We start from the raw sequence: 144179 nt of genomic DNA on the forward strand, positions 1-144179 counted from the left end.
GGTAGAGTGGTGCAAATGGAGAGTGAAGCGTATGTAGGAGAATCTGGGCATCATGCAGAGAATACAGATGCCCTAATGCCTGGTGATTAATGAAGACAGAAACTGAAGAGTTAGTGCGACGAACAGGGTGCATGAAATGAGATCTGGGTAGATATGAGTGGTGTTAATGACCAGAGGAAGGAAGTAGACTGTGCAGTATTCCCAGAGAGGGGAATACTGAGATAAAACTAGGATACCAGAGCAGGACCAAACAAACAAAATGGTGAAACTTCCTTTTTCCCTACATGCACAACCAAGAGTGACACTACTAACAACCACCACCAAAACCACATACATGTTTATAGTTTCTTAAAAACTAATTTAAACAAATATTGAGTCAAGGATAAATTATTAGACCTGGTGTATTAAAATAGATGGTCAGACAGAATGGATGGCATGGTGACACAGTGGTTAGCACTGTCGCCTTGCAGCACTAGGTCCCTTGGTTCAGTTCTGGATCTGGGGTGCTATAAGTGTGGAGTTTGCAGGTCCTCCTCTTGTTCATGTGGGTTTCCTCTGGGTGCTCTGGATTCCTCCCACAGGCCAAAGACATATTGGTAGGTTGAGTGGCTTTTGGGAAAACCAGCCCTGTTGTGAGTGTGTGCGTGTCTGTGTTTGTGTATTTGTCTGCCCTGGTTGTTCCATCCAGATTGTATGCTGACTCGCACCCTTTGCTTGCCAGGATAGGCTCCGGCACCCCCACAACCTGGTGTTGCAAGAAGTTGTTAGAAAATGGCTGGATTGATGGTAGATTGACTCCCCTCCAGACCACCAGAGGGCACTATGGAAGTGGGCTGGTCACTGCTTCCTAAACTATATATTAGGCCCTGACCTTGAGTGGGGTTTTGGCCTAAAGTGTAAGTGAGTGATATTTTTTGCTGCAGACTTAATGACCCAAACAAAGCAATGTTTCTTCCTTCTTTTTTCCCCTTTGCCTAATGGGGACTGAGCTGGCTGAATGGAACATCTTGTTGGAAATGGAACCACCTGTTACAGGTAGGAGTATTTTATAAAACATCCTGCTTTCTGTGTGCATTGGTCTGCAGAGAAAAGCTGTGTGTAGGTCAATAAGAAGACCTAATAATGATGGCTCCTCTTCCAAAAAAGCAGGCCTTGGGCCTCTCATCTCTTAGATAATTGGAGTCTCTCATACACGTTTACAAGGTCAGCACTCTGCTCAGTCTAAATTGCCAGAATAAATTCTTAACATTAAGTAATCATTTTAAGACTAGATATTCTGTTGCAGTTACTGAGTGCTGTGATTCCCAAGTATGGACTGTGCAAAGCAAGGTCTAAGGCAGTGTAATCTACAGTACTCCTGAAAGGTTTTCTCAGCTACAGGAGTCCAAATCCTGTTTTGTTTTTGCCAGCTTGACTAAGGGGACCTGCTATTTCTGAGAAAAGAGAGATACATCTTTCATACCAACCTATTACACCCAGGTATGACCCTAATGACCTCCTGGAAGACAATCTTGAATGACTTACATTATCTTCACTTGAGGCCACTGAACATTATTGGTTAGGTACACGTTAAATATGATACCTCTGCTTTTGGCACTTTGTTCCCTATTGATGGCCAGTCCAGCACCTTCAACCGTAAGTAACACATCACTGACGGCTTGCAATGTACAAACATATTGCTAAGATATTGTATACACATGGAGCTACCTAACCTTAACAATTGCCTCTGAAGTCAATGGTAGTTGTCGTATCCCTTACTTAGATCCGAGGTATAAATGTACTTGGTACTGTACAACAATTTCTAGTAACTCCTATACACATGGTATAGAATATCTATCCAACTTTATAGTTTCATTTATCCTATGGATCTCCCCACAAAATTAAAAGTGAAGTGTTTTGTGGGGACTAAAGCCTCCGGGCAATTTTAGGAGTCTGAGGATGTTTCAATGATCTGTAGGTGGAACATAGTTTTAATCTATTCCAAAACAGCTGAGGCTTTGAGTAAAGATAGTAAAATTGCTATGTGTACTCATGTTGTCAAGACATGTTGTCATGGCATTTTCCCTGGTTTCTTTATAAACAACCTTGAAAACCATGTAGCAAATGCTGTACCTACAGTATTGCTGTAGACCTGCACTTATGCAGGAAAAGTATGCCAATTGCCCACCCATGCCCACTGGGAAGAACTGCTTCTCAGCTCCCTCATCATTGGTGCGTTGGACCAGTAACGTCTGGGGTCTTTTTTCCTCATTCCTTCAGGAGAATATGGAAAACCTTTTCCTTGGATTTATCTCTCATGCTGATCTTCTAAGTGACTGGTCCCGTTCTGCAAAAGGCTTCATAAGGTCCTTTGCCAGAGATTGTTCAGTGTTGGTAAATGAGCACTTTCTCACCAGGTTTATACTAAGACTAAGACATTGGTTGGAAAAGCCTGATTGCCAATAATTGACTACTTCATGCATTACCTACTGTTTTTTCCCTAGTTTTTCTTTAAACTGTAAAGCATGCCACTGTCAATTATGTAAGGTTCTCCAACCCTATCTTTCTCCTGCACCTCTGTGCTACGGTAACTATGACAGCCTCCACTACTTTTTGTCTCATTTTAAAATGAAAATAACCAGCAGTTTTTCATGTCCACTACTGTTTTCCACACTGTAAGCAGAAGTGTAGGCTGAGGACACCCTGGCCAAATCAAACTGCAAGCCCACTGAATTCCAGTATGCTTCATATTTTTCAGACTATCAGTATCAGCTTGCTGATGTCTGGACTATAGATTTAAGGTGACCATAAATCAGTTTTCACTCTGTCCCCATGTGTCACGGTGGGACTGACTGCGGAGGATTGGGATCCTATGCGGTGCTCTTTGGAAGGATAAACAATAGACGAAGGCATAGTCGGAGTAGTAGCTGAGTCCAAAATCCAGGCAGGCGCATCCAGGCAGGCATGTGGGTCGGAACAGAATTGGGAGACGAAGGCGTAGTCGAGGAAGCAGGCAGGGTTCAGGATCTGGGAAGGCGTTGTAGAGGCGTAGGTACAGAATCTGGAGACGAAGGCGTTATCGAGGAAGCAGGCAGGGTTCAGGATCCGGATAGGCGTAGTAGAAGCGTTGATACAGAATCAGGAGGCGAAGACGTCGTCAAGGAGGAGAAGCAGGGTCCAATATCCACTAGTGTGTAGTAGGGCTATAGGTACTAAGTCGGGAGGCAAAGACGTAGTCTAAGAACAACGGGGTCAAGATCCAGGAGTCAAACAGTAGAATCGCAGAATGAAAACTAGGAACGCAGCTCAGGGAGAAAATCTCAGTCGTGAGCACTGAAAGAGGGTCTGGCAAGGGTTTAAATAGAGGACAGATTGGTGCGTGCATGTTTGGTATGACTGCCCTGTAACAAGCACAGGTGTCGTCCCAACAAGTGCCTTTCCTGGGTACACCACTTAAGAGTCTGATGTAATCCACTGCTGATGAAGACTATATTGACTGTTACCAGGCAGAAAAAGACGCCATAAGTCCTGCTTGTCACCCTGTGTCTGTCTATTTCTCCAAGCTAGCATCCACCTACTCAGTTCAAATCAATTGCTTTTCCATAGTATTGTTGTCCCAAATGTCTGCTAAGCAACAAGGTCGCCTGGTAACAGCAATCTGCTAGATGTGTTTGAATTAAATGAAGAAGAGAGCTCTTTGGGGAGAAAGGGACTTAGTTCGGTCACATTCAAACAGCCCTGCAAGTGATCACTACTCTTCCACCTGGACAGACAAGATTGAGTTGCTGATGTTCTGCTCACAGTGATTTAACGACATGTGACATTCCCACTCCTTGTTAAATTGCCTTACTGTGTGCCTGTAAAGGTGTAATCCAAGAGGGCCAGATCACACAGATCATTTATGTGCAATTACCGTGATATTTTTATTCTGAATCACTCAGGGGTGACGGACTATTGAAGACAATTCACAGGCAGGCAAAGAGAGCTCTTTCCCATGACCTTTTAAATACAACTTTTCTGGCTTTTTTCAACTTCAACAACTGCTGTCAAAGAAGGCTACATTATTGTACAGTGTTTATGCAAATGTGTTGACTGATTGTCTAGAGACAAGCCATAGAAGGAAAGACATAACTTCTGCACCAAAGAGCTAACTTTCTTAATTTATGCTATTAATACCTAAGAATTTCTCCTCATCTTGTCTGAAAATGGCATATTTGTGAATTAACATTAAGTAGCGGTGCCTGATTTTAAGATATAGCATGAACTACTACCTTGAATACTGTAGAATCTTTCATTAAACAATTCCTCTTATTCACTTGCAGACACGCAATTAAAGCTTAGCTGAAACAGCTTACAAAGTGTCTTTAGAAAATGTATTTTAGATGCTTGCAGTGTTTAGACTTTTTTTAATCTCACCAACATCTGGGGGCAACAGTTAGACACAAATATAGGTTTCTTTTATTAAAGTATTGATTGATTGTTAACCAAAGGATTCATTACTGTTGTATTAACACTTTATCTCTTTGGTGTCACAAGCATTATAGTACCAAGCACTAAAAATATAAAAATGTTTAGCTCAGCTCACAATGACCACAATGATATATCGTCTAACTGTAATCTTTTGTTGAAAATTTTAAATTGTGCATGGCTATGATTTGACTTTTGACACTTAATGTTTTCTTTTTGAGGCATTCCTCCCTGACATTTTATATTTTAAAATGCTCACACCTCACAACTCACACCTTCAAGCTCACACCTGAAGAAGGCTCCACGGCCGAAACGTTGTGTTTTTTCTCTCTTCTTTTTTTCAGCATGGAATAAACCTATTACTTGTTCCTTTGCAGCCTACGCATGCTGACACAGCTACCCACCTGAACTACTACATTTTATATTTTAGTCAACAATAAGCAGTAAGAGTTGCTGGCTTGGAGTTCTTAGGTCCTGGGTTAAGGGTGGTTCTGGTGTGGTGTCTGCATGCTCTCTCTATGTCTGTGTGGGTCTCTTCAAAATCCAGTATCCTACTGCAGTCTGGTAGCATGAGGTTCAGAATAGACGTGTGTGCCCTACATTGGACTGACTTCTTGTCCACAGTGTGGTCCTGCCCTGTGTTTCCTCCATCAGGACCAAGCTCAGTAAAAGAAAAATGATCCCTTTTGGGATAAATGCAAATCTGAGAGATGCTTTATAATCCTTGATGGAGTTTTTTTTAACAAAGTCTGGACTAGGGCTGGGCTGATGTTTAGCAAGAGAGCAGCATCATGGTGCCATCAGTAAATCTTGGAGCAACACAGTGGGGCGTGCCAGCAGTAGAGCCCAGGCCTCTTTGGAAATAAATCAAAGTTGTACATCTACCCCTGATCTAATGCACTGGGTATAAAAAGAAATGTATCAACCTATGAGTCAAATTGTTAGAAAAAATATACCAATTTGGAATACCCATTAATTTGAATATCAATTAATGGCAAATTAGTCATTTTTAAGAGTTTGCAATGCATTTAGGAGAGTTTGAATATTATATGGGCTCTGAAGCACCTCTTCATGTGATGATAGGATTGGATCAGTTTGCTTTACTTCTGAGAACATCATATTTTAAGATCTTAAATTCTCAGCAGCTAGGATAACGAGATTACACATACTGTGAAAACGGTCTGAACCCTGTATTGGTCTTTATTTTAAACGGAGTTATTCAATCACTAACGATATATATCTGCGTACTGTAATGACACTCAAAAGAATCTGTTGAAACCTGTGGCGTCTTAAAACTGTTGAGAACAAAAACACTTTGCGTGACTAGTCGACAGTCGGACGATTAATATGACTTTTAATAGGACAAGAAGGCAAATATCTGCTGTTATCGATAGGCATATAAATATGTTCGAGCAAGGTGTGAGTTTTAGCCTATAGTTCAGACTTTCAGGTTATCCTGCGTACAGACGCTTCCGACGTTCAGTGATCTCCCCCTGATTCATTCATCTGCGAGCAAAATATATTCCAGTCTTATTTGCACTACCTAGATTGAAATTAAATTAATAATGATGATGATGATGATGATGATGACAAAAGGCAGTTGGTGATTCTAACCTCATTCCCTCGTTTCCTCAATCGTGGAAAGCGTGATTAGATATTTCCTTTGTCAGGTGGCCGGAAGGAGCCGAGGGAGGTAGAAGACTACACATTGCAGATTGTTGTGTGTGTTTCAATTGGCTTTCGGGAAGCGGCAGGGGAGCCCGCACTCCACCGCGCACAAAAGAGCTTCTCGCATGCTCCATGCCCAGCCCTGCGATGCTCCTACCCGGTGAGCGATTGAAATCATCCCCGACTCGCTCCCCATGACGGAAGACTTCAAGCATGGTGCAAAAATCCCGCAACGGCGGTGTTTACCCGGGTCCAGCCGGAGAGAAAAAGCTCAAAGTAGGATTCGTAGGGCTCGATGCTGGGGCACCCGACTCCAGCAGAGATGGGGCGCTGCTTATCGCTGGATCAGACGCTACCAAGCGAGGCAGCATCTTAAGTAAACCGAGATCCAGCGTCACAGGCACTGGGAAACCTCCGAAGAGGAACGCCTTTTATCGAAGATTGCAGAATTTCCTCTACAATGTTTTGGAAAGACCAAGGGGATGGGCGTTTATCTACCATGCTTATGTGTAAGTAGTGAGATTCTGTTATTTACACATATGGGAATAACGCGATTGCTGTGTAGCAGGTGAAAACATATAGTAGGTGTCGGAATTTTCGTACCATTGTCTGTAATATGGTCCGCAAGCGCTGCCAAACGCAACAGAGGCAGTGTAGCTCTCAAAAGCGTCGTGTCTTCTGGTTATGAGTCGCTCGGAAGGAAAGACAGACATGCTATACAGACCAAAAGAAATTGATTGTGTAAGCAGTGAGCATTACCTATTTATGAGTTTCACTGCGCACTGAAAGCCGTTAGTCTCCTTTCTAGAGTTTTTTTTCCCAATTTTCCGTAAATACAGTATATCAGTACTAAAAACAGAAGTCTTTGAAAATATGGCTGGATAACATGAGAATAATTTACAACTCCATAAGTTATTGATGTGGTAACATGCATTTCTGACTGCAGACCTATTCGTTGTAAACGAAAGTGTTTAGTACTGACCGATGTGGTCTTCTAGAAGCCAGATATAACAAACAACAGACAAATCCAATCAATAACGCTTCAAGATGTAGCCTAGAATTTCATTATAGAATTTTCTAATTACGTCTTACCGAGGCATTCTTAAAGGACCGCTCGAATCTCAAAGCCTGCCAAATAAATGAGTGGCTCAAATCAGCATTTCAGTTCCAGATGTTTCCGAATTAATGTGAAGGTTTAGAATATATTCGCCTTCAAAAAGACGAAGCAGTTAACCAGAAGGCACGGCAGTCTACCGTCGTTTGAAATTTAATTTTGGTAACGTTTAAACCGGGACTCCTTATTACTACAGGAGATTAGGTCTTGATCTTGATCTTGTGATGGGGCGCTGTCACTGATGTGTCGTGTCTTCTAACAGAACGTCTTATTCCACATCTGACACACACCAAATCGCAGCAAGAGCCTTCGACTGATGTGAGCTAGTATTCGCAGTCAATTGAACGCGAGAAATGTTGCCTCTGGTCGCTTTGCAGAAATGTCGTCAAGTGCTCCGCGCTCTTTCACTTTCAGGAGGTGCCGCTGCTGGACAGCTCCTCTGACGGCTTTCGTACTGTTTCATATTGCCTTCTCATGTGACATACGATGTCCCCTGCTGCAGTCGTTCCGAAAGGAAATGTGGTCTGTCGTTAAGGTTCTCCAAAGCACACGAGAAAGCTGGAGAAACGGATTGGCAGGCTAGGCGGGTCGCCAGTTCAGTAAAAATACACCTGGCAGTTTGTGGAACTGGTGATTGTGAATAGTCTCGCCAGCAGTTCATTGCTTTCACGATAGCCATTTAGTGTGCTATAAACGCTCGTTAAAATCGGGCGATTTTCACCCCACGACGCACACATACCATTCACAAATCGGTCCATAAACTGCACGCAGCTGATTGTTCTAAATTGTCTATAGTTTGTTACAGAGACCTCTAAGTATCCCAGTATCACCATGGATAGCCTTTTTCATTTCTCACAACGAAGACATTCGTTGTATTGGAACTTCTGGAATCTCCACTGATCACCTAGTTGGCTGATATACTGTATTTGCTGAATCAGATTCCGCTTTCATGCAGTATAAACGATGACAGCTCAAAGACTAGAAGAAACCCAGTTGCTGTCGTGCACATCGCGGGGGTGTACATTTGGTTAAAAGTTCTAAATACCGTGAACCCACGTTAATGGCCTGTGCGCTCTTCTACCCAACAACTGTAGCTCAAAAACAAGCTCAGGTTTCGTCTGGGTTAACGTGACTGTTTGTCCCTTACTGCGTGAAGACACTAATAGCTGTACTGCTGTAGAAATGGCCAGTGCAACCCTGTTGATCCATAGCAACGGGCAAGACAAAATAGATCTAAATGAAAGTATCCGTTTTTGCTGAAGTTCCGCACGTAAAAGGATGAAAAGCGTTGTTTAGTGTGTTGTAACCGAAGTGCGTTTTGAGCGCTTCGAGCGTATTCATTGTCGGAGCGGTATAGTATTTTTTCGTTTTCCTTCTGTCCACAGGAAAAAAAAAAGTTTTAAAACAACAGACCGTTGGATATTTAACAAAGTACTGCATAATGCACCGAATGTGTGAAAAAAAAACTATTCTAACTATTATAACTATCTCAACTATTCGTGATTACAGTCAATGTCCCCACTACTCTACATTACGGGTTGCATGGCAGTGGAATTGTTTTAGTATGTCGTGTAAAGAAAATATGCTATAGATATATGTATATAGCAAATCTTTCATTAACCCAGTTTCCCAGGCTTGTAAGCTGCCTTCGATGACCGAGGTAAAATTACACATGAACAACGTGAACGAATAGTTTATAGTTTAAGTAATAGTTTAAGTAATGAGGATTTACTCGTTCGCCGTGAAAGAAAATATTAATCGAACCTGCATTATCCTAAAGTCTCGAAAACCAGGAAAAATAATCATCCTTTTAACTTTTTTCCTCCGATATTTTGACTTTTGATCTTCTCCACTGAATTAGGCCCCGCTAACAGCACCAGAAAGGTATTACTAGTTGATGTCCTTTAAGGTTGAGAACTGAATTACTGTACAACCGTCGTCTCAGGCGCACTTCTTCCCAGCTAACTAATCTCTAACCCACAACTCTGAAACCCAAGAAAGGTTAACGAATCGCATTTATTGCACCTCGTGGTTGCGATGCACAGTGAGAATACCACGTAGCTGTAAACCTTATGCTGTTGCTGATCTTATAAACAACAAATCGGTTGTAATCGGGCATACTGCATTACTGTAGGTCTTACAGTACAGTACGTTCTGTGTCTTTGCTACTTGGTTTAATAGCTGTCTGCTCACAGCAGGTCATGTGCCTCGACGCGCTCGGAAGCACAATACTGTATGTTTTCTGTGTTGTTTAACTGTGTGACGGATTGTTGTCCGTCAGTCCATTATTGGATCAGCTAAGCAAAGTGCTTTTCATTGTTTCATAGATTTTATTGCAACTTTATGAAGTGTTTGTGTTGGTTTTTTTTGGCTTTGGACACAAGGAAAATTTCTAGTTCCTAGTCCATAAATATCTGTACCTTTTCCGGTACAATAGGTAATATAGAATCTACACTTTGAGTGAGGGGGAACACAAGGGAGGTTACAATCGAGAGGAAGTCATTTACTGTAGCTGTGGTTGCTGGTAGCTAATTGATCAGCAGATATCATGCAGCCATTTTTTTAAAGAAGCCAAAAGAAGCCGGGGCATCAGATTTAAGCTCATGGTCTAAACCTTTGGTCTAAAATTAAAAAAAAAAAACTCCTGTTCTTGTTGTTAAATGCTCTTCTCTTAAAAATCCAATTACATCCTCTGGTTCCTGTTTCACTATTGATTCTGTAGTGCTCATTGGCTTGACCTTGTCAGTGCCTTTGAGGATTTTGAGTCATATTTACCCAGAATAAGATAAACACAGAAATATGGCTAACCACTGTAGATCATTTTAATTGTTTCCGCAAGAACATTTAACTAGAATTTTAAAATGTTCTATGTGATTGAAATGATGCGTTTGGTGAATAAGGCACTAGTGAAGTCTTGTTACAAATCCCAGCAGAAAGTGTTCGGGAAGAAGATGCTGGATCCTAGAAGACAGGGTTGGGGAAAACCGTTTGAAAATTTTAAGCACACCTTACAGAATTCCACCCTGAGACCCGGCAGCCCATGGCTCAGTCCATGTGTCTGTGTTTGTCTTAATTAAATGTGTAGGATGAGAGAGACAGAGCCGGTTCACAAGGATGAAGATCCAGCAGGGATTATAGATCTCCATGGAGATTCACAGCCTAACAATAGCATCAGTTGGACCATTTAAAGTTAGTTTTGTAGACCAGTTATGAGCTAAGGTGAAAAGAAAGCCCGTCCCTGCCAATCCATTTTATAATATGACCTTGATCTGTATCTAACTTCATATTCTGTTCCTGCCAGCCACAGTTTGAACAATCTCGCGTCACAGTGCTTTAACTATATAATACTTTTCTTATTGTCGCCTTCGTGACCTCTCACCATCCAGAAAGTCCTACTATATTATCTCCTCACTTAAAGAAGATGGTTCTGAAACGCTTCCTGAAATTGTAAAGAATCGATAGTCACCCTTTTGACCTCAGCTTTGTACAAGCCTGTAAATGGACTCCTTCAGGGGTGCAAGTGTTTAGTCTTATTACATCTCCCTGCTCAAGCTCTGCCTCTTCTTGAAGCACTTACATTTCCCCAGTGTCTTTTTTTTGGAGCGGGGGGCTTAGAGTGCTTTTGCAAAGTCTGGAATGAAATATTGCAAGCCTTGTAGACTACACAGTCTATACTGTACATGGACATAGTTCTTACAATTGCATTTGTTTTTAATAATGCCATGTCATAAAAGATGCATCAGGCTATGTATAACCATGTGAGCATTTGCACTTATTTTCTGGAATTGTTTCCCTATGTTCAACTGTGATGGAGCAGGCTAAAGCTTTGTTGAAGCCTTTTCCTTCCCTGTAGGAAATTGGACACACCTGCCCTGATTGAATGATTAGCAGAAAAGGGATCTTCTGATTGGCCCTGTGACTAATTGGGACATTCCTCAGTTGCTGTAACAGCAGCCAGGTGCAGAGGGCAGGGAGCTGTGTCTAAGCTCCTGCAGTTTAGGGAGGGTATGTGTTACTGGACTTCTGAATTGTAGGGGGTTGAGATAGTACAGGAGTGTTTAACTCCTGTGCTTTAAAATCAACAGCTAGGCAGCAGTCCTATGTCCAATTCAGTTTTGTGAAGTCAGAAAGAGGTACTGAAGACTTGTGAGGAATTTATTAGGCATGAGATGTACTAAAGACAGATGGATCCAGAGAGAATTGAGTAGTCTTTCTAGTGTGTACTGAATTCCTGGATTCGTTTGAATTTTCTGTAGACTTTATAGTGTAGTAGATTTGTTGTGTTTCTAGTTGGCTGGATTCCAGAGGGTAAGCCGTGCCAGTAGGTTTCTGAAGAAACGTGGAATATGTATCTTCTGCTGCAGGGAAGACTGGCTGTGGAAGGGTGAGCCCGACTGAGTGTGCCAGGAGGTCCCAGGGTAAGGATGGGACCGGTTTCCTCCGTGGAAAAGGACGACTGTCCATGGATGGAAGAACCTGGTTGAGAGAGCCAGGGGTTCCAAGGAATGAGAGAAAAGTTTTCTTTTATAAGGAAGAAGAGCAATTGAGAATTTGGGATTCCTTCGGAAATTCATGTGTTCCTGTCCTCTTAGTGGAGTAAAGGACTGAAGAGTTCTTCCACAGAAGAAGAGCAACTAAAGATCTTTTGGGGATTAATCTCTGTGAAGGGCTGGTTTTGGGACTGAACAGGCTTCTCCGAAAGGGGACCATTGTCACGCTCTCTCATAATTAGTCATGTAATTCTGATAAAAGCCGGCGCAATCCCACGACCTAAGACAATCAGACACCAGCCCCATCCACTTCCCGAAAACTACAGCCCACAATCTAATCATCCTATCACATCTCTTGCTTCTCATCGCAACTTCTATTTAAACCTCCTCAACCCTCACTTCACGGCTTGGTATTAAACAGTCTAATGTTTTCCTGAGCTCTTCACCCTCGAAACCATTTTGCGAACCCGCTCTTCAAGCCTCCTGGATAACGACACTGCCTGCTTAACTGACTTTGACTTCATCTTACCCCTATTAGAGTCGTTCGTGACCCGACCTGCATAGGATTCTTCACATCAACCATCGGTACATCTTAGGAGCCTGGAAGGGTTCCACAAGCCAACGATGTCAGATCACTGAAGTGTGAATTCTTAAAGTGAACGATATGCTGGGTCAGGGCTAGAGTTTGTGGCTCTGGGGTTTGGCGTTCATCACATCAGCCTACATACATCAGCAGTGGACTGCAGCACAAGGAGAGACACCTGAGAATGTGCTTTCATTGCAATAAGTATTTACTGACTCTATGGTTCATACAAGAGGATAAAATTGTTCACAGCACCAGGAATCAGTCCAGCAAAGACCGACAAGATACATTCCTGGGAGGTGTTCCACTCTGAGAGGCTAAAAGAATTAAATCTTTTGAGTCTTGAGACGAGGATGAGGGGATGTAATTCAATTTTTCAAAATCCATGAGAGTGTGGACAAAGACAACCCAGTGAATGTTTTCTGAATCAACAGCGAAACATGATTCTGGGGACACAAGTCGAAACTACTGTATATGGACGTGCATTTAAAATTGAGAACAGGAGCCAACTTTTTGCAAAAAAAGAAGGAGACCATGTTTTGAAACTACTACCCTGGGAGAAATGTCTCGATGAAATTTGAGTCAATTACCTATTAGCAATTAAAGAGTTAATTGTCCAAAAAGCCCCGTCTCAGTAGCAATTCCTGTGGCAATGATATTGAGCACACACATCAAACATTGTCATAATATGGTATAACAAGATGTGTCTAAAGGAATATTAGCATAAAAACTGAAAATCATACTTACTGTGTTTTAATGATATGTCTTATGGTTGAAGTGATTTTCTTGTTTGTATCCCTTTTCTATTTGGAATCAAATATCAGAATGAATTTTGGGAAGACCGCAATGTGAGGATATTGCTAGTTAGATAACTTCTCTAGTCATTCCAGGATATGTTCTTAAGATTACTCCAGTAAATGTAAGAAAATGCTGGCTATGAAACCACTTCTTGCAGTTTAAGGTTGTGGAGCAGCTGAAGCTTATGCTGGCAAGCAATGGGTGCAATGCAGGGTACACCTGAGACAAGGCTCCAGTCCATCACAGGACACGCACAGACCTATGGCAGGGGCTGGTTTCCCAGAAAGCAATTAACCTACGAGTATGTCTTTGGACTGTCAGAGGAAACTAAAGAGGAAATCTATGAATACAGGAAGGAAATACAACCCAGGGCCAGAATCGACCCCAGGTACTGAGTGCTGCAAGGCAACAATGCTAACCACTGCACCACCATGCTGCCCTTAAATGTTGTACACTATGTTGTGTGAGATATAAATTTAACGTTTTAAAAGACAAGAGGATGCTTTGCACAGGGCTTGTGGTAATGTTTACATTACTCAGATACACCTATGTCCTGTATTCTGCAATATTTCTGCTACTACATTATACATGTATGCTGCAGTATATATATAAGAGATCACTTTATTAGCCATATACAATTTCTTGCATTAGGAATTTGTCTTTTCACATACCCCAGCTTGCACTCCATGAGACGCACAGGCACACAGGCAGGGAGAGAGAAGCTTGGGTTCGGAGCACAGGGTCAGCCATTTATACAGCACCCCTGGCGTACTTGGGGTTAAGGGCCTTGCTCAGGGGCCCAACAGAGTAGGATTCCTCTGCCGGCCACGGGACACAAACAGGCAACCTTTCCCACAGGTGTAGATCCTAAGCCACGGTGCCACCACACCACTCCGCCCATAATACTATTATGCATGTAATACTGTACATACTGTACATTGATTGCAGCATTACCATCATGTAATGTCATCTTGCTCATTTTCACCGGTTAAGGAAAAGCTGAACCTAGTCTGGGATGGGAGGCATTTGAGAAAACCCAGGTTGCTTCTGTGGGTGGTGTTGGTGGACGAGTCGGTGGCACTCTTCCTCCTGGATCAGATTTTCCATGCCAATGCCCTAGCATTGTGACCAGGAACACTATGTTGTAGGAGACGTCATGTTTCAGATGAGGTATTCTACTGAGGCCCAGACCACTTGGTAATTAGGGAGCCCATGACATCATTCATAAGGACAGGTATTTCATCTCTGGGCTAAATTGTCCTCTAGTTTTACTCAGTCTGGCCTATCTACATTTCCCTTTATTCAGTTGGGTGGAGAAATGAGAAATTGTTTCATCAATGTGCTGTGTACTGGAGCTACTGGTCTGTAATGACTGTAACACACACCTCTTGGGGCAGGGTGCACTGTTGTGGATAGATTCTAATATATGAAGCAGTGTGAAGTCTTTGGGATATGAAATAATAAGAGTTCTTATATTCAGAAATGCGATTTCTTTTGTTTTGCAAGTAGTATAAAAAGGCATACAAGAAATGAAATAGTACGGTAGGTTAAAACAAAATACAGATAGACGTCTTTTGCAAATGTACTTTAAGAGCATGGATTGTCTCATGTACTGTATAAATGGGCAGCATCCTAAAGCAGAAGTTTGTTTTGGACTCTGCAGATCACTGAATCCCAGTAGACATGGCACACTTCATAGGACATTAATCATTGGGCTTGTTTTGAAGGAATGGGCTCAGTGGGAGATGGGTTAAGCATTGTCTTACAGCATTGCACACTCATGTGTTAGGTCTACTTGTAAGGTGTACAAATCAGAAATGGAGATGGGGGAAACCTAAGATATTTTGCTGTGGTGTGCAGATCTAGCAGTTACCATCTCTCTTGCAGGCTGTCCAAATTCTATCAAGCCTTTGCAGATCTCTTATGCCGAGTTTTAATTTTGCTCTATTGATTTATTTTTTTTCCTTCAGCCTTTTAACGATTTTACCTACAGTAAATTGCAATCTGAGTATTGTCCCCCATAGCTGGAACGGGAGCTTTGTTTAATCGGTACTATTCGCAGCTATTTGCTCTTGCCTTTTTAAGCCACATTTGCAATATTGGAGTTGAGGTTCTTTGGCACGGTCTAGAATAAATGTTTGTTTTCTTCTAAAAGGATCATGATTTGGGATTTTTTTTATTTCTATGTAATGGTATCTATAGGTCATATGACCATTATTGGAATGGTTATTTATGTGTGAGAAATGTGGGTGCTGAGAATTCTTTGTTTTGACCAGGCACCACTGTGCTTTTTCGTGGTAAAAGTGCATTGGACTGGAATAGTGTAGGTAGTGCACCCATTACTTTAAGTGCTCTCATTATCTAGATTGGTAATTGCTGGAAGCTGTGTTGGATCAGCGATTCTTGAGTACTGTTATGTCGCAATTGTTGGACTTACTTGTTAGTCTCTTGGGAATGTCAGGTTGAGCAAAAGATGTTCGATGAATGGAGGCGGTCATTTTCCGAAGGCCACTCCCTGAAGTCTCTTTGCAAAAGAATATTGTGTTGTATGGCTGATCGTTTGGCTCAAGCTTTGCTCTTACATGTTAAAATACTCTAAAATGTATAGTAATATATTGTTTAAAAATATTTTTAAAATACTTTAATGTTAACATTAACAATTTTAATGTCTATTTAAGATTTACATTGCTCTTTTGCATAAATGATTAACAGCATCCATTCACCAAGGCTACTCCTAGCTTGCTAATACTCACTAGCCGTCCTTCAGATGAGACGTAAAACCGAGGTCCTGACTCTCTCTGGTCGTTAAAAATCCCAGGGTGCTTCACGAAAAGATTAGGGGTCTAACCCCGGCGTCCTGGCCAAATTTCCCATTGGCCCTTACCAATCATGGCCTCTTAATAATCCCCATCTATGAATTGGCTTCATAACTCTGCTCTCCTCCCCACTAATAGCTGATGTGTGGTGAGTGTTCTGGCGTACTATGGCTGCCGTTGCATTATCCAGGTGGGGCTGCACATTGGTGGTGGTGGAGGGGAGTCCCCATTACCTGTAAAGAGCTTTGAGTGGAGTGTCCAGAAAAGCGCTATATAAGTGTAAGCAATTATTAATTATTATTATTGTTAGTTTGACCACATCTGCCCAGATGAAAACTGAAAGTGTCAGCCTAGACGCACAGCATCAGGGCCACTTTTCCATCTTAACGCACAAAAACAAAGGAATGGGCTTTTTTCTATGCAGTTAACAAATGGGGTGGCATGCAGAGTTAGGATGTTCCAGGTGTGATCGTTACCTTATGAAAGAAAAGAGAAACCAATATAATCTCCTATCACATTTCCGTTTGGGGTTCTATGTACTGAAATTTGTGATGTATTAACTCTTAGAAGAAGGCTCAACACCAGTTCAACACCAGCCCTTGGTGTTGACATACAGTATGTACAGTAGGAGCCAGCAGGTTTTGTAAAACCTGAAATGGATCAAATTATAAGATACAACTGAGATATGTAAAACAGAAGATATTTTAATTAGGTTTCAGAAAAGTTATTTTTTTCACTGTATTCTAGCAGTATTTTCTAGTATGCCAAATGTTAATTTTTTTGCTTAATGCTTTACCTAATTGTACAGGATTTCCCATCCCAGGAAGAGTTCCCCAGAGCCTTTCAATAACTCGATTTTGTCATTGCTCAATTATTTCTGGAGTTTTCATCACTGCCTGTCCAAGCGTGATATGAAATTGTATTGACGTGTTGAAAAAGGATTAAGACTGTTTTACTCGGAAGGCCATTTTCCATGACTTTGTGGACCGTTCAATAAAATTTCATTGTGTTTTGAGAACTATAGAAAAGCAGGCAATCATCTCATTTGACTAAGAATGCATCTGATTAATGAATTCCTTAGAGCAAGAAAGCAACTCCTCACCACATTTATGAGTAATCTGGAACAGGATGTGTTATGACTGGTAAAAAATACAATTTGCCCTCGTCTTATTTTCATTACCATTTGTTTTCAAGCTATCTTGTTCACCACAATATCCAGGCTGCTATTCCCTAAGTGCATGTCCGATAAAGACTTTCCTGTGTGGCTCTTGGAAGGAAATGATGAGCTAAGCAATCAAATTTCCGTAAATAGAAACGAAACACACAGGAGGGTAAAGAAGGAAAATAGTGCAGCAGTATAGCATGGGCTCATTTTTATTACTTTTTACAGTATATTCTTTTGTGTTAAGCTAGTGTCTTCTCACAGGTCTCATGCAATAGGGAGTTTTGTATGAAAATAATTAATCATTTATCATTTTCTAAATTTTTTATTTCATAGTCATTTTCTTACTGTGAGTTCTGTCTCAAAGTGACTTTGCTCTCCACTGGTTTACATTAAAGTTGTGCCTTAAATCTTCCCCTATTTTTGTGGTCATCTCTCTTTTCCTTGTTGGCATTGGTTCAGTCTCATGCAGGAGCAGTTTCACAGTGTTTTTTGGTAGACGTCTGCCCCTTCCGTGCTTTTTGTAGTGATCTCCCATTATTATTTTCCAAGCTCAATCCTCCCTCTTTACTCGGCAGTCTCCCAGCTTGGTCACAATAGAAAGCAGACTGAGAAAGACTGGTTTATAATTTCTTTGCCATCCCCTTTATCCTTGCAAAGGTCAAACTGCGCAGTAAGCAAAGCTGTTTCTTGCCCCTTGGCTGCAGTACTGTGTTTCAAATGTTCATGTCTGTTTCCTGTAAAGGTGGGGGAGTGACCAGGCAAGCAGTTTAATGAGGCTGAAAAGTAGCATATTTCGTGATTCTCTGGTTATTTGCAAGATTTTATCGCCCTGCTTGACTTTTCTGCCTTAGGTTTCTGCTTTCAAAACCGGGGTCTAAAATAGTAAATGCCAACAATTTTTGATGATCCCCTTAAGCCAGCTATTTATATCCACCATGTGAAACCAAAACCACTTGCTTTACAACCAAGGGAGACTGAGCTGCTCAAGGCTGCAAGGGTACTCTTTTATTTTACCTCCAGAGGCATCTCATCTCCTTCCTCTGAAAACATAAAACTCATTATACTGTAGCTGCCATTCAGTCTGAATGGAATTACTGCACGTGCATCTTACAAATTACTTCAAATTACATTACACGAGAAAGCCCATTTGTCAGGAAAGGAGCAGAAAAGTATATTTCCAAAATGTACTAAAGTAAATCAGAATGTTTAATAGAATCGTTGTCTCATTGCTTAACACACTTTCAGATTGTGAAGTTTGGATATTTTGATGGTGCTGCACCCTTTTCTGTGCTTTCAAGAACAACAGGAATATTCTTTGTTTGTGTGCTTACATACAACAAAAGGTTAAAGTAAAAGAAAATCTACAGAGTTGTTTAATTCAAACAGGGTAGACAACAAGGGTGTATAATTGATACAAATATCCAAAAGACTAATTCAGCATGCAGTACCATTGAGACAAGCACAATGCGAGAAAGTCTAAGATAGGACAGGAGCCATAAAGGAATTGTGGATATCTAGAACAAACCACTCTATATATATTGTTGGATTTTTTTTCTGCAATTCTTAGAAGAGGTATGGATGGCATTTGCAGATTAACAAATAATAGTGAAAGTGCTCAGGACAATGTGGCAGAGCAGCCTGAGACAGGACTGCACTAACAGCTGTCCTGCCACTAATGGTTGCCAAAAGGTTTTGTTTCAGGCTACGAGAGGGAAAATGGAACGTTGACTCCTTTAAAGTTTCAGATTTTGCATTTGACCAGTATTTGTAGGACTGCAGGAAGAACTACCTGAGCTTTAATTGCTTTAAAAGCACATTCAGGTCTAATGCTGTGCCCGGGTGAACCAGAGCTCACAGCCACTAGTTTTCCCTGGTCAGCATTCCCACACGTATCCACATTCCACCAGGGGCTGTTCGAACTTGCTCAGGCCATTTATCCCAGCTGCCCTCTTCCAATTAACAGGGTACTGCAATCAGCAAACCCACATTGCTTTTGCCACTGGTACAGTGCTCTGTCATGGAGCTTCCGAGACAACGTTGCTTCCACCTGAAGAATTCCGAGCCTGTCCCCACCCTGACAATATCTGTCCACCTGACAATATCAGTCTCCTGCCCAGCCCCGAACCATTGGCTTCAAGTTCTCCACCAGCTCCCCACACAGTAGCATTCGTCCTGCCCCGAAGACTGCGCTCATTTTCAGAGCAGTTCTGTTCCCGGCCACGTTATTCCTTTCTCCATCTCCGTCATTCTCCGTCCCTCCTTGACCGTCCCCAGGGGTCTCCAAGCTCCACCGCTTTGGATCTCCCTGCCAGCCTCCAAAAATCACAGAGCTGAAGCATTTGGATTGCCAGCCTGCGAGCAAGACAGGGCTGTCACCTCCAGCTCGCCGCGTCAGAACATCTCTGTGCAATGCTTTCATATTTAGCACCTTTCAACTCCTGCGGGCTACAGCAACTTTGTTTGTTTTTTTTAATTGAAAAACACTTGGAATTTTATATTTTTGCGCTTTGCCCCCAATTCAGGGTCCATTCATCTGATACCATCTCTCAGGGTTTATCAGGCAGTGTTGTCCCCTGTGTGAGATTAATTTACGGAGTAGTTTTTGAGATTCTCCGAGTCTTTGAGGCTGCAAACTACAGAGATACCAAAGGCCATCCATTTCTTTTATTTAGCAAGACTTGAGGTTGTAAAGGCTGAAACAATAAAATATCTTAAATATTAAAAAATATATAAAATTATCTTACATAGATGCATAATATTTTTGAAAATGTATTGGCTTTTTCAACAATTATTCTTTCAAATGAGAACATTTTGTATCCTATGTTTTAGAACATAAGAAATGTTATACATGAGAATAAAAAGTAGCTTATTTTATTTCCTCAATAACTAGCGGTTAACTGATCTGCATTTTGAGAAATATTAGGTTATTTACAGTATGAATAGAAGCACTGGTTGATGAACAGTAAGAAACCAATTTAGGAGTAGGCGTCGGATGTGCAATGAAGATTCCTAATTAGGGAGTGATCACTCTCTGGCAGTAGCCTGACCTCCTTGTAATCGATATTACATGTCAGACAGAGCCAGTGTTTTGCACAATTTTTAAAATGGGCTGTTTCCTATTTCCTACATCTCTTAATATCTTAGTAGGAAAAATAAATGAGAGATCTGTTTGTAACAGCATTTCCAAGACTTCTACTTAATAGCACTGTCACAGTATTCTCTTCAGGGAAATGGCTTCAAATAATTGTCACAAACTGTTATTTATATTTTATTAAACCAAATCAGGAAGGTTTTCAGAGGACAGAGTGTTGATGTAAATTATTCTGAAATCTCAAATAAATATGCTTGGTCCTCATTAATGAAAACCTATGATCTTGCATCAGCAATCTAATCTGTGCTGGTTATAATTCAGTGCAATGGTATTTTGCAATGGAAGTCCTGGAAATAGCTTTGTCTGCACTGTGACTTTTAAAAACTTGCTTCATTGCACTTTGTGGAGTCTAGTTCTATATTTGTACTGGCCCCCTGGGTATTCATGCTTACTATGTATTTGTAACTTCTAAAACCACCACTGAAAGAGCTGAGAATTCCTGGGTGTTTCAAGAGAAAAGTTCTGACTCAGCCCAAGCTGAGTCCAGGTGTCACCGATTCAAGTCTGGATGATGTAATTAATCTGCTTTGACAGGGGTTCCCCAAATGTTGGGCCAAGAGCTGCCAGTTGTAGGAGAGCATGACTCAGGGATGAGTGTGCATTTCTTTGACTTTCTCCTGATCAGCTTTGAGCCTACATTAGTGGGAGAATCATTGTTCCTCCACTTAGTGCAAATGTGCCTATTTGGGATCACGAAGCTGGCAGCTTCAAATTTGGATTAGCTCGGGCAGGTAGGTGTGTGTGTCAGAGGAGTGCATGCCCATTTTTCTATTCTCCCCATGGGGTGTGACTTTTAGAGTTGATTCCTAATCGTCAGCTAGTGATTGGGCTACTTTAAATAAACGGTAGTTCCAAACATAAAGATAAATCAGCATGTTTTGACACTTCGTGATGCCTTGACTATCATCTTGGAGTTAGTTCCTTCAAAATTCTGATTAATATATTTTGGCATTCCGCTTTCTGCTATAACAGTGTACTTCATCTTGCAGGTCCTTCCACACGGAGGCGAACAGTTAGATTGATAACAAACATGATTGATGACTCCATTAGCAAATGCAGTGATACCTGCAGTCTTGGTCACATGCTGTTTCTGTCTGTACATGTGCTTCATTCAGTAGGGATCTCATGATGTGGGGGGGATTCATCCAGCACTTTAGTTGCTTTGTGTGCGAGTGTGGAGTTTAATTGCTCATTTCTTCACATTGTGACCTTGTGCAACATCTCTGTTGAGCTTTTCTCTGAGACTGTAGTCTTTGTAAATGGTTTCCTCTTGGTCCGGTGCGAAGGTCGAGCAGCCTTCACATCAATAACATCTGGGGAGATGCAGAAGAAGTGTCATCCCAAACTGCTTCTGATAAACACAGAGGCCACTCAGAAAGCTCTGAGGGTGAAGGGAACATGCTGTGGCATGTTAAACAATGATGCTTGATCTTTTAGGGAGCATTTAAAAGTGAATTTGTGCAACACATTTCCAAAACATTTAACTGACCATATGTCAACCAGCATTCCTCTGGGATACTCTGTGTCCTGCTAAAAACATCCAAAATACCAAATTAGGAACATTAGGAACAGAAATCTTGAACACAAAATTTTGCATGGCTCTAATTTGTTAATTTCTGTCGCCAGCTTTCTGTGCAAGCAAACCACAACGATTAAGAAGTTCACCACATAACGTCAGGGATTACTGAGCATTACGCTATAAGGGTGCTCTTTTATTCTCGAACATAGCTTGTTAATAGCTTAATGATGAGACCAAAATGTAGATGAAATAGTTATTATGAGAAATAGCTACAAAATACAGTGCTGCATAACACATAATGGTTTCACTATGAACGAATGTACAACTCAATAAATTCTAAAGGCCTGTCTTAAAACAGATAATACAAAATTAGGATCTGAAGACAACAAAAACTTAAAAGGCCAAATAGAGAAAATCCACATCCTCAGAATCAAAACAGACCTCAACTACCACTAAATTGTCTGCTCTAAACAGATGCTTTTAGATAAAAGGAGAACAAATTTTCCCCCATTCCAATGAAGTCATCACTAAAGTAGGAGACATGCCTTTAGCCTTTTAGGAAATCAGAAATTCCCAAAAAATATTACTGAAAGCTCTCTTATATAGTAAAGCTAAGCTAAGTACACAGAGCTCAGATTAGGTAGACAACATCTGGTCTCTTCCAATTTCAAAAGGGCACCCTCTCACATCAAAAGCCTTCTCTCACAGAAACTTTGTGATCAAGTAAAAGACATTTCAGTTTTCTTAAAAAACTGGCATTAACATGAACAAAGAGTGTCTACTCTTGAGGGTATAAGGATCCCAGCACCTATTAGCTGCATGGTCTCCCTCACTAACTACTGGAACTCTTAACAGAACACTTGGGGTTGTCCAGGATTTTAGGACAGTTAAAAAAATCCAAGCTGGTTGTGGAGAAAATGGTAAAATGATACCCCTGGCACCTGGCCTCTATCTCAAGGAAAGCTGGCTGCTTTGCTTTGGAAGGATCAGGTGATTGCTGTTGTAGTTATGCAGGAGCAATCTCATTTGACTTTTTCAGATTAATACGTGTGACTTCAGACACTCTGTGAAGCTATAATGTTTATACTTTATTTGCATCCTCATTATCCCAGTTAAGTCAAAAGGCAGAAGATTGAGAATGGAGCACGTTCATGCCTAGAATGTCTTGTCTTTGTATGTTTCCCTGCATCATGCAGAACAGAAATGGTGTTAGTCATTAACTCTGATGCTCTCTCATCCTGCACCAGTAAATATGTTAAAGGCACACTCTACACTGTGATATAAATAGCAGTACAATTTTAAATCCACTTGATAAGTTGGTTTTCAGAAGTATGTGGCTTCTGGGCATGTTTTGTATACAGAAGAGTGTCAAAGGATATGCATTTCAGAAGCAAGGGGGGAGGGGGACTTTTGCTCCTGTGTTCTATAATGAGTCAAAGCTCAAAGGTCACAGTTAGAAACAACCAAAATAACCCGGTAACAATGGCAGCATGTCTTTCTAAGCTTGTACCTTATTAAAATCATTTGGATTTAATATTTTTGTTTATTGCACCTAGAGTGAATATTCAGGCTGATTGTTTTTTGTTGTTCCATACCTTGGAGAGCCACTCTGGCTGATGATGAAAATGTGCCTAGACAGCCGAAATATTTGATTAGCTATGAAGCCCACAAGCTTGGGGATATCTAATTAAATAACCTTGGCTGCATACTGTGCAGATGGCTCAGAATGTCCACAGAAATTCTCTAGCTAGCCCATGTCAAAGGTTGTCTCCTGTTTAGCATCAGTTCAGTGGGCAGGATTACCTATTGTTTAAGGAAAACAGTCTCACAAGATTTGTTTGATATTAGCTATACATATATAAACAACACTGTTAATATTGTCACACACAGTTGTGAAGGTTGGATGTAATGTTTTGACCTTTAAAACTTTGTCCAAAAGTAAATAGTTGTTTTGTTGTACTTTGGGTATAATTTGCCTTTCAAGCTCTTTCTTATTTATCTCTCCACATTCAGACTGACAGCAAATTAAAAATACTGTTTGACCTTGCTTGGTCCCTGACCAGCCTGGCTGTTTTATATGCTTGTCCTAATGATGATATGACTCAAGCTAGAGTCAGGACTGTCTAATATTTGACAGCCAACACCGCTGTGTTTATTAGAGTAATCTTAGCAGTGCAGTGCCCTTTATTTATACCACTAAAGTTTGGAACGCTTAAGCCAGATGATCAAGTGTTTGGATCAAATGTTTGTTGATTGTTGACTTCTTCTATATCCCCCGTGAATTAAGAATAATAAATTTACAATGTTACTTATCAGTATGGGCACAAATCAAGTGTTTTTTAATTAGCAAGGTCTGTATGCTGATTTAAATACCATATGTCTGTATTCTGATTTAGAATCGCTTGGTAGTTAACACTACCTGATTGTATTTCAGTGTCCGTGTGGAACAATATTTGTTTCAGTATGATCTATAAAATGTCAGGTTGTAGCAACAAAGAGCACGTGCCGGACTGACATGGACTTGTGACAGCTGCCAAACAAGAGAAAGAGAATGGAGAAAGATGTCCTTCTCTTCCGGAAACAACAAGCGCTATTCACTGCAACAGTGTGACCTACTTTCCCGAAATTCCTTGAACTATTTTTATCTTGCAGAAAAGAATCTGAGATCGTTGACTTGGGGTGCTCAGCTGGACTGTAAGCTTTATGACACAAATTTGAAAAAGACAGGGGCAGTACACTGATGCAGTGGTTAGGATTGCTACCTTGCAGTGCTGGGGTCCTGGGTTCAATTCTGGACCAGGAGTGCTATCTGTGAAGACTTTGTATGATCTCCTCCAGGTTTCCTCAAGGTGCTCAGGTTTCTTCTCAAAGTTATAATAATAATAAACTTTATTTTATGTAGCACCGTTAAAAGTGGCTTCTCAAAGCGCTTTACAGGATGACAACAATAAATAAGAAGAATACACAAGATAAAACACAATTACAATATATAGAAGAGACCGTGGATGGTGGTACTAAGAAAAGCAGAGGGGTGAAGAATGGAACCAGTTCAGTAAAGGCTTTTCTGAAGAAAAGGGTTTTGAGTCTGGATTTGAAAGAGTTTAGAGAAGGTGACTCTCTGATATCCTTGGGGAGAGAGTTCCAGAGCTTGGGGGCATAACAGGAGAAGGCCCTGACACCCATACAATGTAGATGGGCTTGGGGGACAGTAAGGAGAGCAGAATTAGAAGAGCGAAGGTTGCGAGGTGAGGAGTAGAGCGATAATAGTTCAGACAGGTACTGAGGTGCCAAGCCATGCAGAGCCTTATAGGTGAGCATGAGGATTTTAAAGTCTACACAGAATTTGACCGGAAGCCAGTGCAAGGACTCCAGGATAGGAGTAATGTGAACACTTGCACTAGACCTGGTCAGGATTCTGGCTGCTGAATTTTGGACAAACTGCAGTTTGTTCAGAGTAGATGTAGATACCCCAGCAAGTAGAGCATTACAGTACAAAAGACATGCTGATAGGTTAATTGACTCCTGATGTACGTATGTGTCTGTGTATTTGCCATGTGATGGACTACTTGTATCCTGCTTTCCGTCCAATGCTTGCCAGGATAGGCTCTGGCTCTCCTGTGACCCTGAATTTGAAGAAGTAGTTTGTAAATGGATGGATATATCTGAAATGCACACCGAAAAACACACAAAAGTGCATATCAAGCCTAACAAAAGAGTTCTTTAAGTATAAGGGGGACTGTTTAACACTGTACAGATCTGTCAGTCCAGTGAATGTGGACTAAAGCACCAATTGGCCACACACTAGACGTTTTGGAAAAGCAGTGGATGTGCTGTTGAAAAGAAATTCTGAAATTTAGTTTTTATATACGATGATTGACGCATTCTGATTTTCTGTACAAAATAAATTCTATATATATTTTAATGAAAATTCATTATAGTGCTTTGGAGTTGTAACTGGAAAACTGTGGGTTCGAACTCTGGCATAGCTGTTTTCTTCTTGAACCAGGCAATTTGATTGCTCCTGTAAAATGCCCTACAGTGTATATATACCCTATATATCCATATATACACACTATATGTTGTTTTAAGTTACACATCTCTTTTATTTTTATATTATATGATGAATTGTTTTCCATATTATATATATATATTATTTTTTTAGTTCAGTTTTATAAGCCACATGTGACAATTCTGGGCAGGATAAAAAGGGAAGACAAAGTCAACAGTACAGAAAGGCAAATTTAAGAATTAAAATAGCATGTAGGAAGATTTACAAAAAGGGGTTTCCTATGTGGCCTGAGCAAAAAAAAAAAGGCTGATCTGTATCTCACTATGACTAGCCAGCTGTAACGGGGATCTCCCAAGAGGTGAGGCATGACTGGCCGTGCCCTGTGGAGAGTGGAGTGGGATTAGACAGGCAGGGCTCTCTCAGCGACACAACCACCCTGCAGGTCACTGATCCACCGATCCACTGATCGGCGCCAGATCCTCTGGTCCAGGGCAGTGCCGCTTCTGTTGTGTTAAAACACAAGGGGCTGGAAGATGGTCATGTCCGAGGACTGCACCCACACTTCCACCCTCTCCCTCGTGTGGGGTGGGGTGGTTCACAGCTACAAGCGAGATGCAATCATCCGCTCCAATCTAAAATTTTCAACTAAAAGGCAAGAGGATTCTTTTCTCCTGGAGCAATTATTTGAGTTTCTTAATTTTCCTGAGTGTTTTAATGCAGAGTGCAGGGTAAATCAATCTGTATCCCATTATCTTTTCTGTTTATTTCCAAATATGTGCTTTTCCAAATGTGCCTCAGCAGATAAGAGATCATCTTTTCCAGTGAGAGGCTCTCCAAAACAGAGCTCAGCCATCTGGCCCACTTTTCTTCTCAAATGCTCTCTGTTGATCGTGATAGAGTGCTTCATACTCATGCAACTTTTCATGTGACCCATTTTCTCTCTTAAATACATGTTTATGACTTTCTGGAGGCTGGATTGTGCCCAACCAAGACTTGGAATGGATATGCATAAGAACTGGGGGCACCACGAATTAGCAAGACTGGGGAAATTGACTGAATCTAGATACATACTGTAGAAAGGATTTCCTGTTCTGTAGAACGGTTCTACAACCACGGAGAAACTTGCTTCGAATGTCACAGGTCAGAAAAATAAATGGAGCATAATCAATGCTACTGTATATCTCGTTATCATCAGAGCTGAGGCACAAAAATACAGAAGAGAAGGATGGATCTTAAGTGAAAAGGACTCAAGGCCCCAGAAAATACTTCAAGTGTGGAAGTATCATAAGGAGATCATCATCCAGCTGAGGGTTAATAAAGGCTTTTGATGGTGAAGATGATGTTTGTGTGCTTTAGTGTAATAATAACAACCATATGTCAAGTGTAAAAGGAATGTATTCAGCAGAGGTGCTTGAACGTAAAGATTTTTGCAATGTGCTATGTTTTATTTTCTGCTTTGTTGGAAGTAAGCCTTTCAGCACACCAATGAATCGTGCTAGAGAGATTGCATCTTTCACATCTGTTTGTAATTAGCCGGATGCATTATCAATCAACACACCTAATGGCACAGAGAAAGCATGATTTCAAGATGAAGGCAAGTCATTCTGGTTAGGTACAGGACACACAAAGTAATCTCCAGGGGCAGACTACAATATTATCTGAAAGCCACGTCTCGTCAGCTCTTAGGCAAGGATGTGCTTGGTTAGTACGGGCATGGGTGGAAAACCAGGTTGCAGTTGGTTTTGATGCACCAGTAGGTGGCTCTCTTTACTCTGCACCACAATTTCTAAACCAGTAGGGTGACCAGGATCACTGTACTGTAGGTGATGTGGTTTTTCACATGAAATGTTAAACCACAGCTCTGGTCCTGGTGGGTGAAATGGATTCCCTTTGTAAAAGGTATGGGGATCCTTTGGGGTGAATAGTGGTTTACAAATATAAAGATTTATTAAAGGGTTTCTTAACAGACTTAAATAAAAGGTCAAATATATTTTGTTTAACAGATATTGTGCTGCAGAAAAGGCATTTTTACTTGCCAAATGTAAAACTAGTCTGTCTGCACGGCAGTTTATAGGAGGGCTTGACAAAATGTCTGCTTGTTAAGGGAGACCTCCTCAATCAGGCCATGACTCACTGATTTATCAAGGCATTTCCTGACATCAACGCAGCAGAGATGATACCGAGCAATCTCGTGCCTTTACATACACAGTTCAGGGATGAAATATTTTAAGTCCAGCTCTTTGACTTTCCAGCCATCCTGACTTCAAAATGATACATCATTTATTTCAAGTGCAAATGAAAATGCATTTCGAAGCTAACATTTAACAATTAAAGTAAAGCCTGTAGCTACCTATTTATCTAGATTCCTAGCTAGGGAGTGGGCAAGAAGCTAGAGAACTATGGATAAATGATTTATTGGACTATAGGGATGGGTGGGGGAGTCTTTAAAAAAACAAGACTGTAACAGAGCAGTCAGATCTGCAGTGTAAACAGGGTTGGGTCACCAGGGGGCAATACAGAGACACTCCAAAATCAGGAAGAAAGGGAACTTCTTGGATTCACACAAGGTTATCAGGGGATTGGCTTCACCTGTTTGGAAGCTAATTCTGTATTAAAGGACTCAGAGAGTAGGCAAAGGGTCACCTCAGGACTTTGGGATAGACCTTTGCAGTTGGTGAGAGACTTGATCTCATGACGAGATTATTTGTTATTAAAAGAAGGTTCCAGATAATACGGCTAGGTTAGAAACAGGAAGAGTTTTTCAAAGAACGCCAGCTCAGAGTAAAATATTAGTAAGGAGAAGGGAAGGGTCATGACGAGCAACAGCCTCTGGCGTTGCTGTGTCGGCCTGCAGATGAAAAAGTGAACACGGTAATAATGGGCCTGACTGGGTTGGAGTTTGGTTCCACTGCTGCTGTACGTTCTTTATTATGAAGGAGACCAGCGTGCAAATAGACAAATCAAAATCAGGTCGGGTCAGTTTAAATACATAGTGGTGATCTGTGTGCAATTCCCTCATGCTGTGCTACTTTCAAGGGGGGATCTGCTCCAGTGATATAAGATGGTATGGTTGATCTAGAGGAGAGCATGTGCTCCTGTCTGTAGAGTACAGTAAGTGGTGCCACTGTAGTCTAATGCTTGGCACAAAACTGTTATACACAGTGTGGGATCATCAATATTGCTGTAATAGTTCATCCCTGATGCATACAGTACATCTCAGAGCCCTGTACAGTCGTTTCAGTATGATGGTTTTGCAGGGAAGCATGGAGGAGCCTCTCCTCGTGTGTTTGATGGGATTCTGATCCAATGGCTCCCAACGGGTCATGCCCCAAGACTATTGTGCCATGTTTAAGTGGGATGTGAATGTGGGCACTATCGTACAGGATCAATGGCCATTGTCTTTGACTGATATCAGGCAGAAGTTAGTTTAGAGCTGTTGTTGTGATGCAAAGCGCTCATCACTCCAGAGATAGTCTTGCCATCACCACTGTACCATTGCCTTGCCATTGTATTTTTAACATTGAATCACATTGCCTTTTTTTGCTTCCCTTCATTAACTCCTACATTATAATTCCTACTTGAGCACTTCTTCACATGTAGCATTTCAGCTTTGCTTCTACTCCTTTGCTATAATCAGTGAAATGCACTGTATTTTAGATTACTAGCTATATCAATATACAGTATTTTTTTATAAAAAATAGGAATGAGTGCTCCACACATTACATTAAACCAATTTGACTATTCAGTCCTATACTCCTATTTTCTTTTCCTAGTTTCTTAATTCAAACATGCATAAAGTTGAATCTTGACAGTTTGTAATCTCCCAGAAATCTATACATCCATTTCTAACCTCTGTATCCAATTCAGGTTTGCATGTGTGTCGGAGTCTTTCATGGTAAGCAATGGGCTCAAGACAGGACACACCCTGGAGAGCATGCCTGTCCTTTGGGGGCAGACACGGAAACAAACCTGCACACACTCACACCAGCACCAGTTTTTGCTAGTAATCAATTCATCTATCAGCATGTCTGTGAAATTCTGAAGGAAACCGGGGCATCTGGAGGAAACTCTCTTGAACACGGGGAGATCATATCAACTCCACACGGATAGCACCCAAAGAAGTGAACCCAGGGCCCCTGTGCCGCAAGCCAGCAATTCTAATCACTGCCTTCCCTTGCCTCCACTCTAAGAGTTAAAGTTAAGCAAGGCCGGCTATCTACAGTACATTTAAGTGTCCCTCTCGTATAGTTTCCATGTCCTTTCTATAGGAGGGCAGGAAGTAAAGACAGGATGGCAGTTCTTGTCTGAGTCACATTTTTCAGAAAGCTGTGGATAATGACCTGCCATCCTCTGTCACCTGACCACATGACTGGTAATTGGGTGGATGACTGGTAAACACCAGGACACAGGGGTTTGGGGTTTGGTGTGTGGGAGGGCCTAGATCTCCTGCAGTGTACACCAGAGGGAGATAGGGAAGGAAGTGACAGAGAGTGAAGGAAGTTTTGGAATTGAGCGACAGGCTTTTTGTTTTTGGTAATGCCAAATGGTTACCAAGACAAATACGATATCCAGTTACGTCTAGATAAGGCACAGGACCCACATATGTAAAAGTATTTAGTACCACTAGTAAATCATGTAGAAATGAGACTTCTTAGTTTATTTTAGTTTAGTTTTTGTCATTGTTTTTATGGATGGAATCTACATTAGCAAATTTCAGGTGAATACCACTACTGGTGGAATAGTTTTATTAAGAGCCTATGAATAGCAGTTGCGTTACAATAGGCAGGGTAAAATCAGGCCCTGGAGATGTTTAAGTGTTTCCAGTACCTGTAACACTTCTCATCTATACAATGCTAATATGATTTCATATAGAGCTACTGTATCTTTCTTCAGCCTTCACATAAAGACTGCGCATTTCATAAATCACCCACTTCCCTTGTATTATCTAAAAACATTTATCATTGCTAAGATGCTTATCTATTCCTGTTCTTTTGGTGGTCCAGTACTGAAAGATCCGAATTATATTATTTTTCTCCCATTGCAAAATTCCTTTATCTGTGTTTCTCTCCTGGCCTTTCTAATATTGTTTTTAACCTGTGCTTGCAGGTCATTGTTTTCCCTTTCTTTAACTGGGTCCTTTACTTTTAAAACCATTTTCGCAAGTGTTTTCTCTTCTTATGTCTTAAGTGATTTATTAAGCCACTAGAGCCACTGCTGCCTAGCTCCGGATTTGCTTCTGGGATTAATCTGTCCTGATTGTTATCATTCTGGTGAAAGAAGAAGAAGAATAAGAAATGTTGCACTTCAGAGAATGCAAAGCAGAGGTTGAGTTTACAAGGCAGCTCGAAAATGTAGCTGCTTGAGTTTGAAAGGGTGGTGCCTGCGATTGGTCAGTATGAGTTCACCAGTGAACATGGCCATTCTGAATAATTCCATTTAACAGAGGCTTGCTCCTTTAGTGATGCAATATTGGGACAGTTCTGTGCTGGTTCTTCAACACACTAATGATAATAATTGCTTACACTTATATAGCACTTTTCTGGACACTCCACTCAAAGCACTTTACAGGTAATGGGGATCCCCTCCACCAGTGTGCAGCCCCAACTGGATGATGCAGCAGTACTCTCCCCACACACCAGCTCTCAGTGGGGAGGAGAGCAGATTGATGAAGCCAGTTCAGAGATGGGGATTATTAGGAGGCCATGATTGGTGAAGGCCAGGAGGAAAGTTGGCCAGGATGCCTGGGTTACACCTCTAGTCTTTTGAGAAACACCCTGGGATTTTTAATGACCACAGAGAGTCAGGATCTCAGTTTTACATCTCATCCAAAGGATAGTGCCTTTTTTTAATGGCATAGTGTCCCCGTCACTATACTGGGACATTAAGACCCACACAGACCACCACAGGGTGAGCGCCCCCTGCTGGCCCTACTAACACCTCTTCCAGAAGCAACCTTAGTTTTTCCCAGGAGGTCTTCCCTCCAGGTACTGACCAGGCTCACATCTGCTGAGCTTCAGTGGCTGCCAGTGGTGAGTTGCAGGGTGATATGGCTGCTGGCTTTGCTAGGGTTTCTCCCTTGATTTCACATGCCCAGCTGTAGTTTTCTTTCCTTACAGGGTTTACAAACCAAACACATATTCTTCACTCTATGACCCCTTTTCCTGTTACTTCTCTCTGCACTATTTGTGACAAACCGGTTTTATTACCCACGGCGCGGGTTTGAATGCCACAGCTGAGCTATTTACATTATACACAGGTTCCCTTACAAGGGAAAACACAATTATTATGTGCCTAACGGTACATGATATTATGTTCAGTTACAGTATGCAGCATATATGAACTGTGCATACAGTAGATCCAGCATTTCACATATATAGAGAAGGGGCTGAACGTTTTCAACAATTAATGATAAAATCCTGGAAAGTATTTGGGAAGCAAATGTGTGATGCTTATAGTAGTTAGAGTGAAACTGCATGATCTGAATGTTTGTGTAACTCTCTGGTCTTATCCCATGCATACTGTAATACAGTGCATCTGATCCCAGGTGTCAAACCATTGCCGACTTCTTAATGCAATCGGAGCTGCTGGCAAACTAATTAATTGCTAGTTTGCTCACTGGACCTCAGGCTCTACAGCGAGAGACAAGACAAGATGCACCATTTGTGAGGGGAGGAAGACAGATGGCCTGCGTTTGCTGTGGTGACTCACAGATCTGCCTCCAGATTCTCTACAGGGAAATACATGCAGAGATTCTGTCCTGGGGAAGCCTGCTCTGGGTGCTTTCATTTAAACATCTTTATAAATGGCGTTCTGATTTGTTTCTGCTACTGCAGGATACTTCCTGAAGCATCTCTCCCTGTTTATTCTTTTGATTTTAGAGAAAGATAAAACCATATTAGATACAAATGACAAAAATGTTGCTTGCAAACCAGATTTACACAGTACAATGTTGCACATACTGTACTGTACTGTATCATACATACATATTTCTTATATTTTTCATATAATTTTTTTACCTTTATATTTTAAAAATATTTTTGCAGGTTTCATTATTAAAGTTCTTAAACAAGAACATTTCAAACAAGAAAGATGTATAATCTTTTGTCATTATAGAGAAAAGTTCTTTATTTTGAAGGAGGCAAGAACAACAAACAAAGTAAAGGTACATTCTTAATTCAACTTTCAATTATTCTGTATCTCAATAAATTCAGTCCTTTAACATTTAATATACATACAGGTAGCCCAACTGGACCATATCTAACATATTTATTAATATCTAACTTAAGGTAAAATGTAAATTTTTCAATTTTTCCAAAGATGTATTTCATTTATTAAATCAATCCCATCATTCTTCAACATGGGAGTCATCATGGGAGAAGCCACCTTTTTGTTATAACCTTTTTACTTGATGATAAAATAATTCCAAACAGATATTCAGCATATTTCTTTTTATTCTAAATGCGTCTGTAAGAAGCATTTAGTTCCAGTTGCAATGGAGAGGCAGCTAGACACAGAAATGATTATGCCCTTGTCAGTTTCTCTCTAATTGCAGTTTGACTTTATTAGTTTTTACCAGGTTTTACAGGTCAGTTCCAGAGGGATCAAGATTTTCATAAAATATTAGTTTGTGGTCATATCACTGCTGAAGATGTTTGCTGTGGTAATGTTGTGGCGAAGGTGAATTACAAACCTGAAAAAAACATAAACATGGTTAATCCTTTTAGAAATAAAGCAAGATAATCCATTACCAATTTAGTAAGCCCAGGGGATGTAATTTTCATATAGAAAAAGTCTTTGATAGCTGCTTCATGCTAATTCAGAGAAAGAGCTGTGGTACATTAGCTCTGGCATTCCTAATAGTACCACTAACATGAAAAATTTGACTTCATACACAGTGTCTCAAATCTGAGTGACCCTAAAAGTCACCTTTAAAAAGTATTTGGAAACCATAGTCACTAGGCAAATATTTATCTGGATTTCAGCATGAATATGGAGATTAAATCTTATATTTGGAAAGTTGTTTCAGCCACAAAACATTGTTCCTTTCCACAATTTGTCTGAATCATAAATTTCCAATTTTATTCAATATGGATTTGGTTTCAATGAATTTTTTTTAAATAGAATTAGGGATATTTACTCCAATCCATATTTATTTTAAATTATATAAATTTATTTTAATCTGCACTCAAAGCTCCTTTGTTTGAAGGGCAGTTTCCTTGATGCAGTCTACATGTATGTCACATGTCTGGCCTTTTTTTCCCCTTTTCAATTTAGTAAGACTTTTTGAAGTTCTAAGAAACATGGAATTTTCAGACCCTCTGTATTGTTAATATTGAATTAGCAAATCAAAAATAAGTTTGTGAACTGTGTAAGATATATATTTTTTTATTTTTGTAGTGTTCGTTATCCAATGTGTGAAATGGAAGTCCAGAAGCAGAATGACAAGAACATAGGCTTGCAGTCAAGAGTAGTTTTTATCCATTGGAAGAGTTGGCTGCTCTCCTGAAGAAATCCCTTAGTCAAGACGGCAACAGCACTGTCCCCACCTGTGAACTGAATCCACAGTCCCCACTTACATGCCCAGGGCCCCTAAATTCACTAGGAGGGCAGACAAGTGAACTTGCTTAAGGGTTGCTTTTGTGTAGCAAGCAGAGTATAACCTAGTGGACTGATGCCCACCAAATTCTGGGGTCTCCCTGTACTGTTGTGCAGCCCCATAAACAGCCACCGGTTAGGTAATAGCTGTATCGATCCTGTAATTATCAATTAAACGACTGAAGAGCTAGCTGCAGCACATCCGTCTAATGGATCAGATAGGAGATTGCAAATAGCTCTGATATCCTCATACTGAGGTGTCTGAGCACCTTTACCAGCTGAGTCAGTTCAGTATCTTGTCTGTTTTCACTTCTTGCTGTGTGAGAATGAAGTGCTTTACCTTTCTCGCTCGTGTTTTGCTGTATTTCTTGCCTTGGGTATTAAGTAATTGGTGGTCTTGGGATTTCTTTGAAATTACAGTGTTTATCCTGTCAGGTGTCTGTTACTCGAGCTCCCTGCTGTACTGTAATTTCCTTTCCCAGCAAACAGTAAGCAACAAAGTGACTAACTGTGGCCTACACAAGTGCTGCACCCTGACTAAAATATCAATAAGATGAAATTTTAGTTTTTTGAATGATTCATTAATTTCTAGGTATCAAAATGATGCAAGACATGTTGGAACCAGGGCATTTTAATTTTAAAACCCTGCAAAAAATAATTTGCACAATGCAAGTCCTTTCTGTTTTTAAATGCCAGCAATGTTTGTTTAGAATGTAGGGAAGATTACACATGACAGGAGGTGATTTGAGCCTTCCAGTCTGTTCAGTAGTTAGCAGTTATTTGATGCAAGGATCACATACAGCCATTTCTTGAAGAAGCCAGGATAAGGGCTTCAAAAACATGGAAGGCTAGCTTGTTTCATGCTCCCACATCCCTCTGGGTAAATAAATGCCTTCTGTTCTTCTTTTTAATTGCACTTCCATGTAGGTTCCAGTTGTGCCCTCAACGTCATGCTTCTCTGTTCATTTTGGAGATATTTGCTGGGCTGTCTTTTGTAAATGCCTGGTGGGTATTTTGAGTGCTTGTATCAGGTCCCCTCATAGTCTTCACTGTTCAAGAGTAAAAAAAGTTCAGTTCCTTCAGTCCTGGAGTTAATCTTGCTGCTCATTTTCTGTTTGAAAAGATTCCTGAGCGGCAACGTCTTTTCTTTAACATGGTGACCAATAATTGTACCCACTTTTCTAAATGAGACTTCACTAGCACATTATACGGTTTAAGCTAAACATCCCTTGACTCAAATATACTTTTAAATATATTAAATATATTTCTTCCATTCTGTATTTCTAATTGCTTCCCCAGAATTAAAAATTCTGTTTAATTGCTTCATCATATTAATTACATTACCGTATTATATTATGTACACTGTATTGTATTATAGATCAAAACCTTTAAAGAGCAACCCGGCATTTGTAATAAAGTAAAACTAGTGGAATGATCTTCCCATTTCCAAAGATGATGGAGTTTCCTTCTAGATAAATATTAAACCTTTCTAGATAAATATGAAACACTTAATTAGCATCTGACCTGACCTATGCTTTAATCTGACACGGGAACAAACAAGTGTGTTTTTATTAAGGCTTCTGGTTGCATCCATTTTCCCTGCAAAGCAAACACATCTGTCAAGTAAGGCTGCCCATACCAAGCAGGTCTGTCTGTCTTTCTTCTTTGTCAAAATCACTGAGCTGCTTCAGCCACAGTTTCCTCTCTCCCTGAAAACGCAAGAACTGGATGCCTGCAGCTGTTCAGCGAAAGACCGTGCAGTGTGTTGCATCACCATGTGTACAGAGGGAGTACCAGAGAATCTCCTTTGGGAACAGCCTTCCCAGTGTGACCGTGCAGCACTGGGGATTACACTGCTGAGCCAGGGAGAAGCAAAACAGGGAGTGTGTCATACAGTACCAGAGCAAACTGAGTCACAGGACTTGCAGTTTTAAGCACCTAGCTTTTGAGTCCCATAAATGGCCAGCTCATATGATGTAAAACAGTATAAAAAACTCCAATTATTTTTAATTTAAGAGAGAAATTAAGTGTCAAGGCAACGTAGTCTGTGTTAGCCTCAACTTTGGCAAACGTGCTAGTACTCTAGAATTGCAAGTAATTTAGAGCACAATGCAAATGTTTCATAGTGCACTTGTTTCGCTCAAAATGGAAGTACAAAATTGAAAGAAGAACAGTACATGGTCAATTAAAATGCAGTCTGTAAACTGAAATAGAATGAAACATATCAAATATAATTCAAATGTCATTAAATTTGATTTGGTGGATTGTGGGTTTATACAGTAAGTTGTTGGAGGTAGACATTTATCTTCCACACATCTTATAATGTTTCAAGGAACTTCCACAATTCTTGTCCACCACATATGATAATTACCTTTTTTTTTGCTGAAGAAAAGTAGCATACATGAACATGAATGTTTCAGAAAATGAACTTCAGTCCATAAATCCATAATCCAAAAAAATGTAATTAGAACATGAACACACCAGCAATTCCATTCTTGTTCTTATGGGTGTGAGTTAAACAAGATTTCAATCAGATGTAAGGAGACTAATCCTATTAAAAGGAAAAGAAAGCAATAGTGGGATTCAGCTTTGGACATAAATCCTTCTGACAAGTAAATGGGAAAACCCACAGTGAGCACTGAGTGCACACAGCTTGCCACGCTAACTGCTGTGTGCTGAATGTACGTGCTACTAATAAATCACACTGTAAGTCTATCTTACAGGGAAGAAAGCTGTAGACCTACATTAATGTAACTAAATTGTCCCACCCTTTAATCTAAAATTCTAGGTCTGTTAAAAGATGGTAGCTTTCCACTGGGTAGAAACCTAAAGCCTCTAGTTTACCCCAAGTTACCATTGGGATTCAGAATTGGCCAAGTATGGGGATTCGCAATGTGTAAAGACTTTGAACACAACTTTATTATAGCTCCTGAGTGGACCGACTATTAAAGGACTGACTTGGAGACCAAGATAATCCAGACTTCATGGATTCAAGTATGAACTATGCCATTAACATAGCAACTTTGTAATTATGATCAGTGAGTCTGCAGTGTGGTCAGTGAAAGTAAAGGCACTGAGGTACTCATAGCATGCCCTAGAGGTGGGTACAGCTGACCAGTAAAAAAGAGTTCAAATGCATTTCTACGAACAGCTTAGCAGGCAATAAGATTTATTCATCCATGTTTGGCAAGGTGAGATATCCATTATATTTCAGCCAAGTATTATCCATTCGTCTGGTCAAGATTTTCACAAATGCTTTAAAATTGTCACTTTCAAGGGTTGAGAAGATCTTGGATAGGTGGGTTTGATTGAGTTGACTGGATGGTGATGTAACAAAAGCGTTCTTTCGGGACCCTATGTAGACGACACAACGTGGGGGTGAGTGAGGAAAACACTGGGAAAAAAGCATGCAGGAGTCGGGAATTAAAACAGGGGGCGTGTCCATGGTGCGCTGGTGTTCTGGGGGCTGAGTCCGGGGCAAACAATCCAGAACAGAGTCCAATGGGAAATCCAAGATGAGGCAAAAGTCCAAAGCCGGCCGGTCCATCCGAGATGAAGACAAACAGGATTAAAAACTGGAGCAGGATCCGGTGGAGGGTTGGGGGGAACAAGGGGGGAACAGGACCAGGCGCTCGGATCCCAGACTCACTTGGTACGGGAACCAATGCAGAGCCCGGAACAGAATGGGCATCTGGCTTTTAAGGTGGGCTTAACAGGAGGCTGGAACAGGGGGCAGGTGCACAAAATCAACTCAGAAGTGAAAAAACCAGAGCGCCCTTAAGGAGGAGGGACTACAATTGTGACTGGTGATTAGCGAAGCTCTGACTGTGGTGGTCTCAACTCAATGAACAGAGATGAATAAACATTTAAACTATATGGATGGTATTTGCAAACAGCTTTGAACCTAAGCCTCCTGACAAGCATGCATTCAAAGGATGGTTTCCACTGTATCCAAATAATAATAATAATAATAATAATTGCTTACACTTATATAGCGCTTTTCTGGACACTCCACTCAAAGCGCTTTACAGGTAATGGGGACTCCCCTCCACCACCACCAATGTGCAGCATCCACCTGGATGATGCGACGGCACTCACCGAAACATCAGCTATTAGTGGGAAGGAGAGCAGAGTAATGTAGACAATTCATAGAGGGGGATTATTAGGAGGCCATGATTGGTAATGGCCAATGGGAAATTTGGCCAGGACGCCGGGGTTACACCCCTACTCTTTTCGAGAAACATCCTGGGATTTTTAATGACCACAGAGAGTCAGGACCTCGGTTTTATGTCTCATCCGAAGGACGGCGCCTGTTTACAGTATAGTGTCCCCGTCACTATACTGGGGCATTAGGACCCACACGGACCACAGGGTGAGCACCCCCTGCTGGCCCCACTAACACCTCTTCCAGCAGCAACCTTAGTTTTTCCCAGGAGGTCTCCCATCCAGGTACTGACCAGGCTCACACCTGCTTAGTTTCAGTGGGCTGTCAGTTGTGAGTTGCAGAGTGATATGGCTGCTGGCCGGTATTTCCACCAGTGCTAGTGTGAGGATTATAACGACAAGCTAATTGAATTAATTGTAGCAGTTGCCAGTTCCACATTTTAGGGTGTGTAGCGGCAATGCTTGTTAATAAGACAGAATTAAGTGTTGCGGTGCTTTCCCAAATGAGGCCCCATCTCTCTCTTCATGTCTGTGGTGCTGCCACAGAGAAGCTATTCATGCAGGCTGATTTAAAGATGTTTTCTTTTGATAAGGGACAGCTCCCAAATGGGGATGCACTTAGCTAAGCCTGGATATCATGATCAATGGTCATCCATTGGCGCCTATCTGTCTAGGGAGTGCCAGATGGACATATGGACTGCATTCCTAAGTGTCAGGAGTAAGTGACTCATATCTCACCTTGATCAACCAATCAGGGACTGGTAGGGCCGAGTAACCCACGTGGGACTCTGATGCCCATGGAACTTTCAGCCAATGAATGAGCTGAAGTTCCACTAGGTAAAAACAGGCAACACAGAGCTCCAGGAGAATTTTGTGGACTATTGTAGACAATTCTAAAGGGAATTCAAAGGGGAATTCCAGGGCAGGATGGCCCAGGAGCAGAAGGCTCCCAAGGGCAGGACATTCTCGCAGCGCACCTCCTGACCATCCTGAGACTCAGCCCGGACCACCACGGAACAGCCAGGGTGTCCGAGTGCCAGAACTTTCCTTTGTTCTAAGAGTCCAGAGCGGAGGTTGCCAGAGAGTAACCAGAGGATCCACCCGAGGTTAGCATCAGCAGCAAGCCTCGTGAACAGGTTGGAACTGTGGACAGCTGAATCACTATTCAGAACTAGCTCTTCATCAGGAACGAACCAGTCCTCTTCCTGACTTGATGGGACCCACAGTCATCTTTTCTCCTGTGCGCAAACTTTGCTAGTTAAAGCCAACACTAACTAGCCGGTCAGTGAGCATCAGCAGCGCACCGTCGCAAGCCGCACAGCACAGCCTGGCACCGAGCCAGAGAGCGCGGATTGGACAGCAACAGCTGCAACTGTTTCTTTGTGCCCGCAGGAGATCTGAATCCCCAGAGATTGGATGAGTATTCAACTTCACTGCATTACTGCTTGAGAATTCAATTGTTATCCCAACCAGTTGATATCAATTTAATTCCTAAGAGTTATGTACTTGTTTTGAGTATCCAATGTAAGAGTTATAACCAAGTGCATTTACGAAACGGTCTAAATGAATGATATACTGAACGTATGTCCTCTTGATATATGTAACTCTTCGTAACTGACTGAATATATACCTTTTGTATTCTGATAACCCTCTCGATAAGATCTGTTAGGTTTACATGCATATTCTATGTATTAATAAATGTATCCTCGTGTATTAGTACCTGTGTGTGTGTGTTGTTTGAGTTATATCGCATGGTTGGATTCTAAAGCCATTAAAAGAATCATTTTGTGATTTACTGCTACAATTAATAATTGTCCCAGTAAATGCCCAAACCCTACAGAACTGGTGCCTTCAGAGAGCACACTACAGGTGTAACAAAATAAAAAAGAGCTAAGGATCTCATATTTTTAATGAAGAAAACTGGTCTTTGTGTTCCGAGTGGTCAATATTTTTTGAGAGCTCGTTTTCATTCTCCACGTAATTATTTCCGTATATTTAGTATTTCAGTATATTTTCATTTAATCCTCATTCCAATTCATAAAGGAAGGCTGGATATGATTTCGAATATCTTCCATTTCGTTTACCGTTTGTCTTACAACCGATGTAAGGGTTGTAAGGGGATGTACGGGGATGATACAGGGTTCAGCATGTCATTGGCCACAGACCAAAAAGTGTGATGTAGCCACACATCAAAGAAACAGATGTGATTTTTTCATTCATAACACTTCTTCCAGCTGTGACATTTTACCGTTTCCCACATGATTCCAGAATGCACATACATTTACCAGGTCCTGCTGCCCTAGAAAGTAAACATTGTTTCTGTGCTTTCAGTTCTGCTGGGGAAGGATGACAACTGTTGTAATTATAGCCGCAATTAATAACACTTCTTTGAATGGGGCCTACTTTGTTTGCGTGAACTTTACTGCTGGTTGGCCCACAGAAACAGCATATTTTTTCACAAAATGGAGGAATGACGTAGAGAATGATTGAATGGGACTTGGCTATGCAGTGTTATTTTTAATCCTCCATATGTTAGACTTTCAAGTCAGTTGTGCGGGAAAATGAGTACTGCACTGGTCAGCACTTTCTGATGAATGTACTGCAGCTTTCTGTGAGTGGCACAGACCCAGTCAGCCATCCTTTCTAACAGATCAGCACCTTTTTCTGATCCGAGACATGGATGTCGTGCACGTTCACTTTTGCAGGGCATTTTGTACCACTGGCTACAATAATAATTGCAACTTAATTCTCGGCACTTAATCATACTAAGAATAGATTCCTCAGATGCTGGCTAAATCTGTAACACATGCATTCTCATTGCACATTTAATAATTTATCACATGGGAGCTAACCCCGCACAAGAAAACCTCAATCCAATTGGCTTTATCAGTTACCCTTAAACTGTGAATTCCTTAAGACTTTAAAGAAAGTCGATTTGAACACAGACACAAGTGATTTGGCCAATTAAGTAGCAGAGGGTTAACTAAATAGTAGAGATGTCATTTGAAATGATCACTGTGAAGCTTTCAAGAACCGCTTTTGGCCAGTTGTGACTTAATTCAACCAATTCACTTACTGGATTTCTCAAACCTGGCCAACTGAGTAGCACAATGGGTACAGGTGGGGCCTGAGTCTGGGTGCATTTGAGCAGATTTGCAGAACAGTTGACTGAATTTAGTAGGCTAGGACTGGTCAGCCAGCTCCTTCTGTGGTCTCAGCAATACAAAAAAAGTGATACAGTGACATTGTCAACATTGTTGCCTTGCAGTGCTGGGGCCTGGGTTCAATTCCTGGAGTGCTATCTGTGTGGAGTTTGTGTGTTCTGTTGGGTTTCCTCCCATAGTCCAAAGACAAACCGGAAAATTAGCCCTGGTGTGAGTGTGTGTGTGTGCTGCCAAGGACTGGAATCCCATCCAGAGTGTATCCTCCCTTGCACCTTTGTTTGCCAGGATAGACTCTGACTCCCTCTTGACCCCAAATTGGATAAAGCCAGCAGCCATATCACCCTGCAACTCACAACTGGCAACCCACTGAAGCTAAGCAGGTGTGAGCCTGGTCAGTACCTGGATGGGAGACCTCCTGGGAAAAACTAAGGTTGCTGCTGGAAGAGGTGTTAGTGGGGCCAGCAGGGGGCGCTCACCCTGTGGTCCACGTGGGTCCTAATGCCCCAGTATAGTGATGGGGACACTATACTGTAAACAGGTGCCGTCCTTCGGATGAGACGTAAAACCGAGGTCCTGACTCTCTGTGGTCATTAAAAATCCCAGGGCGTTTCTCGAAAAGAGTAGGGGTGTAACCCCGGCGTCCTGGCCAAATTTCCCATTGGCCTTAACCAATCATGGCCTCCTAATAATCCCCATCTATGAATTGGCTTCATTACTCTCTCTGCTCTCCTCCCCACTAATAGCTGATGTGTGGTGAGCGTTCTGGCGCACTATGGCTGCCGTCGCATCATCCAGGTGGATGCTGCACATTGGTGGTGGTGGAGGGGAGACCCCATTACCTGTAAAGCGCTTTGAGTGGAGTGTCCAGAAAAGCGCTATATAAGTGTAAGCAATTATTATTATTAAAGCAGTTCGTAAGTGGATGATTTAAAAGTAGCCTATAAGCCATGCTGGACTGTGGCTCTGCAGGACCAAGGACAGCTACTGTATACCTCTTACAGCTCAATTCCAGTTCTTGAGAGCTGAAGTGCTCTTAGTGAAGTGCTGGTCTTGCAGGAGCATTTCAATTAATAGCTGCTAAAAACACCTGACCTGGAAAAACAACTAATCTGACTGCCTGAATTGAGCAATTAACTTTACACTATAATCAAGGCATTCTGCCTTCTAATATTACAGCTACCACTGCATTTTATGGTGAATCCTTGTTCGGCCCAGTGTAATTTGTTTAAGTGATGGCCAGAGGGGAAGTGTTTAATCAGGAAATATTTGTTGGTTATTGTATGAATGTTCTAGGTTGCAAATAATTAAAAAGACACAAGTTTTGTTTTTGAAACAATTTGGTCTTTTTGTCTTCTCATAAGATCCTCATAAGACTTTGGATTCAATTCCCTTCATATTCACATTCAGGATAAAATAGGCTTATCTAGTGGTCCTCATACAAGTCTTCCAAAGCAATTTACAAAATAACAATGCCAAAAACATTTGCTCACCTACTGTATTAATCCAACCTAACACCTTCACGGTTTTCTGGAGTGAAGTTCCAGAGACAAGGCCCATTGCGATTAAAAGCCCTCTGCTCCTCCTAATTTTAGTTCAGAAGAACAAAAGGAATTCAACACTCACTGATCTCAAGTATTGGGCAGGGTCATATAATAACAGATCCTGCAAGCATAAAGTCTGAAAGTATTAAGGGCTTTATGAAAAGCAAACATTCGAAATCTGTGCTGTCTGACTGGAAGTTAGCCCAGTCATCAAAGAGCAATAGAGGTGTACTGTGGTCGTTTTGCTCTAGTGAGCATTCTGACTGCTACATCTCGGACCATCAGTAGCTGGTCATGAAATATAGCACAGTGAAATATAGCATAGTGTTATGGGAAGTAAAATCATGAATACCCATCTCTTCCATACAGTATGTAATGGGTAATTTTCCTAGTTGGTGAAAGGAGGTCTATACAGCTAAGCTATCTGTGGGTATCCTGGTCTTCTAAATGTTTCTACACAACTGCACAGCTCCTGTGAGTTCTGAATATAATTGATTCCTTTTCTGCATTAGGCATTGCATACAAACTGTATTCCCATAATGTTTTTTTTCTCATTCTTTGATTCAGTTTTCTGCTAGTGTTCTCCTGTCTAGTGCTGTCAGTCTTTTCCACTATCAAGGACTATGAAAAAAGTTCTGAAGATGCCCTGTACATACTGGTGAGTACTGTACCAGGAGTAAACTCGCAATACATCAATAGATCTGTATAGACTTCTTTTAAGTGTGCATAACTTGTAACATAACAGTATTTAAAAATATAGCAGAAAGTCTAGGGAATGTTGTTGTTGAAATTAACTTTAAGTTTAAATATGAGGCTACTCATACCTAAAAGTGTTCTTTACCATGTGCCTTTACAGTCATTCAAAGAACCTTCTTATCTACTACTAATAAAAGTTATCAAATTCAAACAGAAATACTTTCTCAGTATGTGGTTATGTATTTAAGTAATGCATCTCTCCAGTAAATCTATCCTTCAAACCAGTTATTTAGAAGGTTTTTTACAGAACAAGTCTCTGTTGTCTTTGCCCTATTTATTAACGAAGCAGGCAAAAATCCTCTCTCTCTGCAGGAAATCGTGACAATCGTGGTGTTCGGTGTGGAGTACCTTGTGAGAATCTGGGCGGCTGGCTGCTGCTGTCGTTACAGAGGATGGAGGGGGAGGCTGAAATTTGCCCGCAAACCTTTCTGTGTGATCGGTGAGGAAGAAACGTCAGCCATCTTGGGCACTGATGTCTCTCTCTTACCTTATCTTTCTCTAACCTTCACCTGCCTGAGGACAAGCCCACAGCATACTAAAGTGAATCTTCTATCACAATGCACCGTGCAGTAACACATTCTGCCTGTAATGCATTTTAAACCATCTTAAAGGCAAACGGCACCTGTCCCTGACCCCTGTAGAAACACTGAAGCATTCATTTTCAGGATAATATAACTAGCTCAATCATAGTTTGTAATGGTCCATCCTTAAGATAATTCCTCATGGGCTAATCCATAAATTAATGTAGTATTTACAATTTAGGAAATAAGAATGGCAAAGAATATATCAATGGAGGGAAGAATGTATCCCTGAATTTATTTTCCCCATCTTACTAATAAGCGAGCAAAAGACGTTTTTCCCCAAAGATTCCCTGGATCTGAGCTCAATTCAGTGTTAAAATCCTTCTGTCCTGCAACTGCTGTGTCAATCTATATCGCTTCTTGTTTCATCAGACATCATGGTGCTGATCGCGTCCATCTCCGTGCTGGCCGCTGGCACCCAGGGAAATGTGTTTGCCACCTCTGCCATCCGGAGCTTGAGGTTCCTGCAGATCCTGCGGATGATCCGAATGGACCGTCGAGGCGGCACCTGGAAGCTCCTGGGATCAGTTGTCTATGCTCACAGCAAGGTATGTGGTTAGAATCCCGAGAGCAGAGACGGTGCGATAGAGCTAAATGGAAATAACCAGGGTGACTGAGAGCAAGAATATTAAAAATAAGGGCATCCACCCAGGTAAGGCTCACATGTTCATTAAGCAAGAAGCATGGCAGCCAGCTTTGGGCCATGTATAAAAATCCCAGACAGGCCTGGCTGGTGTGTCTCCAGTGGGGGAGGCACCTTGGCGCGCAATGGTAAATAGTCTACACCCCGGGCGAGGGGACAGAAGCACCGGTGTGAGGTTAGCAGGGACCAAAAACAATACAAAAAGAGTGCCCAAAAGCAACAAAAAGGCAAAAAGAAAGTGTACTGCTGTGCCGTGTGACCTCCGGGCTGGGCTTACCCTATGAACAGGGTCCAGTCTGGTGAGCAGGGCATGTGACGTAAAAACAAAACAAGAACTGTTTTGTAACAAAAAGTGTGTACGCCTTCCCTGGTGAAAGTGCATGATGGGACAGGCAAAAAGAAAAATGAACAGACAAAGAAAACCTTACGCCTTTGCAAACCCCTCCGGGACTGTCGGTGTAAAACTCCCCCTTCCGGGGGTAGCCCTGCTCGTCCCCTTGGGGGGTGTCCAGTGTGCCTTTGTAGGACCCGCCCAGTGGGGCTCATCATCTAGAAGCCAGGACAGCTGGGACTACAAAGGCGGGGTGTCGCCCTTCTACCAGGGCTCCACCTCCACACTGGGCACGCCCCAGCGTCACGGCACACTGCCTATACTGTAATTATTACACAACTGCTAGAGAAGACCTCAGTGAGTGATTCTTGGGGTGCATCTGCCAGAAACTACAGTGAACAAGACTAATGGCTGATGCTTTATGAAAAATGGTGCCTAAGGTGGAAAGACATCACCAGCACAGGGCCTTTCTTGAAAGCATAAAACTTGGACTGGAGGAACCAGGGTGAAGAAGTTTGCTTGAGGTTACAACTGTAGTGTCCAGAGCCTTGACTGCTACTTTATCATGCCCACTCCCTGAAATATATCATGAAAAAATATTTAAAAAATGAGTGCTAATGGTAGATGTTATGTGCACTGGTGACTTACTTTGGCAGACAACTATTAATGAGTATCAGTAAGTATTGGGTTATTAAATGATAAACTTAAGTTCCCCTGCATTTGGAGTTTCCTTGGGATCACAGAACATATATTTTTTAGTTCTTTTTCCTGCTATTCTGTTAGATTGTTCTCAGTTCTGCAGAAGTGAAACCACACTATCATCCACAGCTGGGTTTCGGAAACCACTTCACCATCTTCCAGCTTCAACACTTTCCCAGAGTCCTGCGAATCTCCATGGAGGATCATTTTCCTGTCCCATTGCTTTGTGTGTGAGCTGTAATTCAACAGGCCACTAATTGTATTTCAGTGCCAAGTGTGGCCCCCTGTCAGAAACCACCATCCGCAGTGTCATGCTATATTCTCTTTGCTCTGTGTGCAGCGCCCACATTATGGAAGACTATAATTTTTCACGGAATGACGTGACTCCTTCCTTCTTATGCCAGCACTGTAGGTGTACCATATCAGGCTGTGATTGAAATAGAAGAGCGATTAGTGTTGTCATTATAATGACGCATTCCAGGAAACTGTCATGCGACAATGAATTGGACCAGCACAGGAAGACACCGATGAAGCCTCTGTGCCCTTCCATTTATTGGATCTCCCTGGGAATGTCTTTTTTTATTGCAATTTCTGCAGCAATATTTATTACACAGTCCCTCCAGTTACAGTACCAGGGCGGCTCTGGCTGGTAATGTGAAAGAATAAAAGGGACATAAAGGGAGAAACAAATTGTGTGTTTTGCACGACAAAAAATCACTCATATCAATGATATTTTATAGTAGTGCTGTTTAAGGTTTTCCTGTGAGAACTCTGTATTAAAAATGCAGGAGCACTGACAAACACGGGCATCTTTCATGTGGAATAATGCAGCCGCTTGGACTGTTACATGTGAGTGAAGATGGGTTTTTACATCATTTTTCATCAAGACAGACTGATTCTATACAGTATGTGCCTGGCTCACCCCCCACCACTCTCCTGCCAGCTCAGGACAGATTAACACAGTGTCCACGCAACCTCCAGCCATGTGCTTGTCAGGCTTTCCACTTCACAATCGCACCGCGAGCACACAGCGTCAGCCAGAGGGAATCCGAGGGAGAGCAGATGTCATCCCCGCTGATGACACCGCAAGCTCTCCGGAGCCTAGCCAGCCCTTCTTCGAGGGCCACGGTTGCTGTCATGTGACCAGCAGTAGCCAGTTCACCTGTGCCTGTTGAATCTCAGACCTGTTTAAAGGGGAACTGCGGGGCTGTTGGTAGGTTTCAGGGTTAGAAAGAATCAGCATTGGTGAGAGCATGTCCAGACCGCAATAAAAGAAAAACGGGCAAAGTAACTTGTAAAAGTTACATCATAAAATGGATGAAATTCCTAGGTATGTACGGCGCCATATTCTGAAATACAGAGCGAGGCAACAAAACGTCCAGTGAAGTGATGCAGCCCTATTACGCCATGCCAGCCTGCAACTCACAACTGGCAACCCACTGAAGTTCCGCAGGTGTGAGCCTGGTCATTACCTGGATGGGAGACTTGAAAAACTTTATCATTATACTATTCCAATAACATGTCCCAACAAGTCACAATCCCCCCTGAAATTATAGGATGCTTGCGAGGGTACCGATGATCCTGTCTGCTACTAGTTTCCCTGAGCTGTCAGTCAAACCCCTGTGGCTGAAGTGCTGGATAGGTTGATGAGGTTATGGACCAGGTGACCCATGAGAAAACATCAAATCACATCATGGATTCCGTTTGCTTTCATCAAAAAGTTTACTTCAAAAGAAATCTCAAATATCGACAACATAGAGCTTAAAGTTGAAGTGGAAAAGTACAAAGCTCTGTACAACACGTATCTGTTGTTCCTAAGCAGTCAATAAACAACCTCAAACATATCTAATTCTTGGGTGTTGTTCACAAGGAATAACATTTTTTTATACACACATCCATCCATCCGTAATACATTGGTGTGGGGAAGCCAGAAAATTGTCATCTGAAATGAAAACAAAACCAAATATCCCAACCCCACCCTTACCCATCCCTCCCTGCAACAGTGACCCCCCCCCCAAAGAAAGAGAAAAAAACACCATCAAAATCTCCATGACTACAATAATGATATTTATTCCTCGTGAACTTTGTGGTGTATAGCTCCAGCTCCATGTAAGAGGACTTTTTGGGAGGGGAGTGGAGTCTTGTGACTGTGATGGTAACGTGTCTTTCCTCTCTCCAGGAACTCATCACTGCTTGGTACATCGGTTTCCTCTGCCTCATTCTGGCTTCTTTCCTGGTATACCTGGCAGAGAAGGAAGACAACAAGGAGTTTGAAACCTACGCTGACGCACTGTGGTGGGGACTTGTACGTGCCTCTTTCTCTAAAGCCTTTCGGTGGATAGATTCTGGGAGTCAGTGCAGTTGTTGATCAGCCTAAAGATGAGAGCTACAGTGATGCCACTCCTATTTTTTACTCAAGACATTACACAGGCTCTACTGTAATGAATGTAGGTAACAGGACACTCATCTGGTCATCCATCATTTAAATACCGTTCATGCAACAACCTAATATACAGTAGTCGAACTTTTCTCACCCAAGAAGATGCTTTATGGGGTTAATTCTAAAGCATCCATATTTTTCTTGTAGATTTAATTTTACAAATAGCCAGCCTTTTATATGGCTACCTTTGATAAGGGTAACATGATTGCTATGATGCCTCTTAAACTCCATGGTATAGTTTGCCTGAACATAAAAAGCACCTTGAAAACATTTCAGTAGGTATGTGGATAGGAAATTTAAACCCACGTTCTGACAAGTTTGCTAGGCTTAAATATTGATGCCTTTTCAGAATTATTCCAAGTGTTTTATGTTTTCTCTCTCAGATCACTCTGACTACCATAGGTTATGGTGACAAATATCCGGTAACATGGAATGGTCGTCTTCTTGCTGCCACGTTCACCCTGATAGGAGTGTCATTCTTTGCACTTCCAGCTGTAAGTGAAGAGTGATTTCTTAAGAAGTACAGTATGTCGGGTCTCTCTGTGAAACTGCCCAACCTCCATGCTCAACCGAAGATAGTAACAGCCAAGGCACTGTGTTTTAACTCAAAACATCGCAAAACATTTTCGAATGCATGCGTTTCTTCAGTAAATTGAGATGCTCTGAAAGAATGCATCTTGCAAATCTTCCCATCCAAACCTTTTTGTGCATAAACAGGTAGTGTTTACGTGGCACGCTGTTCACTGGCAGTTTTTGCAATATTTGTCGGTTTACTTTTTGTCTTGCAGGGTATCCTGGGCTCTGGGTTTGCCCTGAAGGTCCAGGAACAACATCGACAAAAACATTTTGAAAAACGCCGAAATCCTGCAGCAGGCCTTATCCAGGTAACCTCAGTAAAACACCAGACCACAGACTTCAGATCATCTCCAGCTTTGAAATATCTCTTTGAAATACATGTGACAACACAGAACACTGGCTTCAGCACACGGAAAGCTAAACAGTCTAAACAATTTATTATTAATTTATGATGAAGAGACACAGGTGACACTGTATAACATACATTTTTACAGAAAGTGTGTTTTTCTTCCTCCAGAGCTCCAATAGGTAACATATCCCGAACTGAGAGATATGAATCAAGAATTTTTTTAATTTGAATCTCAGAAATTGGTAATTGTTGATACCCCTTTTAAATTCCCCTTAAACTTTTTAGGAGCTGACAGCATCTTAAAAAATATGCATCAACTAGTCACCAATTACCTTGTGATTAATTTCTTGGTCAAAAGAGACCGCAGTCTCCAAGGACCATAGATTGGAAGAACTGAACTATCTGACCCGTTAATATGTACAACTGACATATTGAGATATTCCAAAGCTATAAATCTTTTTTATACAAATTGTCAAGTCACAAGCTAATGGAATGTGCAGCAGTTCAGGTTATCCTGGGTCTGCTCTGTTATTAAAGCCCTTGGTTACATTGCCTTGTTTATGCATCTTTGCTCCCTCTTGACAATGATAACCATGGAATGCAACCTTGTCCTACAGGACAGACTGGCTTTGAATCTCAGAAGCACTTTGCGGTTTGAGTACGCAAGGTGTTAGGGGGATCAGTGGTGCTGTTGGAGGTTTAGCTCAGCTCATACCTATAATCACACAATAAATACAGAGCAATCAGCTCCCCTTAGGACCACCAATCACAGCAAGCCATGGTCACAAGGTGGGGTACACCCTAGACGGGGAACTAGTCCATCACAGGGCATAATACCATTATGTCTTTGGACTGTGGAAGGAAACTAGAGCACCCAGAGGAAACCTTCTTAAACACGCAAACTCCACACAGACAGCACCTCAGGTCTGGAATGGAACCCAGGGCCCCGGCAATGTGAGGCAGCAATTCCCCCCTCAGAAAGTGCACAGAACTGTTTTCATGAACAATTTTGTGTTTCTCTTTCTACAGTATGTAGAGTGGCAAGTTGGAATATACTCTTTTCTTGCTTGACCTTTTAGATGGACTGATTTAAGGTAATGGGGTCATTTTCGAGGTGAAACTCGGGAAGACTTGCATTATGAAAAGACACTCGTGTGACATGAGCCCCCTTTTGGATTTGACCAGGGCAGTTTAACCAGCAGCCATATGGGAGACCTCCTGGGAAAAACTAAGGCTGCTGCTGGAAGAGGTGTTAGTGGGGCCAGCAGGGGGCGCTCACCCTGTGGACTATGTGGTTCCTAATGCCCCAGTATAGTGACTGGGACACTATACTGTAAAAAGGCAATCTCCTTTGGATGACATGTAAAACCAAGGTCCTGACTCTCTACGGTCATTAAAAATCCCAGGGCGTTTCTCGAAAAGAGTAGGGGTGTAACCCCAGTGACCTGGCCAAATTTCCCATTGGACCTTACCAATTGGCCTCCTAATAATCCTCATCTTGAATTGGCTTCATCACTCTGTTCTCCTCCCCACTAATAGCTGATGTGTGGTGAGCGTTCTGGCGCACTATAGCTGCTGTCGCATCATCCAGGTGGGGCTTTACAGGAGTCCCCATTACCTGTAAAGCGCTTTGAGTGGAGTGTCCAGAAAAGTGCTATATAAGTGTAAGCAATTATTATTATTAATTATTAGTACCAGGGCTTGGCATTACCTACTATAACCTGTAAGGATGTTTCTCCATAAAACTTCAAGTGAAGGTAAATTCAAGAGCTCCCAGCCTCCAATGCACTTTACATAATTATATTCTGGAGAACCACTAATGATATTTGAAAACTTTCACTGCACTTAAATACTGCATATGTGCTTCTGTTAATCACTGCATTTGTGATGTAAAATCTGCTATATTTAAATGCTGAACAGAACTGTCTTTTTCCAGGCTGCATGGAGATTCTATGCTACCAACCTCAGTCGTACAGATCTGCAGTCGACATGGAATTACTATGAGCGGACGGTGTCTGTACCGATGTACAGGTATAAAATAAATCGTTTTAGTTCTCCTTGATATTTGTGGCATTCGGAAATTTCTTCTCCCTTGCTCTCTGCCTCTGACCATCTCCGATTTCAGCTTTGCAAATATGAAATCTAACAGATTGCTGTGTTCTGTTTAAATTGCTGTGGCAGAGCTGCAGTCTTGTTTGCACAGGTCGATGAGGGAATTGTTGTACATTTATATAAAAAAATCTAAATGAGAAATCCAGGCAGCTTTATAATAAAATAAGGTCTTGAGTATTTTTCAAGGAAAAGGATGACCACACACTTGTAGGGATCCAAAAATTAATGGTTTATTTTTTTCCCCCGATTTCACCAAGTGAAAACAATAATAAGTAGGGGAAGCAAGCAAGCTTTGGGTACAACAATTTACATTTCATTGCCCAAGAGTAATTATTCTGCAGAAGGAATGGGGGTGGAATAGTCTATAGTGTCCTGTAGAAAAAGCCTCCTTTTATTTACTGAATTCTTCCTGTGAAAGGCTATACAATATAACTGTGCACCATTGAAATGACTTCTATGTTAATCTCAAAAACAGATGTTGAACAATACAGATTGTGTTTATGAGGATGTGTGCATGCATTGATAATGTTGGAGAGATTGTTTAAGATAACTCTATTCTTATTATGGATAAATGTCCAGCTTTGTGGCATAACAGCAGAACGCTAATGTAGACCATCATCTAGCAGAAGAACAGACGCAATGAAGCTGTAAATTGCATCATTGGGATATCATGTTATGATGCACTGTACTTCACACTGTTACATCAAAGCGTTTGCATGGCATCTGTCTAAAAACAGGCGGCTATTAACAAAACATAATATGAATGAGAGCTTTTCCTCAAGTATTTATCATTTCTCACATCCAATGCCAGTCAAATTACATTTTATCATCTGAATTGAAAATAAAAAGAAGAAAAAAATCTTCATTTAATCCGATAAATAAGTTGCGAACAAATTCTTATTTACAATGCCCACGGGGAATTCGACATTGCAGGACAGAGGACAATGCAGCACGACAAAGGAAAGCATTCAGGACAGCAAAAAGAAATATTCAGAGCAGGGCACCCTTGATGAGTGCATTTGAGTGTCCGGCAGAAAGGATTTAACCAGGTGGATAAAACTGCCCTCAGACACGACTGTGGACGCTCAGCTCTCTCTACAGATTGGTCCAGTCATTGGAGTGACTGGGTGACATGACTTGCACCCACAGTTCTTCATTGTTCAGGAGGTTCAGTTTGATAAAAGTATTGCATCTTAGGGATGGTACACAGAGCCGTAATGAATTGGCAAGATACAATTGTTTTAATTAAAGATGTGATTTCAATTAAAGATTCATTTAAACCAGTAAATCATTAATCTAATATGCAAATATAGTCTTATACTGTATATACAGTACAGTATAACCCTCTCCCCCATGTATGGTACAGCACCTTCATTCAGTATAACGGATTTCAGTTTTATAGTGCAGACATCTGAGACTCCTTTAAGTTCTCTATATTTCATGTTCTATATTTTCACTGTTCTATTAACTTCATGTCTGCGCAATGTCAGTTTTCATCCATCAGTAAGGTTGTGCTGTATTTTCTACTGACTGACATCACTGGATTACTTTTATTTACTTATCATTCTGGTAGCTGTGTGGGGTGTGTGTGGTTGGGGCTCTGGACCCTAGACTGGACACTCACAGCTTCAAGTCCACATGGTGGACATTGTGGTCCTTACCTTGTGCAGAATATTTCTCTGAAACTGCCCCAGTTAAAATCCTTCTGTGCAAATGGGCCAAGTCAAGTGGGAATTTGTTCTCAGTTGGATTAGCTTGTTTAATAAAGGAATTTAAAAAAATCCCCAAAGCTAAAAAAAAAGGTTTCTTAAACTTCATTTATCAAGCCTGTCAAAACAAAATATAAGCATCAAGTTGTCAGAGTTCAAATTTGTTTGACTTCCTTTTTGCTCATAGTTAAAATCAATATGAAATGATGATTTAAACTCAAGTGATTTCCTTTTAATTTAGTTGTTTGGGGTTTTCTGTTACAATCCGGAAGAAGGACCCTAAGCAGAATCCTAGGCACTCTTAAGTACCAGAAGGAAGTTTATCCAAAAACATGGGTCAGGTGGTCAGGCCAGGGTCAAAATCCAGTAAATACACAATAATCAAGTCAAGATTCAGAAGTCAGAGCCAACAACCTAGAAATCTTGCAAAAGGTAGGAAAAGGAAACAATACAAATCTAGCTAGGTAAAAAAAACCAGTACTGAGCAAGGAGTAGTGTGTCAGGTTGGTGGAAGAAGGTGTGTCTGGTTAGTTAATTGGAAACTGCACTGCATGTGAAGGTGTTGATTCAGGGCAGTGAGATCACTGGGGGGCGTGACGTAACAGTTTTCCTTTTGCTTTTCAGGGATTTTTTCTTTGCCAACAAAAAGGGGAGGGGATGAGGGGCATGTTACTGTACCATTTAATAGGCCTTAGTAACGTTGATCTACTGTAACGTGACTGTAAGAAAGGTTTTCCAAAATTTGAGATGGAGAAATCCCAGTTCATGCAATATCAATCACATACACTGTATACAGTATATCCAAACTGATATTCTGAGCACAACTGCTTTTAAATAGTGCTGAAAAAATAAAAGCAAGGGAAATTATAATGATATATATGCAACCAAGTGAACTGTTTCAATGGGTCTCTTCCCGTAGTTTCTGGAGCTGCAATTATGTTGGCTAAAGATGGAAATTGGTCAGTACTACTCCCTCACTGCAAAGTGAGGTTTTGTGCTTGTGCAGCGTGGATGGATATGCTATGGCATTTCAAAGCTCTGCTCACATGCCGCACATGCAAACATTTTATTGAGCAAAAATAAAATGAATTTCCAGGTATTGGAGAGCTTTGAAATACTGCGGACATGAATGTTCAGAAAACATTTTTACTTCTGAGTCTAAAGGCTGGTTTTGTTATTCGATGTAAATACTGTATCATTACTGAGTGCTGGGGTGATGAAGTAATGAGATTTTGGATTACAATGTGAGTTCATAGCTATATTCGTCACAATCTAGAACAACCAAGGGATAAATTCTGTGCCAATGGCCATGTTTTCTTTTTAATTGCCTATCTATTAACATGTTGGTGTACTGTCAGCATGCATATGGCCCTTACAGGTACTGTACAAGGTGCATGTGAAATAAAAGCTGCCTGTGTCACTCTGTTTGCACTATTCAAATGTCAGCACAGGCTCTGATCTTTAGTCCTAAACTTCATGTGCAGTACGCTATAAATCCAATTTGTGGTCTCTTGCAATGTAGTTGTCTCATCTCTGTTTAATGAATTACAATCAGTATCTTTTAATTAATCAAATACAATAGTACTGTAGATAAATGAAGACTGTAACAGATCCAGATTTTCAGGTTCTTGCCTTCAGAGCTGGAGGTCATTCTAATCACTGAGCATTCAGCAAGCACTGGATTTTAATGACGATGCAATTTCAGGGGCTGGGGCAGAGGATGATTTTTCAAGTGCAGCAGAAAGTTATAGGAGTCTGTTCTTGGTTTTCTGACTACCTGAAGTAAGGGTGTGCTGAAATTGCAAAATGAAGCAATTTTTGGAGGAGAAAGAAAAACATGATTATTCTTATCTTAATTCAGGATGACATATTCTTCATAATTACTTTTTATAGGTGACTGTAGCAGTATCGCAATGTTCAATAAGTGCCGTGATGTGATCTGCTAGCTTTACATCTTAATGCATTGAAACATGAGATCAAGTTATGGACTGAGTAATACAATAGATAAGTGAGATCTTAAACTTTAATTCTATGAAATAGAAAATGATTGTCATAATTATGGCTTAAGAATTCATGATAAAAACAAAGAACCCAGCAGCACAGTGATAATAGCAAATTGTACACTCTGAGGATGACAGGGCTCAGGAATCAGACATGTTCTCTGAAGGAATGAGGAGGTGGGGAAAGGTGAACAGTTGTGGTACAGCTCTGATGTCCTCAGCATAGGAGAAGCCAAAAATGCTGAGTCTTTTACATGGAGTATTCCTGCTCTGACACTGTTATTCCTGGTTGTACTTAGTCACTCCTCTACCCTCTATTTTTTCTTTTGTGGATACTGCATTTACAGAAGAAATGGCAAAGGTGAATTTTAACAACAAATGTAATCTTCTTGCACACAGTTAAAAAAAAACATTTCTGGGCTTGGAACACTTAAATGTCTGACTGCACTAAAGGTAGTTTCAGTTGTAACTGAAAACCTCTTACTGATATAGTACATGATTTTCATAATAACCTGTTTTTACATATACACGTACAGTATATAAGTATTTTAACATGTCAGAATTAAAAAACAAGAGAGGCGATCATCCCTTGAAACTTTTACAAGGTTGCTAAGCTGAAATAATGTTTTTAGTTTTAATTAAGTGTAGAGTGACACATTGACTGACACTTCTGGGGAACAAAAAAGGAAGTGGTGCGTGTTAAAAAAAAATTAAACGCCAGTTTTTCCCATTTCCAATTCAAATAAATGTGCTCAGTGTAACAAGATTGAATGAAGGCGTTTCAGCCCAGTTCATTCTTAATTTTTATCATTTCAGAAATAAATCCTAGTGGTGAAAACATTGTGCAGTGATTCAAAAGCTGCATAGTGAACCAATTGTCACTCTTCAAAGTGTGCAAAATGTAATACTGCATGATGTGCATTTCTCTTCTGTCTCTTTGCCTGTGCAAGCAATAACCAGCAAAGTAGACATGGCCTGCACTAAACTGCATTAACAAGCACTTGAAGTCCATCACGAGCCTCATCCCACAAACTCTAAGCTGGTTGTTAGCATTAATTATAATTGAAGTAGTCCACTGCACTCCAAGCTGAGTTCCAGTCTCTATTCAAACAATTATACTTATTTGTTATAATTGTTATAACTCCTTTGTCCCTTAATATCAGACATATTCAAAAGGACCACCTGTAAGATGTTAGCATGTGTTGCATCGTGAGCATGTACAGATCCCTGCCATGATGTACAGAGGTGCTCATAGTGCAGTACCTGTTCACAGGGGCTGAAGCTGATACACACGTAGCAGTGGGATATTTTGAGCAAACAGGCCCACTCCTCTGTGACTGGACAGGATGCTGATTTTAAAATGGCAAGGCTCTGTAATCACTAAAGTGGAGACACCGATCGCTCGATGCTTACGTAGTAAAACACTGCCACCTGCTGCTTGGACTGCAACACTACACCTCTGGGTGGAGCCAGACTACCAGGGTATGCAGAAAAAGTAGGATGGACTAATCGTGCGAACACCTGGAAAGGGCTGTTGTCATGTGCTCTTGTCTGTTAAGCTTTCGTTTAAGGTTAGTGTTTTCCTTGAAGAGGTAGGCGAGCATGGTGGTTGTGTTTAAAGGGCTGTTTAGACAAGGGAATTATGAAATCCTATTTCATATTACAGAAATTTATGGCATACTCTGTATTCTGTGAAAGACTTAGGTGTTAAGCCCAGTTTCCTACGTCTTTTGCATTTTGTGATTCGTTTCTTGTTCTTTGGACTTGAGTAAGCAATTTTGTATTCATCACACTTTGCAGAGTTGGCCTTACGGTGGCATGGCAATTCATGCCACTGCACCCGAGTAAGTCTCTGGTATTGAATTCCCATCTGTGTGGAGTTTGCATGTTCTCCCCCATGCCTATGTGTGATTTTGCCAGTTGCTTCAGTTCTCTCCCACCTCCCAGAGACTTGCGGCTAAGATTTGACTGGCTAGACTGGCTATTCTCTATTGTCTCCTCTATGTTCTTGCAATGGACTGGTGTGTTTGCTATCAGTCCCTACTCTGGGCACTGTGACTCTGAGCAGGGCTTTGACCTTGCCATAACCCTCGTTAGAATAAGCTGGATATTCTTTATTATTCGTTGTGTAATTTGTTTCTGGTTAAATAGCCAATATAACCACTGAAGTGCACAGTAGCTCCTTTTCTGACCCCCTCAACCCAAGCATGTCTGAAAGTGAGAATCAGAGAAGAGGATAAATCATGCTAAGAGATGGTACACGTGCAGGGCTTTGTTGATTAAAGAATAATATCATTCATAGGACATAGATAGGATGTCAATGTCTGGCTGCCCAGTTGGATGTGAATGCAAAATGATTGTGTCCTTTTCTCTCTCTGCAGGTTAATCCCTCCTCTGAATCAGCTGGACCTACTGCGCAACCTGAAGAGCAAGTCTGGACTGTCCTTCAGGTCAGACAACGCATGTTTCTGTCTCTGCTGAGCACTTGTGGAGCATGGCTGACATGCACAGTGGTTTATGAAATGTGGAAATTAAGTGTGTGGATTTTGTGTCGGAAGTAATAATGAAGATGACTAGGACAGGAAAACAACTATGATTGAAAGTAATTAGCGTCTAATATACTGTATGAAACGGCCCCGCAGGGCAGTGCACGCTACACAAAGGGAACACGCACTACAAAAAGGAGCACACTTGCAAAGCTGTGTGTGGCTTACTTAGTGTTCCTGAGTGTTTGCACACTGTGTATTGAACATTTATGTGGATGACACCATTATCCAAAAACTGTCTGTTGCTAAACTAAAATGGTGCATGTGATACCATTTTACAGAGAACTGTAACTTAATTTACTAAAAACTGTAAAACAGTGTTATCTTATAGTAGTTCAGGTGGGTGGCTGTGTTATCTTATGTTGAGTGATTAACACAATGGAGCATAACTGCACTGCAGGGGACACCTCATGGGTTACCATGATAAATGAGGCGTAGAATCATAGCAAGTTAAGTCTGAACATTATGTAGGCTGCACAAGAAGCCATGCAGTAAAATGAAATATACAATTTTTACCTTCCCATGGGATATTCATGGGTGGCACAGTGGCACAGCTCTGGGGCCCCAGGTTCAACTCCTGGGGTGCTATCTGTGTGGCGTTTGCATGTTCTCCCTGTGTTAGTGTGGGTTTCGTCTGGATGCTCAGGTTTCTTCCCCAAAGACAGGCTGGTGTGTTCATTGGCTTCTGGGAAAACCGGCCCTGGTGTGAGAGTTTGCGTGTCTGTTTGTGTCTGTGTCTGTGTGTGCCCTGGGATTGACTGACATCCCGTTCAAGGTTGTATCCCGCCTTGTGCCTGCTGCGTGCTGGGATAGGCTCCAACTCCCCATGACCCCCTGCTGGCTAAAGCTATTGGAACGTGGATGAAAGCAGTATTCGCAAAAACAGCTTTGACAGGAACAAGGAGAAAAATGAGCTGTAGATTCCATTTTTGTTGAGCTGTTTATACACGAAAAGCTGTGGAAATCGGCAGGATTGAAAGAAAGGTGGCACACTTTGCTGCGCTGTGTATCTGTTTTTCCTATTTCTCTAACTACGTGCACTCTGTTGCACTTATTTAACCCACAGTGCACTGGTCTCTCCAAGTATACTATACTATTTTAGTCATTATTATTAATACTCATTTGCTGTACACCCACATCACGCATGCGGGTCAATCAGAGCTCCCAGCATTTCTCTGAGTATATCTAAGGGCCATATGAGGTTGTCAAAGCGTCGCATGGAATTCTCTACCAATCTGCCACTAGCAAGATGTACAGTATGGTCATGTAAGAAATCAAGAATATCTCTTGGGTCTACATGCGTGACTCGGTAATCTGAAATTAGCTAGTGGTTCCAAATCTGGTGCATAGTGTATCGTATAATGAGTTGCTTCGCAGTACAGAAAATAAAACTATCACAATAAAGAACTTATTTATATGGGATATCATGGGATACCTACAGTACAGTGTCATAGACTGGCAACAGCTCATCTCAGGAGGATGTGGAAAGAAACACAACAGGTATCGAAGTTAGAGATTTCGCGGAAACTGTTAAAATGTCAATGACTTGTGTGTGTTCTCTTTATTTCCTCTAAATAAAGGAAAGAGCCCCAGCCCGAGCCTTCCCCCAGGTCGGTCTAACTGCATTACCCTTTTCTGTTAACCAATGTTTTACTTGTAATGTGACTTCTGAAATGCAAGGCTTTTTTAATGAGGATTTGGTGTAACTCCAAAGGGTAGTCATTCTTTTTTTTTTAATAGAGGTGTTGCTACTGTCAGGTGCTGCAAGTTGGTATCATGCAGTGCTGCATAAATTTACACCTAAATTTCAGGGAGAGGCTGCAGAAATATGCACAGCGATCTGAGGAACAGATCTCACAGTGCTGTTTCTGCAAGTGCAGCAGCTATAGTTTTCGTTGGACAGGCTGAAACACACAAGTACGGTTTTCTTTTAAAACACAGAGGGCATTTTAACCCCAAATTGGGTTTTGATTTGTAGCAACCCCTCATTAAAGTCGATGAAAATGTTATTTTTTTGTCGATCATGTGTATCAGTGGTCTGATGGATGGGTCTATATCCAAAGCTGTTCTCCTTGTAGGCCTAGACTTGTTTTGCAGAGCTGTGTGTGTGGCGTTATTGAAAACCTGCACAGTTAAAGCGCTAGCCCTAGAATGGAAGGATGAACTCCATTCTTGGTTTCTTAATTTGGTTGCATTTCAAATGAATCCATGCCAATTTTTTGTTTTAATGTTTGACAGTGGGGAAAGTGACGTTTTGCGAGCCGTGTGGGAGCAGCTGCTTTTAAAAGAGAATGGCCCACACCCACGTTTTGTGAAATAAGTCTAGCAAGATCATGTTTTCACATCCGAGGTCATCAATATGGAACAACCATCCCAGCTTGTTAGTCAAATGTTTGCCTTCTTCACAGCTGTGAGACTCCCCATCCGTGCCACCTAAATTCCACTTTGAGCAAAGGGCTGGGAAGGCAGCATGCTCACAGTTTGTGGAGCTAAGCTTTGTTTAGGTGGCGTGAATGGGGCACGTAAATAATCTCTCACAGCTGGCACGATATGCAGGGAGATGATGTGTCAGTAATTTAATGTCTGAACTCTTACAGTACATGACTTTAATTTAGCAAAATCTGCATAATGATTATGTTGCATTGATTGGCAGGATACGTCAAATGTTATGATTATGTAAAGTAATGGAGAAAGCATTTTGGCATTCTGTAGAGGTTTTGTTCACACAGATTTGAAATCTGTTTACCCCAGATGTTAAGTTAAATTTGGTACAGTCTCTCTAGTTTTTCAGTTGTTTAGGTTTTTGTTACATTCAATCTCCTCCAAAACTGAACATGAGCATTTTTTTTCATGCATTCTTGTCTCTGTGCCTCATGTCAATTCTTGAATACATTGAAATTTGAAGATTATACAAAAGTATACAACTTTTTACGGAAACAAAAATCAAAGGAAAGCAATGATTCTCAGAAAGCTGAAGTACCTCTGAACTGGGAGTTGAATTGAAACAGATGCCCCTGTTGGTTTCCAGAAAATGAATCAGACTAAGAAGTGGGTATAGTACATAAAGTCAAGGTGATGGCAAGCAGACTGAAGACATCCTGACGTTACAGGATAAAGACATTGCCTAATGTAATAAAGACTGTGTTGTCTGTTTTGTTCAAATGACTTTTCTCTTCACCACAGTACAGCAGCCATAACCACAGGTAACTTCAAACTTCCAGAGCTAGCAGTTCCTATATTTTTCAAACATTTTTGTGAAGACTCTCTAATGAGAGAATGTCTTGCTCAGCTCTCCTGCTCTTGTCGTTGTCTTCCCTGAAGGACTAATGCACTATTCTCCCTCATTTCCAGTAAAGAGAGTTCATGCAAAGAAACACTATGTGGGTGCTGCCCAGGAAAAACTAGGTACCACAGGAATTTTGTCACGCACAGATACTACCATCTGCACGGCTCGATCTCCCAAGCATTCAGGTCTGCTTCTCCTGCTCCATTCCTCTCCCGCTCCCCCTCCTCTTCCGTCTAATAATTTATCTACCTAGTAGAGGTGACAGCCTGAGCCAGTTCCTAATTCCCGCCAATTGCCCAATTCCCGCCAAGGAACTGCAATTGTCCCTTCCATTTCTGTTTAGGCTCCCAGACCACACGTACTGTAGATGGTCCTTCATTATATATGGGACAAAAACTGAGAATTAAATGAGAAGCCATCTTCTTCAGATGTATGTCTTCTGAAATTGCAGCCGCGTGGCTTTGCACTACTCTCATTCTGTGTTTTTCATGTTCTCTGCCAGCACCTCTGCTATTTAGCTAAATCTTGAACACTAAGGAGCCATGTCTCTTTGTGTGTTTTGTATTCCTCTTAATTTCGAAGCTGCAGTTTGCCATGTTTGCTATCTCATCACCTTTGCTTCAAGGCAGTGTCCATCTTGAATAATAACAGTATGCTACATGGATCTTACATACTATCCATGTTCTGTCAAGGGATACTGTACCTTGCCCTGCACTGAGCCTCTTTTTTTGGCATTTTATATATGAAGTGGGTTTAAAGAACAAGGAAACACTCCAGACACACTCTATGTGACCTACTAACCCCTTGCATTCTGCATGTAGTGAATGCTGTCGCATTCAGAGGTGGAGGTACCCCTGTTCAGCCCCAAGTCGTCACAGGCCTTCAACAGGCCATCCCTGCATGCTTGAGCCACACTTTGCATGTTTTGGCTGGATGAATGAGACATTCTGGAATTCTGATGGGCATTCATGCAAAGGAGACACAGAAATCCTTTGCAGCCACTCGGATTCTGGGAGGATAAACAAGTCCTTTTGACTCTAGAATCTGTGAAATTGCCACATTGTCTATTGTTGAATTATTTTATGGATTTACAGTAGATCACACTTCCTTTCCAGTGCACCTGTCTGGGTGTTTTCCTGCATGTTAATTTCACTCTAATTAGTTTTGCATTGATACAGTAAAACCAAAAGTTTGTTTTATTTAATAATATGCCAAGAATGTGATCTATACTAATTCACTGTGTTACTCAAGAACACACACTGTTGATTGAGGATGATATGACATGTACAGTATACAGTGCATGACGATTCTGGCTATGGTTTTCTTCAGTCCATATGCAACTTATGAAACTTATATGTTAAGACTGCAAGGAATGATGTTGTTGGGAAAACACTTACGTTAACCAGGCTTACAGCAAACCACATCTGACAAACTGTTTTTGGGCTATGCTTGTTTCAAACCTGAATGTAATATGTTTTCCAGGTCTCTAGATCTTGTACAGATCAGAGTATCACCATCCTGATTAGTGGGGAAAAAAAAAGTTGTGTACTTATTTTTTTTAATGAAATCAGATGTCCTTCAAAGATCTTTAGTTACTTGCAGGGGAAAAAAACATAAATAGATTAAACTGCTGTATTTCGTACAGTATGTGCATCTCTTGACTGTTAGCCCTCGTCACACTGCAGCATCTTGTTCTGTTTATTGTTGTGAGTGGTTCTGTACTATTATGAGGACTCAGACTTCGTGTATGCGTGTGACTCATTCAGCAGCTAAGAGTAATAATAGTAACTATAGAAAAACACTTCCTATTCTCTTGCCTCCTTTATTTACACATGTCTGCAGTCTTTTGTGTGAGCTTCTGCTTCTTCCCTCAACAATACTGCTTTATCCCTGCAGTTTTCAGTTGCTCATGTCTCACTGGCTTCTTGAGGCCTCAGCTTGCTAAGATCCTGGTCTCTCCTCCTCAACATCAAACTCTCCTGACACTTTCATGGGAGGGGGAATGGCTGCAATCACCGAAATAGTAAAAGAATGATGCCATTGGCATCAAGAATCCATTCGAACGTTGATAAATGCCTGCTTCTGCATAAGCAGTCTTCTTCAGCTTGGCTGACCGTTTTCTGTTGGCTTTCACAAAATCAGATGCAAATTCTAAACCACCACAGGGTTATTGTAGACTAGAGCATATCGGCTTAAAAATATCCTGTGTAGATACCAGTCTGTGGAACAGGTATTTGGTAAGACCAGGAGTTACCTTTTTATCACAGGCAGGAAATAGGGTCTACAATATCAGGTCCACAGTAAATATCAGGTGCTGTTATAATAAAACAGTGCTAAATTTAATTGTACAGTTTTCCATTACTGCAGGGTAGTGGACCTCTGAATCAGTGAGAAGCCTATCCAGTGGGGTGTCTGTCAGGACAAAGTGAGAGTGGCCCATGTTAAGGCTGTTTCTAGAGACTACAAAAGCACAAAAGCAAGAAGATTAACTTTAAAGACAGCCTGTTGCTTTTTAAAGCAGTGAACTAGGGTATGAGTCTTGGTGCCCTTTGCTTTTCAATTCCTGATGATTAATCATGATTATTCACTCTCGGCCAGTAAATGTATTAAAGACGTAACATCTACTACAACTCTATTCACACTTCTAGACTGCATCTAAATGAGCTCGAAATTAAATCGTTTTCTCCTTGCAGAAATTCTGAAATTTAGTTTCGGTGATGAGTGTTAAGACGCATTTTTGAAGAGGTTTTTCGAAAACTTTGAAGTGGAAACGTCTTAACTAAAGAGGATCTGCATAGAAAAACATGGCTCAGCAAGACAAAGACGATCAGGAAACCGCCCATAGTGCTTGCATATTCCACTGAGAAAACTACAGGAGCAAAATATACTGTTATATATAAAATATTAGCAGTTTATATCATTGGCCCAGAGATGGAACATGTAATGCTGACTCTGTTTTTTTTGTAAATGATCAAAATCATTAATAAAAAATTAGTGACCAATTCAGCTGAGATAGAGGAATGTGATATTTTAACTTACTATGGATTTTTTTAAAAATCTGTGCCCTTTCATTCATAACTGGAGATTTTATGAATACTGTACGTAGTTTTAGAAAAGTTCGAATGATACATTACCATACAGTGCCAGGTAAATCAGTACTTCAACCCAACGGCCTATCACAAATTTCAAACTAAACCTCGAAAGTGAGTTTCCGTTATGTAGAAAAGTAAAAATCCCCTCAAATATGAAACTCCAGATTTGGTGTGTAATTTGTGATTGAGAGGTAGGTCAAAGTTTCCGTTTTTCGGTCTCTTCCCTTCCCTGCTTAAACGAAAACCGATTAGAAGGCTTCACAAAAATGATCTGCGTGCCCCTTCCATGCATTTAACTTCACCTCATCCGCACTTGACTGGCTACAGCAGCAGAGCAGTGTCCTAATGACTTTCTCCTGTGTGCCCCTCAGTCCCTCTCACTCCACGCACTGACCTCGCAAAACCCTCACATGTTTGACTGAACCCCCGGGAAAGAGGACTTTCTTTATCCTTTTTAGGATTGTTTTCAGTTTGGAAACCAATAGGCAAAGCACACATGAAAGCATCAGGTAACCACAGCTTCCCATCCGAGAGCATTCTAACCCAGGGCCTGTAGCAGATCTCAAGCTTTCATTCAATCATCTTACATCTAATAATGCATGTTGGGTAACCTCAATGAGAACATGATCTCTGGCGTTAATTTATTGCTGTATCCTTGTTTCTTGTGGAGGCGTGATGTTCTGTACATGCGCATGCCTGCTTGTGAATTTACTGTGTGTAATTTCAGTGTGAGATGTGTGATTAATATGTGTGCAAGCAATGTATAAGGTTGCCAGTGAAATACTGAACAAGGTAAGAGGTAAGAGAGATCAATGTCTTTTTTTACCATATGTTGCTGAATTACTATATTGCTGTATGTGGACTTTTATTGATAGCAATTGAGAGAAATTCTAATTACCAACTGACCCAACTGTTTTTCCTGTGGTTAGCTGGCACCTAATTGAGTGCTGGTGGAAACTGAGCACAAAATAGAAATTATACAAACCCTAAAAATTTGATTATCCTACTGTATATAACACATCTATTGGCATGCATGCTGTATTACATATACCATTAGTACTTCATTTTTAAATGCAATCCACTGATATCCAGGATCTAAATCCTGTATTTAGGTCTAGAATACATATAATAATAATAATAATAATTGCTTACATTTATATAACACTTTTCTGGACACTCCACTCAGGTAATGGGGATCCCCTCCACCACCACCAGTGTGCAGCATCCACCTGGATGATGCAACGGCAGCCATAGTGCGCCAGAACGCTCACCACACATCAGCTATCAGTGGGGAGGAGAGCAGAGTAATGAAGCCAATTCATAGATGGGGATAATTAGGAGGCCATGATTGGTAAGGGCCAATGGGAAATTTGTCCACACCCCTACTCTTTACGAGAAACGCCCTGGGATTTTTAATGACCACAGAGAGTCAGGACCTCGGTTTTACGTCTCATCCGAAGGACGGCACCTGTTTACAGTATAGTATCCCCGTCAATATACTGGGGCATTAGGACCCACATGGACCGCAGGGTTAGCGCCCCCTGCTGGCCCCACTAACACCTCTTCCAGCAGCAACCTTAGTTTTTCCCAGGACGTCTCCCATCCAGGTACTGACCAGGCTCACACCTGCTTAGCTTCAGTGGGCTGTCAGTTGTGAGTTGCAGGGTGATATGGCTGCTGGCTTACCATATATCACTGATTGATTAATGCAATCAAAAAAGATAAGGATTCACATTTAATTCTGAAAATAAAATATTAATAATTTATAAAGATTAGATTTCATCACTAGCAGATACTAGAATACTAAACCCAGCACATGATCTTATGATCTTCATGAAATTGTGGGTTAAAGTCTAAACAATGAATGCAGGAATATCAGCCTTAAGTCCTTTCCCCTCCAATGTCCTCACGCTATCTTGTGCACATGAATGAGTGAAACGGCTGATAATTATGATCCCTCCATTTAACCTCAAAGACAAAGGCTAACTCTAAACAATTAAAAAACATTTTAAAATTTGAAAGAAAAAATAACATGGAAAGCAATAAAATTACAGAAAGCAGACCTCAAAGGAATAAAGGCAACCATTAAAATAATGGAAAGTAAAGCAGACTTCTCAAACTCCATCTGTGATATAATCAAAGGGGCTTAGAAGCTTGGAAACTGAGTTGTGATGGACCGACAGCCATCACCCAGACTGATTCCTATTGCCCATGTTCTAGTTTCGCTCCTTGCCCGAATTATCTGCAAAGGCAGAGAGCCAGAATATCTGTCTGGCTGTGAACTTGTTGATGACACGTTTTGTCTTGGAGCCCTTTCTTCTTCCAAGAGCTATTGTAACCACTCCGGTTTTGCCAAACCGCTTTATACCATACAGTGTCGTGGGGAGCTGGAGCCTACACAGCCAGCAACCAGCACCAGGCAGGGTTCACCCTGGACGGGGCGCCAGTCCATCGCAGGGCAAGTGCAAGCCAATCATACATGCCAATCAGGCCACAGTAAAGGCCGAGGGGGCAAGTTTGTCCTGGACACCAGGATAACTCCCTACTCTTATCAAGAAATGCCCGGGGATCTTTAATGACCACTGAGAGTCTGGACCTCGGTTTAACGTCTCGTCCAAAGGACGGCGCCCACTACAGTATAGTGTCCTCACCACTATACCGGGGCATTAGGACCCACACAGACTGCAGGGTGAGGGCCCCCGCTGGCCCCACCAACACCTCTTCCAGCAGCAACCATATCTTCCCAGGAGGACTCCCATCCAGGTACTGACCAGGCTCAACCCTGCTGAGCTTCAGTGGGTAAACAGCTGAGAGCTGCAGGGTGATATGACTGCTGGCTATTTACAGTATCTGCAATATCACAAAAACATTTCTGCTTTGTCCTGCTTTGCATTGTCTTAGATAATCAAAACGCAGAGCCTTCTGATGTTTTCCTAACCATCTACAGATCCCAAATTCCAGATGAATTCACAGATGTGGAAATTCTAATGTGGTTGATTTCCAAGATGAAACCTGATCATTTTGAACTTGCTTCGTTACTGGAGCACATCACAATTGCACATCTTTTTCTTAGCTCCCTACACTACAGCACTCTAGTATTGCTCAGGCTCGTAATGTACTGTAGATCCTGAGAAAAGTGTATCATGGTGCATGGTAAATGTTGCCTCTATGTCTTCTTCTTGTTCAGTCAGAAAGTCAGCCTGAAGGAGCGGGTGTTCTCTAGCCCTCGCAGCTCGGGGGCGAAGGGCAAGGGCTCCCCTCAGGGGCAGGCCATGCGCAGGTCCCCCAGCGCAGACAACAGCATGGAGGACAGCCCCAGCAAGGTGCCGAAGAGCTGGAGCTTCGGCGATCGTAGCCGGGCGCGCCAGGCCTTCCGCATCAAGGGGGCCGCGTCTCGCCAGAACTCGGAAGGTGAGAGTGTCTACGCCTCTCTGTCGCTGTCTTTAGTTCCTGTCTCTTCTTCCTGGGACAGCAGTGGGGTAAGTCAGTCACTCCCCAGAACACAACCCAGGAAAGATCTGGGCCTGTTGTCTCATGCGTCATCCATCTTGGCTCAGAAAATTTGATAAGGCTCGAGTATTTAATACCAGAATAGAAACGTAGAAATGACAGTTCATAGACTTCTTACACATTATTAAGTCAGAGAATTTAGCAGGAGAAAGTAAGTACTGTAAGAAAATAATGAACTTCATTAATATTTTACAGATATCCTGCTAGCAAGGCTCTTGGTGTGGTGACATCTTTATGGTCCAAAGTCATTGAGTTATTATTTTTTGTGATATCATGCTTTGAACATACTGTATTGTATACTGTGGTATCTGACTACCTAGGCCTCAAGTGACTACATCAGAATATCCTAATATATCATAGCTGTGATGGCACACCTTTCTTTTTTATAACTCTCTTCAAACCATTGGCCTGTCTCATTCCAATTATCTCTAAATAAAGATTCAGTACTGCCGGCAGTAGTCTAGACAGTTATTGATAGGATAAGTCTGTTTTTTGATGAGACAGTAAATCAATGTACCATTTTTATTATAAGACTCATCTTTTGCCCTTGTAACAGGCAACATCCTCTTTTTAACTTTGAAAACCTTTGCAAGAAGGCAAATTGAAAAGATTCAGAATAGTGTCACTGAAATGTAGACATGCTTAAAATACTATACTGACAATACTTCTGTACAGGATACAAATTATATTGATAACCAGTTTTATAAGCTAAGTGACATAAATTTGAAAACCAAGCTGAGGTAGCTGATACAATCTGGTGTTTACTGTTGTGTGGGGTAAGGACGTGTCTCTGTTCTTGTGGTGGAACTGTTGTTCTCTATTTTCATTTATGAAGGACAGAGTGAGGTGTACTAGCATCATTCAAATCTGGGGCTGCATGCCAGTGTCAACTTTTTTTTTCATCGAGATAGCAAGGGGGTTCCCCAAAACATGAACGATGAAGTTTGTGATCAAGGCATTTCTACCCTTTTGCTTTTGTTCTTAAATTCATTTTGCATTTGACACTATACACACACAACTCAGTGTGTAGTCAGAAATGTGAGTGTGTGTGTGCATTTGGGTACGTACAGTATATTATATCCTAGTACTTATGCTTTTTTAGTGAGGTTCTTAGGCATGAAAACTATTCCTTTGGCAGACTTCCTGTCAAATGAGATTCTTTTGGCTGGCTTCTATGAGATAAAGTTATAAAGCCTGCTGAGTCAAACAGTTCTTATGTTCAATTTGTGTTGGGGAACAGGCAGGAATAACTTTGGCTGTCCCAAAACCACAGGGTTAATGCAGCCTCATTCATGACATCCCACTATTTTCACAAATGCATAATACTACTGTAATTCTCATTCTCAACACCCCTAGAGCAAATGTAAAAAGCAGGACTGATACTCATCTTGGCCCCCTGATGAGACATATCTTTTTGTTATATTGTTTTTTGGTGGAAATGTTATTTAGATACTGTCGTCTTCAGTATCCATGTCTTGTTGGTGTTGCTGGAGTCATGCTGTGTGTTTATGTTCCAAGATTGAATTGAAAAAAAAATGTTTTATGGGACAACACAATCCTCACAAACTCCTTTTCATTTCTCTGTTTGATGCTGTGCTAAAGTGCTGATTGAGATGCAGGACGAAGAATACAGATTGAAGAGCTCGCCAGGTCAGGCCATTGACTGGGTGGTTACACTCTGTACCATAAAAACTCCAAAAGTGCTATATGCAGTATCATTGTACTATACACTGTATATAGTGTTTTTGCCATGTTTACAGTGCAGTATTTTCTTCATGGCTCAGGAGCCTAGGTGTAAATCTCTGTTATCTGCTTAACCTCTGAAAACTGCCATCTAATGCTGATTTCTAAAAATCTCCACTAATACATGGGGAAAATTCAAAGCTTTTATGCAAGAAATTCACGAGCCTGAACAGTACTGGCGTGATGCAAAGCTTCCTGAAGTTGGTCAGCAAAGCAGTTCAAATTGCGCAAAAGCACAAAAGTGGATTTCAATTAGAAACAAAAAATCCTGAAGGGTCTTTGTATACTGAGAGTGATCCATCATTCCATTTTAAAATGGAGGTAGTAACAAAAGTGTAACGAACAGTTCTTTCCGGACCCTATGCGGACGACACAATCCGAAGAAGTGGGAAACACTAGGAAAAGGTCATGCAGGGATACGGGGCTGAAAACAGGGGGGCGTGTCCAAAGTGCGCTGGTGCACGGGGAAGGTGTGGCCGAGGTAAACAATCCAGAAGTAATCCATAGAGGGAATCCAAAAACACAAAAATAAGTCCATAGCCAGGTGATCCATCCAAACTAGGAATTAAAACCATGAACCGGGTCGGAACCGGCGGACAAGGAACGGAAACAGAGGTTTAAACCTTAACGGGACCAGGCGCTTCCAGGTCCCGGACTCACACGGTGCGGAAACCAGATGCAGAGCCAGGATGAACGTCAGTGCCTGGCTTTTAAGGTGGGCTGGGAAAAGGGGTCAGGTGCACAGAATAAGTCTAAAGTGAAAGGGCTGGAGCACCCTTAAGGAGGGGGGGACTATAATCGTGACAAAAAGTTTCTATTATCTTCAGGGGCTAAGATTTTTTTGGGGAAATTCTGTCTATGGTAAGTGTAATTTCCAAAAAGCACCCCCCTCCTCACTGTGTGAGTGGCTGCGCCGTGACAGACTGGTGTCCCATCCTGGGTCTATCCTGAATTTTCTAGGACTATTGTGACGGTGTGGAGTGGGTGGCACCATGGCGAGCACCGGTTTAAAGTCAACGCCCCGGGCGAGGGGACAGAAGCACCGCCGTGAGGTTAGCAGAAAAAAATGAATAAAAAGGCAAAAAGAAAGTGTACCTCCAGGCTGAGCTTACCCTATTAACAGGGTGCAGCCTGGGAAAAAAAGAGCCGCTGGCACAGCGGTGACCGGACTGGACTGACCCTGTTTAGCGGGGTCCAGTCTGGTTTGCAGGGTGAGGAAGGTAAAAATAAAACAAGAACTGTTGCTTAACAAAAACACGTGTGTGTATGTCAGCCCCAGCAAAGGTACATGATGGGACAGGCAAAAAAAAAGAAAAAGAAAACCTTACGTGGGTGCAATCCCCTCCAGGACTGTCAGTGAACCCCCTCCCCCCCTACCGGGGGTGGCCCTGCTTGTCCCGTCAGGGGGTGTCCACTGTGCCTTTAAGGACCTGCCCAGCTGGGGCTCTTTATCTAGAAGGCAGGTAGCTGGGACTACAAAGGTGGGGCGTCGCCCTTCTGCCAGGGCTTCGCCCCCCATTGGACACGCCCCCCCCCCCCCCCCCATAATGCCACACTGTGTTCCTTGGACAAGCTTCCAGTTGCTTCCTCTCTTCCCAGACATAAGTGGCTTTCTGATCATGGATTGACGATGATTAAACCTGAAATAAATCCAGTACAGTTCAGTATCCAATTCGCGCTCCTACTGTAGATCTGCTTGTGATACTCTCCCGGCTTTTAACACTTCTTGAATATTGGCTGCACTCAAGACCACCTTTTTAACTGGGGAAAGGAGGAGGGTTAGCTTTGACTCCACAGGAATAGCAGTTTATCTTCCCTGCCAGAGCTGCTTGAGACCTCCAGTGGATAATGAGCGTGACAGAGGACGGGAGAAAATGATGGATCGGACACAGTACAGTATGCAAAGGCCTTTAGGATAGATAAGCAACTTCTAATTTGCACACGGCCTTTTCCGACATTAAACAAAGCAAGTTGATTTGGCTTTTTCATTCTCTCCCAAATTGCTGTATGTGGCAAATATTTCAATTTGTACAATAGCCGCCTTTACGCTTCTGACCTTTTGAAGATGTTTTTTCATTGTTTTCTAAGAGCTACAGAATGTATTTTCTTTGCCTGGGTATGAGCTGTATATTGAGACATTGTGTGTGAGGGCGGGGAGTTTCATTTCAAAATTTGCCGTTACTTAATTTGGGAGGAATTTTTCTGTAAATCAAAAGACTTTAAAAATTTTATTTAAAACAGATACAGGCTATCAGAGGTTAGGTGGGTGATAGTTGTATAGAGTTTTGTCTGATTGAGACCTTTGTAATTGCTCACACTTTACCACTACACAGCCACAGATACACATAAAGGATTAATATGTACAGTAGGCCTACTCAGTTTTCACACACAAATGTGGATCTACATGTATCCTGCCTACAAACAAGTGAAAATGTATACTAACACATTGTATCTCCATAACCAAAATACATCTGTAAAAATTCTGCTTGTGGCATTCCAGGTAATTTTTTGGGTTGGCTAAAAACTGTCACCCCTCACCACTTCAGGACAGTCTAGCTCCCAAATCAACAAACGCTATTGCTATGTCTTAAACCTTGGTAGAATCTAAAATGATTGAACATATCAGGCCTCGAGAAAAACAGCTCCTTTACCCTACATTGCACAACAATTCAATGCTTTGAAACTGTTTGCAATCTGTGATATTATCATTATCTAATTCAAGTTGCAGATCAATAACTGTACGACGTGAACGATTTCATTTTTATCTAGAAGCTGGTGGATCTGGCAGCAGAAGTCTAAACATATGAGACTTCCTCCTTGCTGCAGGGGTCTTTTTGTAAGGTCCTGGCGCACTTTCGGAAGCAGCTCAAGGCTTGATGGAGTAGCCTGCTTTCTTGTGTTTAGATCCATATTGCTTTTCATACCTGGACTATGAGGTGGTCATTCCCCCATGGAGCGCAATTGGCTCATATTTGTCCCCACTAAATAACCACATGTGCAAAATCTGGGACAACTTCCATGATGAGTGACAAATAGAAATGACAGATGAGTAAATAATTACATTTTATGGTTGGGACTCCCACAGTATCTTTTAAGAAACCACAAAGTTTTAACAGAAAATTAGAAAGAAGAACTACAACATGTTTAACTTTTAATTAAAAACCTTACAAAGAAACATTTCTTCTCACTTCTCTCATCTGCTCAATACTTGTGGTTTAAAAGCACACAGTTATTGAGCTTGACATTACAGGATATACATTACTCATTCTGAACTTACAAGCTACTGAAACCACACAGTGTGAATAATAGACAGATTGTCTATTATAGAAGACCTTTGGGTTTCAATTATTCTTTGAACATTGTTACATATATAAAACCATTTTTGAAATATGTTTTATTTGAATTTTACCCAAGGAAACAAATCAGAATCCCTCTGTGTAACAGTATGAGATATAGCAGGTCAGAAGCTATAGGCTCTTCTTTATGATAACATTTACATTTCTTTTTTTTTGTGGCTAAATTTGGATAAAAACACATGATGCTGAAGTATTGTGAAATACATTTTTCCCTTATTCCAAGAAGTTTACATGAGCCTATAGTCTCTTAAAACCTGAAATACTTTTGACTGCTACAAAATGGGGTTTACATGTTTTCCTGTATCCTCCGATAATTGAATCCAAGTGATGTTATGTCTTTCACAACTGTTTTTGTTTTGATTTTAATAAATTGCACTAGTTTGGATTAAGTTATTTCTGCTTAAACGCTAAAGTAGTTTAAGTTCACTGAACATGATATGTGATATGGCAGAAGATGTCCATACTCAATAACAGAACGTACTGTAAGTGGACTATAGTTGTGAATTCATTTTGTCTGCAATGTGTTAACAAAAAACATTTCTCAATGGTATTAAGGAAAAGTACAATTTAGAAAAGGCAAACATTTAATGAAAGAAAAATCAGTTTGAAGTACTACTCTACATAGAGTTCAGTATACAGTATGTCATCGTATTTTACATAGAATTACACTCTTCCAAGCCTACTGTATATAAAATACGAGCAACACCGAAAATATATTTAATTTCTTAATTTTATTAGAAGAATATCTTCCACTCACAATTCTTTGCAGCCAAGTATAACTTTTGCAACTGGAAGGTTTCAAAGCAAAATAATCCTGGATTTAACCTTCATGTGTCTTTGATCCAAACTGGTGCAAAAAACAAAACACATTTTGTGAATTCCAATTATCTTTGTACACATCATGTTCTATACTGTAATTGCTTTCAGTAGTGAAACTGATAACCTTCTTGCCTGGAAGAAGAACATTCTGACGCTTCTACACTGTTATTCAGTTCTGTTCATTTAAGATAAAGGAATCTGTACTTTGTACTAATTAGAAAAAATCTGAGCTTTTAAGGTCTGGCATTTAAAATTACTCCTGAAGGTATGACAGGATGCAGTGGCTTTCACTTTTATAGGTAATTTCTCAGCTTTTACAGATGTGGGAAAATGAACACCTTTTGCAAATTGTGAAAAAGCAAGACCTTTCTGGCAAGTGGCTAACTCCACAGTCAACTGAGTCTGCACTGATGGCCAGCAGGAAGAGCTGCTGCCTATTTATTGAAATCTCCCAGCACATGATGCAGTCATTTCTTTAAATGTCAAGGGTGGCTTTCATTAACTCTATATTTTCCCTCAGCTGTGTTCGCATAAGAATACCTTTCACTGTGTCAGATCTACAGGGTGACTTTTAAAAAAATATCAGACCATTTAAAATGGTCTTTCAGTTCTAAGCCAAGCTAAAAACCTGATAAAAACACAAGCGCCTACAAATGGTGAAACACATTAATCTAGCTCCACAGTCATACAATATCTTAGGAAGTGACAGAAGAAGTACGTGTTCTGACTGAATTATCAGAGCAGAGATTCTGTTGTGCAGAGAAATGTCTTTTGAGGATGACAATGCTAAACCTACCATTCAAACGGCTTAAAAAGTGCCTCCAGGCTGGTTACCTTAGAATCCATGGCAGAGGCTAATGTAGCCACCCACGTCACCCACAATCAGGTATTCTAGGGTAATCTGCACGCAATAGAGCATGTGGAGGTAGTGAGGAAACACTGAGAGAGTTTGCTCTTAGAGTTTAATGCACATGGGCAAAATGTAATATGTCATAGAGGAGAAACTTTATGATAAATTATGGTGATCAGATGCATTTTATGTTCTTTAAATATTGTAGCCGCATGGTTTGACTATAAATAAAATCACAATCACCATGAAAAAAAATCACCCTGTAGTTGACACATGATAATGCTGCTTAATATTTTTTCTTAATTGCATCAATGTTTAATGCTCATGGTTGCATTAAATACTGTACATACAATTATTTGTTGGCTTACAAAAAGCCCCAACAAACCATTTGGCAACTTGTAGATTGGCCACATTTCTATGGGCTAGCTTCCAGATTCAATTTAAATGTTTCCAAGTCAACTTTAAACCCAACTGTGCCAACTACACATTGGACCCTGTGTCTAGCCCTTCTGCGGCTCATGTTTTGCAATTCAAGAAGCAGAGACAAGAAGGGACTCTGGACTGAGGCCAAAGATTGCAAATCTTTGCCGTGAAAGTATACCAATATAAAGTGAAGGGGCTGCTCAGTGCTGGTGTACCTTCAGAGAGTTAGAAAACGAACATGGGCAAATTGACGGGAAACAGCCAGCTCATACAAGCAGAAGGAGCGTAATGAATTGGTGAGATGGGCAAAAGAGGTCCTTTACAAATGCTATAGGACTGTGCCCTCTTAGCATCAAAAATGAAATGCTTGTATTTTTTTTTGTAAATGATCCGTTTCTTTAACAGCCTTTGTTTCATGTCTCTCCTTTTCACTTCTTTGCAGCAATTGAAGGGTTAATCAGTAAGAAAACCGCACATTCGCTCAGGGTTGAAATCGGAGAGTGAAAACAATGAAAGAGACCAAAAATATGTCGAAAACCCATGCATGCAGATCTAGTGACATTCCATCAGCATATGCAGGGTCTTTCATTCCACATTACCGAATGAATAACTTGCGTAAGCAGACCAAAGCCGTGTGCTCCCGTGGCTGGCGATCCTGCACTTAACTGCATGAAGGAAGCTGACTGACCCTGACTTACCAGTCCAGCCTGGGTCTGGAGCAGGCCTTCTGTCCTACGCTGCAGAACTTTGGAACAGTTCAGGCCAACGCACACTGCTTCCTGCAGGGCGGCGCTGTTACAACGCTCTGTGGTATAATTGCATTTGAAGCACGTTTGATTTTTTTCCCCAACTGTTTGTCAGTTCAGCTGCTGGAGGAAAAAAAATAAAATAATAACCTTGTAGGAAGTGTACACTGTGGCCCAAATTTATTGACATGCTAACAACTCCATGCAGTGTCCCAGAAACCAGTTTTGTATGGTTATCAAAATATGAACTGCATCATGAAGCTTCTTTACTGTGCCAAGCCTTTAACTTTGCCATAGGTAAGCCCCCCTTTTAAAACTTCTGTTATTTTATGTCCTTGAAGTTGACAGCAATATGATTTTATTTTAATTTGGATGTCTGATCTTTTGTTTTGATACAGTGTAAATTACCTCCAGTGTGATCAAAGATAATTTTCACAGTCATCTTTGTTATGAAATACTGAGGGCTTAGATCTATCCTTCCACAAAATCTGCTCTCCAACGTATGTTTTGTTGTTTTGATTGTCTTTCAAAAGCACATTGCGTTTTGAACGTACTGTAAGATATTTGCACAGACAGTTGTGGTCTGTGATATATATCTGTATCAAAGCATCTGTTTCCTTCTTTGCAAAGGAAGCAGTCTATGCATTTCACTGAACAGGAGGTTTTGCTTTCAGCAGGTTCTTCTGCAGAATCGCCTGAATCCTCCATGAAATGCTTTAACAATAACTGTGCTTGTTGAGGCATTCTCTCTCTAAAAAAAACCTAAAACAAAATGCAGGCTCCAAGGCAGGAATATTTCTGTAAGAGCTATCCTCTCAGCTACCAGCTGTAGCAGACCGATAAAGTGTGAACCCTTCCTTATGTTTGTCTTCTTATTGGCATTAAACATATTTCAGCCTGCTTAGTGTCTGTATTTTTCACTGTATACCGACTTGGAGAGAAATTCCCTCTTCCTTCCATTCATTTCTCTTGTGCCACCTCCCTGCTTTGTTCCATGAGGAATCTGCAGATTGCCTATACTGCCAACAGGTAACGTATGGCTTAAAGAAATAAAACAAGTTCAAATGGTAACATCAAACTGCTGAGCCTCTGTGCTGCATTGCTGCGAACAAAATTGGAATAACTGGGCTGCAGATTGCTTGTAAAACAAACCAAAACTATAAATAAAAGATTACAGCACGGCTATAGGCAAATTCGATTTCTCTCCTTCCTGGTATAGTACAGCATTTTCAGCCTGCTTCTAACAGTTGTCTCTGAATTCCTCCATATTTTTGGGCCACAGTGGTTAGTTAAAACCCCTTAACCTCTGCAGTCAGCTCCCATAATGCTTTGTTTTCCCCCTGCACCAGGACCTTTTGACATGACCAGCCACTGAAATGAATGGACACCATCCTTAACCTACCCCACTGTGAGCGTTGCCTCTCCTGGGGCTGCAGGTTAATGTTGCTGTGTCTTGCTGTTGCTTGGTTCTGTGCAAACATTGCAACAAAAGGTGGGAGGTTAAGGGGTTGTAGGAGAGTAATTCGGTATTTACAGTCCTGTTGCTGTTGTGAGCTGTGGACATTTGTTGTGTTTTCTAGAAGCCAGCCTGCCTGGAGAAGACATTGCTGATGATAATAAGAGCTGCCATTGTGAGTTTGTGACACAGGACTTAACCCCCGGATTAAAGGTTACAATCCGGGCAGTGTGGTAAGAGAAAATTGCACAACTATTTGGGATTTGTTCTCTCATTTCCTAGACAATGTGGCAAAGGACATCAACAAATCTCTGTGCCTCTGTAGGGATCTAAATACTCATTTGAAATGTGAAACTTTGATATTGAAATGAGATGTGCATGATGCAACAAAACAGAATAGGCACAAACACTGTCTGGTCTGTCTTGTTCTTATGCAATATGCGGGACAGGTGTAGATACAAAAGAATATGGATATTCATACTGGAAAAATGCCCTCCATATGTATTGGGACAGTGAAATCATAATTGCTATTTTTACTGTATACTCAAGCAGTTAGGATTGGAGATGAAACCATGAATATGGTAACAGTACAGAGAGTCCCTTTTATTTCTGGGTACTTATTTGCTTATTTGTTGTACCTTTTTAGAATAATAGCACTTTTTGTGTTTAACCGCCTCATTTCAATTGTGCATAAGTATTGAAACAAATTAACTTAAAATAAATGAAAGTAATATAAAACTTAGTACTTGGTGGCAAATCCTTTTTACATAATAACTGCATCAATCCTGTGACCCACCGATATCACCAAAGTCTTGGATGGGTTTTGAGATGTTTTGCCAAGGCTTATATGGAGAGATATACAGTACACTAGTTACAGTATGTACAATAGTCAAGATGTACTGTATAAAATTGTATATAGAAACTATAGCAGACTGAAAAGCTGATTTTATAATAAGATTGATTACAACAAAGAAATAACCATAAAAAGCAACTTACTGTACTCTTTAAATGGAATATGGATGAATTGCTGTCCTGGATAAAAGTGCCTATATTTAATTAGTACATTTAGGGAAGCATTTACACTGTTTACACCGTTGCATTTTAATTTGTGTTGCACTTGGTTGTCGACTGTTATTATAAAGTAGAGGCTGAGTGGCCTCACCCTGGTGCATGTTGGGATCTATGACATGGGCTTTAGCCTGTGTCATGTGATAAAATGACTGGAACTGGGATTCCACAAGCGTACTCAGTAACATTGTCTATTGTGTGAGAGAATTTAGTAAAAAAAATCAGTAGATTTGTTTAGCAGTTGCTACATGGGAATGTTCTATTATATCATTGTTTTTTTAATGGTTTATATATTAAAGGTAGATTTTATACACAGTAAACTACATTTTATTTATTTACTTTCATACAGCAAATTTAAATATATTTTCTTGAACTTCATAGTACTGTACCTAAAATCGTCAGAAAACAAAACATCCCACTGTATCAATTACTTCTCTCATACATTGGTGGTTTATGGCACAACTTGAGCAAAATGTACGCAGTCTTATTAAATTATTTGGAAACATAATTTACGTTTTCTGAACCTGTCACATTTGAAAATGCCATGTCTTAGCCATCCTGAAATGAAATGACAGAATTACATTTCTTTACCATCAGAAGGGATCCGTCATTATCTTCCTTTCGGGACTTTGGTCAGATCCTAATAAGTCATGCAGAAATTTATACAAGGTCCTGTGTTGCAGCTCGCCTAGCTGAGGGAAGGGCAGTCTGACTGTACGGATGAGGTTGACCGAACCCTTTCTTCACATTCGCAAGGAATGAGCCAGGGAGCTGCTTTAAGGGTGTAGATGGGGTGGTGGAAGACATGCTCAAAATGCTCAGAGTTGCTCAAGGAGGCGAGATGAACTGAATAATAATACTAATAATAATAATAATACTAATAATAATAATAATAATAATAATAACAATAACTGCTTACACTTATATAGCGCTTTTCTGGACACTCCACTCAAAGTGTTTTACAGGTAATTGGGACTCCCCTCCACCACCACCAATGAGTGGCCCCTCCTGGATGATGTGACAGCAGCTATAGTATCCCAGTACGCTCACACCTGCTCAGCTTCAGTGGGCTGCCAGCTGTGAGTTGTTGGGTGAAATGGCTGCTGGCGATAATAAAGCTCTTGAAGATTCTGGGGATTGAACCTGGAACCTCATCATTGCGAAGCATGCTCTCTACCACCCCTGTATATATGTAAAGGAGTGGAAGGAGGCGGGATTAGGATCTTCCTCCCAAGCTTCTGTTAAAAACCCCATTTGTACCATACAGAATTAACGGCTTGATTTACAAATGGCTAATGTCCTGGACGACATTGTGGGGTGATGAAAAATTCTGCTTTTGTTAATTTTTTTTGTATTTGTTCTCTGAGTATTTCCTGGTACGTTTGCATGCTGCACATGTGGATTTGAGAGAGAGTGAAGGCAGGAGTTAAAAGTGCTAAAGTCCGGCTTGTTCCCCTTTCTCATGTCTGGAATTTTCTTTCCCTCAGCATAATGAGATTTATGGTTTCAAAGCGAAAGTTCAAGGAGAGCCTGAGGCCTTATGACGTGATGGATGTAATAGAGCAGTACTCGGCTGGGCATTTGGACATGCTGGCTCGGATTAAAAACCTCCAGTCCAGGCAAGAAGCTAAACCACCTCTCAAGCCACTCCGTCCTTCACCTAAGCCTCACCTCCTCCTCCTCCTCTACTTCCTCTCCCCCCAAGATCCTTTGGTTACAGTATCGTACTGGGCCCAGTGGTCTGTCCACCAGGACGGACCACGTTGATCTCCACTGCATGTCCCACTTCTTCCTTGTCGGGTGTCCCATGGTTAGCGTTCCAGAGCAATGTGTCACGGTGTCTACATGTGTGTTCTACGGAAAAGTCAAACCACTTGTGTGTCAGCACCATCCATTTAAATCATCTGAGCTGAAGGCTTCCAGGTAAAAACAAATGTAGCCCTGTCAGTCTGATTTCTATGTTTCTAGGAGCAGGTGGGCAACTTTCAAATATCTCTGCATTTGTGCATCGAACAGTTTCCAAACACCACCCTCCCAGCAGGCAGTCTTGAATATTACCCCTTCTATGTCTAGATCCCATGAATCTGAGTGATGGCTCCTGGTATTGTCACAAGAGAGCTTCATGGCACATTTCATTCAAGGTCTAGTGCAAGCATGGTGCAGGAGACTCTCAGCAGCACTCATTTCCTCGGATCTGATGGGTACTCTTGATTGTCCAAGAGACAACAAGACTCAGTGAATGCGGAGGATGCACATGCTCAATCCATCTTTCAGAGGTTATCCATTGGCCAATGTAATAAAGTTCTAAACGAGAGCGTCTGTAAAAAGGATTGCTCATCCTGCATCCTCTTTAGTATTCATTTCAGTTCCTCTCCACTCATCCAAGAGATACACCTTCACCCAATAAGTACAATATATGTTGAGTAAACACAGTGGTTCCACATATATGTAAATATATTCCAGTTTAAGGACTAAAGGATTTTAGGATTGAACAATTTTTTTAAAATAATATATTTTGAAAAAATAATAGCCGCAATTCAAATGTTTCACAGAACGTGTATGGAATATATTTTCACTTATTTGTCCTTGTTTTTTTTTTCTTTTCTCTTTGTTTTCCTTGTGCTGTACAACGTGTCTGTCATACAAGTTTCACGTGTGACTTCATTCTGCATTTTGCCGGTGTCTTCTCTATTTACTTTGCCAGGATAGATATGATTGTGGGTCCCCCTCTCCCCTCAACTCCCCGGCATAAGAAGTATGCATCCAAAGGACCCATGTTCTCTTCCAAAGATTCACCCCAATACTCTCCTAGGTTAGGATCCACCAAACTGCATCTTTTTTAATTGAGCGTTTTTTTTCATGTTGACTCAGAGCATCAACCCCTTTTCTGAATTCAGGCTACACTGCCCTTGTAAGGCCCTTGGATAAGAACAGTCTGGCATCTTTGCCTTTTTTTCCCCACAGGTCTTGCGCATATACTGTACTATACTCCTCTCCACAAAACAAGCACTCCTTATTTTGTCTATCATTCCAGTCAAATTGACATCTTTCTAAGAGAGCAACCTAAACAGGGGATTTAGAGACACTGCCTACAGCAAACGTTTCTAATAAGAGACCTATTCCAAATAATTTGTTAATTTAACAGCCTCTGCAAATAGAGTATACATTATTAGTAAAGAAATTATTAAGTGTCGATAAAGCACTTTTACCAGCAAAATTATATCTTCTCTAGACTCTTAATCACTTAATTTTTAAAATCATATGATAGATTTTTAAACATTATCAGGCATATACTGTACTGTACATCTTTTTAGGAACAGTTATCTGTAAGTGTTAAGTGTGTAGGTAATTTTAACCGTCTACATATGCTTTTTGTTTACAAACACAAAAGGCAAGACATAAAATTAATATCACAGTCGTTTGCATAGAATGGACACAATGACAATTTAAAAAAAAAAGGTTATGCAAACTGAAGTAACAATCACAGTACAATTCTACTGCATGTGTGGTTGTTCAACTGAGCAACTACTCCGGAACATGCTGAGGCTTGTGATAAAAGGCTCTACACGCGTTGATGTTGTAGTCGATGTCCTTAATGTTCTGATCCAATGATTGCCAAACTTTTTGAGCCCATCAGAAACATATGGCAACACTAAATGTATCACAATTAGAATTTCAAGGCCGTCACAATTACACTTTAGATGAAGTAGCGTGCATAATGATTTAATAGATACTCTGCTAATATTCCGGCAGCTATTAATTGAGATTATGTAGAATGCTCGGCACATTGCAGGTTTCGCTCTGTTTTTAAGTCACAAGTTAAATTAACTTACAATGAATTATTTAAAATCTGAAAAACGCAAATTAACGTTATTATGTTTTTGAGGAACAACATAGCTGTAAAGACCATGTAATTTATTTTAATGCTATCAGTGGCAAAAGAGTCTATACAAATTAATATATTACATTTTCAATGCAATAATATACTCAAAGAATAGCTACCTTGGCTTTTGATTGAAGTAATAAAGTTGCAGGACGTCTGCTCCCTGGTATTTAAGAGCAATGCCACAGCAGACTTGTAGTTTGGGGTTGCGTACAGGTAAGTAGCTTGACATTTAGCCTAATGAAAGGGGTTGAGCTGAAATGCCTGCAGTGCACTGAAAAGAGTGTAGCAGAATATTTCAATGTACAGTAAATTGAGAATTGGGGCTATAAAAACAAATGCATGATAGCATGCAGAACAGTGAAGCATGTCAGATATTGCTCTATGGCCTTCCATTCAATTTTCGTACTTATTCCACATGCCATTTTTTAAAAAGGTGACGTATGACAGAGCTGGGCAAACATTTTGTTTTAAATTGGTTAAAGGGTGCCACCATGCGGGATTTAAGTGCAACTGTGGCTTACAACTTCCACAATCTCACTGGACAAATGTATCCTCTTTTAAATAGTGGTAACCTTCACAACCCTGTTGCCCCATGAACCATGGGACTTTTTATTTAAAGAAATCTGACTATGGGGTGTATCTCCATTCACAGACCAAAGATGGAGACCATTGAAAAAGACATTTTAATCCGTCAGATATTTCAGACTGAGCAGCACATAAAAAGGAGAAAAGATTCTAAATATTTTCAGAAAGATTTCCAGCACAGATAAGGTGATGTCCTTTTTCTCTGTGGTACGTGTGTGACTACAAAAAGGATGAAAAGGCGTGAGGCAGGTCAGACATACAGTGGTGTGAAAAAGTTTGTGACCCTATAAATAAAATGATGGAAAAATGATGGAAATCACAATTGCTTACCACAATACCTTTGCTTAATCATAGTTGCTCTTTGCTTAACCAAAATAGTTTATGTTGACAAGTCCAATGTTTTTAAGAATGGTGTCTGAAGTAGAAAAAAAGAATGTGTGAATGTGCATCAATTAGGGCAGAGTGACAAAACAATTCCAACCATATGGGGCTCCAATCACTTTTATACTGGCTATAAATGGAACATCTTCAAGACCATGGTGACAATTGTCCTGCCAAGATATCCCAAAGTAACTCAGAAAACCACTCAGGAAGTCACAAAGAACCCCAGATTAACATCTAAGAATTTCAGGCCTCTCTCACTGTGGCTGTTTTCAGTGTTCATGACCACTCAGGAAGTCACAAAGAACCCAAGAGTAACATCTAAGAATCTACAGGCCTCTCTCACTGTGGCTGTTTTCAGTGTTCATGACTCAGCAGGTGATTGGGAAGAGGCTTCATTCAAGGATAGCCAGGAGGAATCTGTTGCTCTCTAAAAAGAACATTACTTCCTGTCACCTGGAAAACACCTGGGCGATCCACAGGGATACTATAAGAATGTTCTATGAGCAGACAAGTCAAAAGCTGAACTTTTTGGAACAAAATGATAAATGTTTTGTGTGGCAAAAACTAAACACTGCCTTCTAATAGCAGATCCTCATCATGACCACTTAGCATGGTGGTGGGACTGTCAAGGTTGGACGTTGCTTTGCTGCCTCAAGGCCTGGAAGACTTGTCGTCATTGATGGAACCATGAACCATGGTGTTGTATCAGCAGATTCTGGGGGAGAATGACAGAACATTCATTAGCTGAAGCTGAGTTGAAAGTGAGTCATCAGTAGGACCCTGATGACCCTGAACATACAAGCAGATCTACAACAAAATGGTTGACAGTACTTTGGATTGACCAAGTCATAGTCTGGACCTAAATCCTATGGAAATGTTATGGTGGGACCTGAAGTCTGCTGTTCATGCAATGAAACCATAAAATATCAATGTCTTGAAACAGTTCTGTGAGGAAAAGGGATAAATATCCTAAAAACTGACAAGAGAGGCGTACAGTGTCTAGATGAAGTCATTGCTGTTCAAGGAGTTACTGAATCTAAGGGTTCATAGATATGTATTCACACTTGTATACTTGTTTTTAGGTCATTTTGTTAATTCAATTATCCAAATATATTTTATGTATATATTCTATACATTTAAACAAGTTATCTTAATCTTTATACACCAGAATACAAACCAGCTTAGGGGGTCACAGACTGGTTCTCATCACTGTATGATTCTGTTTCACCAGAAACTGCAGCAGCAGGAATTTGTTTATATATATTTTAACACACATTGCTGTTAGGCTAGTTTTTAACACATATTTTAAAAAGGGATTTAAATTGCAATGTTTTGTCAGCTCTTTTGGTTTCTGAAATGTGTGAAAGGTGGACTATATTTTTTTTTGTTTGCCCAGCTTTTCAGAACCCCTTGCAGAAGTCTTAAAGCACTAAAAGAGAAATTAAAGGGCATTGCGACTTCTCAGGTCTCGCTCCACCTCTGTCTGTCTTTAATCGTTCCATGCCATTATGTGCATGTGCCCATGTCACCTCACTCATCCACATGGCTTTCTTAACCTGAATTGTCATGGGAAATGTGAAATCCCTCGGGCCTGTACTAAACCTGCCTGTGCTATGTACTGTAAACCTATATCTTGAAAGCAGCTGCTTAACATACTGTAGCTCTACAGTAGAACTGCAAGGGATCTGCATAGAAGTATCAGAAATAGCCCTTAAGTTGCTATACTGTATTTATAGTTAAGAAAAGCAATACCTTCAGAATGCCATCCAGTTGAAAACCTTAAATATACCCTGTGGATATTTACTTTTTTTTGGGACGTTGCATCTGCGGTTTGATAAAGTACAATAATCAAAAACACAGAATAGGTACTGGTTTGACTAGCACAAATATTAACCAAATAACCTATAAGTTTTTGGACTGAGAGTTGTGAAACATAAAATGAGCTAACAATTTCCCTGATGCTTGTACAAGGTAAAACACTATGATGATGGTTACAATAGTCCATAAGTGTACCAAAGAAAGTCTTTAACATGCAATTTGGAAGTACTGTATACATAAAAAGTTAGAATACAAGCAACACAAGGCTCTTACCTGAGTGTCGGTTTATTGGAGTCTGTCCCATCAAGGGTACCCTGACAATGTCTATATAATGCAAATGGGATCATATTACATCTACACCAATATGAGTAACTGCATACCACTAGCTACTCTTAATGTGATATTTGCCGAGACAGAACGGCAATGCTAGATAAAAGACCCTCGCTACACAAAGATACAAGAATTTCCAGAATAACTCTGCAAATAGTCACCTGTATCAAGTTTTCTTAATGATCTTAAAGGAGCAACAAGTATGCACTGCTGTCATTGCAGATTTTGCTTTCTTTCTAATTGCTAGAGTGGACCAGATAGTTGGCAGAGGTACTCCTGTGACTGATAAAGACCGAACTAAAGGGTCTGCAGAAGGAGAAATGCCAGAAGATCCCAGCATGATGGGACGTCTTGTCAAGGTGGAAAAACAAGTAAGGAACATTTTTGTTTTCGTTTTTGGGTTGTTGACCATTGAGTGACAGTAAGTGACATTGAGTGACACTAAGTAAGCTGAGCATACTATTTATTTCAGTATTCTGTTGTGCAAAGAATTAGTTGCTTGGTTATCAACAACAAAGCGACCTAATACAAACCTGTAGAGGGTAAACTATGCAGCTTCAGAATTACTTGCAAATAGGTTTTGTACATACAGTAGGTCTAAATATGAGGAGGCTCAGAGCTTGGTATTTCAAAAACTGCAGTTGCAAAAACATAGCATTACAGCAAGGGGATTAAACCAGGTGTCTAAATTAAACAAAATATTTTCTTCGACAAAGGTTTCTTACATATACCGGTACACCTCATAGGTTCTTTACATATTTTGCATTATAAAAGTTTATTATTGATTGATTATTACACTCAATTATGGATGTGAGAACTTGATTCACAGAAGGTTATTATTAAACAGAAGTTCAAGAGGAATTGAAGTTCAGGATTACCTTAGGAGAAGGCCACATTGTAATCATGCACTTCCCTTCTCTTACTGTATGTATAAAAAGTAGCCTGCCGTCCACATCTCTGTGTGCACCTTTTCTAGCAATAAGTGTTTTGGTTTTGTCAGAGATGGACATCTTTTGCCCTTGGTGTTAGATCTTATCGTTGTCAGGTACACCTCCCTAAAGACAGGATGGGAGTCACATTCTTCTCTATGAAAAACAACCAGCCTTGTTCCAAGTCCTGCTATTTCACAAGTGGGACTTTTTCTTCCTTTTATCCTGATGGTTTCAATTCTCTCTGGAAATTCAAAACAACCTCATCTGCTTTGTTTACTTCCCCTCTCACTTCCTCTGCCCCTACTAGATTTGCTCCCCCCCACCTCCTTTAGCGGTTGAATGTCCATCCCATTCCACTGCCCAGCACTTCTTAGATGTTTTGTTTCCCCCTTTCCACAATTTTCCCTTTTCACTGTTCTCATAGGAGTCTCATTACCGATACCAATGTCCATTCCACATCAAGGATCCAAGGGCATGATGTTAGTCTACAATAAATAGGTCATTGGTGTTAGTCTGCAATGAGTTTCCTCATTTGTAGCCCATAGCACTGAGTTTCCTCCCCCTTTACCTGCCCCTCTAGTGGCGTCCAACTAGTGCAGTGTCAGCCCTTGACTCTTCCTCCCCCCACTCCAAGCTTCCACCCATGAGTGTAGCTGATATTTCTTTCATCCATTCAGTTCTAGCAAACCTCTACAAGTGTTAACTCACTTCTAGTTCACATCCTACTTCTGTGTCAGTACAGTTCATCCCTGGCTACTCCTCCGGGTCACTATAGTGTCTCCACTGCCCACCACAGAGTTCCAGTCTCAAACAAACTAGTTTAGTTTCTAGTTAACAAACCTATGTTCCAATTCTCTACATCATACATGCTTCTCATTCTCCATCAGTATCCCTTTCAAACATGGTACAGCCAATCATACTTGATGAAACAAAGCATCTTATTCACTTCATGCTACTGTACACATTCTCTGGCTGGTTCCTGTAATAATTTGCCTCCACACTTGACTCACTCAAACAAAGCTCATGGTCCAATGGTTCTGTAAAACTGAAGATTGAAGAAATATATATATATATGAATATATAATATATATATGAAGTATATTGACCCTTCACTTTATTTTTTCACAATTAGAATTTTGATTGAACAACTGAAATTCATGAAGAGGGAACTATAGTGAGGTGTTAACCAGAACACTTGAGGTCAATACCTCTACTTTTATGATTTCTCTTATGGCCAGATGATCGAGATATTGGTTTAGCATGCCATACAAAGGGCATACAGGTAAGCACCAAAATAGAGGAAGAACCGACATTAAGTGTCTTAATAGGGCTTTGGGCCTCCACAATTAGGCCAGAACCGCTTCAGTTCACCTTGGCATAGAGCAGATGAAACTCTATTTGAAGAATGTGACACCATTCTTCCTTGAGAAGTTTCTTCATTTAGTTTTTTATTGATGGTGGTAGAAAATTTTATCTTAGGCACAGATCCCGAATCTCCCATGAAGCGCTCAGCTGGGTTGAGATCTGGTAACCGAGATCTGGCGAACTGTGCTGTGGCTGTGTGTTCATGTTCTGTATTTGAGTTTGAAACAATCATCCTGGATTATTGGAACAAGTAATAGGTTTATTCCATGCTGAAAAGAGAAGGTGTGAAGAAGGCTCCACGGCTGAAACATTGTGTTTTCTTTCTTCTCTTTTCAGCATGGAATAAACCTCTTTCTTATTCATTTGCAGCCTGTGCATCCTGGATTATTGTCAGTCACACTGAGGATTTTTTTTAAAAACATGAAATTTGGTATTAACATGCTTTAAAAACGCTCAGTTAAAAAGCTATATTACCAGCAGATGTAAAGAACAGAGGTGGCATGCATCTTTTCTTGTCACTCATCTATTGCAGGTGATGTCAATGGAAAGGAAGCTGGACTTCTTGGTGAATATCTATGTGCAGCGGATGGGCATCCCTCAGTCCGAGACAGAAGCCTACTTTGGATCCAAGGAGCCGGACCCGGCGCCCCCTTACCACAGCCCGGTGGACAGCAGGGAGCACATGGAGAAGAACGGCTGCATCACCAAGATCATCCGCTCCAACAGCTCCGTGGGGCAGAAGAACTTTGATGCCCCCCCGGCTTCTACTGGACCCCAGAGCCACTGCCCTCCTTCCACTTCATGGCAGCAGCAGCCCATCAGCGAGTACCACCGCTGTAGCCAAGGCACCTCCCCAGTGGGGGACCCCTCGTCACTGGTCAGGATCCCCCCTCCCCCCTCTCACGACCGCTCGTCAGCTGGACACAACGGGAGCAGCCGCGGGGGCTCCGACCACCCGCGCGCCGAAGACGGGAAACAGCACGACAGCGCCCTGAGGGACAGTGACACCTCCATCTCCATCCCCTCTGTGGACCACGAGGAGCTGGAGCGGTCCTTCAGCGGCTTCAGCATCTCCCAGTCCAAGGAGAACTTGGACTTCCTCAATAACGCCTACTTCGGAGGTGTGGCCCTATGCGCGAAGGTCAGGCCCTACATCGCGGAGGGGGAGTCTGACACCGACTCGGACCTGTGCACGCCCTGCGGCCCCTCCCCGCACTCCGCCACTGGGGAGGGGGCTTACGGGGACAGAGGGTGGTCCGGCTCCAAGTAGGGAAGGCAAAGGACGACGACGGGTGTGTCCAGACAGGCCGGGCAATCAAGCCTGGAAATGTGGTCCCGAGCTCCCTACAGAATTAGGAGACTGAGTGCGGATAAACTCCTCCTTGCTTTTCGAACCACCTGGCTTTCTTTGTAGTGACTGGTGTGGACCCAGGCCACACTAAAGCTGTTTTTAAAAAAAAAAAACTGAGGTTTTTCTAAGAGGGGAGTTCTGGTAAACGTTGGCAGGAGGCAAGCGCTTTTTCCACACCGTCAGCTCTGTCGTCTAGGCAGTGTGAATGACCGTTTTGACTTAACAGAAATGATTTCACAACCCCCAAGTCTAGCTGTTGTTGGCCCTCCACCCCTCACCTCCATTGTCTACTGAATGTATTTAATTTCACATCAGCTGAAGGTGATTCTACTAAGGAAGGAGGGCCCATCATAAAACTTAAATGCAGGTCTTAATCACTTTAAAAAGTGGAGGTATTGGCAGGGCTAATTTAGTTTCTGCTGTGTGAAGTTTGGATCTGACAATTACAGGAAGATGCAACTGTATAGATGTTACTTCACAATGGGTAATACAGTGATGTAATGCATTACCTTTTCCCATCACCACTGACACAGCACACACTCATTTTTATGGGCTTTTCTTGTAATGTAACACTTCCTTTGTTTCTTAGTATACAGTGCTGTATACTGTACACTCGACTGTGGCTTTGACATAAGTAACGTGCAGCTCATTTTTAATATACATAGAAAAAGGGCTGGGAAGCCTTTGAAGTGAATCTGCATTTTGGTGTGGCATGTTAATCAAAGCATGTAGTTAAACAGGAATGTAAATTTAGTGATTATTTTACAAATATCGGTCAGCATCAGCAAGCAGTGTAACTGGAAAACTCTTAGAGCATAAACTAAATGCATATTCTGAGGTAACTTTAAAAATGTGAAAATCATTACTGAAGTACAGTGACAAAGGTTCTCTCAAAGCCATGTTTATATATGGTATAATAAGCATATCAGGGAATGTTCCAAACCATGTGAGACAAAATTCAAAGACTGTGTATAATCATTACAGGGTCTGATGAGGAAAACACTTGAGAAGATAAAAAATATTTTCTTTGTTATTGTTGCCAGATTCTTTTTCATCCGAGTTATCAAATCCATAACTTTGTATGGTACTCAGCACATAGATATTTCATTTCATACAACTGGTTATGTAAAAAAAATCTATTTTACCTTGACCTTTTTATAATCGAATATATTTCTAAGAAGGGAAATGAAATGGAAATGAATTTGAACAAAACATTTGTTACAGCTCTTGAAAGAGGGCATGCAAAGTCATTTAAGATAGTTTTTTAATGTGTTATTTAAATGCAGTGTTCCGAAAATCCCTATAGCATGACCCAGCATACTATACATCACAATGTGGACTGCACCTAGCCATATTAACAAAGAAATAAAAAATACTTTCCCATAAGCTCACATTCATATACACACTGTCACGATGAAAGCCAGGTTGAAGTTGAAAAACGATGCCTGTAATAGCATGCTTCATATATGTATAAAAAAATATTTTTAAGACCTCATAGGGCTGGGTATGCAATAGCAAATTTTAATTGCTTTTTAAAAGGTTGTGCAGAAAATGTGAGTGATTCCAGCAGGCTTTGGTGACTTTTTGTTAAAAGTCAGTCAAAACCTCAACAGAATATAAGCAAGGAGAAAACTGAATTCTGTCATACACAGCAATCTAGCAAAGACAAATAGGGCTGGGTATGTAAAAACAATTTTCTGGAAAGCAATTAGAGGATGATAATGTTGCATTATACAACAATAGTTTTAAAATGTACTTTAAATGTATACAGTATCACCATTACCATGTATTTGAAGACAAAATAGTTTCAGAATTTCAAACACAATGTTTATGGTAGAAACAGCTCAATAGAAGTGGGCTGTGTTTTTTCATAGGCCAGGCAGATACAGACATCCAGTGCTTTGCTTATATAAAATGCATATATTCGTGCGTTTTTCTTTTTCTAATAATGGAGTCCAAATTTAAAAGTTCGATTCCAGAATGTGCTCTGTTATCACTTAAGTTGTACATTTGCACAGGCTTTAGCAAGCTTTTCGTCTATCAATGTTTTGTTATTAGATCTATAGGTAAGTGTGCAGCTGAATGAACTGCATTTGTAGAATTCCGATGGTTTTGTGAAAGACAAAGGAAAAAAAAAAGGGTACGCATTTTGCACCAACGTGAATTAGAGTAAGCAGAGGTCAGCGCACGCACTATTAAGCCAAGCCAACCTTTATCTAAAAAGGATGGACGTTTTAGTGTCAGGATTAGTTGAATGTAAACGTAAAGATGAACTGAAACATCTTCAGAATTTGAGTCCACTTCAGGTGGACTAAGTAACAAGAAAGAACATCCCGGAAAAGATTAGACAGGCCATGGTTTAGCACCTGGTTAATTAAAGTTCAGTTTACATTGCTGGAATCCAATATGTAATCTTAAATTATTTTCTGTATACAGCATTGGAGCAAACTGCCCTTAGACTTGCAGTTTTCAGTGCTGTTCACAGGATGGCAGCTACAAGTGTAAAAACAGAGTGTAATCTCACCCATCTCTGCTTTATCTGCTTGTGTGGTAAAAGAAAAGAGAGGCAAAAAGAGTACAAATTCCAATGAGACTTTCTCTGAAGTGACATCCTCTCTGAATTCATTGCAATTCATTGTTATGTTGACCTATTTCTCTTACCCTCACAGATGTGGTTTTAACAGTATGAAACAAACCACAAAGCTTACAAAACTGAAGAATTGAGCCTGTGTTGTATTTATTTGAAATGTGTGCTCAACCTGTTTTGTCTTTCAACCGCAGCTCATGCAGTCTTTAAAAATTTGCCTGGGCAAGTGTAAGCTTTGCGTATGTTTGGATAAAGGTGTTTTAAAGATTGTGTTTTCCGGGAGCTGTGTGGAAGCATCATTATGACACAAAGCACATGCTACAGTGCTCCACCGATTGTGCCTCAGACCCCTTGACCCTTCAGAGGTGGCCTGAGCTCAGTCCAGCACTTCTTAGCCCTGGGGCTGTGCCACAAACAGGCACAGGACACTGCAGGGCTCTGGACAGTGCAGACTGGGCTGAGGATAATCAGCTGGTTAGCCTAGAGTGATATCGGAACCCCAAAATAAAAGGCATAAACAAACTGCAGGCATCTCATCATATGTCACGTAATCCCTGAATCTTAAAATGTGTGTTATATTGTTTGTTTTCATGTAGTTCATGTTGTTCAGTTTTGCTTTCAAAAAGTTAATCAATCTACCAGCTCCGCTGATACAAATGGAGTGATACAGTGTAACCTTTCCCCCCCACGGCACAGGCTCCATATTTTTCTCTTCTCAAGTAGCCAAACCAATAGAAGAGTCTTTTTCATTCAAGATAACTTGCTGCTACTATGGCACTGGGATCAAAATTCCTGGTTTTTGGACAAAGCTGAGTAATGAGAGCAAACAGACATTATTTCTTTTTTTATATGAGCAGCAGTTGCCCGAAATGAGATGGTTATGGGGAAGGACCCATCCCAGCTGTATTCAGAATCTTCAAATTGTGTGGTCATATCATCAATATCACCCAATTTGCAAAATCAGGAGAGGCTCAAACACCTGACCTGCTTAGTCAGAAGTATTGATCTGTGTATGACAGATAGAAATCCATAAAAGTGATTCAGGAAACAGCTGGACGGGATTCTTGGATCAATTGGCTTCTCACAACAAAATAAGCCGGACAGGCCAAATGGCTGCCTGTCGTTTGTAGTTCTTCCTGTGGTCTTAAAAGATATGCTTTATTTCCCTGCCTTTCTTCCCTTAACTATTCTTTGTCTGTGCTGCTTTGTGTGCAGATGGTGTTTTCCCCCAAAGATTTCTCTCATACTGATGCCTTGGCTTAGGAGTTGGGGGCATTTAAGGAGTGTTTTTGTTTCACTGGTGAGCTCTCAGTTGCCCATGGTGCACGGAAAATACAGCTGTGAATGTAAATGACTTCCAACACCATCGCTTTACAGTATATACGTCTCACATGTCTGATTGGGAACTTATTCTCAGCCTACAGCCGGTTTGCTCTTTTCACTCACTGTGAGAGAAACCTCTTACTGTTCATGGTTGACATGTTTTGGCAGGGTTTTCTCGCTGCACATTGGTCACTGTCTTTTTCTCAATAGCTTTACGTTGATAGACAGAGAAATGTTTGCTTGATTTAAAACAAAGTCATCACCACTGTCTGCAAAGTGAAGCAGGGTAATGATGATAGTGGCAATTCATAGACACCAGTAACTGTGCTTTGAATCATATGGGTTTTTATAAGCTTTCAAATGTTCCATGAGTCACTGTTGTTGCCATAACGGGATTTTCTATTGCTGATTTGTTTTTAAAAAAAGAATGTTAATCTGATAGCAATGGGATGCCTTTATTTTTCCTTTAAACATGACCTCTGTAAGCATCTTAAGCAAAGAAAAACACTGTGCTAGTAACATTTCTGCTGCTCCTAACATTGTGGAATAGAGTAGAGCTCTAATTGTGAAAGAAAAAACAATTGGCTTTCTTTGTCAGACATTGTAAGTGGCAGATTTGGGTTTCCTATGTTTCTCGTCTATTTTGTAAGTCATTTCCAGACTTACTTTATTTTTTATTGTCCTGAACATCATGGTAGCACGTTTGGGATTTCCAACAAATGTGTTCTTCAGAGAGAGTTGCTGTTAGTTTTAAGAAATCCAAATGTTTATTTTGGGGGGAAATACAGTAAATGGGTGAACGACAGAGGTTAGGTCTCTGAGTTGGGGTCTTCCACTGTGTGCAGATAGAATTAACTACAAGGGTCTTGTCAGAATTTGCTGCTGTTTGGCAGCTGTGGGTGACTGGTCAGAAGACTGTGCATTTATTATTGCCCTTTGCATTGACGGTAGCATTCATGGTACACTTCTGAATGTATTGCTTTTACCGAACTTCTCGGAGCTCCTCAGTCAGTTAATGTAAGGAAAACAATCACACAGTGTTAATGAGTGACAAGAGCAATACCAAACAGCGAGCAGATCTTGACGTTCAGAACTTTACAATATGGACTACCAGTCCTGAAAGCCTTAATTTTAGACGTACAGTATGACACTTAGTGGTTGCATCAGTTAACTACCGCTAATTTCTTTTGCTCTGACTTCATCTTTTTACTTAAACCGATGAAAGCGTGAAAGAAAAATCTTTTCATATCAATTTTCTGATGTACCTAGGGTCTTCAACAGTTTAACACAATCAAAGTGTTTTAAAAATAAGGTGTATGAGTAATAATTATGTATTATATAATGTTTGCAGTTATGATTCTTTTTTAATTTTTTAGATATGTTTAAAATGAATGCTTGCCAGCATGTTTTTAACAGCTGAATGCCATAAATATAGCTTTCACATACTGCATAGCATCTGTGTTGTAGGACAACCATGGCCACATGGACAATGTATAATAAACTTTGTACATCTCATGTTCGGGACTTGTCTTCATATTCATTTCAGCCTGATGAGTTGTGACCACAGACATAGCTATAGTATTGTGTATTGATCTACTGTACTTTCGAAAGAAAATAAAAATGATGTAGACTTCTGTTTTATTAGTGTACTCTGTTGTGATGGTATGAGAAGCAAAGCTGTTTTGTTTAGCTTTTTTGTACTATTGCCCATTTAGCTAATGTATGTCAGTAATTATCTGCTGCATAATTGTCATGCAGATTTGTCCCCAGACATTCAGTACACACTGTGCATAGAGATTATAATTTCTCCTATTTTTCCACATAAACTGTCTGTGGGTATTGATCATTACAAAAATAAAGTCTTCTATGCATACTGTATGCACATGTGATTCAGGATCTTCTATGTATCCTGCAACAAAATCACAAAAGCCACTTAGCAAGTCTGTGTTGCAGTTTTAAACATGAAACACTAGGGGGCACCTGCTACCCATGTTCTAAGACAACTTTCACTTTCCAGTATATTTTAAGTGAAGATTGTAAGATTGCTACAAAACAGGAGAAATCATATTTTGGGTGATTTGGAGTAGGATGGGCCATAATATAATATCTGAAAAAGGTATGTTACACATCACTTCATGGTGAGGTGTTATTAGATTTATTTTAACCATAAAACTCAATGTTGCCCAGACTGTATCTTGCCTTGTGCCCATTGCTTGCTGGGATAGGCTAAAGCTCCCCTTCACCCTGTACTGGATAAAGCATCTAGAAAATGGATGGATGATTAATGCCCCAATGTTAAATTGATTCATACTTCAGCAACTATTTCCGACATACAGTATGCACTTGATCCATTTTAATTTTATACTGTGGATTTTGCAGGCAGGTTGTATTACCTATGACATCATAAATAAAGTCAACCAAATATTCTGAACAAAATTTCGTTACAGCGAATCAACAAATAAGCAACAGATGACCGGACACAGTATGTTTGAAAAAGTTTGTATGCATTAGTGGGAAAGGTTGCACATCTTATCTACTTGGAATCATGCAAAAAGTATCGACATTGAACATCTTAACAGACGGATTAGCTATCACCTCAATAATATAATCTCACCCAAAGTTGCAAGAGTTTCTTGGCTAATAGTTGATGAGACTGAAGGAAATAAAGCACTCCAACTGGGGGAGGCCTGTATACTCAGCCCTGTTTTGCCGCCTTCTTCCTTATTCCTCTGAACAGAAGCATTTCGCCTTGTAGCCACAAGGGGGCTCCTGCTCTCTATAAACCTTGCCTTACAAAAGTATTCATCTCCTTCCAATGATGTCCAGTTTTGTCGAATGACAAATTCTATACTGCATATAGTATATGTTTAAAATGTATTTATATTCAAGCTTCAATTTACAAACTGAACATTTTTAAGGATGAAAAAATTAAATATCCACAAAGAACAAAATGTTAATTATGTTGGTTGCATACATAGTCACCCCCTTTGCTATGGAAAACGTTAAGTTAGATCGGGAACAAAATTACTTTGGCCTATGTGTTATCATAGTGGCCCACATAAGTTCAGAACACAATTCCCTCAGTTTGGCAGTTATTTTGAAGCAGGATTCCATCATGAAGAAAAAAGAGCTTTCAAAACAACTCAGGGGCTCGTTAGGGACTCAGGGAAACAACTTTCTAAAATTTGAGAAAGGCACAGATCAGTAAAGGAGTACAAGAAGATTTAAACAAAACTAAATATTTGAAAATGGTAAGGTCAACCTGTAAGAAATGGAAGGTCTATTGTACCAACCTGATAAAGCCTAGCTGAGACTGTCAAAAAGTAGATATCTGGTCAGGAATGATACCCAGAATTCAACAGCAACTTTTCGGGGCCTTATATGGGAGATAAGGTCCATGAGTCAACAATATTCCTGTTACTTCAGAATGTGGGCCTGTATGGAACTGAAAACAAATATTTCAAATCCTGTATGGAGTTTCCAGCAAAATGTCTAAATGATTCTGGAAAATGTGACAAAATATAACCTGCTCAGATGAGAAAAACAAGGAACTATTTGGTCTAAATGTAAACATTATGCCTGGTTCAAGCTCTACACACAACTGTACTTCAACCAAACAGCACCATCCCTATACTCAGTTTGAAAAATGCTGCTCATCAATGATCTTCAACCAAGCTGGCAGAGCCTGAGCAAGTTTGTAGAAAGGAATGCCTGAAAATGGCACTGTCCCGGTGCGCAAAGTTGTTTTCACAAGGAAATTAGTTGGGAATGTCTCTCGAAGTGTAAGGTATTGGCTTAAACAGCGAGGCTGAGGGACGTCTGGACCTTGTCGACTTTGTCACCTTTTGTTGCAGCAGCCGTTAGTTGATTCTCCTTGTTGGTATTAGATTCACCCTGTAAAAGCACAGTTCTCTTCCTGAGCTGGCCGATAGCGGCTCACCATGGATCTGCAGGACAGCCAGGGAGAAAGCGACCTCAGAAAGAGCTGAGAATTTTATACTTGCAAAGCACTAAGAAGATGTTAAGACTTGATGGGCCACAGAAGGAAAACAAAGGTGATTTTTCCCATTTATTATTCTTAAGAAATAGTGTGTTACCTTACTGCTTTCATTTGAAAAAGGACCTTTGGTGTTGATGTTTCTCCAGCCCTATCACGAATCCCCATACCGAGAAAGAAGTTAGCCAAGGGGGAGCTGCAACAGTGGAGCAGGGGTGGAAGAGGGAGGCACAGAGTTGAATGAGCGCAAGAGAGAGGCTTACTCTGCTATCGATGGTTTCCAAGAAGCGACATCAAGGAGCAGCAGAACTGCTACAGCTACGGCTACAGCTGGTCTCAATTAACCCCTCATTATCCATTTTCCCTTCCACACCCCTTCCTTCATTATTTAAACCCTCAGTTCACCTGGTAACATCGCTCGGTATTAGGATCTCTCCCGCCTCCTGAGCTCACCTCGCCCTTTCCTTTTCTAGTACCTTTTCTTCCTCGTCTGGACTCCCTTAACGTCGACTCTTTGGTTTCGGATTTCTCGCTCTTGCCTCGTCCCAGTCGGATTTGTTTGCCTCTCTTCTTGCCTACGACCTGGACTTGACCCTGCCTGGAACAACCGACCACTCTACCTCGTCGCCTTCCTCGGATACCTCAGCTACCGGACCGCACCTGGAGACCCGCACAGGGTTCGTAAATGACATCGTTCTCACACGAGGGGGACCTTGGTTGCTGGGCTGCCATAACCCCTCCCGACCACCACCACCACCACCAGCAAATTCTCATTAACTGTATTTCACAAGAATAATCCAATAAGATAAAGCATTTAGGCATGTTTATTGTCAAGTCAGGAAGAAGATGTTTTGCCTTAACCCACGTGGCTGAGGGCCAGCCACCCTGCTGTGGAAGAAGGAAGTTGGAACCCCCAAAAGAACAGAGAGGAACCCCAAACCAAAAAAGTAGAACTATGCATTAAACTGTAAGATAAATTGAGCTTAGAACTATTAGGCATTATGTAGTATATTTGTCAATAAGAAAGAGTGAATTGGCAATTCAGTTGAGTAAGGAATATGTGCAGTGCAGATTAAATGTTTTTATTTATAATGTGAATGTTCACTCACTTTTTTTTGTCTGAATGGAAACCCCGAAAGAATAACAGTGCCAGTATGGTACAGTTCACAAAAGCTGCAGAGGACTCTTAAAGGGATGTGAGAGAATCTGCATGGCCAAGAGCTGCAAAAGCTTTTCATTGTCGGACACCACGCAAAACCTCTAGACAGACTGTGAAATAGTATTTGATTTGTCAGCACACAATACCGTGTTGCCAGAGATTAGCACCAACAGCTTTAGCAATGTCAACTGTGCGAGCAATGACAACTTTGCTTTGCCTTGAAGATTAAATATATGGTAGGTTCGGTATCTGCACAAGAACCCTTTAAGGAGATCTGACTGGAAGTAGAACCTAGAAGGCTCACTGCTCCACAGGCGAAAGCGGACTATGGCCTGAGCCGAACACCGTCAACTTCTCTCTGCCAGCTCTGTTTTTGCAAATACCACAGACAGATGAAAGATGAAGGCATCTTGTTTAGATAGATGCGCTGGGAAGCCAGTGCTCATGACATCACAGTAGGCAAAATACGCCTTGCTAGGAATTTGGACAATACAAGAAGCTTAAAACAGCTGTGGTCCACAGACTTTAGAGGGACAGGTGAAGTGAGGCAACATGTAGGAAGGAGACCAAGGTAGTAAGGTCAGGGCAGTAGGGAGTCATTGGGATGAGCCAGGGAAAAGGGGAGGACACCACTATGGAAATAACAGTTGGTTTGTGTAAAAGCTGTCTCCTGGAATTGAAATGGGAAAGGGTAAATCCTTTGCAGTTCTTAGTAGGTAAACTGTTGTCCAGTCTCTGATACTTTGTGAAGAGGAATTGGAGATGGAGGGCAATGCCTTTTTTCGTATGTGTGGATCGAGCTGAGTGGTCAAGGGGTCAGGATGCTCTCACTTCAGGGGCATCATTAGGATGGGTCTTGGTGGCTTCAACCAGTGGATTTAAGAGGAAATGGAGCCAAAAACTTACTGGAGAAACAAATGAAGAAAGTCTGTGAAGCTGAATTGGAGAATTAGTGGATTGCAGCAAGGGATTTGGAGAGTGTTGAGTTCCCTTTGGAGCATAGAGATTGCCAAGTAGGACTAAAGGTTCACAGCTTGATGAGTCAGCAGGGGGGTGAGAGATCTTTCCTTCAAACAGGTGGAAGGATTGGGAGGAACAGACAGTCGTATGTTAAATTCTGTCTCTTGCAAGAGTAAGCACTAAACAAAGGAGGAATGTTGGAGAGGAGTGGAAGAGACGTGCAGTAGCTGAAGGAGTAGGGCCCATCCTGATGGCAGCAGCAGGGAAGAGTTTGAGCCAGAGGAGGGTATGTTGCAGGAGAGGAATCTGACACTAGTAAGATTAAGTTCTCAAGGCTTCTTAGAGGAATGTTGGTGGGAGTAATAGAGATGGTCCTTGTGGTATTCATAGAGTGATGAGAAAATCAAGATTGGAGACCTGAAGCTGTGATATAATGACTAGGCAATAGGGACACCCACTGCATTGTGTTGGACACTAGGGAACAGGAAGGAGAGCAGAGATTATAAGATGCCTAGTATCTGAGCCATAGGTAGGACACCAGGTAGGCAGAGAGAGCACAAATCAGACTACAGATTGAGAAGACAGACCTGGATTCTGAAGCTCAATGGGGTTTTTTACAGATCATGAGGGTTTTGAGCAGAAAGATCTGAGGATCCGAGGGGTAAGTAGAATTTGGTTTTGAGTCACGTTGGACACCAGTTGGCAGTAAAGAGAGAAAGGTTAAGGGTAGGACAAAGGCTGAGGACGAAACAGGGGCCGCAGTGGCTGAAAGAAGAAATCGCTATCCAGAAGCAACATAGGTGTTGATTATGGGCCAGTGGGATGTCACAGACAGAAACAGATGAAAAAATATATATACTGAAAAAAGAAAGGAGGTTAGGACTGACACTTGTTTACCTTACTCTCACTTTTTTTTCTATCCTTTCTTTCATTTGTAAAGAGAGAGTGTGTCTTTATTATAAGTAATAAAGACACTCTACAACTTGTAGGTAGGTATATTGTCTTTTATTAAACTGTTAAGTAATAATAATAATAATAATAATAATAATAATAATAATAATAATAATAATAATAATTGCTTACACGTATATATCACTTTTCTTGACACTCCACTCCTCAAAGTGCTTTGCAGGTAATGGGGACTCCCCTCCACCACCACCAGTGTGCAGCCCCACCTGGATGATGCGACGGCAGCCATAGTGCGCCAGAACGCTCACCACACATCAGCTCTCAGTGGGGAGGAGAGCAGAATAATGAAGCTGATTCATAGATGGGGATTATTAGGAGGCCATGATTGGTAAGAAGCTTGACCTGTATATTCTATTCTACCAAATACCATAACAGTTGCTTCTGACAATCACAGATAAAGAAATAAAATATTCATTCATTGGAGAATTCCTTAAAAACCACTGTGTTTATGCAGAGTCTGACAAAGCTTGGCTACAGCCCAATCATTAATTGTCTGAAAACTGTGCGTGGGCTTACAGCCAGACCAGGGGACTGTAAAGAGAAGGCTGACTCAATGACGAAACTGCCTGGGTCTGAGGTACTGTAGCTGACTGGGCAGAGAAATGGCTGATTAAGAAGATGTGACAGAACTTGGTCATCTGGAGCCGGGGAATCTGGAATAGAGTAACAGATTCAGGCAAAATGGGGGAGAATTCTTTTAAAGTAAAGACATGAAGAACAAGTAAGAAGTTATTAATGGTAGCAGCATGGTTTTTCATGCCCAGAGTCTGTACAGAAAGATGAATTTGAAGGATGAATTATTGTTTTTCAGGAAGTGATGTCATGGAGATTTATGAGTTACAGTAGCAGAGAGGTGACCTTGCTTACCATCAGCCTTCCCCAATTTTCACTAAAATCTCTGTAATTTCTGTAGGCCAGCAGCCATGTCACCCTGCAACTCACACCTGGCAGCCCACTGAAGCTCAGCAGGTGTGATCCTGGTCAGTACCTGGATGGGAGACCTCCTGGGAAAAACTAAGTTTGCTGCTGGAAGAGGTGTTAGTGGGGCCAGCAGGGGGTGCTCACCCTGCAGTCTGTGTGGGTCCTAATGCCCCAGTATAGTGATGGGGACACTATACTGTAAAAAGGTGCTCTCCATTGGGTGAGATGTAAAACTGAGGTCCTGATTCTCTGCAGTTATTAAAAATTCCAGGGAGTTTCTCAAAAAGAGTAGAGGTGTAACTGCAGTGTCCTGCTAAATTTCCCTTTGGCCCTTACCAATCATGGCCTCCTAATAATCCCCATCTATGAATTGGCTTCATTACTCTGCTCTCCTCCCTACTGATAGCTGATGTGTGGTGAGTGTTCTGGCGCACTATGGCTGCTTCGCATCATCCAGGTGGGGGCGACACACTTGTGGTGGTGGTGGATGGGATCTCCATTACCTCTAAAGCACTTTAAGTGGAGTGTCCAGAAAAGCGCTATATAAGTGTAAGCAATTATTAATTATTATAATTATTATTTCCTCCTACAGTCCAAAGACATACAGTCGGTTAAAAGGCTTCTAGCAAAATTGGCCCTGGTGTGAGTATGTGTGTGTTGGTGTCCATGTCTGCCCTGCAGTAGACTGGTTTACTATCCAGGATGCATCCTGCCTTGCACCTGTTGCTTCCTGGGAAAGGCTGCAGCTCCCCTGCGACCCTGAATCGGATATAACAGTTAGAAAGTGAAAATAGGAGAACCAGGAGGAAACCCACACACATATGAGGATAAAATAAAATCGTCATGCAGACAGGTCCAGAATTGAGGCTTTCATAATCCTATCTTGTATCATTGTATCACAAAAAAAAGAAAACAGTCGTTATGGAGAAAGCTGTGTCATTTACTATAAATAAAGGGTTGAGACGTAGTGTGTTTCCATCCAATAATAGCTTTGTATTTGCAAAATTACAAAATGAAATTTCCACCAACCTTTGACAAAAGGGACTCCTGGAAACTATTAATTAATGGAACTAAAACAATTCAGACAAGAGAAAGTAAAAAGGGATTTTGGGGAAAAAAAAGACACATAAGTGAAATACATGACCTTGACTTACATTCACCAGGCATTATATCTATCTTAAAAAGTCTAAAACCAAGTACATACTGTAGGACTGTATAAGGGAAAATTAATATATTGACACATAAATACTTCATTTTGTGAAACAAAAACACAAGGTTCTCATCGTGCAATGATAAGGTTTAAAATACTGGGCAATACCATGTTGTTGCCCCAAAAAAAGATCCTGTAGATAGGTCAAGGAAGATTGTAGAGAACTGTCTTTAACATTCCTAATAGTATATACCAGTCTATAATCCTTGGAACAAATTCCGCAGGACAGGAAGAAAAATGCTGACTTTGCTTTAAACTTGCTATACCGAATGACTCATTCTTCTTCTTCTTCAAAGTATGATTAAAAAGCTCAGTGCTGAGCTATTTATATATGGAGTTAACAGTTCACAGATAAAATAGCACACTCTCAGTGAAACTTCTTTTTCACTTTGCAATATTCCTTAATATGTTTAATCCAAAAAGGCATCATAAAAGATCAACAACAGCACAGTTTTAGAAAGTGCTGCAGGATATATTATATATGGTGGTGCAGTGGCTCTGTGGCTAAGGAAGGTTGCTGGAGGTATCCTACGTTGTTGGGCCCCTGAGCAAGACCCTTTATCCCCACTGCTCCAGGGGCGCTGTATAAATGGCTGACCCTGCGCTCTGACCCCAAGCTTCGCTCCCTGTCCTTGTGTCTCATGGAGAGCAAGCAGGGGTATGTGAAAAGACAAATTCCTAATACAAGAGATTGTACAGTACAATATATGGCCAATAAGGTGATCTTATCTCTATTCAAGTGCTGACTGTTTCACATTTGTATCTGACTTCTTGAGACTAACACTCTTTAGTCATGCAGAAATAATTCATTTAAAACATATTTAGAATTCAATATCAAATAGAAGACAATGTATATTATATAGACAGACAGAGGTGGCTGGTATTGTAAGAGGGGTGGCAGGTTTCAAGAGTTTTTAACTATTTAAAAAGTGTAGGAAGCAAGAAGACAGTAATCCATGTTATGATTGTCAATGGATCACCTGCAGTTTTACATATCAGTTAGTAACTTTAATATTTTTATTTCATTTGTACTACGATTTATTTGAGTTTGAAGGTCTGCAAACCAGGTCTTATCATCTGTTCACCAGGGATCTCCAACCCTGGCCCTTTAGTGCCCCAAACCAGCAAGATTTGTAAGCCACCACTAAATTGCTAGTTTCTCAATATTTAGACCAATTTCACTCTGACCAATTGGGCAAATAATTTGTTAAATTAAGTAATTGGGATAAAAATCACTCTTTAGATCCCATGACTTAGAAGTCACTTAATTGAAGGGATTACTGTTTTACTTACAGGCATTGTCAATCTTAAGAAAGGGGTGATCTGTAAGACTAGCTGTGTTAGGGCTTCCCTGGACAGTGGATAAAGACCCCTGCAGCACACAGAACCTGTCCTTATGGGTTCACTCCTGTTATTCTTCACTGAAAACAATTACTTCCTCTCCTTAATGAATAGCAACCCTAGCAGTCCACTGCCTTAACCTTCTTTTGCCCTTTCTCATTATCTTAGTCTATTTCCAGCTGCGCAGAAAGGATTCTCTGTTGAGCAGCATAGATTCAGAGAGAAGTGATATTATGTGTAATGTATTTTGGCTCTGTGTGGTCCACATCCCGTACAGTGATGATGTATTTCAATAAATGACATTAAATAATTCCAAAGAAGACACCCACTCAGGATCACATAATCAAGCACTGCTGACCCAAAAGGTCGCTGAACATTATCTTTTATGTGAGTAATGTACTTCGATTTCTAATTAATATGAGTCTTTTTCTCCTTGATGATTTGTGGGACTTCTAATGACTTTTGGTTACACATGTGCCTTAGACACTTATGCCCCTAATGATCCTTTTTGGATTCTGAGCCGTTTTTTTTTATGCGGTGCTGTAATAGCAAAACACCGTTTTATTGCGCTGTCCAGGGCTATCACGTCACCTGGCACTCCTTGCGGAAATCAATAACAACTAAGAATTGTGTTGCAAGGTTCCTGCTAATTAACCTTAACAAAACCGCTGCTTGACATGACTGAAATCCGGCCTGCAAGTGTTCTGAAAAACACGCACACGCACTCAAATCGATAGCCGCTGGCGTGTTTCCACCTGCACCGTGCTTTCATTGCCAACTGATGTAAAGGACAACTTTCATAGGAGCTGTTATTGTTTGTTAACCTGCCCCCATGCATCTTTGTGTGTTGGTATTGCGTGGGTGAGCAAGCCAGATGAGTCCTGCACACAATAGAATGATGCCTAATAGGAATAGGACAGCACCTCTAGAGAAATGAATGGCATCTTTTGTTCAACCCTCTGATTCATCAGCAAAAGGAAGTTCACTTATTCCAGTGAAATGACTGATGCAGGACACTTTCCAACATGTTTAATGTTGAAAGGTGTACACGTGTAAATGCACACATTAATGCTATAGCCAGGAGTGTATTTTGAGATACATATTCATTACGAGATTAATCATGCTGGTCACATACAGTATTTACTAAGTAAAAAGTGCATACAGTCATGCATTACATGCATTAGTCTGAGGACCGCACAAAAAATCAGTTGAATGATTTAAATGTGCATGTTGGTCTTTTTCAATATTTTCAGTCAGAGTTTAAATAACTCTTCCTAAGAATTGTTTAGAAGACTCTGGCTTAAGGAAGGCAGCTATATCATTTCAGACTGTACGATTCTGAAAGTATTAGGGCTGTTTAAGTCCCTTGTACAGTATCACATTGTGAATTTCGAGATAGAGCATAATTTGCTTTTAAAGTGCAGCCCAGAATTATTCATGTATCTATTAAGATAACATTTCTTTACGTCTTGTAATAAATTTAACAAATGGTGTCCTGCAACAGAAATCACATTTCTGCTCCCCTAGATATAAAAGCTTCCTGGCTGCACACAACTCTGTCTACCTCTTTTCTATCTTGTCTTCCTCCACCGCTGATGCACCCTTGTAGCTGCCTCCCTCTTTCATTCCTTGTACTGTACATGAGCGAGGATGTGACAGAGTTGATCTCCAACTGTAACCTCCTCAGACAGTCTGAGGTAAATATTTAGTGCACAAACGCGAATATTCTTTGTCTTGTTTCAGCATTAGAATTTGACCAAACCTCTGAAATACATTTGCCTTCTGGGCAGTCTTCACATTTCCATGATCTTTAAATGAAAAAAAAAAAAACATCTGACTTACTAAAAACTCACTGTTAGGAAGACGTCTTAAGCTAGTACAATGACAATCTGTGAATCTTTTGTGGATTGATTGAAATCCCCTTTAAAGAAGGAAAAGGAAAATAAAAAAATACATTGATGTGGGAACTGTTCTGTATGCCTCCATAAAAAGTAGAACTGAAAATGTAGTGCTCCCTTTGACAATGAGCTTCCATTAAGTTATCAGCATATGCATTTTCTAGGTTGCATTGCCCCATCTGGCTCAAAACGAAGAGCCTAATACCAGCAGCCCACTGAGGGCAGCTGATGGGCTGCATATACTTTTTCTAAGTATAATAAATGTTTCTCATGTAAAAAGGCTTTTCAGACTTTTTTTCCCATAATGAACTTTATTAATAGGCATTCATCAGTAGGTCACATTGTGATTTTAAAACCAAATGAGTCTGGTTTTAAAATCACATTCATATCTACTGTAGTGTTAAAATATCTACTGATTGTTAAAAATTCTCCATCTCACTCCATTCGTGTGCCACATGAAACAGAGCCTTACTTTATGCTGGGCTTTCTAAGATTAAAATGGATATGGCAGAAAAGAGTTGCTATTACAATGCCTTGATGACTTGCTGACACTTTGAGATGGAGCTCACCTTTAAAACCTTTTTACTGTTCCTTCTCACTGTAAGAGCTGCCTAGACAGTCACATGACCAATAAAGTGAACCCTGCGCTGGTACCAGCAGACGTGGAATGAGCAGAGTAACGACCAGAGACTAAATCCATATATGAAGTCCAAGAAAAGGAGGATTTCAGAAACCCGGAAGGCAATCTGAGGGAAAGACAACACAAAAGCTGGAGAAATGGAAACACAGAGGGAGCAGGAGACAACAATGGCAGAAAGAAGAACAGGCATTGGACAATGAGCTGAATCAGGACAAATGTAAGGAGAAAGGATACAACAGGAAACAGGATACAAGAATCCGGCAAAACAGGTAAGTAACAGTCCAGTGCTCAAACCAGAGGTTACGAGGCTGGGCACTGAAGTGAATGAGAGCACTGAATATACTGAGCTGATGAAGGGAGAAGTGGAGTCCTAGGTAGACTGGTCAATCTGCGATTGTCTAAGGCTTAATGCGGCCTAAGTGGTCTGCACCTTAGCTGCGCAGCTGGGCCAGCAACCAGTGCTTGAAGTACCCACTGGCAGCGAGAAGGGGCAACCTACAGTAACACTCACAGTGATCTCAGAGTGTGTGTGCAGTGAGTAAAACAACATGATCTAAATGATCTAAATTACCTAAATCATGATCTAAATAATTACTCACGTTTTCCTTGTTAACCTCACCATTAGTTATGAAGGAGGTGCACACTGATCATTTTTTGTACCGACTCAGCTGCCTGAAACAGTAGTCAATTGACAGAGTATTGTGGTGACCAACCCTAAGAACAATATAATTAGCCTTAATATAATAACTGAAGCAACCTTAAATCACTTCATCTATTCTTCATCTTCCCTGGATCTCAGTCAGTCTTTTGGGACGTGTGAAAAGACAATATGCTGAAAGTAAAAAAACTCACAACAGAGGAATTTTTTTCTTTTCTTAGATGTCAGTACCACCAGGATAGCAGGATTTACAGTTTGGGAATGTGTGGAATTAGTCGTCCGTCATCCCATTTGATGAAGGAAACAGTCAGCACACTACAGCAGTGAAGGTAATGGGTGTGCTTTCTCAGACAGGTGTTTATTTTGACTGTGGTTTATTATAAGAAAGGGGGGAGAGCTGTATTTGCTGACTGTGCTTCCTTTGGCTTAATGGAGTCATTTTTCTCTGTGAGGAAAGGATCTGGCAAAACCGACATGATGTCTCTTTCATCTTCACCTTTGTATCTTTATCACGGGGGAAAAAACTAACTCTATGAGGAAATATGCCGAATGTCTGCAGGCTTTATGGAGAGGGACATTTACATACTCTCTGAGATTTCCTTCTCCATGGTCCAAACATACAATTTACTTAGATACTCACTGTCCCTCACTGGCAAGGAAGACATGGAGGAACCTCATCAGTCATGTGTTTTCTCACAGATATGTGAAAAACTAGCTCCAAGCATTCGCAAACTGTAAATTACCCAGAAAATAACCTAATAAGATTGTGACTTCCAAACCATATACAGTAGATGTTGCTGACGCTGTATCCTCTAAGTTTTTTTTTTAAGAGAAAGCTATAAATCATGCACACTGGCACATGGTCATTGCATTTCTAATACCAGATCTACACTGCTTCCAACATGTGTGCATTTCACCAACACAGTTTGATTTTTTTCCCTCAAATTGTAAAAGTTTTATCTTAAACTTTGCAAGTGTTAAAAAACATTTCACGAGGAATAGCAGCACCCAAGAATTCGATGTGTTCCAGGATGTTTATTGAGTGCTTAGGAATAGCATGCTGGGAAGAGAAGAGGACGAGGAGGCTGGGACTCCATAAAGTGTGATACGTTAACACATCCAAAGTGAGAATTTTACCAAAGTGCAGCTAGAGAAGAGGTGGAGGAGGGTTGCATAAGGCTGAAAAGAGAGACTTTCTTACAGTATTCACATCTTTCAAGAAATGATTTCAACAGCTGTGGTGAAAGTGAATTAAGCTTAATCTGTGTAGCTTCTGACACTGACACTGATTTCTGCTTGCGTAGTATTTTTTATCCTGCCGGTAACCTACACCAGTTCTGCTGCCTTTTTGTACAATAACAGCTCCCCAGCTTCATCACCATTTCTCAAACCAGAGGTACTGTACACCACATCTAGTCACTGTAATAATACATAATGTAATGTAATAATTTGCTTTTCATTTGGTTTTGAGTCTGTCAGATCCATGTAACTAGCGGACAGTAGACATGGCACATTTTCAAGCCAGACACAAAAACTACTTGAGGTTAAACAGTTAGTTTCCTGCTCTCGTATACATGTACAGTAGATACTGTACCATGGGGGTCACCTGCCTAAAACTCAGCACTGCCTGGCCAAACAACAACTTGAAAGTGCGTGTACAGTTCAAAAGGTTGTTCGGGGATTATACATAATCAACATAAAACACATTGTTTTCCTTATTTCTCATGTATTTCATGATGATGATTTCAAATGGCGGTATTGCGAACACAACCTGTAGCCCTTGGATTGCAGTCAGTCACCCAGTGACAGCAGCAGGTGCAGAGTGGAGCTTTTAGAATCTCAAGTTAGTTAAAACATACCTGAGGTCGAAAATATAGGCAAAGTGATTTATAGCATATGTTTTACAAAATTTTTCCAACTGCTCCGCCTTACTGCTCTCACCTCCCTGGTTACTGAGTGCACTTGTTTTTTATTTCTTACTTCATCTCATATTTATTTTTTTTACAATTCCCTTTGTCACAGCCTCACACTTCCCCCACACAGTCAACAGGGTTCGGTTCTTAGTAGGTGCCAAATTAAACCAATCCACAATCAAAAAGATACAAAAAAATCCTAATTTATTTATAAGGCATAGTTACAACAAAAGACCAAATTACAAACCTCCAGTACCTACTGCAAAAGAACCAGAGCATTCTCTTCCCTGGATCCCACAAGAGAACTCCCTCAGCAGCCCTCAACTGTCTTTTACTGTGGTGGCTCCAGCTCCTGTACTCTCCCACCCGAAACATGACGATACCATAGCTCTTTTTACATTTCCACCTAATAAATACCCTATTATGCCAAAACACAAGACCTAAAACATACCTCGGTCACCCACAAAAAATATTTTTTCCAATATACTGTCCTTAAAAATATAGTAACAAGAATAATTACTTTTAAAACACTGGTGTTACCAAAGGGATGGGGAGACCAACACCAGTTCCCCTCCAGTGCAGAAGAGGGCGCTGTAAAAACAGGCTGGCAGCCATCCAGTAACTGTTTCCCAGAGTTTAAATTTGGCCTTGACTCTGAATGTGGTTTTAACCATTAAACAGGTATGTGACCTAACAAAGAATGATTGCAACCACCAAATATTTCAAACTTCGCCCATTGTTTCTCCTTTTTTGGCCTCATACCATAATATACCCTACAAACCAAAAGGTAAGTACTAAATTAGTTTATTTAATTTCCTTTGTTTTAGAGGTCTGCAACACCCTGCAGGCCATGGAATGGGCCTCATTACACTACAGAGGTTTCATTGCAGTACTTTTTAAGTTATGACTTGCTATGATTTTGAAGCAACTAAGGTCCTGTGTATAGTTATTTATTGTCATTATTGTTCTTACCTATAGCTTTCAATGTTAAAATGCATTATCTTTGTAAGATGTGTGCTATGGGCTCTTGTTTATAAGTTACTTATTATGTGTTCTTCAAAGCTGGTTAATAAGAGCTTCTCTGACATGAAGGAACAGGAACCAGTAGGGAGATGTCACCTGCCGAAGTTAAGTAGAACTGAATGGATGAATGGATGAGGACAGAACACAAGTAGAACCCCCCAAATAATTAAAAATAATAGCTCCTTATGCTTATATAGCACTTTTCTACACAATCCACTCAAAGCGCTTTACAGGTAACGGGAACTCCCCTCCACCACCAGTGTGCAGCCCCACCTGGATGATGTGACAGCAGCCATAGTGCACCAGTACACTCAGCTCTCAGTGGGGAGCAGAACCGAGTGATGAAGACAGTTCAAAAATGGAGATTATTAGGAGGCCATGATTGTTAAGAACAAACAGGAAATTTGGCCAGGACGCCGGGGTAACACCCCTACTCTTTTTGGGAAATGCCATGGGGTTTTTAATGACCGCAGAGAGTCAGGAACTTGGTCTTACGTCTCATCCAAAGGATGCCTTTTTACAGTATAGTGTCTATGCCACCATATGGGACACACACAGACCTAGGGTGTGAGTGCCCTCTACTGGCCCCACTAACAACGCATCATCCAGGAGGGCTGCACATTGGTGGTGGTGGAGGAGAGTCCCCATTACCTGTAAAGCGCTTTGAGTGGAGTGTCCAGAAAAGTGCTATATCAGTATAAGGAATTATTATTACCTCTTCCAGAAACAACCCTAACTTTCCTAGGAGGTCTCCCCTCCAGGTAATGGCCAGGCTCACAGCTGCTGAGCTTCAGTGGGGTTGCCAGTGTTGCCAGTGGGGTTGCCAGTGGGTTGCAGGGTGAAGATAAAGAAATAACAGCTGAAGTATCACAGAGGGTGGCCAGTAAAGTGGGGAAACTCTATAGTAGCCTAGGCTGCGACTGGGGTGTAGGCACTAGAGACAGCAGGGGCTGTGGATGAGGAAGCTTTCACTCTCGAGGAGGAGTGAAAGTCAGAGCCGAGGTTGACAGGTACAACAAAGGAGGATTGGGAAACAGGAAGAGATGAAACAACGACAGGCGCAGAGAGCCGAGCAAGCAGGATTAGGAGAAGAGAGAAGGGCAGAGGGGAGATGAAGCACCTGCAGTAGATCTGAGCTCCAGGGATGCTCATGACATCAGGAGACCTGACAGAGAAGAGCAGACACCATGGCCGGTGCAGAGACATTTGTTTTCTGTGGAGAAACTACAGTAGGTTCAAGAGAGGCTTGTACGAGAAGAGGCAGGAAAGTGACTCCAGGCCTGGCTTGGTGGAGACAAACATGGGCCAAGGTAAAATCTTAGCAACACCGGGTATGAAAGATGTCTGCCTCAGACAAGATGAAAACTCAGTGCTAGAAAAACTGTGGAGTCGTGTGCAAGTATTTATATGTAGGACAAAGAAAGTGTGAGAGAGATTTGAATTTAACCAATATCGTTTACAGTGGTTGGCAACAGTATTTCATGGATACTGACATAACTAAACCACATTTTACTAAATATCCAACTCTGTACTTACTGTTTATTAAAATTGCATTTGAATGTAATTATGAGATACCTCATGATTTTTTTTTCCTTGATAGCCGCAATGAGCTTCCATAAATATCTCCATTCCATTATATATACATAATTTAAATGCTTTATGTTTCACTTCAAAGCATAGACATTATAGGTTTAAACATCATGCTAAAGCAGGGCAAGATGTGGAACCTTTGACTGTACCCAGTAGAGATGAGAAGAGAATGGTCGAGTAACAGGAGTGGTAGACAGATCTCAGACACTTGTAAAACAAATTGCGTCAAAAATGTAACTGCTGTAGAGCACCCTTAAACAGTTGCAAAATCTACAGTTCATCAGGATATTCAATCTTATTCAAAGAGAAACATAAATACAAACATCCTATTTAAAAAGACTATGCCTTGGACACAGAGGAAGGAGCAGTGAACTGTAAAGGAGTGAGTTCAGGTTAATAACACAATGAAAGTACACAATATAAAACAAACAATGTTCTGGCTGTGGAGCCTTATTCAGTTGTGAGGCATCTGCGATTTACAGATCTGAGCTAGGCTCTAGAGCTAAAATGTTCCAGATTTCTTTTCGCTTTTTCTTTTTACTTTTCAACTGCTAATGAATATCTGCATGTCCCCGTCTGAAGGATCCTATCTTTATCTAGAAAATTTGGCTACTTTTAAGAATTATTTTTAAAAGATGTTTTACTGTTTTTCTTGCCATTTTTGATTTATTTTGTTTATTTCTTGTGAAGTAATTATATTTTGAACAAATATTTACATTTGGAACACAACAATAAATATAGGAAATAAATAGTTCTTGTCAAGTCTGGATATACCACTAGTTAAAATCACTGATAGTAATACTAAATGAAAAATCAATATTGTGTATTCTAGGTAATGATCTTGCTAGTGATCACTGTTGTGAAGGTTGTTATACAGAACACTTCTTCCTTCATTCTGTTTTATGAGTTAGATGTTATAGCCTCATTTATTGATATTACAGCAAGAAGAATAGCTTAACCCAAGAAATGAAGGACCTTTGAAAATATTGAGAAGACAAGAATGTATCTGTTAAATTATTTTAAAACATTTTAAAGGGATGTTTGATCTTTCATTTGATTATTGTTAATGCCTTACTGTTACAGTTAGCCATACTGCTGATTGTTAAATGGAAGAAAATTACCTGAGACAGAGGTAATGTCTGTCTTATTTCAAGATGGTGGAAGAATTCAGCTCCTTTTGATCTGATAAGACCTCTACCATCCTCGAATATCAAAGATGCCTTGACCTTCCTCCACTGTCAATTACTGTAAAGTGGACAAGATGGCCGACTTCACAGTTCAACAGCCAGAAAAGTCCCTGTTCATTCCAGGAAAGCAAAAACATTTCAAGAGAAGCAGCCCAAGCAACTCAAGGATGAGTGAATGATTTCGCATTGTCTGAGCTGTGTTTGCTGGGCTCTCTCATGACTCACAGAAATCTCCTGCTTCCGGCTGTCTGATCCCTGGGGGTTAGTTGTACCAAATCAGGAAATATGTCAGGAAACAAAACTCATAACAGGCATTTGATATTAAGTTCAGCATTTTTTTTTTCTCTAGACAATTGATAGCTTCATCTGGGGATGGTTTATTCGTCTTGTCTAGGTTCTCACAAGTGTGGAAGCTCAAAAATGTTGTTTCCTGAATATCTGTATATCTGTCATGCATCTGAATTATTAAATCACACAAGACAGAAGCAGTGGTTCTACAGCTGTTCGGTATGAAATGCACCAGAAGTCTCATGCTTAGTACAGCATCATCAGATATACAGTGCAGTCCATAAGTATCTGGACAGTGACACATTTTTAGCTGTTTTGGCTCTGTACTCCAACACATTGGATTTGAAATTAAACAATGACTATGAGGTTAAAGTGCAGAATGTCAGCTTTAATTTTTAGGGTATTTACATCTATATTGGGTGAACCATATAGGAATCACAGCCCCCTGAAAGGCCGGTAATTCAGCCATTTTCAGTCTGCTTCTTTTGTTTGTTTTTTTTTGCTTTCAGTTTTGTCTTCCGTAAGTGAAATGCATGCTCAATGGGATTCAGGTCGAGGGATTGACTTGGCCACTTTTTGGACCTGAAAAACTCCACAGTTGCTTTAGTAGTATGTTTGGGGTCATTGTCCTGCTGCAAAGTGAAACACCATCCAGTGAGTTTTGAAGCATTTGGTTGGATCTGAGCAAATAAGATGCCACTGTACACTTCAGAATTCACCCTGCTGCTGCCGTCTGCAGTCACATCATCAATAAAGACAAGTGAGCCAGGTCCACTGGCAGCCATACATGCCCAACCCATGACACTGCCTTCACCGTGTTTCACAGATGAGGTAAATACTCCATACTTTTGTCTTTCCAATACTCTGGTACAGGTTAATCTTCATCTCATCTGTCCATAAGGCTTTGTCCCAGAACTCTAGAGGCTTTTTTATGTACTTTTTAGCAAACTGTAACCTGGTCTTTCTATGGCCTTTCTTACCAGTGGTGAACCCTCTGAGATTATGCTGGTGTATTCTTCTCTTTATGGTAGCCTTTGACACATCTATGCCTACATCCTGGAGAGTGTTCCTGATCTGTTCAGCAGTCGAAAAGTGGTTTTTATTCATGATCTTCAGTATTCTTCAGTCATCCACTACTGTGGTCTCCCGTGGTCCACCAGGTTGTTTGCTATTGCTAAGCTCACCAGTGCGTTCTTGCTTCTTAACAATGTACCAAACAGTTGAACACGTCTTTGGTCCTCATGTTGAGAGACAACAGCAACAGACTCCAGATTCAAATGCCACATCTAGAATCAGCTCTAGACCTTTTGTTAGCTCTCTTGTGCATGAACTAATGATACAACAACACACAGCTGGCCAAGAAACAACTCAGCATCCAATTGTTCAATTACTTTGGTCCCCTTAAATGGGAGGACTATGTACAAAAGGGGCTGTGATTGCTATATGGTTCAGAGCTAAAACAACAAAAATCGTGTCACTGTCCAAATACTTACGGACTGCACTGTATGTACTGTATGATGTGCATGTCAAGTTTGTGTTCTGGTGTTTCCTGTTGTTTGTAGTGACAGAGAACAAAAGAAAATGTATACACATAATAAAAGAGTGCAGCTGAACAAGAAGTCTGTATGCACATTAATGAAAACACCTACACACAATTATTACTGTGGCAAAGTACATTGTATGTACAATATAGCATTGTCAGCAGTGGATGGCTGTAACACCTTGACTGGGACTTGAGTAAAAGCTTTGTTTCCTTTGTAGTTGTTTTATGGGACTCTTGCGGCAGTGCTGAATCACCATTACACAGTCTGTCTTGCTTCATTCCTCAAGTAGTTGAGCTTCATACAGTTAAGGTTAGTTTACACTAGAAGACTTTATTATGCACGTCTGATGTCTGTTGCCCTTCATATCCATCATTTTTTTTGTCAGTCATTGTCTACATCAGTAGCATACTATAGCAAACCAAGAGGCTGGACTGTATGTTCTGTAGCAATGTTTTAAGCTTCAAGTCTACCTTTTCTGCTTCTATATGCACAAGTTACTGTATACTGTATGATGCAGTGTAGATATTTTGTTGTTTCATTATTCCATCCCAATATGGTTTACCAGTGGAAACCCCATGGCTACAGTAACATTGATGACTGATCGATGAAGTAACGGGCCAAGTAAACAATGTGATGGAAAACCATATGTTGGGTCCTGTGTATTTTCGGTGAGAAGCTTAGATGAAGAATCATTTCAAAGATGGACGATGTGAAATCTATCACTTAGAAATACAAAGTACAAAGAACTCTAGAAGCCTAGCAGTCCTTCATACAAAGACCTCACCAATGAGATATGATCTGGAATGCCATTTCATCTGCCAGCGGTGCACAGTGTAAGTGTTTTTAATTAACTGGATGATAGAAATGCAGTGGATTTTTATTCATTTCACAGTATGATCTAATGTATAGTTATTGAATATGTTGTTTGGTTACATGGAAAAATCAGTGTTTGTGCCGTAGTACTTGCCACATTTCAGTATTGTACACACTGTTTTGTGTTTTAACTGTACAACCACAACTTGTGCTACTGTGCAGTAGGCAGAGGAGCAGAATGTGCTTTCCTGACAGATCACCAACTGTGTAAAAACACTGTGTGAGTGGAATGCACGTGTTGGAAGCAGTATACAGTAGATTTGGCATTAAGAGGTGCACTAATACAAAAACTAAAAGTGCACAGTTGTTCATTTGGGGTATGTGCCTGACTGAGGAACCAGTGGTGTTATGATACTTCTGTTGGATTGACTGAATGCCTCTTAAGACAGAACCCTTTCTAAAAATTGTCATTCCCCCTGCAACAGTACCCTCAGTGCTGCTCCCAGTCCCCTCCTCTCTGCCCATTTTTCCTGTCATCTCCTCTCACTCTTGCAGTTTGCAATCCCCACCTGATCTGCTCTCTTCCTTCTACTTTCTACCTCCATTCCATTGTTGCACATACAACCTACTGCAACTTCAGCCCCAGCAATATCCCTTTTGCTTTGTCTCTTTCCCTTCCTGATTCCTTTCTTTTCACTGTTACAGCACTGCACTCCAGCTCTGCACACCCAACCTGTAGTTTGGATCAGCCAGCATCAATGGAACCATCACACACCATTCCTTGTTTCTGCAGGAACCCCCCTGCCCACTGCACCAGCTTCTACTATCCTCTGATTTTTATTCCAGTCTCCGATTCCTTAAGGATAGGTCCTCTAATTAACAGAATTATATTGTGGTTAAGCACTTTATCTTCGATCTCTCTCTGCTTCCATTTCCATTTCCCTGCTTCCAGCTTTAACAAGTCTACTGCCCAGTTTTGACTTATCTCTGCACTTGGCAATCATCAACCTCACTGTACCTGATCAATGCTGCAGGATAAAATGCTTATCTCACAACAACTGTCATCACTAATGCTTTTAAATTTATGCGTGTCAGCCCTAATTCTCAGGCAATTTGTACAGTAAGATATCAAGATACATATTCATTTACAGTATGTCTTGCTTTCAACTGCTGCACCAGCCAAAAGCTTCTTTGACATTTTCAGAAGCTGTAACTTCCTTCATTTACAAGCTCCACACTATCCTTTATTTATTGAATGACTTTCTCTCCACTCTCTTGATGCCCCCCACTAGACCAGAACCACAAGCTGGACAACAAGTGCTGGCGCAGATACAAATCATTTTTTAAGGAGAGCTGTGGAAAGAAAACAAAAATCAAGGCAAAAAGGAAGTGTCTCCAATTTTCCATGAACTTTAGGTCTTGAAGGAAGCTGTGGAACAAGAAAAGTAACAATCTTGAGAAACATGCCATTGTGTTGCACACAGACAGGAGTTGCACTTTTGTCATAGTTCTGAAAATGGGCAAGACGATGAGATCTTTGGTGACAATAAGGTCACCGTGAATCACTGCATAACGCCAAAAACATATCCTTTCCCCAATATGAAGGTTTTGTTTGTCGTTCTATTAGGAGGGATGTTTTTCAGCAAATTAGATTTCTTTGCATAACAATTGAAACTAGAACCTGGGTCAGTATCACCTTAAACACACACGGAAAGCTGTATTCATGCAGTTGCTTAGCTTACAGAGTTTTAACGCCACCAGCACCCTTTCATATACTGGTCTACATGAAATATATGTCCACTATATGGAAGATTACATATATAGTGGACTAGATTCTGGGGCCTGCACCACGTAGTATCTTTCATGGATAACATTCTGGTGTCAACTACAATAGTGGCAGAACATCTGCAAATTCTGGGCAGAGTCACTATCAGACTGCAGAGGTTTGGAGACAGACTAATGGTAGCCTAATGTCATTTCTACAAACCTCTGTGGAATCTGACATTAGTACTCAAGGCCTGCATCCAATAGAGAGCAAACTGGATACTATAGTCAATGCACCAGCACTCACAAATTAGTTGGCAGAACTGCATCCTTTTCTGGGTTTATTGAAATTATGGTGAATGATGAATGATGAAGTAGGAGTATGATAATGATAATAAGATTTTAGGGAGAGACTGCTCCTCTTGTCTCCTTCTAGGAACTTTTCTGGGACAAAAGTCACCAAGGTGAGAATGTCATATTTTTTTTTCTATGCATATCTTTAGATCTCTGTGCAATGTCCCTATGCTACAAAATAACAAAATTGTAGCAGGGGCTTTTCTTTTCCAGACGTTGGTATTGGACACGTTCTACTCTAATTACTACTCCAATTGCAAGTCAATCAGTCTCGCCGGGGACTGTACAAGCTGTAGAGCCAGCGGTTTAATAAGGACAAGCCATGGTTCACTTGAGTGGCAAACGAAACAGAACGCTGTATCACTTTGCATTAGCACAGCCTCGCTCTGCAGCACAGCTCACATTCTCCTTCCCAAAATGTATAGGCAGTAGACAGAAAGCACACTCTGGTTTCATTTGCTTTGGAGTTCTCTCTCCAGCTACTGTACGTAATTAAAGTAGAACCTCGGAAAGTGAACTCTTTTCACCAGGTTGAATTGCACCACAAACATTTGATTTGACTTTTGTACAGCTGTAAAAACTCTTAACCTTGCACACAGTAGTTGTTTTTTGTTGTTGTTGTTTTGGTTAAATGAAGCTGTCAGTGATTTAGTGAAGGTGCAAATGAGACGTTAATTCAATTGATTTTCAAACAGACCACCAATTAGCAAATGTTGTGGTGTTATTAGGTCCAAACAGGTGTCTATCTGTCCAGGAGGAAAAGGAACATCTGAGCCCTGTCTTATTTTGAAGGGCTTCTTAATGAAGGCCTTGAGTGATGATTAATTAGAGAGGCTCTGCTGATTTGAAACACAGGCTGCTATTAACAGCGCGAAAAGGACACAGCAAAGAGGATGCCCTGCCTCAGCACTCTGTCTATTTTTAGGTAATTACTGCACTGGGTCAGACACAGCCCTACCTGTGGCATATATCTCTGAGAAATGTTGAAATTGCTGTTACTTCAAGACGAGACGGCAGTGGACTCACTGGGCAGCCTGTCAGAGAGAGAAACTGCAGATGAGCTTGGTCACCACACAGTCTGGCTTTAATTAGCTGACTGAGCAACCCAAACGATGAAGACAGGTCATTTGGAGGTGAACCTATACCAAGTCCCAGTTCACCATGTGGAGCAACCTGCCAAGGTGGCCAAAAATACTTTTTTCTTACAGCATGAATGACCTTGCTGGTTCACTGCACAGAAAGCTAGGAAGGGCTGGATTTGTTCAGATTCAGAGAAGCGAAATTATCTCACATTTGTCTTCCTATAGATGTAACGATCTCTAGAGGGCTTTAATGAGACACATAGTTTACAGCACTGTTTTTAAACCACTACTGACCTTCAGTTCCAAACATATATGAGTTAATCATTGCTGCAGAAATGTGTAATTAGTGAAGTGAAAAATAAGACTCTACAGCAGAGGCATATCCTTGCCTTGTCCTTGTAGATACCAGTGACTAGTTTATATATAAATATCAATTCAGGTGAGCATTATATACAGTACATTTACAATACATATTGCTACATGAACTTCTGGTTTTGTCTAACTGGGTAACAAGCTTTATTTCTGTCATTTAGCCTAAATTAAATTCAAAATTTAAAGTAATTTAGCTTACGTACGCTGTATATTAAACTCTTTTGTAAATGAAGGCTGTTCATTTCATTTCATCTCAACTGGAGAGTATATTAATTCGTGTTAATGTATCCATGAACCTTATTTGACACAAACACAGCGAGTTTCACCCTCATAAATATCTCACTTCATGCCCTGAGTCACCCACCTCTCTTCCCTTCACCTCTGACCCAGTCCAGTCCGCTGGCTGTTTGGTCATCCAAAGACGTACCAACACCTTAAAATTCAAACAGCATACCGATCAAGACAGATTGTATATTTACATATTGTGACCCAGTATCGAAGACAAAAACAGGCCAACAAAGCATAAATTAATAAAAACAAGTATTTAAGTAGGCAGTGAAAATTCACCCCAACGTTAAAGCAGCAGATGTTCCTGAAAACCTCTAGTAGTCACTCATCTCTACATCTCTACATGGGCTGCAGGAAGCTGAGAAGCACAGGACTTAAGAAAACTTTCCTGGTGGGACTGACAGATGGTGTGAGCAGTAGTGCAAATGAAAACATTACGATTACTAATATAGTCATTAAAGTATCTCAGCGATTGACACCCCTTGTGGCAACTGAGACTCACAGCAGCGGCGGCATCTCCTGATGTCTTGAAATGTGCCAAAGGAAAATATGCTTTTTTCATCTTTTCTTATTTATTAAAGGGATTGTGGGACGGTGGTATCTTCCTTTAACTCACCTCTCATTTTCCCATAAGGCCACATCTTTCACTTCAGCCTTGACTTACTGTACTGTAGGTCTTACTGTACTACAGCTCATTTGACAAAGGATAAGCTAATTACAGTACACTTGCAGTCGGGTACGCATCTTATTACAGTAGAGTACATGCATGTACTGTACAATTTCATGTGTCATCTTAAATATAATTCAATTTATATCATACATTCCTGGAAAATATTGCATTAAACACAAGCTTCAGTGCACATACTATATTACTTGACAGGAAGGAGATCTGTGGGTTTTGCGTTACACTTCCACTTCTACACAATGCCACCTGAATGTCCATAACTATCATGACATACTCACACCATGCAATCATTTTAAATTGTTCATGGCATAGGCTGCTGAGCTGGGGGATGCTATCGTGATCAGTCAGATGAGCCTGTGTGCAATGCCTGTTTCCTTTCCCATCAATTAAATCCAATCTCCCCAGAAATTGTTTTAAAATTACTGTCCTAGACATCTCCCTTCAGGAGATGACAACTAGCCAAAGATACCTGGAAAGACAACAAGTCGAATCCTAGTGCTCTTTCAAAGCAAGATGACAGTCACTCTTTCTCAGCAACAATTTAAATTGAGGTACTTTGTTACTAGGTGTGATAGATGACTGGACACTTCTGCAATCTCGTATTAGTTCAAATAATATGAGTTCATCTGGGTATCAGCATAAAGGCATCCACCTAAAAAGAAGTACTAAAATTGTGAGAGCCTTATTATCAGCATGAAATCAGACCGGTGCATCTTCTGTTATGCTGGGATAAATGTTGGCATTGTGTGCATCTGACACTATTGAAAAAACAGGGACAGCAGGCAATTTTATTGTCATAACCTCTCCAACTTTTGACACCAGGGAGTTAGAGCGAGATAATAACACCTGCTGGGTGTTTTGGTAGTCAGTCAACTAGAAACTGGAAAACCAGACTCTCTAAAAATCCATATGTTTATGTGTGTTGAGGTTTTGCTTTTGTTCACTGAGCAATCTGCTCAGATTTTTTATTTAGATAGAGTATATGATAATTGGACTTTGCTTAAAATGTATCCACATAATGCTGTATCAGCTCCTCTTTGTTTTGGGTGGATGGTGTGTATTTCTAATCCTGTGGTTTACTTGTCCAGAATAATCTTTACCAGAGCTCTGCTTGTTTTCAAATGGAATATTGCATTTTAACTCATCTATTGATTTTTTTTATTTAGAAATAATATTCTCGTACTCTTAAAAGTGTTTGTGTGGACACCTTGCTTATTAAGTTGTTGCTGACTCCTTTTTGACTAATCAGCCCTAAACAGGTGGTCATTGAATAGTGTCGGTCTTTCCTGCCTGTTCTCAATTCTACATTTACATGCGAGGTGTGTGACAATAACTTCTTAACCCATTCAACTTCTTAAGGCTCTTAAAATTCAACTAAAAATCAATGAGACTGTTCAAAAAGCAGCTCAGTAACAGTGAAATCCAGATGATGCTGACCTACTTCAGAACCAACAGGAACCAACAAAACCAACCACCAGGAACAATACTCTCACCAAAACTAATTCTCATATAGGTCTTTGTGAACTTGACAATGGCTCTTCCTATCAGAGGGCTCACACATATTCCTCATTCTCCTCTGTGCTGACACAAGGCGACTAACTGTTTGGCATTTCCTATTTGGGAGGGTCAAATAGAAATATTTTGCTAATCAGAAACAGGGTTTCTGCATTAGTCATTTGTTTGGTTATTCTATATGGTGTTTTAAAATATGTGGCGTTTGTGAGGGCATCAATATTATTGAATGGATTATTCAGGCAAGGTGTCCCTGGCAGACTTTCGTAGGAGGTGGCCATTTTGTCTTTTACTGTAAATGGACAGAAAGTAGCTCCTGAGCCAAAATGACTACCAACAACCCATTAACCCATTAAGTGCAGGTGAAGGCAGAGATAATCAAGGTCCAGCCTCGATTTATAATAGTCCAATAGGACAGAGCAGTTTTGAGGGGAAAAAGACATTCAAAGATAGTGAGGTTTTAATGAGGTGAAGCTCTGTATCATCTGACAACGGGGTTTGTGGAGAATAGGATTTTGCCTGCTTTTAAGCAGATGGGAATCAAACAATTTAAAATATAAGCACAACTCTAATATTTAATGATGTTAGGTTTTGTGTTGTTTGGTTTAAATGATAGTGTTCTGAAAAATAAGTTAAAATGAGGCTTCTGTTGTGGAAATGACCACAAGCCATACAAAAGACCTCCTGACTGCAAGCAGAATATATTTACTGTACTAGTTTTCTGAAAGGAGAAATCTACTTCATGCAAAAGCCTTTAATTATTAAAAGCTTTCTGTGGTATACCATAGGAAGAGTAAACAGCAGTTAAAACTATAAAAGCGTGTTAAAGTAGTGTAAACATATAGCTTAAGATGTATAGCAAGAGCTGGGAAAGCCACAAATTACTGTGATAGTTTCCAATGATGTACTTTCACATGTGTACAGTAAACTTAGAAATGTAATATAATTTCCACAGTTATATAGTTTTGCCTTTAGGAACTTCAGTCTTTGTGTTCAGCTCTTACAATGCACGAATATGAAAAAACTCTCTTTGTATGTGCTGTGCTCTGACAGTTATCTAGTACTCTGAGTGTCAAAATGCAATCTTCAACTGCCACACACGAAACTCTCAGCAATTGTTTTCCCGTTTTGCAAATCTGCACTGAAAGAAGATGAAACTCAAACTGACAAAACATGGGACTGGAGGAAAAAGCAGCACATATTCATGTAGCTAATATTTTGATGTCTCAAGTAATTGCTCTCTTAGACAGTGTGCTAACTGAGGTATTCAGGTAATTCTCAGTCAAAATGTGGATTTAAAAGGGAGGAATCTTGCAGCCTCATTTTGCTTTTCTCTGCTTATCCACAGCATGTTTGGTTCATAGTTTTGTGTGACAGCACTTATGCTGTCATTTCAAAAGTCAATACTGTATATGAGTTGCTGTCTGGAACAAAATCACAGCTACCTGGTTTCAAATGTGTTTCCTGTAACACTGAAAAAAGAGCTATGCTAGGAAGGTGAAGGTGTCTGTAGTCATTCGAACAAGCTATTTCAAACTAGATCTCTGACACATCAACATTTCTCCTTCTCTGTAGCTTACGGATGTTTTGGGATCTGCATTAAACCTTAGATCATTAGCTTATCTGCCATCTGTGCCTTAAGGTTGCTAACTGAAGTCTTGGCACTTGTGATAACTAAAATCAGCTAAAATCACTTTTCCCAAAGCCAGGTAATGACTGTGGGCTTGCGCTGTCTCTGCTCTCCTGCCATCGCTTCATTATTCCCACATACTGTATGTCAGCCATGGCCATGCTGGAATGGTCAGCCACACAGATCTATAACATCAATCAGGATAGCTAACTCCCTTGTGAACACCCATTACCCTTATCGCAGGAGCAAATTGCAAAACCAGATTCTTATGTTATCAGAAACTGATTTAACACACACACAGCAGTCAGTCAAGCTGTTGCTATATTGATGAAAACCGTCACAGGGGAAATTCTAGTGACTGTAAGAGAATACCAGACAAATTCCACAAAATCCTAAAGCCAGATGACATGGATTAAGAGGCACCAGTGGATCTCTATTAATTAATCTACAGTTCGCCTACTTGAAACTGGAGAAAATCCTCTTCTGGCATTCTGTTATTAATGAAAACAAGTGATACAGAAACAGGCTGGAGAACTTCCTTAGATAAATGTACATTTCGCTTTTACTGTATTTTTTCAGGATCTGATTAAGATTACACTTTATGTTTTATAAAATGCTAACTTACTTTACGCTGACACATCATTTCCAGTGTAGTCATGTAAGGGTTTTTAATTTACTCAAACATAATTTACAGTCTCACACACAGATACTAAATGCACAAAAGTCTTTTTAACGCTAATACAGCAAAACACACATAACAAATCAACGAGAGAAACAAAATATATTTGCAAATTGATCTGTTGTGATTTGAAAGGCTGCTCTTTCACTCAGGGATTGCAAAGAGATAAATATTTTGACTATAATGTGCTACATTGTAGATTTTGTTATTCTCAAATATAGTTAACTATACTCATATTCTTAGATACAAGTAAATATGCATTTACTGTCAAGTTCAAGTTCACATTTATTTGCCATTCCAGCTATATACAAGTATACAGTGGAACGAAATATCGTTCCTACTGGTCCATGGTGCAAATACAGACAGGACACTGACATAGACATTGTAGACAGGATACACATAGTGCAAAGTGCAGATAGTGCAAATGACTCAGGCAAATACATAATACAATGTACACAAAAACCCTATTTCTGGAATTCGAGTGGGTGCAAGTAGATTCCAGGGTGTTGAGGAGTCTGACAGCCAGCAGGAAGAAGCTGTTACAGAGTCTGGTGGAGCTAGCCCGTACACTGCGATAGCTTTTTCCAGATGGTAGGAGGGCGAAACGTTTATGGGCGGGGTGGTAGGGGTCATCTACTATACTGAAGGCCCTGTGTAAGCAGTGTTTGTGACAGATGACAGAAACGGGAGGGAGGCTCCAATGATGTTTTCAGCTGTTTCCACAATTCGTTGCAGGGTCTTGCGGTCTGAAGTGTTGCAGTTCCCAAACCAGACAGTGACACAGCTGGTCAAGGTGCTCTCAGTGGTGCTTCTGTAGAAAGTGGTAAGAATGGAGGGGGGAAGGTTTGCCCTCCTCAGTCGCTGCAGGAAATAGAGACGCTGCTGTGCTTTCTTGGTGGAGATGGTACTGAGGGACCAAGTGAAGTCATCTGTGATGTGTACACCAAGAAACTTGGTGCTCTTAACTATCTCCACAGAGGATCTGTTGATATGCAGTGGGGAGCGATCAGCGCGGGTCCTCCTGAAATCAATGATTATCTCTTGTTTTATTTACATCAAGGGATAGGTTGTTGTTTGTGCACCAGTCCACTCGTTGCTCCACCTCCTCTCTGTATGGTGATTCATTGTTGTTGCTAATGAGGCCCACCACTGTCGTGTCATCGGCACACTTGATGATGCCGTTTGAACTGTGCTGGGTAGTACAGTCATGAGTCATCAGTGTGAACAGCAGTGGGCTGAGCACACAGCCCTGGGGGGTTCCGGTGCTCATGGTGATGTTATTACCGATCCGGACTGTCTGAGGTCTCCCGGTTGTAAAGTCCAGAATCCAGTTACAAAGGGGGGTGTTGAGGTTCAGCAAGATCAGTTTTTCTGTCAGCTTCTGGGGGATGATTGTATTAAATGCTGAACTGAAGTAAATGAAAATTTACTATTCTTACATAAGAATAATTTATTATTCTTACATAAGAGTCTTTCTTGTCCAGGTGGGACAGGGTCAGGTGAAGGGCAAGGGATATGGCATCATCAGTAGATCGGTTGCGGTATGCAAACTGGAGGGGGTCCAGCGGGGGTTGGGAGTCTGGACTTTATGTGGCTCATGACTGGCCTCTCAAAGCACTTCATGATAATTGGTGTGAGTGCCATGGGGGAGTAATCACTGAGGCAGGATACGGCTGGCTTCTTCGGCACTGGTATAATATTGGTGGATTTGAAGCATACGGGAATGACCGCCTGGGACAAGAAGATATTAAAAATATGTGTGAGCACGTCAGCTACAGTAGCTGTTCTGCACATTCCATGAGCACGCGACCAGGTATATTATTGGGTCCAGCAGCCTTACGTGGATTAACTTTGCTAGTGTCCTTCTCACATCAGCTATGGACAGGTAAAGCACCTTGATCATCAGGAGGAGGTGTGGTTTTCCTCGCAGGCACAACACTCATTGCTTGAAACCGCCTATCCTGAGGGCAACTCTGCAAGAAGTTAACGCTGTGCTGACATTGTCTTTTTAGCAATCTGTGCCCAGTCGTCTGCTGAGTCTCGCTGTATGTCAAACCGGCAGAAAAAACTACAATGTGTTCGTCACAGCTGTAGCTATTTGCTGAATATATCCAGGTGTCTTATTTCATTGACCAGGCAAAAACTGACTGTGGGTTCCTGAACATAAGCTGCTGCAAATGGGATGTCTTGGGCAGAATATTGACACTCTCTCAGCCTGGAGTCTTGGAAAAAGTGAAAGTCCTGACTCGGGCAGCTTGCAGACACTTGGTTGGTAACATCAGATTGCCAGTTCTGGAGAGAGCTGGAACTGGAGAGAGAAGTTGAGTAGCAAGTTAACCAATGAAAATGAGTGTGGTAGCTTTTAAGATATATCAGCTGATGATTGAATATCAGGTATAATGCTAGTACCTACCCTGCAGGTCCTTAATTAGCAGATCATCTTTTTGGATATGGACAGAGACCTACAGTATGGTTTTAGCAGACTGTGTGGAGCCAAGCTGCTGCACCTCATCATTGAGGTGTTTTAGGTGGATCACAGCTTTACTACATCCTGGTCTGAGGAAGTTCTTTATCAAATGGTGCGGCTTTGAGCTGCATTTCTCTACTTTTACACAGAGGCGCAAGATGCTTTGTCAAGTCAACAGAAAAATTATTAGAAATCTTTAATAACACTTAATTCTAAGTGGAATAATATGTCTTGCCCCTACACTAGCCAATGTGAGAAAATTATAAACGCACACAAAATGTTAGGGCATATTAAAAAGCACCGAACTTAAACAAGGCCTAATGCAAGCGTTGAGAACTTAAAGGCATTGGAAAAATTCAACATGCAAACCTGATCAGGTTGAACAGTGAAATGCAAACCAGAGGACACAAGTGGAAAGCACGCAGAAGTTTATTTAAAAAAGAGAACGGAATACGCAAAGGGTTTTGGGAGCATGCAAGCTGCTCAGACATGCAGTATTACTGAAGCTAATACCCCAGCTTTTTTCAAGAAATGGCTCGATGAGCTCTCTGGATCAATTAGCTGCTAGCTTCCATGAACTCCATCTTTTTTGTGACCTTTCTTATGATCTGTTAAGCAGACAGTGCTGGTCTCAGGTGACTGTGAGCTTTCATTGTCACCATCTCTTTAATGGTGCTATGGATTTACAGTATGAGTGTTGATCATAGGCAATTGATAATACCATAACTTGCATCTATAAAAACACCAGACTTAATAACATTAGCAGAAAACATCTGGCTTGAGATCAATTCCTTATTTTTATGATATACTGTATGTTCTCCCCTCTCTTTTTCAGACAGTTGAGGTACAAATTAATGAAGGTAGTGTGAATGTAAGGAGAAATGCATGCTCCTAACCTTGACCTGTTGTTGTAATAGATTTCCTGAAGGCTTGGGGTGTCGAGGGTATTTTCTTAGACGAGACAAAGAAGTGCACAGCAAGAAAATCCATGCAATTGTTATAGGCAATAAAATACAAATTCTCATGAGAAAAATACCCACTGTAACGCTCAGGCTCTCCTGTCAAGGACCAATATTCTTCTTAAAAATGAGAATTTATTCTCCATTAACTTACCTGACTAAATAGATGTTGTAAGGCTGGGTATTGTATATGACCATGACCATGTTTTCCTATTCATTTCAAATGGAGTATGTTTTACCTCTTTTTAATCTAAAGTTTTTCTAAAGGGATATAATTTTCAGTCTGGAAAAACCCATGGGCTTAATTGTCTTGGCTGAGGTCCAATCCCCTGGCTGTAGGATGAGGAGGCCAAGAACCTCACCAAAAACAAAAATCAGTAGGACCCTAAACCAGAAATTCATAAAAGAAAGAAAATATAAAAATATGGCAAAGAGGGGTAAAAACAGTTCAAGGGGAAGTTGAAGCTCTTGCAGGTGAAGGTGATCTAAGGAAGATGACTAAGAAAGAAAAGTTTGTAACTATTAAATAAGATCTAGCAGAAGGCTGAATAGTTATGGTTTTTTTTATAGAGCATACACTAAAGGAACTCAAGTCGGGGTTGAGAGCCATTTTAAATGCATTGTCTGCTTGCAAAGGCAAGTTCCTGGTTCTGCTTTTTATACAGATAACCAGAACATATGGAGAGTGAATTAACAATTAGAAAAAGCAAAAGAAAGACCATCCAGCAGATAGAGAGTAGTATCAGTGTGGTAGAGTAAAAGTGGAAGCAAACCTAGGAATATTAAGTGGGGTTGAGACATGAACCGATAGTTGTTCTGGGGGCTCATGAGACAGAGTGGGTGAAGTGACAAGCACATGGAACAGCCATGATCTTCGCCACAGAAACAACAAATATGAAGGAAATGGCAGGACGAAAAATATATTGAAAAAATTCAGATGGTGCAAACTAGACAACATATACAAACAAACTAGGATGGCCTTGAAGATCTTAGGAACGGCCAGGTTTAACAAAGACTTGCTGCTTGACATTAATGAGAATAGATAGTGGGGAGGAAAGGGAATGGGAAAGGATGAGGGCCAATTTTGGAGATGGCTTCAGAGAAGACGTTTGAAGTGATAGTTGGAGAGGAGCAAATTGCTGCAGGAGAAGGACCTGATGGCAGCAAAATCTAGCAGTAAGGATCAGCATCCTCAGTTTCCCAGTAGGAACATTGATTGTGCTGGAAGAAGCTGAACCCTGTATGTGCAGGGTTGTTAGCTGTCTATCCATCCATTTTCTAACCACTTTACTCAGTACAGGGTAGCAAGGAAGCCAGAGCCTATCCTGGCAAATAATCCTGGCACAAGGCATGGACACACCCTAGATGGGCTGCTGGGCACACAGTCACAAACACACACAATTGCACCAGGGTCTACCTTCCCAGAAGCCAATTAAACTAACAATATGTCTTTGGATTGTGGGAAGAATCCAGAGCACCCAGAAGAAACCCATGTGGACACAAGGAGACCATACAAACCTCACTGCTGACAGCACCCCCAGAATTGAACCCAGGGTCCCAGTGCTGCTAGGCTGCAAAGCTAACCATTGCAGCATGCCACCTGCCCGTTAGCTATATTATCATAATTTAAACCAGATCCTGTTATCCTTATAGTTATCAGGTTATTGTTGGCAGTTAGGAAAGTGAAGAAGATAAGAAGACACATAGCAATGCATTTTCAAGCCCAGCCCATGCATGCGTGACATGAAAGCTAAGAAGATTGGTTTACTTATGGCCTCTACACTACTTATAGCTTTCGGGAAATGAAGTCGGGAAGGATTATAATCTAGGGTGCCTGAGCTTGGTTACTGTCATCCCACTCGATCTTTTGTTGTTCCGTTTAATAAATGCGTCCATCATTTTAATGAAGTAAGACATGAGCTTCTGCTTTAAATTTAGAGCACACCAATTTTGAGATGCAAGAAAGATAAACATAGAAACGAGCAAGACAAAAACAAATAAATTTGACATTAAATTCTGTTTGAACGGACAAAAACCTTTTTAGCCAGAATGTATTTTTGCATTACAATACAGTACATGGCAATCAATTAAAGAACAGTTTCAAACTGGGCATTTTGCATTACTTTGTATGTTCAGATTTACCTGGGCTCAGAAGAGCCTACATGTTTTCATCAACTACACCTATTATACCCACTGTGTGTGATACTCCCTTCATGAGCAAATGGGTGATCAACATTTTAGATGTACTTGAAACTTATTTCTATTTAAACTTGTCTAAAACAAGCTTACAGGTATGAGGGTAATAATGTATGCTGTTTATAAATGTTTTGTATGTAGTTAATTTAAGATAAATAATTTACAAAGTATAAATAATGCTTTTTATAGAGATCATTACAGCACAGTAATAAAGTTAACACTTTATGCACGTATTGGAATGAGAATTCGTATAACCTATCTGCATTTCTTTTTTTAATATATTATGACTTCTTTTCCAACATATTAATTCTGAATAATACTTCAATATATTTCAGAAAGTGCCCGCATACTGTATAAAGTGATGACATCATTATTGTAGGGAGAACATTCACAGATTGGTTTCTTTCTATTTTCTTCAGTTTTTCCTTGGCATAAGAGTTAAATACAGAGTTTTGAGCAAATCCCTTAGGATTTTTGCATATTTCACATATTCATCCATTTTCTAAATGGATTCATCCAATACAGAGTGGCAGGGGGAGTCAGAGACGATCTCGACATGCAACAGGCTCAAGGTAGAATACACCCTAGATGGAACACCTGTCCATCGCAATATCTCACATATTTAAAACTTAAGCTGTTGTTATATCTTATTAATATTTTTAGGACAGAGATTGACTCAAAACATGATGCTCTTTCAACATTTATTTATTTATCCTGAAATTATGCTCAGGCGAGCCAGAGTTTGTAGCCCCCAGTTAGCTGTGTTCGCATGCAGAGTCAGACACCTCCTGAGAACACGATTGGAGCGGCTCTTCGCCCCAGCTACACACACTTAATGGGTAATTATCTTGTCTGCTCCAGGATACTTATCAACGCTGTTCTGTCCACAGTCAGGTGCTCTGTCATTGAGCTTTCTACATGCGTATGGAAGTGCTCTTTGCACAAACCTTGTACCTAGCCTGAATCAGTCTGATGCCTCAGTCCCGATCTCAAGTCAGAACCTGATGGCCAGTCGGATCGCCGGCTGTCTCCTAGCTCCTAGAGGTTCTTGTGTTCAAAAGCAGTGTTTGGTTTTTGCCACACAAAATGTGGCTTATTGGGACCAAAGTGTTCTTCCTTTAACTCATCATCCAGAGAACACTGTTCCAGAAGCCTTGTGGATCTTCTATGTGTTTTTTTGCTGCCAATTTGGAGCTTTTTGTAGTGGTTTTCAGATGAGAAGTCAGATTCGCCAAGGCAAGAGTGGCCTGCAGTTCCTTGGGTGTTACTCTGGGATTCTTTGTAACTTCCGTAATGATTTTCCGGTTTGTTCTTAGAGTAATTTTGGTAGGACAACAGCTCCTAGGTAGAGTAGCTGTGATCTTAATTCTCCATTTATAGACTGACGGTGGATTGATAGAGACCTAAATCCTTGGAAATGGTTTTGTAACTCTTTCTGGCTTGAGAACGTTTTCTGAAGATCTGAAGACACTATCTTTGTTTCAAGTGAATTGGTTGCTATAAACCCTACTGGGTATTTACATAAAGACTGAATTTAATCAGACTAAGAAGGCTATCATGGTAAAACTATGAAATTTCCATATTTATCTTTGGGGTTTACAAACGTTTTTTATCTGTGAAACACGGTATTCAGAAACAGTGATTTATATACATGCATCACACTGTGTGCAAGAAAATACAGAGAAGTGATAGACACACTGTCACTCTTTTGTGGGTTCTTATGTACAGTTATGTTGTGTTTGTGATTTGGCTCCACTGGTGTGGAAACATGTTCATGTTCTTATAGTAACATTGCTTTGCTAAAAGAACATAGGATAGAGACTTAGGTACAATTTTAACAAAATAGCAGTTGGCTAGAGGGAGGACTTTCATACTGTTTCATGACTATTGTTGCTATTACAATTTTAAATTTAATTATTTGCCCTTCAGCCTCATGCTTTGAGATGCCCCAGCCCATACAGTAGTTTGCTGATGCCCAGTTTTCTTACCAATGGCCACTCCTGAGAAGAGGGCAGTGGAGCAGTTATTCCTCACTCCCCTTTTCCTCTGGGGAACAAAGAAAAAACATATTTGGAGCTCAGAAGCTATCCAATGGATTACATGTGGCTTTCATGTGGCACTAACAGTGCAATGATACACATCGTAGCAAAAATTACACACATCCTGATAATTCTGCCAGTCATCTTGTGCTGTTTGTAACAGATTGGTTAAGGTGAGTACACTGCCCGAACCTTGACTCTTCTTAATGAGTGCATGCTGGAGTTTACGAATGTTGAGCGAGTTCAAGTTTTTAGTTTAGGTCTCAAGCAGTGGAAAAGCATGCTATAGTTCTTTCAGAATGTCAGAAAACCTATTTTTGCATCATGTGCTTTGATGATCACCTTAGAACACCTTGGCTACACACCTGTATGCAAATAATTTACAAACAACATGGCTAAATATAACCCTGAGATGGCAATATCTGTAAAGAATATCCATTCTGTACCTTATTTCCCAGGATACTACAACAAATGAAAATGATTGCTGAACTGTTGGCCTCACTTGCCTAAATATAGGGTGTGATTTATTTCCCCTTGGATCTGGGCCTCAGAAGCAATAATCTTAGTTCTCTGAGTTCAGAAAATAACAAAATGCATTACCCGCAGGTCACTGCGTTGTACCGCGGCACGTGATTGGCTGGTTGGTGTGTATTTTTTCAATACATAGAAACACCTAATTTTTTTTTTAGAATGAACTTTTTTGTTATATACTCTCCCTCCAATCTGCAATAGCAAACTGTGTATTTTTGACATCTTGACTCGTTCTGGACCCTTTGACAATTAACAGGGGAAGACAAGGAAGTGTGGGCAGACTCTTCTGTCCTGCTCACCTCAGAGTCACTCATCTTTTACCACTGTTAATGGTCAGCCAATTGTGCACCACCTGTTGGGGAATCCCAGTCATGATCGTCAAGTAACAAGACCCAGGCTTGAATCCGACCAAGGCACCTGGGTCATAAAGCTCAATTTATGCCTTCACTGTTAAACCACTCAGAAGTCCAACTAGTGCATGTTCACATGGCAAGGTAATAGATGTTAAATGAAATCTCCGAAAAGTTCACCTTGAGTACACTGAAATACACAGTGGCACACTTGTTAATGAATTCAGGAAAAAGGTCCCAGATAACTATTTCTACTCCAAAAATGGTTTGACACATTTTTAAGTGATGTCCCTTTGTTTACTTTCAAACTCCTGACAGAATTCTATTCAACTGCAGTGTTTAATGACCAATTAAACTGTGTACCAGAACCATCTAAGACACTCATTAAAAATTGACACTGTTAGCTTTGGGACTAGTGCTAAATCACTAGCAACATTCAAAGACAGTTTGCTGCATGGCCTCAGGATTATGGATGGTGGCCTAAGATAAAAATGAATAGGTTAGCAATTCTGTGCCACATCTTGGATTTTTCTGTGGGTTTGCTGTGCTTGAATTCATTGAAAACACTTGGAGTTACTTTCTCTGAGTTTTCACCTGTTATTACTTGAACGGAAAAGAAAGAAAAAACGTGTAGCAACTGCAGAAAAACACCCCCTACTACCAATATCTCATGATGCCTAATGTTTCTATAACAATATTTTGTCAGTTTTGTATACTTGCTTTAGGCATTTTGTTTTCATTCAGTTAAAGATTCTTAACAGATTGGAAAGCATCACCCACTAAATCAATCTCCTTTTTTATTAAGTTTGAACAGACATTTAGCCGAAGCATAACTTTTCTAATTGCTGCTACTATTCAATGTGCATTAAATCCACCATCTGGTATATTGGGTAAAATTAACCTTGCTGCAGTGCTAAGGTACTAAGCACATCCCTTTATAATGCAGTTAAGAGTACTTCACTGTCACGATATTAGTTCCCCCTCCTTAAGGGTGCTCCAGCCCTTTCACTAAAGACCTTATTCTGTGCACCTGTTTCCCATTCCCAGCTCACCTTAAAACCCAGGCGCTGACGCTCTTCCGGGCTCTGCATCTGATTTCCATATCGTGCGAGTCCGGGACCAGGAAGCGCCTGGTCCCGTTAAGGTTTTAACCTCGGTTCCCGTTCCTGTTCCCCGTCTGCCGGTTCCGACCCGGCCTTCGTGGTTTTTAATTCCTTCCTCTGATGGATCTCCTGGTTTTGGACTTACCCTTGCGTTTTGGATTTTCCCTAAGGATTACTCTCGGATTGTTCGCCTCGGCCACACCTCCCCCGTGCACCAGCGCACCTTGGACACGCCCCCCTGTCTTCAGCCCCGTTTTCCTGCATGACGTTTCCCCAGTGTTTCCCCACTCCGTCGGACTGTGTCGTCCGCATAGGGTCCGGAAAGAACTGTTCATTACATTCACATTCAGATTATTATCTTCATTTTCATCTACATTTCTATTTTGGCCTAAAGAGCTTGATGAGTGTGAGAAACATTGCAAGCATTGCTCAGATGAAGGACAGTCAGGAAGAAGGAAATGTCCTCTAGTGTTTTCTCTCAAATGTTCAGGGAGGGAAGGAGCACTCTGAAACAAAAATAGCATTAAACAAGTCACCTCCTGCTGTAATAAACCATCATGATAATGGTTGTAAAAATAATAGCCTTTTGACAACTCTAGTGTTAGATTTTGTAATGAAACTACACCCTGGTGTGCAATAATATACGTTTCAAGATAGCTGCTTGTTCCATTAAGGTTGAAAAACTGCAGAACAGAACAGTGCGAAGCATTAAGTCTGACCATGCAAGGTTCACAGGATACCAAACATCATTTTCTCTGTATTTAATTTTGAAATCCTGACAAAAGAGCATAATGAAAAACATAAAATTCATTTTGAAAGCTAAAATAAGAAAACTAACAACAACTTACAGATAATTAAGCAGCATTGATTACTGAAAATAAGCAGAAAACACATTCTGAAAACATGATTTTCTAAAGAAAACTAAAAAAACTAATTAAACATTGCAGTTCATTAAGCATAATTTATGAATTAAACAGTAACAAAATGTTGCAGATCATTAAGCATTGTTTATTAGCAAAATTATGCAGATATATAAAGTTTATTACATTCTCACACATTGCCAACATTTTGTGCCTTTTTGACCTGTGCACTTTTGAGTGGATGCCATTTGGAATACTGGATGGTTTGATGAGGTGGCAAAGAAGGGTCTCTTTACTTGGGTAACTTGAACACTGTTCAAAACTTTTGCCCCCTTCATCCTGATTGAAGGGTTTGACAGTGAAGATGTCATGTTGAAGGCAGGTCTGCAGTGTTCTCTGTGCCTAGCGAACAGGGGACCTTCACATCATTGTAACTCTTCTATTTTTAAAGACAGCCTAGCCTCCTACCTGCTGTGTTTCCCACAAAAAGTGACAGAAAGAATCTCTCCTCTAATCAATGTCACAGCTGGTGGGAAACCCAGCTCAACAGCTTCAAACACTAAGATAGAATCCTTAATGAACTGCAAATGAAACCAGACCCAGTCCTCCACGATTGTTTTGTTCTCGGCTGTTCAACCTCTAAAATCCCATTACAAGACCTTGCAGAAAGGTACAAACCCGTACCAGGTACGTCAGGTTAAGGTTACTGAAAGGGCTTTTTACAATGTCCATTAGAGCATTTATTTTCCTTCAGATTGTTTGGGCCTCATGAAGGGCGCATGAAGAAAATTCTAATATGGCAGCTGAAACAAAACAGGCAACCATCTCAGCCCCTGCACAACAGCCTCCATCAAGTTATTCCATAAAGTATTTTAAAGCCAAGGCCTCTATTGTCAATACTGATCCCATCCCCACACAGCTCAAGGACTCGATTGTCATGATTTTGGCTTTGTGTGTGTGTGTGTGTGTGTGTGTGTGTGTGTGTGTGTGTGTGTGTGTGTGTGTGTGTGTGTGTGTGTGTGGAGTCGGTTGCCTTCCAGTTACCTTTGACCTCCCACCTCCTGAAGACAACCTGTTTAGATGTGATTGGCCGCTCTACATTACCTCCCCTGTCAGTGACCCTGTGATGGCTTCACATCCTGTCCAGGGGAAGAGAAGTTGGGTTTGCTCCTTTGCTTCTGGGATATGTTCTGTCTGGGGGCAAGCCTCACTGGGATACAGTATGTGCCTTTCTGAGCTCTTGTGGGATCGATATTCCTAAATATCACAAAGTAGCCAGAGGGAAAGACAGTCTCATGGCCCGTACTGGGCTCCTGTCCTTTTCTCCATCTCACAGTTACCCTCAGGCCTGAAACAGCCTCTTGCGACTTTCCATGCCTGGTGCCCTAAGAAAGTCCAATGGCCTCTGCACTCCCCTTTAGCAGGAGGTTAGCTCCTTCAGGCTAACATCAAGTCCACGCTGGGCTCACCTCTAGTCTCTCCATGAAGAGAACGCTTCTCATCTCCCGGTGGGCTGCTTAACCACAGTCCACCCCCAATGCAGCACTATCATGGAAAACATCGCTGATTAGAATTAAATAAGCCAAACGAGCTTGCCCTAGGGCTATCAAATAATACCTAATTATCTCAATAAGCACTGCTCCTCTCTCCATGCTCAGTAGGTTCTGTCTGAAGTGAAGACTTCTAGTTGAAGCTGTGCCACGTGCAGTACACAGTTCCAGGTTCTCCTGATCTGTGGAACTAATTCTCTTAATTTAAGTCAAATAAAACACTCTTGTAATAGAACCAATCTTTTCCAAAACTACAAGACATGTTAAACTCTAACCTCCACCTAATGGCAGCAGTTTACATTAGGAGTTACAAATTGCACTTCTAAATAAAGGATATTTATAAAGCATTAATTGACTGACATACATAGCGTTTAAGTTTACTGTTGATTGGTTTAACAAATTCTCAATTCTGGTTATAGTCTAAACTGTATCATTATGTAACATAACATCATCACTTTATTAACCCTTTACAATTTCTTGCATTAGGAATTATCTTTTCACATATCTCAGCTTGCTCTCCATGAGAGACAGACAGGAAGAGAACCTGGGGTCAGAGCACAGGGTCTGCTGTTGTACAGCACCCCTGGAGCAGGTGGGGTTAAGGGCCTTGCTCAGGGGCCCAACAGAGTAGGATTCCTCTACCAGCTGAGGGATTTGAACCAGCAACCTTCTAGCCACAGGCGCAGATCCTTAGCCACAGAGCCACCGCTCATCTTTAAAAATGTGTATACAGTGTATCATCCATCCATTTTCTAACCACTTTATCCAATAAAGGGTTGTAGGACAGCCAGAGCCTAGCAAGCATGAATATATTATTTGTTTTTAAATTATATAGGACCACATTAGAAGGGTGTGACTAATTTTGCAGGGTGCTGTATGTGGTAAAAGAGCCATGCTGGCAGAGAAGTCCAATACCAGCATTGCATAATGTATGCTTTTGACCTTGGACTGACTACTCTTGCACTCAACTGTAAATAACTGAAAATGTGACATGGCTACCTTATTGCATTGTGGGGTTTTTTTTTCAAATCGGGCACACCATCTGGACATGCATTGATGGGGTGCTATGAGTTCACACTTTCAGACGCAATTAAGTTCTAAAAATTCTGCTCGGCATCCTGCCCCCTGCACGTTCTGGGAGAGACAGAGGCAGTAAGAAAACTCTGCTGTGGTTCAGAATAAATAGCGTTTGGCTGTCAGATGCCAGCTGAATGGCACACCCCAGCTGCCTCTTCCGTTCTCTGCTGCCAAAGAATTAGGAAGGGAGGATCGGGCTTCTGCAAAAAGTTGACTTCAAAGCTTATTAATCTTGTCATTCACCAGGCGTTCAGAAGCGTGATCAAAGGCGACGTAAAAATTCAAACGTGGTTTCTCACTCGCTGTTGCCCATCATTAGGCCTTGACAGTGCTCAGGTCAGAAGGTGGTTTGCAGGGCTGAATTCCACGTTGCTCCTTTCCCTGTTTTTGTTGCAAGGGAAAGAGCTATGAATTAAGCAAGAAAGTTGAAATTCTGAAGCTGAAAGTCTAGAAAATATAACATGCAGCACATTGCAGCATGATAGTAAATATAGGATAGTTATATCTTGTATAAATAAGATAATAAGTGAAAAATATTAAAATAGCTAAACTTACATGGGAACCTTCTTTGCTGCTGGCTCCCAGGAGAGTTTGGTTCTTCAGACCAAGCCCTGTTTTACAGCCAGAAACACTTCCAGACCCATCTGGAGAAATTGTAGACTGGGCGGAGTCTTTTATGATTGCGTCACTAGTAAAAGGGAGCAGGAAAGAGAGTGCAGGGCACATGGTGGAGGTACATGTAGCAGGGATGAGAGTGCAGGGCGCATGGAGGAGGTACATGGAGCAGGGAGGAGAGTGCAGGGCGCATGGAGGAGGTACATGGAGCAGGGAGGAGAGTGCAGGGCGCATGGAGGAGGTACATGGAGCAGGGAGGAGATTGCAGGGCGCATGGAGGAGGTACATGGAGCAGGGAGGAGATTGCAGGGCGCATGGAGGAGGTACATGGAGCAGGGAGGAGAGTGCAGGGCGCATGGAGGAGGTACATGGAGCATGGAGCAGGGAGGAGAGTGCAGGGCGCATGGAGGAGGTACATGGAGCAGGGAGGAGAGTGCAGGGCGCATGGAGGAGGTACATGGAGCAGGGAGGAGAGTGCAGGGTGCATGGAGGAGGTACATGGAGCAGGGAGGAGAGTGCAGGGCGCATGGAGGAGGTACATGGAGCAGGGAGTAGGGAGGAGAGTGGAGGGCTCATGGAGGAGGTACATGTAGCAGGGAGTTTTGGATGAGTTTCGGAGCAGGCTGCATGGAGTTTTGTTGGACAGCAGAGGATGTCCTAATATGGACGCCATATACCAGACCCATCTAGAGCATATCAACGACCCCATAGCCTGTCCATTCCAGGGTCTCTGTGTCCCACGAGCCCTGTACTGGACAAGCAACCATCACCAAATCCACAGTAAAACTGAGTGAGCGATCATCTTCTATTTGGACTACAGAGGTGTTGTTTTCTATGGGTGTAATTGACTATGGCGGACAGAGAGTGTGACGGTCTTCGGAATAGCAACATTTAATTTTGATTTTAAAAAAGACTGTAAAAATAAAAGGTTAAGCCAATGTCATTTCATGTAAGCTCCACCAAAGGCTTTAGAATGTAAATACCAAGTGTGAAAGTGGGCTTTAACAAATCAATGAATTTTCTAAGCTAGTTACTCTAATTTCTTTAATACCTTAATAAAAGAAAAGTCTAGAAGTGACAAGCCTAAGGCTGACCCCATGTTCATGACTCGAGCTATTTAATGTGTTTCATCACAGCTTTTATATATTCCACTTTAACTGTCTCTTTTATGAGCCTGGCACTGTTGCTCTAAATACTGTACATCAGACTTCAAATGTGACATCCTTGGATTCGCACAGACTCGTATTTCTTCTGGTCAAGGCTAGATGAGTAAACATGTAAGCCTTGACTGACATGAGCTTTGCGATTTGGGAAAAGGTTTACAGTAAGCCAACACTCCCTGTTATTTGGGGGTTTATACACTCTTCCCCCCCGTACGACAGTGATTAATGTAAGTGGGTCAGGAAGGCTGTGATCAAGCACTGACAGAGAAGGGTGCAGAGAATAGTAAACTTTTAGGAGGAGGAGAGATGACAGAATTGCTTAATGAATGCTGTAAGCTGCTAGTTAAAATTCATCTCTAAGCAAGCCTGGATTCAGCCAAACAAGAACCGTTTTGAACTAAAGAATAGATCTCCTCTTAAATCATGATTAAATCAAAATGTGTTATTTGTTCAGTTGGGTTCCCTTTATCTCATAGTAGATTTTGGTTGAAGCCCTGAAAACATTCAGTGTCAAAAATTTGCAATAATACAGGAAATCAGTAAGGGGGTAAATATGTTTTCACGGCACTGTATACACAATCAGCTCCACATTGCAAAACTAAAAAAGAAGGAATAAAATCATATGGTAACAAAAAGGGAAAAGTTGTTTAAGCGATCAAGTCCTTTGCTATGACAGACATTAATTTAGGTGCAGAACACTACTTTAACAAATTACTTTAACGGTTATTTGAGTGGCCTCTGACTGTGAGTAATAATAGTGGTCACCTGATTTCAGGATAAACACTTTCTCTGAAAGGTCCCTCAGTCAGTAAGTGCAGATCCAACCATGAATACCAAGAAGGTTTCCTCAAACAACCCAGGGATAAAGTTGTACAAAGGCACAGATCAGGAGAAGGATATATAAACATTTCAAAGACTCCTAATATCTCATGGTTAGTACTGTAGAAGTGGAAGGCACACCGACACTGCCTAGATCTGTCCGATCTTGTTACTTGTGCAACCCTACAAGGAAGAAACTATGAGGCCAATGGTGAATTTGGAAGAGCGAAACATTTCAAGTCTAAATGCAAAGCATTACATATTCAAACCCAACTTAACACTTAGTTAACACCATCACTATAGTATAGCTGGTGGCAGCATAATGTTATGGATGCGCTTCGCATCAGCCAGAGCTGGGAAGCTTGTCAAGACTGATAGGAACATAGATCGAGCAAAGTGCAGATCTTCGAGGAAAGCCTGCTGCAGCCTGATAAAGACCTAAAACTGGGAGGAAAATTCATTCTTTAGCAGGAATACTGCATGTCCCAAATCACAAGGCAAAATCTACGCTAGAGTGGCTTCAGAATAAGTATGTGGGTATTCTTGATTGGCACAGCCAAGGTTCTTACTTGAAGCCTATTGAAAGTGTGTGGAAAGAGTTTGTATTTGTATAAGAAGATCCCCAAGCAACATGAGAGAGCTTGAAAAAGTCTTCCAAGAAAAACAGGCAATTATTGCAGTCAAGACAAGGCACTCCCACCAAATATTGAGTTCACAGCTCTGAATTTTTATGCAATTAGCATAATTAAGCCTTTTCACATTAGTGATATTTACTGTAACGTATTGTATCCTTAGAGCTTTTTGGTTTCAGCATTCAGGCTTTGAAAAAAGTTATTTTTAAATAATGAGTATGCATCATTTTTAATTAATAATTCAGGTACAGAAAGCTCATGCTTATGAATACAGTATTCTTTAAGTGCTGAATTGATGATTTAATTTGAATTTAACAATTCAACACTGCACAGTATAATGAAATTAAAAGTTTATACTGCATGCGAAAGAAAAGGTCACGTCAACATTCCCAAGGCATACTGAAAAAAAAACCTTTTCCAATATCAGCAGCAGAAACTGACATGGTAGACAATAGGGTAGAAAATAAAGTTCTTCATAAAATTATTAAAAATGAATAAAAACGCCATGATTCAGTTAAATAAAAGAATAAAAGAAGGACATAGAAAAGAATGTAGCAATGAAAGCTAAATCAAGCAATTAAATATTTCTTGTTTGTTCTACAAATGCTAAAGAACCTTCAAGGATGAAGTCAAATTATTTCAGAGACAAAAATAGAAAACCTCTCGACAACACAACAGGAATGACTGGTGTCAGTAACACACCTCCGGTCGCAGGAGAGCAAAGGAGTTTTCTCTCCCAAACAGGGAGAGAAACAAAAGGAAGAAACAGTAAACTCTGCCCAGAACCTGTAACAAGGGAGAAGAGGGAAGAAGGTACAGTATTAGTGCTTTTGAATGTTTTAGACCCATATTCTTTGGACTGAGGAAAATTTTCAAATTTCATGAACTGAGGACCCCACAGTCAGACTGCAGCACCACCCAGTTGAGTCCCGATCTAGGGTTAGGGTTAGCATTCCCACACGACTTAGACATTTTTAACACTCAGTGCTGGATTCTGTGGCCCAGTTCAACTTTAGGATGAGTGATATTTTGATCCTTTCTCAAACTTTTCTTTTGGAGACTTTTAGCTACCAGTATTGTATGTTGCGCATTTCAGTAACTACCTCCCAGAACTGCATCAGATCAAAAGTTGGAAGAAATCCTCTTCCATTTGGTGAACTCTCTTAATTTTGTCATTTAAAAAGCAAATACAAGTACTGTACCTACTGTAAGAGTTGACATCTTATTGCCACAAGTTAGGTGCGAAGTTGCATATGGACATTGAGAAAGTTCCGGATAGTGAATGAGAGGGCTATGAAAGTTAAGTGCGAGACAAATATGTCTCTCCATACACTGCTAGGGGATTTTAAAGATCAGTAGGGCTACAAACTGATTAAAGGGTTAGATACACCTGTATAAGGTAGACTGAGGGGCTCTGAGTTGGCTGTTCTCAGTTGGGATTCTACTGCATGTCGGAAGCATGATTGTGTCAAGGGGACTGGTCTACAATCGGTCACTAGAGATAGTGCAGCCCTGGTTCTTGGCAGGAATTGTAGCTGAGAGAATTCCTGGAAGGCATCAGAAAACCTAACTGTCCTCAGAGGAGGTTAGGGTTAGTTAGGGATGAGTGGCTATGTTAAGGAAGAAGTTGTGGAAAAGAATCAAGTAGACCCACAGAATGCCAAGGTAAGGCAAGATAGGGAATCCAAGGCCTGGCATCCACTAGTGAAAGGCAATCCCAGTGGTTATAACACTCACTATGAGAGTGAGATAAAGTTTGGTTAAGGCTTGGTATTTGGTTACTCTAAATCCTGATCTCAGCGGAATCTGAGAGCTTTGCCGAGGGGAAACACATTTTTAGTGACATCTGAAGAAGGGTCCACAGCCAAAATGTTGTGTTTCTCTTCTTCTCTTTTCAGCATGAAATAAACCTTTACTTGTTCCTCATTTCCTTATCGAGGTTAAGTTTATCAACGTCAGGTTCAGGTTCACACCAATGGTTACTGACTGCAGTTCCAGGGTTAACTGGTACTCCATTGTCTTGGAGAAGGCAGGCTCTGGTAAAGAGTCATAGTCTCACTAGGACTGCATAATGGCAGGACTATCAAAACCAAATCCAACCACAGGCCACAGAAAAGTCACAGTTTTATTAAAAAGATGGTAATGGTACGAAAAACAGTTTTGACTCCGACACAAATGGTTGCTGATCAGGTCAGGTGACCCACATTAAAGGCTGAGCTCATTGTGATTGATCTGGCTGGATGGAGGCTTCTTGATACCGAACTCTAGCTGGTTCTGGAAATATCTGAAGTGTGCAGCAGTGTATCTACCAGCAATTTATCTACTGTTTTTTGTAAGGAAAGATTTGAGGGGGGAAGCTTGCCTCCAAGAGCTGAGTGCTGGAGCAGGAGAGAAGAAAAACACACTTACCTCAACCCGTTCTCTAGAGTGATGACTCAGCTCCCAGAAGCCTCATGCAGAAATGTGCACTGGGCTCGAAAGGGCTCGTAGATCATCTTTGGGTCAAAACAACCACTCAGTTTGCGGAGTGGCATGGCTTCAGGGGGAATCACATCGGAATGCTAATGCAAAACTTATTTCCGTTTTCCTTAAGCTACTGCATCAAAGTTGCTCAAAACTTTTTTTTATTAACACACAGAGCCAATAACAGAAAAACATTTAAAACTTGTGCCAGCTGATCCTTGAGTGATCTTCACAGCACTGTTTATACTGCTGGTTTACAGCATTGACCCTCAGTCTCTTGCAGAGCTCTAAATCCTGTGCTTTCTTCCTCTTACTGTGGCTTTGAGTTATTATTACCCTTCATTCATACTGCTGCGTAAATGATGGTTAAATATTGTGCGAAAAGAGCAAAAACATTTAACTCCACTGTGAAGCACCATGTTTATAGTTTGTGCAGGAATGGTGAATTTACGATTTGAGTGTGTCCAGGTAAAGTAAGGTTTATTTTAGAAAAGTACCGAATTCCTAGGAACTTTTGTCAGACTGCTGCTTATTTCGGTGTCCGTGTAAAACTGCAAATTATTGTTTTTCTGGGAGGTATAATTCTTATAGTTATAGTTTTTAAAGGTGTATTTGGGAAGGCTCCTGTTGTCTCTCAAAGTATTGCAGTTAAAAAGAGAAAATTTGGAATAAAATGAAACCTAGTAAGCTAACTTGTTTCTGCAGAAGAGAGACTCTACAGAACCTAAATAGATTCTTTTCAGGTTGATCTGAAGCCAGAGCCAGAGGAAGTTGTGATACAGACTGTAGGGGCATAGATGTCAAAACTCATCAATGTGAGCTTTTGAAAAATCCTGTAACTGTCTTTCCCTAGGAGAAAGTTCTCAAATACTCTCAGGCTTTTAGTGGGGGTAGAGACCATCCGGTAAATATGAGTAATATATCGTACAGCTTTTGCTCAAAACAAGGCAAGAAATATACTTCTTTTCTTTATAACAATGCGATACATTGAAATTCCTTTCTATTTAGTGGGACACATCACTCTGATGAAGTGTATATGTTGTACATGTACGTATTGTACTGTATATGTAGTGCATATGCTAAATCTGTTAATATAACTATTGCATATTATTTTAGAATGTTTCACGTAAAATCAAGGCCACAAGAAGTGAAAGTGTAGTTTTCACAAATCTAAACTAATTAATCTAAACTTTTGATGTTTTAATTTTCCTTACCTAACTGTTAAAAATGCACTAGACCCTCAATACTAGAATCGTAAATCTTAGCATGATAAAAACAGTCTGCTGTACAGAAATTAACATGACTCTCACTCCACTGCTGCATGTCACATGAGCTCCCAATCAAATTGCTGCATTGGTGAGGACGTCCACAGTGACAAGATAAGACACAAGTCAATAAACTGAGATCTGATCATTTTGATTAAATTCATATTTTGATTCAATATTTCAGTACAAAAAAAAGTAAAATACTGAAGATACCAGAGTTCTGATGAGATAATAAACATCAATAAAGATTTATATTGACTCTAAGGCTCAAATGAAAAGAAGGGTATTTGGATCAATTGTGAGGACTCATAGCAAAACTCCTCTCCCTGATCCAAGAATGTTTCCAGGTAGGGGATTTCTCATCACAATCCTCCTGAAGTGTCAATTGGATCCAAATCAGAGCATCAGCAAGTCATTATCACACTCTTTCCTGTTATGTCTCCTGTCTCCACATGTCTGCTCATGCTTCTTCAGGTCCAATTGATTCTGAAGAGCAACTGGTCCGGTATGGAGCTTTTTTATTTCCAAGGGATTGAAGGACTTACTGTATATTCAGTGCCTCCTGAGTGACACAGCCTGAAGCACATTCCAATCTCCGGAATCAAAACGATCCAGAGAATCTGTAAAGTCAGGAAAAGCTTTGAGAAGCACAGCAATAAGTGGTGCAGAAATACATCAAAATTGCTAACAGCATTTTTCTTGTTTTCCACAATCCTTTTTAGTTCAAAGAATTATTCT

The 144179-nt window shown here is 40.8% G+C and overlaps 1 protein-coding gene across 5 annotated transcripts; it reads left to right on the top strand.

Annotated features, from left to right (window-relative positions):
- Window positions 1-5989: 5989 nt before the first annotated feature.
- Window positions 5990-94516, top strand: kcnq2b (potassium voltage-gated channel, KQT-like subfamily, member 2b). 5 transcript variants are annotated; one of them, XM_088607590.1, is made up of 17 exons: window positions 5990-6623; window positions 43791-43881; window positions 44292-44418; window positions 44933-45108; window positions 48413-48538; window positions 49057-49167; window positions 49462-49557; window positions 51535-51629; window positions 57801-57869; window positions 59546-59575; window positions 61317-61370; window positions 67531-67754; window positions 69456-69503; window positions 77371-77479; window positions 79802-79933; window positions 85565-85688; window positions 88147-94516. In XM_088607590.1, the coding sequence occupies exons 1-17, from the start codon at window positions 6328-6330 to the stop codon at window positions 88882-88884; spliced, it is 2646 nt and encodes an 881-aa protein (XP_088463716.1). In that variant the 5' UTR covers window positions 5990-6327; the 3' UTR covers window positions 88885-94516. The 5 variants fall into 5 exon arrangements, with proteins under 5 accessions (XP_088463716.1, XP_088463719.1, XP_088463718.1 ...); XM_088607592.1 differs by lacking the exon at window positions 61317-61370 and having other exon boundaries at window positions 5992-6623; XM_088607591.1 differs by lacking the exon at window positions 69456-69503 and having other exon boundaries at window positions 5993-6623.
- Window positions 94517-144179: the final 49663 nt, after the last annotated feature.

Source organism: Lepisosteus platostomus, chromosome 15 (assembly GCF_059453375.1).
Source record: "Lepisosteus platostomus isolate fLepPlt1 chromosome 15, fLepPlt1.hap1, whole genome shotgun sequence".
NCBI lineage: Eukaryota > Metazoa > Chordata > Actinopteri > Semionotiformes > Lepisosteidae > Lepisosteus > Lepisosteus platostomus.

Coding starts and splice junctions, on each gene's coding strand:
- kcnq2b (XM_088607590.1), top strand. CDS start 6,328: ATGGTGCAAAAATCCCGCAACGGCGGTGTTTACCCGGGTCCAGCCGGA. Junction 44,419..44,932: donor CAAACCTTTCTGTGTGATCG/GTGAGGAAGAAA, acceptor TTGTTTCATCAG/ACATCATGGTGCTGATCGCG. Junction 45,109..48,412: donor TTGTCTATGCTCACAGCAAG/GTATGTGGTTAG, acceptor TCCTCTCTCCAG/GAACTCATCACTGCTTGGTA.